A 142,322-nucleotide genomic window follows, 5' to 3' on the forward strand; every position below is an offset into this window, starting at 1 on the left:
TTCTGCATCTGGTTCAGAGTGGCTTTGATGGGAAAAAGGAAGGGGAAGACTGTATTCCCCCGGCTAGAGCAGAGATGGAGCACTGTAGGAAGTCAGTCACATACAAGGGAACTCAAAGGGCTCTTCATGATTCATAAATTTACCAGTGAGTATTATTTTCTTGTCTACTATGCATTAAAAACCTGTTAATATGCTAAGTATTGTACTTAGTGTCTTTTGTGGAATATTTCACGTGACCCTAGTAGCTCTAAGATAGTGGCTCTCAACCTTCCTAACACTGCAACCCTTTAGTACAGTTTCTCATGTCATGGCGATCCCCAACCATAGAATTATTTTTGTTGCGACTTCATGCTTGTAATTTTCTACTGTTATGAATTGTGATGCAAGTATCTGTGTTTTCTGGTGGTCTTAAGTGGTCCCTGTGAAAGAGTTGTTTGACCCCCCTCCTCCCAAAGGATCACGGCCACTGTGCTAGGAGCTAACCAACTCACTGTTGCCCAAGACAGCAGTAAAGCTTAGAATGGTTAACCAGCATCTCTGTCCTGCAGGGCATAAGCCGAGGGAATAGAATTTGAGCCCTAGAAGTCTATTCTCAGACTCCTGGTCTCTGTCATTTCTCATCCTACCCTAGGTTTCTGAACCCCTAACCTTTCCAGATTGCCTGTGGGCTCAGTGGTGCTCAAGCACAAGTTTGCAAAGCCCTGTGCAAGCATAGGCAAGGGCAAGTGTAACTTGGTGCAGACACTCACAAGCAGGCTAACAGACACAGAAACCCCTTACTTTCTAAGCCAGGGAGAGGCATTCTTGGTCTGGACTTCACCAGAGGGACACCTCCTTTCTTTGTTATGATCAAAGGCAATGGTGGGCTGAGCTTTCCTTTTTGAGCTGGCAATTTCAATGCTTATTTGCACGCACTATTGATGTCCCAGAAGGAATGCAGAATAAGTAGAAGACCCCCTGTGAAACTGATCACAAACCACTTAGCCAGGGAGCAGTACATCTCTGTCAATCAGATTCCTTTGGGACTTCTAGTCATTACATTTGTGTTGGTCTCCGCAGGGACTTTGCAGGTCTCTGCAGTCTGTGGTTGGGTGTACCATGGTGGCTGATGCATCCAAAACCTCCTTAGGTTTTCCTGATTCTGGTTGCTTTTCCGATCCCTAGCCCCTCTGAGGAGCATAGGCTCACACTCATAGCTGAGAGGCTAGAGTTCACAGATACATGCTGGCTCTCTGGCACCTGGTTCCAGCCTTTATAAGGACTGGTACTGTTGGTTGTACCAAGGTGTGCCAGTGTGGAGTGGATGGTGCCCAACCAAGTACACAGAAGGAGATGGTAGACCCATCAGGGTGGAAGATGGCTGATAAAAGGTCTTCCCCTTTCTCTGCTCCTGACCCATGGCTGGCCTCCCCCTTTGCCCCTCGAACACTCAGGCTTGTGTCACCTCTTCAAGAATGCCTGCTCTGGCAGAAGGTTCACCCACCTGTGTCTCCCCGTCTCACTCTTCTCTTCTGGTCTTGTCTCAAATGCTCTCTAGTCAATGAAGACTTCACCATCCAGCTACTTTAAAATGCTATGTTGCTCTGCCTAAACTCCACCCCACAGTTACCTGGCAACAGCCAGGTAGGCCTGACACACTGTAAAAGAGGCTGCTTGCCCCCTCCTTGCTCTCTTGGTCTCTTGCTCCCTCTTGCTCCTCCTCTCTCCCCATTCCCTTTCACCCCCCCCCCCATGTGCTCATGGCCGGACTCTATTCTTCTCTACTTCTCTCTCTCTCTGCCTTTCTGTGCCTCTACTACCCTCTCAATTCCCCTCCCCATGCCCTGAATAAACTCTATTCTATACTATACCGTAGTGTGGATGGTCCCTCAGGGGGAAGGGATGCCTTGATATGGACCCACCAAGGCACCCCCTTCCCCATACCTCACCACACCCCCATAGAACAAATCTTATATCTCTTTTTATAAATGCATCAGCCCCTCTCCCACCAACCTGACAAGTCTCCATCTTTATACAGCACTCCCCACTGGCTCAGACACCCACATACTCATTTGATTTATTGCCTGTCTCCTCTCACTACAAGCTTCCTGGAAGGAGACTTTGCCCTCTCTTTGCTGGCTGCATTCTCAGCACCTGGGCAGCGCCTGCAGCACTACAGGGAAAGATTCCCTTAGCGTTTGTTGTATGACTGAGTTGCAGACAGCCCAATCTCACTGATCCATGGCAAAATTTGAGAGAAAAACTGCAAGTCAAAAAGCTGTGGAGCATGGGCTGTTTCGTGTGGCTCAACCGGATATAACGTAACCCATACTAATCTGTTCAAGAAGGCTGCGGGGCTGGGAGGATTTTCAATCCTTTTGAAACGCTGAGATCTGCACATCTCTCACTGGCCAATCCACAGAGCCACCTTCTTCTAGAAGACTGTCATCGGTAGAAGAGATGCCAGTCTTGCCTTTTTGCCCTTCACGTCTCCAAATATAGTTGTTCTTGGCTATGGATTAGTTCCATAAACTGGAGTTTAATCTACCACAAAACTAACCAGACATTAGATCCAAAGCGGAGAAAATAGTGGTGGTTAGCGATGAGATGGAACATGGGTGGGGACGAGGCTCTGTGGCAAAGCAGAGGAGACTATTCCCGGTAGGCACTCAGTGTGGCAGACATCTTACTCTGCTACACAGTCTTTCTCCATTCAGCCAAGGGAATAGAAACCCAGAGCTTCCTGACAGAATCCCAGCTTTCTAAAGCTAGTCTGCTAAAATCCAAGTTGAAAAAGCTTTGGTTTTTGGCATCTCCAACACATTTTAGAAGACAAACACTGGGCAGTCTGCAACCCAAGGTGGCCAGATGCAGCTGCTAGCTCCTAATACATAGCATTGGCTCTAAGGTTATGTCCCCCACTGTCCAGGTCTGCAAAACACTGAAGCCACACTTTATTCCTGCAGGGTACAGGCATAAAATACAACAAAGCTGGGGCACTGGCTGGACTCACATCCACAAACATTCGGGCCCGGTTCTATTGCATCCCACAGCAGGCTGCATTTGCTTACTTTGAAGTGAGATGTGGGCATAGAGCTCTCAAAGAAACACATGATCTCAAAGAAAACAGCAGCACATGCTATAGGGACCTTTTGCCCTGCCTCCCAGGAGTGTGAGGGTTTGGCTAGTTAGGGACCAGCCAGGTCAGCTCGGCTGTCTCCATCAGCTGTGACACTGCATGCTGTGTTCAAGTAGCTGTCAATCATTAATAATGCCTGCACACAGGAGTGGGGATGGCTCTGTCATAGTTGTCCCATTGTTAGGGATAGTTGTTAGTTTTCATTGTACCTCATTCGTAAACCAGACCTACAGTAAGCATGCAGATAGAGAGCTTTTCAAGAGGAGTCACTATCCACCCTCCCCAATCCCAGATGCTTCCCTGACTTGGAGGGTGGGTGACAGGTTTTAATGGCTGCTGCTGGGCTGTTTCTTTTGTGGACAGTGCCCTTTTCCCTTCTCCCTTGCTTCTTGACCACTCTTGTGGTAGCATTTCCAAGGATGCCACCCGGGCCTCCAGGCAGACCTAGCCACTGCTGTCCCCACCTTAGCCTATGAGAGTCCCACTTCTGTGCCTGGCTCCACACCAAGTCCACAGCTCCTAATCCCCGAGCCTGCATCTTTTTTTGCACATCCCCTCCCTGTGGAGGGAACTGCTACTTCCCCAGCTACCAGAGTCAGAGTCAGGGCATCTCTGTTTCTTGTGTAAGAAGCCCCCCACCAGGCTTCTCATCCCTACTGATGTGTTTATAAAAAGATAAAGAGAGAGGGGATATGTTTTGGTGGAGGTATAGTCAGGTGTGGGCAAAGGGGTGCCTCTGCTGGCCCATGCTGAGGACTGAGGCGTCCCTTCCCCCTGAGGGACCAGCTACACAAAGGTGTAGAATAGAATAGAGTTTATTCAGGGCATGGAGCAAAGCTAAGAGGGTGGTAGAGGCAAAGAAAGGCAGAGAGAGAGAGAGAGAGAGAGAGAGAGAGAGAGAGAGAGAGAGAGAGAGAGAGAGAGAGAGAAGAGAAGTAGAAGCCGGCCATGAGCATGTGTGTGTGGGGGAAGGTAATGGGGAGGGGGGGAGGGACAAGAGGACAGAGTGGGAACAAGAAGGCAAGAGCAAGAACAAGAGAAAGAGGAGGGGCAAGTAACCCCTTTTAGAGTGAGTCAGGCACACCTGGCTATTGCCAGGTAAATGTGCGGCAGAGCTTAGACAAAATGCTAACACCCACAACACACTGCTATGTGGTTTTCCTTCTTTCCATGTGCAGCTCTCTCTCCTTCACAGCCTCCTCACTGTGGGAGTTGAAGACTCCTCGGTGATCCCCATCTCCCTGGAAGTCAAGACTCCAATGCTTCCTGGGCCCTGCATACAGCACCGTCTGGCCCCAGCCTGTCTTTCCTCTAATGCACCCTTCCTAAAGGTCAGAGGCGCACAGCAGAAGTCACACCAAGTTTCTACACCCACTCAGGGTCTGACAGTGCATTTACTGTTCTAGAGCCTATTTTGTAACCCCCAGTCAGTCTCCCCCTCCTGCCCTTCCTCTTCCTTTCCCTACCGGCTTTTCTTCTTCCTTCCTTCCTTCCTTCCTTCCTTCCTTCCTTCCTTCCTTCCTTCCTTCCCTCCTTCCCTCCTTCCCTCCTTCCCTCCTTCCCTCCTTCCCTCCTTCCCTCCTTCCTTCCTTCCCTCCTTCCCTCCTTCCCTCCTTCCCTCCTTCCCTCCTTCCCTCCTTCCCTCCTTCCCTCCTTCCCTCCTTCCCTCCTTCCCTCCTTCCCTCCTTCCCTCCTTCCCTCCTTCCCTCCTTCCCTCCTTCCCTCCTTCCCTCCCTCCCTCCCTCCCTCCCTCCCTCCCTCCCCTTCCCTCCCTCCCCTTCCCTCCCTCCCTCCCTCCTTCCTTCCTTCCCTCCTTCCTCTCTTTCTTTTTCTTTTCTTTCTTTTGTGACAGTCTCTGACTCTTGATGTGCAAGCTGCTCTTAAACTCTGCCCACCTCAGCCTCAGCGTGAAGCACCACAGCCGGTCCTTTTTGAAATCTTTCCATCTCCCTGGCACATTTGTCAAGTCAGAGTGTGGCTGCTTCAGGACACCTTCCCTCTCTCTCCCGGTCCCACTCACACCCCTCCCACAGGGACTTTCACAGTTCCCATTCTTCCTTAGCACATCCCTCCTCCTGTTATATTTAGCCAGTGACTGAATTGGGCTCCTCCTTCCTATTGGTTGCATCTGGGAGGTGAGAAGAGAGAAAGGAAGGAGAGAGACTGAAATCTAGTTGCTTACTCATGAACTTTCCTCCAGCAAAACGTTTACGTCTTAATAAATGGTCAGGATGAATAAGCAAACACATGGATGTTTTCTTTCCTTAATGCTGATGTTAACTCAGTCTTTACTATCAGGCATCCAGTTCTTCGTCTTCTAAAGGTCAGAGATGTGCCGAAGTAGCCACAGCAAGTTTCTACTTCCCCTCAGGAGTAAAGTTGATCCCCACTCACCCCCACTCAGGATCTGATAGCCAGCACCAGACTCTGAGGGTGGCTGCAAGCAGCCTTGCCATAGCTGCTGCTGCGTTTGCTGACTGACTTTCTGAGTGTGCACACCAACTTCCCCTTGGGTCATATGTTTTTCCAAGACTCACAGGAACTTACCCCCAAAGAGTCCAGGAAGTTCCCTATGTGTCTCTAAATGCCACCTTCAGAATGTTGTCAGAATTCCTAACTTAAAGGTCCAGGACTGAAGCTCCCCATGGAGCTGCTACTAGGATGGTGCTCAGGGGGGCTATCAGATAGGGAACAGTGTGCTAGGCCAGGCAGGAAGTACTGTAGATCACAGACTCCAAAGTCCCCAAGAGCCTGAGCCAAAGTTAAGGAATCCAGCACCCCTGTGGCACCAGGTGGCAGCCGGATAAGCTAGGCAGTCCCTTTTCTCTCATTGCTGTGTGTACTTCCTGTCTCTGTGTTGGTGTGCTTGCTCACGTGACTCATGTTGGCCAATGAAACATAAGCAGAGAAGATGAGCACAGAGGCTTGGGATATGTTTATTGTTCATGTGGTCCTTTAGTTCTCAGTGAGAAGGACATGCCCTGGGTCAGCACCCTCAGGCCCCCGGTGTTCACATTAATCTGTGATGCCTCTTAGAGATGACAACTTGGAACTCAAAAGTGGTCTAGTCTGGAAACATCCATACATTATCTATGTGGGCCATTATCTATGTGGGGTAACTAAAGTCCTAGGGCAGCCATGATCATCAAGATGATAAAGATGGATCTTTACAGCCCACTGGGTGTAATCACAACTTACAGTGAGAGAAAGGAGAAAGAGAGAAACCAGACATAGAGTACCAGGAAAAGAGGCAGAAAACCAGACTGGTTCACAGAGTTCTACAAATTGACACTGGCCACTTCTGTCCATTGCTGATAAGGCTGAGAGGTGAGGATGGAGACCTGGTTCAGTGACAGGAAAGCTGTTGGTGTCCTTGAGAAGCCATTCTATGGGGTCCTGGGGGCAAAAGCCTCAATGGGAGAAATCCAGGAAAGAAAAAGAGGAGCGATCACAGCAAGTCCAACAGTCCTTAATTAAAAAAAAAAATTCTCAGAAATAGTCTATAGCCAAAGGAGGAAGTGGTGTCAAGAGAGATTTTTTTTCAGATATGAAAAACATTGTAATGCTAATATTGATTGGAAAGATCCAAGAGAAAATAGGAAAAGGAGATGGAGCTGAGCTGGGGAGAGGTGAGGTGGCCCATGCAGCAGGTAACCGGAAGCTGGGTCACCTGCCCATCGCCTGTGGGAGGTGAGGGAAAGCAGTTATCCAGGAGAACCGAGGTAGATGGCCCAGGCCCCAGGCATGTGCAGTGTGCCTGGTAATTGCGCGGAAGGCTTGGAGCCTGCAGAAACCTCATAGCAGCCCTGCAAAGTCGGTCTGTTAAGTGCTACACTTACAGATGAGGGAATCAAAACAGAAAATGATGGTTCAAGAGCCACATCCAAAGTCAACCGGCCCGAAGATGGCAAAACTAGAATTTGAAGACAGCAGTCCGGTTCGAGGACCTAGAAGCTCAACCGCTAGCTCAAGCTGACCCAGTTGAAGATGTAAAAGCCTGCCACAGACTGAGCTCGATAGAATGAAGGTCAAATCAGTCCCACCGGCTTCTGCAACGACTCCTTACCCCACAGTTGTTAAGGATCCTGTTTCTCTGAAGAAGTCGTGGAGGTCCAGGAAGTGTCTGTTAAAAGAGGAGGAAAACTGAGGTTTTTTTTTTTTACACATGGTGGTCTGGTTGTAAACGCCACAGCATACACAAGGAGGAAGAAGCAGTGACCCTTTGTGTGGCTCTGCCTTGGCTGGAATCAAGGTACCTGTTGGAAACCTTCTACCCAAGCAGGTGTGAACTATGTGGTCCTTTCACAGCAGAAATTTTTAAAGATGGTAACTTGGGCAGAATGCTGGCTGCCTGCCTGGCCTCTTTTAGCCGCCAAAATCTGGAGTCAAGGAGGCGAACACAGGAGTCCAGGCACGTGGCGAGATCCTTGGGAGTCTCTTTCCATTTAATTAAAACCACAGCCTTATAACACAAACATGCACTAGCTTTACAAAGATTTCTAAATAACGTCTTCTGAAGACAGTGTGCTCATAACGCTACAATGCTGAACAGCCAGCCACTTCCTCAAAACGCAAGGAAGCAGACAGTTAAGAAAAAAAAAAAAGCAGTTGTTTATCACAACTTCACTTCAGTAAGGCCTGAGATTCTGCCGAGCAGGGGCTCTGCTTCCCAAGAGGCAGTGTCAACTGGGACATTTCTGGTAAATCTGAGCACAAAGCAGGGTGCCAGCCCCTGGGGGACTGTGGGTGGGACTTGGGGCGTTTGGGTGCCATCCCCGAGTGACAGATGGATGGACGGTTCATGTGAGAGAAAGGAGGAGACACGTGGGCAGATCGGTCTGGAGCATAAGAGTGCCTGCAAAGCAAGCAACAGGCAGAGAAGGCAGAGGAACCGAAGGGAACATCAGAGAAGCAAGAAGGGCACAGCCTGTGACACACTGTGAGCCACTTGACCAGCTACTCACCCACCTCGGAAGCAAGATGTCCCTCAAGCTGCCAAGGAACTGGGATTTCAATTTGAAAGCGGAGGCTTCAAAAATAGGTACGGTCAGGGTCCAGGTCTTTCCCTGGGGTGCGGGTGGGGTTCTTATGTGTGAGCGCTCACTATTTGCATTCTGGGTTGTGAGAGCTCAGTTGGCCAAAGCACACCACACAGCAACCCCGAGCTTGGCAGAAATGTGCATCCGGGTGGACGCGTCCTGAGAAGTTCCAGTGTGCTGGGGTTGGGGGGGGGGTTCTCGTCTCTCTGGGGGTGGGCTATGTGGGTCAAGGGAACTTGGGATGGTTTCGGCTGTGCATTGGACACAAAGCTGAGATTTTGTTTCTGTCACTGGAAAGTCGGTTCTGTCTGGCATGGAACGTCGTCTAACTGTTGAATGGCTTTCAGTAAGAGGACAGAGACTCGAGTAGTTTGAAGTGATTCATCTGTGGATGAATTCAAGGGAGTGTCACAGTTTTTTGTGAGCCCAGAGGCCAATGAGGGACTACCTATAGTTAAAAGTAGACAAGGAGAACAGGGTGAGAGAATAGAGGCTTTTGAAGTATGATAACAGTACTCTAAGGAACAGAACGTGGGAGAACCCAGGAGAGTTGGGAAAGATAAACTTTAGTTAGTTAGGAAGGATAATTCGAGGTGTTCATATCATTTTCCTCTAACAATGGTGATATATATTCGTTCAAATCTATTGTTTGTTATTATATAGATGTCTTGTTTTCTTGCCACCCCCCTGCACCATGAATTCTCGCTCTGTAGCTCTAGTTGGCCTGAAACTTGCTATGGAAACTTAGATTCACAGAGTTACTTTAGTGCTCAGATTATCGGCATGGCCTGAATACCTGATATTTCTTCTGTTATTAAATTTTAGTTTTAAATCGATCATAGTCAGATGAAGCACACACACACACACACACACACACACACACACACGACTATCTACTCAGTGAGATAAATTTCTTGATTTTAGACTTTACAGTGTTGAAGTGTTTGCAAACAGCATAGAAGGATTTTGCTTAGAAGGAAGTTTTGGCCGGACGGTTCATGGTGGTTGGTGTGTTAAAATAAGTAGTCCACTAAAAACTCACAGCAAGGAAGCAGGTCAGAAAAGGGCTTTGAAATGAAACTGAAAGTAACCAGAGAAGCCATTTATTTTGGTGATCAGGAGCCCACATTTCCAAACAGAGCTGGAACTGTGTGCTAAGGCCAGCTCCAAGATGTGATACATGGAAGAAAGAGCCTTCTCTCCTGCCCATACAAACATACATGGCTAACTCTCACTAAGTCACTCAGATTCGATTTTAACGTAGAATATCTGTCCCTCTGCTCCTTGGTAAGTGTACCACTTCCCCACCGTAAAGGCATTCCACTCTCTCACCTTCCATACTTCAGCTAAAGATGGGACACTCGGGAAAATAAATGTTAGGTTTTTTTTCAGCAATATAGAAAATCAAAGCCCGGTGTGGTGGCGCACGCCTTTAATCCCAGCACTCGGGAGGCAGAGGCAGGCGGATTTCTGAGTTCCAGGCCAGCCTGGTCTACAAAGTGAGTGCCAGGACAGCCAGGGCTACACAGAGAAACCCTGTCTCAAAAAACCAAAAAAAAAAAAAAAACAAAAAGAAAATCACCACATTAGATTCTCAAGCCTAGGATTAGACTGAGTGCGGTTCCATAATCTCTTTGAGCAGTTCTTACAGGTGTCCCCCTGGGTCGCTTACTGTAGAACACCCTTTACTCCTGGAAACACAGAGTCTCAGAGTCCACCCCAACTGTGAAGTCAGGTTCTCAAGAGGGTCCCGCCATCCTGCCTTTTAATGAGCATCTCTAACTGATGAGCTGTCAGTTCCCTGAGCTAAGCACAGCAGAGCTCCATCACTGTGCAAGTGGCACAGCTCCTAGCACCTGGACCCATTGGGCAAACAATGTTTGAAGTCTGATCACCAGAATTCAATATTATTTAATATCACTTAATAATGTATAATAACAAGTACATATGGTTTAGAAGAGTCTTTGCTGTTACCCGTGACATCTACATGTTTGTCACCACATAGCAGAGTGTCACATGAACTGGGATCTAGATTATAGGTAGAGCCAGCCCCCTAAGGAGAAAGTACCTGACAAGATCTCCAGTCCCTTGTCCCACGTAGGAATTGGTTTATCAATATGCCAGAAAAGCCACTTCCAGAGGAAAGGAGGTACAATTGGGAGTCCCTACAGGGAAGCCAGGAACTGTGGCTTTCTAGCCTGGGTAGTATGGTATAGAAGGATCGGGCTTCTCAGCCTGGTCACTGTTGACATTTGTGACGGGATAATTGCAGGGGTTTTTCTGCACATTGTAAGACAGCAGCATCCCTGGCCTCTACCCTCTAGAAGGTGGTAACACCCATCTACCACTACCCTCTGTAGCAACCAAAAATGTCTTCAGATGTTGCCAAATGTCCCCTGGGGAGAGGTGGCAGTAATATTTTCCCTAGACCTCTGTACCGGAGTGTTGCCATTATAAGGTCATGGGGGGGAAGGTTGGAACCCACACATCACAATTCACTTTCTAGTTCAGTTTTTAGGAGGCTCTTATTAAGGTGTGATTTGAAGGGGATGAGAAAAAACTTGAGCCCTTCAAGAAAGGCTCTCAATGGGAAAATACAAGCTCCCCTCTTCCTCCCTCCCATCCTCCTCCCCCCCCCACCCTCCCCGGAGCCCAGCAGGGGGCCTGCTTGCCCATTCAGTTCCTCTAATCTTGAGTGCTGAGCCAGGGCTGGAGAGAAAGCCAACCCTAGATGTGGGGGAGGACTCTGAGACTCTACTCCTTTCCTCCAAGAATGGCAGGGTGCCTCGGAGTAACAGAACCAGGAGACCACCAGTGTGGCCTGAGAGCTCCTGGTGTAGAGATGAGAGATGGAGAACTAGGTCACCTTGCGTCTGACCTGCCAATCCTGATGGGGAATAAGGATTAGAAATAGAAGGTTAAAGGGCACCAATCTGGGCTTGAAGTGGGACCAGGGACACATCTTTCTTCCTCAGATGTAGTATTATCTACCATTTTAGTCTAGCAGACCACTTAGGATGATAATACATCATGTGTGAGTACATCTCACTGATAAAGTCTGTTCCCATAGTTAACCTCTGTTAACAAACTTTGCATGCTTTGATGGTTTGCTGTCCTGGATTTGTTTCTGTTGTTGTTTGTTTGATATACAACCAGGTGCATGGATTGCTGAGCTAGGACCTTCAACACCACACAAATGTGGTAGGTAACAAATGTTACCCACACATTTTAGTCCAGAAGACACCTATGAATAGTCGGAAAGTATGTAGAGAACACAAATAGTAATACTTGACCAACAAACATGAAAATATACAATCCTATCAGTCAGGGAGTGCAAATGAGAATCATCGTGGATCATTCGTTCACATCCACTAAATCAAACAACTGAGGAAATCTGATAATTCCAAGGGTTATCGATGACGCAGTGTAAGAAGGTCTCACAAGCCAAGCGTGCTGCCATTGTGGAGGATGGCACGACAGAGCTCTCCTGATTGATTCACAAATCTTACTCTGTTGTGTCTCCCTCCTGAGACCACATCCTAGAGACGAGCTGTGCATGCCAGTGGATTAAATCTGCAGAAGTCTACATGTTCATCAGCAAGGGAATAGGTAGCATCAGTAGGATCTTTATAAGCTAGAACACGTCACAAGAGCAGAGTATCATTAATTAGTTTATGCCCAAGTGAAATGGAGTCACAACAACTTAATATTGGAATTCTCAGAAGGATAGAATGAAATTCATCCATATTAAGTTTAAAAACTGCACATGCTTGTGGCAAAACTATAAAGAAAACCAGAGAATCGGATCATATAAAATTCAGGGTTATTGCCCTTTGGGAAGGGAAAGGATGGAAAAAGCATTTGGGAAGGTCCCATATCCACACACGTGGTTATGTATCAAATGAACAACAAGACAAATTCAGATGCACACAAACCATCAGAGCCATGCAAGCTCTGTTAACAGTGGTTAACTGTAGGAAAAGACTTTGTCAATGAGATGTGCTCACACATGATACATGATTCTTCTAAATGTTCTGTATTAAGAACCAGTGTTACTGTATTGTTAAAAATTACCCAAAGCTAGCACTCATTTCCAAGTGCTCGACCAAGCAAATTGGCCAAGGTCTTCATGCAACACGTGCTCCTTTAGCAACCCAGCAGCTGGCTCCAAAGCCCTGCATGAGCTGAAGAGACTCCACTAAGCCAGGACCTGCACTTGCTATTCCACAGATGTCTGCCCACACATCCCACCGATGTCTCAGGCACATCATTCCCAGAGCTCCATCATTCCACAGGTGCCAGGCCAGCCTGCCTAAGCCCACCTGGACACCAGAATGATGCTGCTCCCCAGCAAGACACATGGCACCATACAGTCTGAGGTGACCAGAGACAAGCATGTTTGTGAATTCAGTTTTAGAGACTTTTTACACTTAATTGTCAAACTTAACACATGTTAATCGGGACCAGCCTGGGTCTGGGCCAAGGTAGTCTATTTTCTGAGGTTCTTGTCACTGTGCACCGTGTGCAGCTCAGCTCAGTGTCCTCAAAAGCTGAAGCTTACCACACAGGTAGCAGAGCCATGGCTGGAATAGAAACACTGACACTGAGCAGGCACCCCTTCTGGGACCCACACCTGTCTCTCTACAGAGGTTATGCCATTGTCCCTTATTTGAGTAAAACTGTCCGTAGGCTACTGTCAACTTACCTTTAAACTGTTAATGTTAAATGGAGGGCATGTCTTCCACTGTCTAGGCTGAGAGCCTTCTGGTCACTGGGGAATGAAGGCTGAATGTCCCCTCTGGGTCTCCTGTAGCAGCAGCAGTGAGAAAACCCACTCTAGTGGCCAAGGGAAGACACATTTCCTACCGGCTTGCACACTGAGTGCTATCTGCAGACACTGGGCAGTCTGCACTTCATGCTAGATAAGGAGCTGAGTGGCAGTGGTTCTCAGAATCCAAGTCTCTTAAATTGGGTCTGAGTTGAGACGGCTTTAGCCTGAGTGTACACAGCCTTACTTAGCTAATAGGAATGATGTTGCTGTGTATCTGTCTAGCACATGACTGTTTACAAAGCATCTTCGGAGTGTTCTCTGGGAGGACGCCATGGAGATCCACACAGCTGCAGACGGGAGGATTCAGGATCAGCTGGGAAGGATATGTTGGTGACAACCGTCCTTCCACACACAGGATAGCTCGAAAAGAAAAAAACTTCTCCTGAGATAGCACCCTTTGGAGCTACCTAGGTAGCATGAGATATGACATGAGAAAGCACAGAAGGCTGGAAGAAGGCCCCAGCTGTGGCCATAGCAGCTGAGGCCAACTGCACCCCTGGGGAAGCTGGGAAATCATGGACACAACAGTAAGGCACAAGCCATTTGGAGGGTTCCATCACAGGGCAGCAGTGGAAGCTTTGCAGAACCCCAGGAGGAACTGAGATAAGAAAGTCGCAGAGAGAAAAGAGGATTTGCCTCTCCCTCCCTTACACAGCATCACTTTTCTTTGACATAGGATTAGCAGTCAGATGTAAAGGCGGCTGGCCTATTTCTCTGGAACCTGCAGAAGTTAGGGCTGGCTCTTCCGCCTAGCCCCATGGACCCAGAAATAAGACCCAGGCTCAAAATATATTTACAAATACCTTGGCCATATAGGTAGGCTCTTCTCTGAGTAGATCATAATTTAAAATAACCCATGTATTTTAGCCTACATTCTGCCACATGGCTCAGGTACCATGCATCTGTCTTGTCATATCTTCCCAGGCAAATCTCCCAAGCCTCAGTCTATCCCAGAATTCTCTCTGCCTTCCCATGCCCTGACCTCCTATTCTACCCTGCCCTATAGGCCATAGGTGATGTGTCCATTCAATACACAGATAAGTAGAGGCAGACAGGGGAAAAACTACACGACTGTGCTGACAATAGCTACACGGATCACAGGGGACATCACCATCCCAGAAGTCTGCTGCTGCCATCTTCCCTGTCCAACCATATCCTTCCATAGGATACTGACCATTGTTTCTTAAACTTTCTCTGATTAAGACGTTTTTTAGCCAACTCCAGATATCTAGGTATTTTAAATTGTGATATAAACCAATATTTATTGGCAATAATTTATAAACAAATTCTCAAATAAGTCATGGTATGCTTATAGTTTTACCACTTGTTAAAAATAAGAGCATATTTGTGCACCAGTGAGAAAGATGCATTTGCTTATTTTTTGCACAGAGAATTCAATCTTGGCTGAATATTTGATATTGCAGACTATAGGATCTTCAAGGGTTTTTAGAGCTGATTGATATTTTGATTTTTTTAACTGCCAGTACTGAGAACGCTACTTTGCATAAATACATAATATAAAATGGAATGTGGTGGAGAAGATGGTTAAGTGGTTAGCCAAACTGTCTGCTCTTGCAGAAGATCCAGGTTCCGTTCCCAGCACCCGTATAGCAATTCATAACCATCTGTAACTCTTGTTCTAGAGGTCTGAGTACCCTCTTCTGGCCTCTGCAGGCGCCACCCATGTACATGGTACACACGCATACTTGTAGGCAAACACTTTTTCTTTTCTTTTCTTTTTTTTCTTTTCTTTTCTTTCTTTCTTTTTTTTTTTTTTTAAAGATTTTTGTGTATACAGTATTCTGCCTATATATATGCATGCAGGTCAGAAGAGGGCACCAGATCTCATTATAGATAGTTAGGAGCCACCATGTGGTTGCTGGGAATTGAACTCAGGACCTTTGGAAGAGCAGGCAGTGCTCTTAACCTCTGAGTTATCTCTCCAACCCTGTAGGCAAACACTTATACACACAAAATAAGAATAAAAATATACATAGAAATAAAAGCAAGATGGCAAAAGTTGTTTAGGGCCATTTCAGAAATTGTCAGAAATTCTGCCCAATTGTAAGTCCAGATTCAAGAAATAATTTCTTTTAAATGAAACTCAAGTCAATCAAACAAAATTTAAACCAAAGATTCTAATTCAATTCAGCCCTAAAATAAACATTCTATATTAACATGACGAGGACTGGAGGTAGGAAAATATTTTTAATTTTGCTATTATAGAAGGGGTCATTTTTGTATGTTGTAGAATCCCACAACAAATAACCTGTGACAGCCTTGATTATGAGCCAGGCATAGGCAGTGTGTGCTGTGTGATGTCAGGCACAGTGCAAGGTGTGCACGCTGTATGTTCAGAACCAGGACTGCAATACAATCCTGGGACAACATAGGCGAATGCCGGACACCTCACATTCACCACGGGTTTGAGTTAGAATTAACTCTGGGTCATTGCATATTCAGAAACCTTTTACTGTTGCCGTAATTTCCACGACTTCCATCACAGGAACCTCTGTGCAGCTGCAGCCACAGTTTAAGAAGATGTAAGTGTGCATCCTTCAGGGACTCTCAGACTTCCGTTCCATCCTGTGTTAATTTACTGTGTGGCATCTTGTGCATATTTTATATTGTTCCTTTTTCAAGAAAGGAACCAGACTAGAAGGGCTCATGTTGTAACCCGGTAGCAGCCACCCCTCTTGCATTTCCCAAGCACAGCACGCCCACTGCAGAATTCAGCTGACTTCCCTTGCTCTCTCCCCACGTTGGGCACTGGGTCCATTAGGACTCAGCTAATCTCTGGAAAGAAGGTATACTGGTTCTTTCTGACCCATTCAGCCGAGATGCGGATTCCTTTGAGCTGGTATCTGTGGATGCTTCTGAACGCGTGTAACATGACTTGTCCCTGACCGATAGTTGGTTGCTTTTTCTCAGTCCTTTACTCTGTGGACCTACGAGTGGGGATGACCGGAAGTTGTCTCGAAGAGTTGGCACGGGAGTGAGAGTAATGGAGGGTTGGACTGTCAGTTGATGACTGATTGATTCGGAGGAGGCCTGTGAGGTATGAGGTGTGGAAAGGACGTGGCTTTGGCTCATGTTGATGGCTTGATAGTGTATCTAGGACACATGGCTTATTCTGCAAATAGCAATCGTAACACCTCAGTGCTGTGAGAGGGAAATAAAGTCCTTCCTATCCATCACATATGTAATGCGCTCAGCAAATATCTCTGTCCTTTGTTTATAGACAACCTCATCTTTAAGCTCAGATCAGACCAGCAGCCAAGCTTAGGCCCCTCAGAAGGGTAAGCCCACAGAGCATGCTTTGTTTAGTGTGGTACTCTTGGTTTTTATTTTTACTCCAAGACTTGCTGAAAGTTTGGTGGCTAGCAGAAGCTACCACACGAGCGCCACACGAGAAGGCTTTCTGAGTTTCCAGGGCTCAGATTTACCCTATGCACTCCCTCCTGATAAGGCACCTGGACCTACTATGTTGCTCTTTCTCCCCTTCCAGGAAGACCTACTACCTCCCCTTCCAGGAAGCTGAGTCACACTAAGGTCTGCCCATGAATTAGCATAAATTAGTATTGATTAGCATACTTGCCTTGTTGGTCCTCGATCATAATTTACAGTTTCCTTTGAAAGTGACTGACTGTGATCTCATGAACCCTTCTTTGAAGACACCATATAAGAACATGCACTGTATATATACCCCTGCTATATACCCTGTGGGCAGATTGCATATTTTTCAGTAGCAACTGAACACTATGATCTGTCTAAGACACGTTTGGAAAGCACGTTGGTTCTGAGAACCATTTTTCCCAAGTTTGAGTGAAAACACAGGTCCGTGCACACGCCTCCTGCCTTTAGAATTCCACAGAGCAGTCGCACCTTCAGTACATTCAAGCCAGCGATGTCATCCATTCACCGGCTCATGTCTTTGTTCACACCAATCTGGTCACCCTATTTGACTGATGCTTCTCAAAAAATGTTCTTAGCTGTCTGCTGTTCTTGACTGTCAGCTGTGCCTCTTGTGTGGAAAGCACCTCCCCCACACCCCACACCTTTCTGAAGAACATCTTCCTTAGCCTCAAGTCTCTCAGTTTCCATAAGCTGAGCAGATTATGTCTCCAGGACTGACAGGCTTTGATGAGCCCTGCCTGCACTCCTCAGCCTTCTCATCAAATTCGCCTAGGCAGATCTTGTTTCTAGATGATTCCAGATTCCTTGCTGCTGGACTCTGGTCTTTGGAGCCAGTCATTTCTTTACTTCCTTACCTCACTAATAGCAAGTCACCATGATGACATACGTTTACCTGTCACGGCCAGACTGCCTCAGCCTGAGTACCCTGTGCCCCTTCTGAAACCCACCTTTCATCTTTATTTTGGCTCCAAACTGACTCTAAGCATTTCAGGTTCTCCCTTCTGTCAGTTGGCCTTGGGGTGGGGGCTGTTCAAGGTATTTCGTGTGTTTATCACATTGAAGTTTTGCACAAGGCCATGGCATTTGGGGGTAGAAATGGAGCTGGGGAAAACATCTTTAAGCCAGGACTCAGTCTTCCTAGACACCAAAAGTCCTTCCAAATTCTTTTCATAGCCTATTTGAAACTGTTGCTGTAGCTTCTTCCATTTTCTTTATGAAATCTTTCCTTCTGCTCACACATTGGAGGCCACATCTGTCGCTGTGTTGCAAGTCTCTTCCCAGAATCATGCAAAACCCTTATGTATCCACCCTACATCCAGCTCCTAAGTTTGCAATCCACACTTTTTGGGTGTTCGTCCACTCTTCCCCTCCATCCCCATCCATTGCCATGTGGGCTCAGTTCCCCAGGAAACTGGTCCAGTGTGTATCTGGTAGATACATATCACTGGGTGTTTATTATGCACTGGACAGTCTGCTCAGGACTCTTGCAGATAAAAAGATCAAGATTCTGACAGTTTGTAGAGTACAGCTGCCATGGGTGGTTTCTGGTCATGACAGGGATGCTGCACACAGGGACTGGCAGGGGGCCTGACCAGGTCAGCTCAGTCACAATTCCAGCCTGGATCTGAGAGGGACTCCTGAAGTCCCACCTCACCTGAGGAGCTACTGAGAACTGATGGCTGCTGAGGGAAAGACAGCCTGTTGACTTCATAGGCCTACATGCTTGTAGACAATCAGACACTGAGAAACAGAGGCTATTGACTGCATAGGTCCACGTGCCTGCAGATGATTGGACATCTGTACACGTTCAGGCAACACTAAGTGGTCTTAGTGGGTTTAAAATAGAAAACATGAATCTGGGAAGTCAAAGTGGGGGTGGGGCGAATGGGAGGGGTGGACTAAATCAAACGTCTGAAATTTCTCAAAGAATACAATATGTTTAAAATATTTCAAAGTGCCTTTTATCTGAGGAAAGAGTCCTATTGCACAAAAAATTCAGACATAGCATAGATGTGTGACTGTCATTACAGCATTTAAAGAACCAACATGGAGTTTGTTCTGTAAGGCCCAGTGTTTGATGTGTTTGATGTGATTCCAGCCCATCTCTGCCTAAGAAACCTTCCACTTCCAGACTGCATTCTCACTTACAGCCAGCAGAGGACGCCCACAGACTGTTCTGTGGTTCCATTGCTCCAGAGAAACTTCATCTGTTTTCCATATACTTCCCTAGAAAGCCCTGGATTTAACGGGTTCTCTAAGAAGCCTAAAGCTTCCACAAGGTTCATCGTTTTATGGCCTGAACTGTCCAGAATTGTAATAAATGGGAAATGTAAAGGTCCGTTTGTCTTCTTAAAAGTAAGGTTCCAGATTAAAATATTTCTTGAACCCAGTCCTTGCATGGAGATAGGGTTGGGATGGAATTTGAGAATACAGACCTTAAGGACACATTCACATGGGTTAGATGACAAGATCAGCCTTTTGCTACCCCTGACTTTAGATATTACAGATCAGTTTCTGAAGGGCGTCACTCTGCTTCTTCATAGGTTGTTAGACAGAGCCCCTGCTTCCCAGCACAGGCCAGCCACCACACACTGCGCCACCTCTGACCTCACCTCCGTGACCCCCCTGTCCTGTGTCCTCCGTTTACCTCTTCTTTCCATTCTCTCACTCTCTCCCCTCCCACTCTGAACACCCTGGAGAAAGTCTAACCATTGGGCTGACTGGTTCTACTTCGGGCTTATGCCCATCACCCTATGGCCACTCACAGAGCCACTGAGACCCTAGCTGAATTCTCTGTGCTACAGTTACCTGTGACCAGTAAAGTGCAGAGATGTGCATCTCCCAGTGCTGCAGGCTAGGGAGTTCAGAGTGAAGGTTTTAGCACTCCTGGGAACGGGGAAACCTATTACATACACATAGCACTACCACAGGCCTGATGGGCAAAGAAGATGCACACTGTGAGTCCAAAGGGCCGAGAAGCAGAAGAGGCAAATCCACTTCCTCAGAACATTCTATAAGAGCCTTCAGTCAGTTAGCTGTTTGCTGCAGAGACAGAGTACCCAAGAAGATACTTGAAGGAAAAAAATACTTATTTTATCCCTTGTTTTGAATGTCTCAGTCCACTGTCATTTAGTTCTCGTGTTCTCTCTCTCTGTCTCTCTGTCTCTCTGTCTGTCTCTCTGTCTCTCTCTCTGTCTCTGTCTCTCTCTCTCTCTCTCTCTCAAGACAGGGTTACTCTGTGTAACATACCTGGCTGACCTGGAACTCACTCCGTAGACCAGGTTGGACTCGAACTCACAGAGACCCACCTACCTCTGCCTCCTGAATGCTGGGATTAAAGGTGTGTGCCACCATGCCCAACCAGTGTTATTTCTTTTGGTATAAAGTGAGACCAGACATGGAAGACAGCTTGCAGCTGAGCAAAGATGGCCATGTCTACTGGGAAGGAAGCAGGAGAGAGATGAGGAATATGGTAAACACCAAGGACAAGATGTGCCCTCCAGAGGCCCCTCTCCATCCTCCACTGGGATCCAGCTCCCCAGGGACAGCCCGGTTTTCTGGAGTCAGTTAATCCACTGTAAGGTCAGCATCCTTAAGACGCAGACCTTCTCAATAGAACCGTAAGCTCGAGACCAAGCCTTCAGCGGCGACCTCAGGGCATAGCTCAGGCCTTGAAAGGCCTTAATTCTGCTCTGGAGAATTAAGAGCTTACTGACTAACTTGCTGCTATTGAGTAACCACTCAATAGCTTGCTACTTTGGGGTTTAAGTTTCAACATGAATTTAGAAAGGATAGTCCTCTCTCAGGCCACACAATCTATCTACCAAAGTTCCTTTGCTTTTGCCCCAAAAATCTTGTCAGTCTGAGTGCGTGGATTCTGGGTCCCTGAGATGAGATGAGGAAGGCACACCTTTGGCTGTGTGTCTGAGGAAGTTTCCTGAAGAATCAGCTAGCAGGGTTATCTAGTTTGTCCTAGGAGCCTGGAAGGAGTTAAAAATGGGGGGTGGGGGTGGGGAGAGGGCTCTGAGGTATAGCCACTACTTTCTCTCTGCTCCCTGGCCACCATGACCGTGTTGCTTTGCTGCCCTGTGTCCTCCCCCGTGATGGATTGAATAAACTCTGATGCTGAGAGCCAAAGGAAGTCCTCCAGTTGTCTATTTATCATGCTCTTTCCTTCTCAAGGCCTTAACAGTTCCTCATACTCTTGTTCAGATGTTTATATTTCAAAGTGGAAAATGTGGCAGCTAAAAGAGAATTCCACCCCTACCTTCCCCATCATGAAGAGATTCCATCGGCTCCCACCTTTACCTCCAGTTCTGCCTTCAGACATGAACAGCGGGTGCCCATCCGGAGACCTGCGCATTAGCGGGCCTCCACAGTCTCCTCAGGTTGAGGCAGGAAGTCAAGGGAGCCTGATCACCAAGACTCTGGCCCCGCCCACTTCTGGGCTTCACGATGTCTAATGATACCACGATGTCACGTTGGAACAGGCTTTTCAGGGCTCATTTGCTCTCACACCTTCTGGCTCTCCTCAATTTCAGTGTCCACTCTTTCTGAGACCCTTCAGCAGTATGCCCTCCTACGTCACGACTCAGGTGTCTCAGGCAGCGCTGGCTATGTTGTTCATGGGGAGATGTCAGGGTTCTTGGTCAGAAAGCATTAAGAATCACAAGATGGTGGCAGCTGAGCATCAACCCAGGTGCAGGAACTCCGTCAGGGCAGGACCGCATTTGACCGCACTGCACAGGCTGCATGTCTCTGAAGTTGGCCTTGACCAGGGCTTAGAGCATCGGTCTGCTACTCATCCAGCCCCACCAGCTAGGCGGTCGGAGGCCTTCCTGTGGCTTGACTCTCCAGCTGCTACTCTCCTGTTAGCTATCATCGCTCTTGAGGATTCTGCATAGTTCAGTTGTCTGCTTGGATGCCTTAGAGGCTGCTCTCCCCTACTTTGGTTAACACAGGATCCTGGATTTTCTTCCCAACCACTTTACTTGGCTTTAGTCAGAGGCTCTACTCTTCACATAGGTGCTGTAGTCAAACACTCAGAGTCGACTTCGTTCTCCCTTTTCACTCCCACCTCACACCAAATCCACTGATGAAGCTCTGGGCTCACCAGCCTGTCTCTGATCTGTCTCTGATTGCCCCTGACCCTGCAAACCCCAGCATGTCTCACCCTCGCCACTGCCTCCCACTCTTGCATGCAACACATGCTCCACACCAGGCCTGACTCAGCACTGCTTAAAAAGAATCAAATCATGCCATTTATCCCTTCAAGCTATCAATGTGCTTTAGAATTAAATTAAAAAAAAAATCAGGGTCTCCATCTGTAGGCTATGCACGCCTTTACCAACCTATCTGCAAAGGCTTTGGTCCTGTTGCCTGTGCCCAGGCATACCAACTTCCAGTTCTGGAAGCACTCTGCTTGGGGTTTCTCAAGGCCGGCTCTCTGCTCTCCTTGAAATGCCCTTTCTGAGATTTTGTGATGTCCTATCTGGTGCTTATTGAGCTTCAGAGAAAACACGGTCTTTCCACAGAGCCTTTGCTTGGGTACACTGTCCGATGTGCTCCAGTGTCTCTGCGTCCGCCTCCTTAGTCTCTGCCTGACAATGCGATTTTGAGTCTGAAATGACCTCATTCGTTTGCACAAGTACACTGTAAGTTCCCTAAAGTCAAAACTTTGTCTACTTGATTTACTTTCAGATCCTCCAGGAATCAGGATGACTTTTGGTTTCAGAAGATAATTTGGACACTGGAGAGGTGACTGAGAATTTGGATAGTCTCAGTTCCAGGGCCTCTATGGCTGGCTAGGATCACAAGGAATACTTCTTGCTCTTATCATCAAAGTCTTCCAGTCTGTGAGCAAGGAATTTCTCTACTTGAGCCTTAAGGGACTGGGTCGATGGGCTTTCTTTTCATCTGCCTTCCCTCCCCTGCTCATCTCTAACGGCACTGGTTTCTTCTTTACTATCTAGGAAACAGCCATAAACTGAGGGCTACGGGTACAGTGGACAACTTGGCTTAGTTCTCTTTATTGGAGAAAAACCCAATACACATTCACTACTGAGGATGAGAGAAGTGACCCTCAGTACAAATACTGATGCTGCGGGGATTATCTGTTGTAGTGAATACATTTAGGATTAGTTAGCATAAATGAGTAACTGAGAGGTGGAGGAGTAAGTGTGAGCCAGGGAAAGGAAGATGGGGAGGAGGGAATGAGTGAGCAGAACAGGGAGAGATCCAGTGCATGAAGGGGTAAGAAAGCAAACCAAGAGGGGGAGGGAAGACTGTGATATGGACAGAGGGAGGGATCACTGTATGTTTTTTCAGCAAGACCAGGAGCTCATCAACTACATATTCACAAAATAACTCCATTGCCTGTCCATTACTGCTGACAGCATGATGGCTACTCTAGACACCTCACTAGGGCCTCACTCCACTGCGTGAAGAGAATGGAAAAGTAGTGAGGGATTCCCTTGCAGCTAGGATTTTGGAACCAGATTACTTGTGCTGATTAAACTAGAAGAGAAGATAAAGGAAAGTGTGTCTTCCTGAGATTCCACCATGGCTGCTGTGGATAATGCTGGTGAGCCAAGAAAGAGCTCTCAGGATTTTCCAGCAGCTAAGCTTCAGATCCAGCCTTGTGTCCAGGCTGCTAGAATATTGGCAGCTCATCTCAGTGATGAGACAGTTTCTTCCAGGTGTCCTCAGACAGGCAGGCAATGTAAGAATCAAGTGTTATGGTTTGGGGGAGGTGTTCTAGGGGGATAAAACTTTGCTCCTTTAGTTCCTCCAAACATTTTACAATCACCTAAGACTTCTGTGAGTCAGTTCCTTCTTCTTGCACTAACCTCTCACCCTGACACTGCTGCCTGCTGCCTTAGCAGAAATTTTGCCATAACTCTCCTCTTCTACCCAGATAAGCCTCCTACACTTCCACAAACTACTTCCCCAGAGTCATGGTACTCCAGGCATCTCAATGCCCACCGAGTCAGTACCTACAGTCTCAGCATCACATCTGCCACTCAAGCCATTCATTTATGAGTAGAAAAAAATCTATACCAGTCCAGCCAGCATGTCTGTGGATCTTTACATGTAAAGATCATTAATGAGTGGCCTTCTATGTAACTTACTTTTCTCGTTGGTGTTCCAAACAGAACAAGTTTAAGGTAAGGAAAGTGTACTCTGATTTATGGTTTTAAGAAATTTCAGTTTGTTTATTCAGTGTATTAGAGGAGGTGTAATGGTATAAGGGATTGGAGTTGGGGGTGTGCATAGCTTTCATTGGCCTAACTTTAGGAACCTCTTTCTGTCCAGCAAGCCCCACCTACTAATGGCTCCACAGCCTTCAAAATGGTACCATAGCTTGGGATTGAGCATTCAATCATCAGCTTGTGAGGAAACTGTAGCACCTTCCACCCCCAGGTCATCTCGGAGGGTCTCCTTGTTCCACTAGTAACCGAGATCCCCTTTCCACAATGTGGACTTCATGGTGTGCACCCAGCTCCACTCTGCAGGACCCATGCTGGGTCTTGTGTTCTCTTGCCACTGTCTTGTATTTCTCCATAGTTTCCAAACAAGAGACTCTGTATTTTCATTTAATACCAAGTCCTACAAATTATACACACAATCCTGATATTCTTCCACTTTCTTCTAGAACCTGGGTCATCTTTGAGCCTGCCCTTGACCTTAGGACCCTTCCTATTCTGATTGGTGACTATCTCTCTTATGAATTCCCACTCCCTTCTCTTACCACACTGCTAGTCTCTGACCTCCTCTAGCCTGCAGTGTTTACACGCTTTACTGTTTTTTTTCCTGTGAGAAGCCCAGAGCCTGCTATGCATTAACACTTTCATGGTTCAGTGCAGTCACCCCAGGCTTCAGCAAATCAAACAACCATGATAGCTTTCAGTTGTAGGAGGGAGCGCCACCTCTCCTCCCATTTACTGGTTTGCAAACTTGGCTGCCCTGGGAGCTTAGGTAAGTTTACTTTCAGGTTCCATGCCAGAGATGCCAACTGAAGTGACCTGGGGTAGGAGCTAGAAACTCAGAGATTTAAGAATTTTAAATTAATTGCTATTGTGCGCATGGGTGAATGGATTGCACCACTGTAACACCCTTTCTTTGGTGAATTCCATTCCCTGTTAGCAGTTTTCCTCAGCAGGTGTCCCATAGCTCTGACATCTTCAACATTTTGGGGCAATCCAGGCCTCACCTTCATTCACAGCTTTGCCCAATGTCCTTTCTAGGATTCCATGCAGGGACACCCCTGATAGAGGCCTGGCTTCGGTGGCTTTCCTTAGTCACAGAGAGTTCCATAACCCTTTTCTTTTATCCTTGACTCTAAAGCACAACTCTCTGCCAAGTTCTGCTGCTTGCTGGGGCTCAACCATGGCTCCCTTGTTCTATTACATCTTCATCAGTTTTCTGGTTTTTATGGGTTCCTTCCCTGCCTAAGCTTGACTGTCCTGTAGACCAGACTGACCTCAAACTACCTGCCTCTGCCTCCAGACTGCTGGGATTAAAAGTGTGTACCCTCAGACCTGGCTCTAAATGCTCTTTAATTCCTTTTACAGTTGGGGGCTTAGCTGGGTGGGATCATGCCCCGAGGCCACCACTTCCTTTATTCCATTCATGTCAAAATGTTATCACCTAAAACACAGGACTCAGCTCTATTCCACTTCCTGGTGCCCCCTTTCTCCTCAAATTGTACATTTTTTAATATTCCTCTATCAGCTTGTTCCTTTTCATTATAGATCTTCATAAGCGTGAACATTAATAACCATATTCCAGAGTCAATACTTGGCTGCTTTGAAATTTCCTGTGCTAACACAGTTTATCCAGAACTCTTCAATTTAGCCCCAGGCAGACTTTTCAAATAGGACAACAGGGAGCCACATTCTCTACCAAAATATCACAGAATGATATCTAGGCCATGTGCTCATATTCTTTTCTGAAACTTCTTGGGTCAGGCCCCCACAGTTCAGAGACACCACTGTATTCCATGGTCTACTAGGATGGCCCATTGAGCCCCACATAAAGTATTGAACTGCTTTTCTAACCCAAAGTCACAAAGTCTACATTCCTCCAAACAAAAACACTGTCAGGCCTATCACAGCCATACCACAGTCCCTGGTGCCAATTTCTGTCTTACTAAAACTTTTATACTGTGAAGAGACACCATGATCACAGCAGCTCTTATAAAGGAAAACATTGAATTGGGGCTGGCGTACAGTTTCAGAGGTTTAGTCCATTATCCTCATGGCGGGAAGCATGGCAGCATGCAGGCAGACATGGTGCTGGAGAAGGAGCTGAGAGGTCTACATCTGAATCTCCAGGAAGCAGGCAGAGAACTGCCACACTGGGCATGGCTTGAGCATCTGAGACCTCAAAGCCTGCCCCCAGTGACCACTTCCTTTAACAAGGCCACACCTCCTAATAGTACCACTCCCTACTGGCCTATGGGGGCCGTTTTCTTTTAAACGACCACCTGTATGAAGGGACAATAGCACTGAGCCATGCATGTGTCAACAGGTCCAGGGAAAGGAGGAGGCTGCGCCACTTCTCTCCTGTACCCCTTTCCCTCCTGCACCCCCTTTCCCTCTCTGGCACTCTGCTCACCCGCTTTACCCATGAATTTACTGTAGGCTTCTGAGAACCACAGTGCACACTCCAGGTCATGCATCCCACTTAGAACTCTTTCATTGTGTCTCACTGCTGTGCGCCCTGACCATAGGGACTAAGACACATTTGCTTTTAGTCGCCTAGAGAAGACTGGGGTTTGCTTATACACTGAGTGGTCAGGGCTGTTGGCTTCTTTTCTGAGTTTGTTTGGTTTTCTCACTCTCAACCCAAACCTCATGGCCAAGGACTTTGGATGAACAGGAGTAGGGGGTGGGAGAGACCAGGAAACTCCAGTGTGCAAAACTGGAAAGTGCTGCTAAGGGCAAAAAGAAAAGGCAGAGGATACTCAGCATGAATAGACATGGCTAAGAGCCACACTGGCATCTGGGACATCATAGGGCCATTAAGGCAAGTTCCGCCCCTAGGGGGCAGCACCCTTCCCCTTCATTTTCATACTCATCACCTTCTAGCTTCCTTTCTGTCCCAAACGAAGTCTGAGAAGCTTACAGGATCCCTAGATAACACTGATAGCAGGCCTACAATCAGGATCTCCTTCCCTTTGCGCTCAAGGCTGGTTTCAGTGAGCACACCCCTCCAGAGGTTGTATGAAGAAATGCATTGAACACACAAATTCCCAATGAGGTCTGCAACCTCACAAAGGGTAAAAACACTGCTGTAAGTTTCTAAGTGCAAAGAAAGCCCTTGCAAGCTGGACAAGTGGCCCACACCTCTCACCTAGGGTGTCTTCTGGATATTACATGTAAGGGAGCGCAGAAGAAAAGACCAGGCTGGTGGGAAAGCACCGCATGGCTTCCCTAGTTCCGTCTTGTTTTTCTAGTCTAAACTCCATGGGCTGGACCATTGCAAATGATAACTGGTGAAGGAAGTTCCTAGGACTGTTTGAGCTGCTTTTAGTGGTTATTAGTGGACCAACAGGTTCCAGTTGGCCACTTGGCAACCTCTGTGAACCTATGGCAGGAGCCACCAGGTGGCAGCAAGCCTCCCAGAGCAGCAGCCTGTGCAGGTGGCCAGCAGCCTCTTCCTTAGTGAGACATAGTAGCGAACCTAAACTGTTCTAGTTGCACCCCATCCCCTTCTCAGAGGAAAGCCTAGCATTGATTAGATACTGGGTCAGGCTAATACTGGCAGCCGAACCAGTAATAGTGACCTGCCTTCCAGAAGAGCCTTCCACCGGGTTGGCAATTTTGATCTGGGCCCCGAACATCTGGCGGATCTCATTGATGTTGGTGCCTTGGCGCCCGATTATGCAGCCGATTAAGTTATTTGGAATGGTGAGTTCAATGGGTGGTTTGAGTAGATGCATCCAAACTTGCCCAATAGCCTTTCACCGCTGGAGAGCTGGAGCCAATTCCGGCAAATCCCCTCCTGCCATGCATCATGGCAAAGTGAGACTGTTGTCTTGCCAACTGGTTCAGCTTGGCCAGAACAGTGTAGGTTCGCTCGTAACCCCCTTCTGCTGTTTTCCCATGATCCAACTGTGTGATTTCAGGTTTTAAATAGTTTGTAAGTGTTCAGTTTCTACACTTTATCATCCGCTAAGAATTTAAAGAAAAATCACATTCTCTGTTCAGCCGTTAATGCTGGGATCCATATTTAGTTTTATAAGCTTTTCCCTGTTTTTAGTTTCGTTTGGGTTTTTTTTGGCTCATGAATTTTATTTTTTGTTTGTTGATAAGAAATGTAAGAGTGGAATGTTAATAAATTTCAGTTTAGTTCTGTAATGTCAAGAATTTAAGAAATAAAAAAATGGATTGGCTAAAAATGAAAAAAAAAGACATAATGGTGTAGGATTGAATTTTGAACTTTATTTATTGTTGCTCTTCCTCACTGTTGAGGGAAGGGAGTGTACTGCCCTGGGGTCACATATTTGGTCCTTATGAAGGGCAGGTGGGAAAATCACCCTCCGTATCCGCACATCTAGAAGAGAGAAAGACATGGGGGTTGTTTCTGACAGATAGCGATTGCGATGAACTGCTACAAATACCTACCTAGCGGTTTCCTCTAACTATGATGCATTGTCTCTCTGCGGTACGTGTTGAGGCGTGGGCACCCTGAGAAGTCTGAGTTTAACTCTATGAGACTCTTGTCAGCAGTCATTTGTCCGTGTGGCAGCATCACTTCCTGTCTGACCAGCCTCCTAAGAAAGCGTCTGCTTCTTGCTTGTCAGTCCTTGATGTAAGGCTGCCTTTACATTTTACCCTATTTATTCTAATGTGTTTGTATTAGTACCCTACTGTGGTTTTATTTTACATATCGTACTGACTAATGATATACAGCATCTTTTCATCTGACAAAGTGTCAGTTCAAATATTATGGTCATTTAAAAAGTTGACCTGTTTTCTCAGGGATGAGTTTTGAGTGTGACTCTCCTCCCTTTTTCTCCCCCTCCTCTTTCCCCTCTTCCTCCCCCTTCTCCTCCCCCTCCTCCTCCACTTCCTCCCCTTCCCCCTTCCCCCTTCCCCCTTCTTCCCTCTCCTTTTTTCTTTTTTGAATTGCATTTTATTGAGTACATTGTAAGAGAGCAGCAGGCTGGGAAGTAAGTGAATTACCACCTATAGTCAAGAGTCTACTAAAGTAGATTCTAAGTACATCTTTAGTCAGATGTGTGGCAGGAGGCACTTTCTCCCTCTCTGTTACCTGCTTTTCAATCTCTTATGTATACCAAAGAGTGAAAAGCGTTGATCCTGGTGGAATCTAGTATCAGTTTTCCTGTGTGGATTATGGTTTTAGTGTCAGGAGTTGGTCTTGGTCATCTTAGCCCAGGATACTCTGTGAAGAACAAATGCATTCCATAAATATCAGGGATTTGGAGTCTCTCCTTCGGCTACTTCCTGCAGTGGCTTATAAACATCTTCTTTTGTTTTTTCCCTTACTAGTACTGCCCACAAGAACACACCCACACTCAGGCATAACAACTATGGATTTCCCATCTGACCTCTCAGCCTTCTGTCCCCAGGCCTCCCCAAGACCACAGAAGCAGCATTTTCTAAAGTATCATTTGCCGCTCAGATGGAGCAGCCGGTGCACATTTGATAGCAGAGCGCTCTGGAACATCACCGCATCCTCTGGAAGCTCATGCCCCGAATATTCTACCCCCCAAATAACAAAACTCAGTCACCTATCAACTGACATTTCAGATTTTAGGCACCAAGCCGTTTGTTTGTTTGTTTATATTTGTGCCGTGCAACATCTTCTTACATACGGAAGGAACAGATATTCTTAGAGGCTTTTCTTGAATCTAAGTGCAACTTCCTCTTCTTCCTCCTCCTCCTCCTGGATCTGATTTTAAACCAGCTCTGTTCACAGCTGGTGTAAGAAGGCAATGCCAAGGAAGAGAAGGAGAGGAGGCAGTGGCTGCTCTCAGAGTCAGGAGACTAATGAGTCATCCGGAGCACAGTTGCCTTTCCCCTCATCTTAGTCTCAGTTCACATAAAAATATTTACTTTTGCCATCAAGATGGCTCCCTGGTATTTGCCACATAAACCTGGTGACTTGAGTTTGACTTTCATCTAGATTGTACAGAGGAAGAAGAGAACAGTTGCCCTCTGACCTCCATTTATACACATACACACTGACAAGTGTACAGATGCTCACACGTATGTATGCATGCACACATTCATCATACACACTAAATAGATAAATAAATAAACACACACTTGCTATTTTTCTAAATTTATCCCAACTCAGTTTATTATAAAATACATGAGCTGTTTTATTTTTGACATAGTCCTATTTTTTGGCTGGACTTAGTTAAATGGAATAATTCCCTGAAACATAAAGGAAACTGGGCCAATGACAGAAGCACCAGAGATCTGCGTCCCCACCTAGGGAATCACCTTTGCAGAATCCACCTAGCGCAGCCATCTTGGATTTCTGGTGTCTCATGGAGGTCTCAGTTTTCCAGGAGAAGGTTTGGGTGCTAAATTTCGTTTAATTTTGGTAAATTCAAGATCTTGAAACATGAGTATTGTCTTAGTCAGGATTCTCTAGAGTCACAGAATCTCTCTCTCTCTCTCTCTCTCTCTCTCTCATTTATTGGAATGACCTTCAGACTTCAGACCAGCTCATTCAACAATGGCTAGCTGTGTGCTGCAAGTCCAAGAATAGAGTAGTTGCTCAGTCCCATAAGGCTGGATGTCTCAGCTGGTCTTCTACATATTTTGGAATCTCAAAGAAGTAAACTCCAATGTCAGTGAAACAATGGATGTCCTAGCAAGAGGAGGACAAACAGGCAAAGAGAAATATTCCTTATTCTATGTCCTTGTATAGACATCTAGCAAAAAGTATAGTCCATATTAAAGGTGTGTCCTCTTGACTCAAGATCCAAATCAAAGGTGTGAGTCTTCCTGCCTCAAAGGTCCTGACTAAAAATGGATCCACCTACTTCAAACCAAGCAGAAAATCTTTTAAAGGTGTTCCCTACATTTCTGGATTGTTTAAGCTGGCAACCAAGAATAGTACCACAAGTACCTACCTGTCTCTCGCTGCCACCCCTGTGCCAGGCAGCTGGGAGTACATGCCCTGAGCAGTTTGTGTTGCCTGCTGGATCAAAGAGACTGGATCATCAAATGACAGAAATCCGTGCTCCAGGCAAGCCAGGGGCAGTCATTTCTGTTTATTCTATTCTACGCCAGCACTGTGTGAGCCTCCCTATTTGATTATTGACTTTCAGAAAATTTAAAGGCCCATGCTTTTGAGTTGACTTTTCAAACTTCTGTTTTTTTTCAAATGAAATAGCCTGTGACATTTACAACTGACAAAATTTTAAAAGCCAGAAACCCAACCCCTGAAGAAGGGGAAAATCTGAATTCCATAGTTGTGTTTTCAAATGCTGAGTTTGTGCTTTCTCTGTCTCTGTCTCTCTGTCTTTCTGTCTTCATCTCTATCTCTCCTTTTTTTTTTTTTACAAGAACAACAAAGTATATGAAGAAACATTAAAGTATGATCTATTCAAAGGGGAAAATAGATCATCATAACTTATCCGTGAAAAGAAGATGGAAAACATAAAAGGAAATGAAAAGAAATGCTGAAGCTAAAAATCATACATAAATGAAATGAAAATCTAACTAGAGTATTTTGAAACCAGATATGAGGAAGAAAGAGAATCTGCAAACTCAAGGGTGAGGCATTGGAAATAGTCAAGTTTGAGGAATATAAGCCACATTAGAGGAAAGTGCTCAGAGCCTAAGGGATCTGTAGGTCATGAGTCAACAGAAAAATACACTCATTGTTTGAGTCTCAGGGGATGAGAGAAAGGGGAAGAGAGGATGTCTAAAGAGCAATGACTGAAAGCTTCCCACACTTGATGAAGGACATGAATATAAAGAACCATGATGCTGACTTAACTACAAGTGTGATGAGCTTAGGTCTCACAAAGATGCATTACAGCTGAACTTTCAGAAAAGAGTGATAAAGAGAAATTTGAAAGCAGGTGGAGAGAAGTGACTGATCAACTACAAAGGACTCTTGATCATGAGACATTTCTTATCAGAAGCTTTTGATCTGATGATGAATTCAACCTTCTAGAAAGAGGAGGAACTGTTGATCAAGAATCTTATACCCAGCAAAACTACCCTTCTGTAGTGCTAACTCAGCTCAGATAAAGGTGCCTGCCACCCAACCAGATGACCTGAGTTCAACCTGGTGAAAAAAAAAGACCGGACCCCTGAAAATTGTCTTTTGACGTTCATATACGCTCTAAACACACACACACACACACACACACACACACACACACACACACACGCACGCACGATAAATAAAACGTATTTTTAAAAAGTGAGAGAGATGGTAAGACATTCCCAGAGAAACAAAAGTTAAGGGAATTCATTAGTCTCATCCTGCAAGAAGTTCTAAATGAGGTCCTGAAGGTCAAAACGGAAGGTCTAACCATAACTCAAAGACAACAAAGACATACAGACCTCAAAAGATGAGTGTGACCTAGAATTATTAAAGCAACTTATAACAGTGCTGTGAAACTATATCCTTATTTCTGCATAATTTGAAATGTTAACGATCACTCTAGATGCTATCATAATTGCAATTTTAGTTTATAAACTATACACTCTTCTTAATAATTTAAGGGATTTAAAACCTTTAAGATTAAAATTTTGTAATTTTCTTGGAATTACAAGTTATAAAATGCAATTTGGTGACATTTAAGAACTGAAGACAAAGGGACAAAGGCATTAAAAACAGTATATGCATATTATTAAAGTTAAGTTGGGATAAATCAAAATTAGAATGGAATATGTTTGGACTGTTAAACACAATTTTAATGTCAGTATAAAACAGCTAAATAACATATGCAAAAGAAAATAATAAATCTATACCTTGTGCTGTAAAAATTCAATTGAAGAAGATAGACCGTCAGAAAATGAGGGACCAGATGCTATAAATGATGTGAGAAATGAATAGCAAATGTACAGAATTAAGTCCAACATCATCTATGATTATTTTGAATGTATTTTTCTGAATGAAAAAGAAAATATGACCCAATAATGTGCTGTCTGTGTACACAAAACGACAGTAGATTAAAAGTGAAAGCTTTACGATACCTTCCTGAAAATACTAACTGAAGTATGAGGACAACTATACTCACAGTCATCAAAGTGCTCTGGACCTGTAGAGAGGCAGTAGAGGAGCCGAGCAAGGCCTCAAATCACTGAAATCAAAACTAGAATTGGAGACAGTGCCACCTGTTTCACAGACACACACTATAAGTTAGTACATTGGACAGTTACATACCTACCAGCCAACTCCATAACTAGAATAGGTGGAAGAGCATCTCAGACATGCCACACTATTGAGACTCAGCCCAGAACAACTAAGAAATTGGAATAAACCTATAGCTGTGGTCAAGACTGAGTCAGCAAATCTGGAAAAGAAAGACCTGATACTCCACCAATGAACTCCATTACAGTATTATGTTTTTATATTTATTTTTATTTTATATTATGTGTGTTGAGTATTATGCCTGAATGAGTAACTGTGCACCCAGTACCCTTGGAAGCCAGAAGAGGGTATCAAATCCCCTAGAACTGGAGTTACACATGGTTGTGAGCAACCAGGTGTGAGCTGGGAATCAAATCCAGTTCTCTGGAAGAGCAGCCGGTGCTTTTAGCTGCTGTATCATTTTCCAGCCTCTCCCCCATCACAATCTCCATTCAGAAAAATGACTGACACCAATTTTTCTCTTTTTCAAAGAAGAGAGTGAGAAAGAGAGAGAACAACTTTCCAGCTTGTTTTATAAAGTAGCCTTACCCTGAAATCAAAGCTAGCCAAAAATGCTACAACAAAACACAAACCATTATCCTTTATAGCATTGCTGTAAACACCCCCAATCAAGAAAGTGGAGCTGGAATTCACAGTGTGAATGGCCGTGCATCGTCACCATGGGGTTCATTACTGGAACCCAGGATGACTCAGCCTTACAACGTCAATCAATATGATAAACCATGTAACAGAAGGAAGGAAAAGAAAAAAATGCATGATTATAGAGTCTGTGAGCGAAACCGTGCTCCCCCAGATCAGAGCATGGATTCATCAGCACCAAGCATGGGGTCCTCCACTCTTCCTGATTCACCCTCAGTAAGGCTGCTGTTGAACGCACTGAAGACAGGATCACAGTCTTCTGAGAACACTGAGCTTTCCAAAATTGGTCTTAACTATGAATGTTATAAACCAGTTATTTAAGTATCCTTGCATTCATAGATATTCTAGACATTTGACATGGATGAAGATAGGCAAAGCTGTCTAACTTTGTGGACTTTGTATATAAAGTACTTAGCTTTATAAACCACATTGGAAATCACTTTCTTTTCCATGTAGAGACTATTCTTGTTCCCCACAGTTTCCATTGTATTTTGTGTGCACACACCTCTCTCTTTCTTTCTCTCTCCCCCCTCCCCCTCTTCCCCTCTTCTCACCTACGCTTTCAGATTCTCTTTCACACTTTTCAGATTTCCTTCTCTTGTTGCTGAGATAACCTTGGCTGTTTTAAAAGGAGAGCTGTCATTGGGGGTCAGAGGAGCGCAATGGTGGGGATAGGTTTGGGGCTAAGGAAGCACAATTGAGTTTCCTTCTTGAGTTCTCTCTCAGGCCCCTGTGCTTGAGCAGAGTGACTGTGCAGGGAGCACTCCTCATGCCAGGAGCTCCGTGCTCCCCATTCCTTATCCAGTTAAATGATGGAGGCCAGGGAGGGGAGCAGGTCTGTCTGAGGGAAAGGTGACCTCTGGGTCTTCTCAGTGATTCCAGGGTGAGGAGCAAACATCAGGGTCTGAACATGCTGACTTGGGAAAGTAGCTATGGTGAAGTCCAGGCCAATGGCTGATTGTTGTGGGATGCCAGACTGGGGGGGGGGCTGTTAATAGAATCTTGAAAGAGTGAGTGCACTTCTCCACATACATTCCTGTGTATTCCCCTTTTGAAATTCAATGTTCATTGAGTCTGTTGCCTTTGAATCTATTCCTTTTCTTCTTCTCTGCTGAGGTATTTTAAAGCTAATTCTACATTCAAAGTAACCCTTTGCTTCATGCTAAAGTAAGCATCTTTGGAAATGCAGAGCTGTGTCTCCTAACTACGTTGCTTTGATCATGCTTAACAGCACTAATCAACATCTTATGTCATCAGGCTTCTGATCATAGGGAAATTATTTCCATTTCTAGTGGGACATAGGGTCCTTTTGTGAGGCTGTATCATTGGCCATCGCATCCAAAGTGCTGTTCACACATTGGGTAGAGTTCAAGGCAAAAATTAATCTTCCCAAAGACCAGCGGTGGTACTTGGAATGTCTGAGTAAGGACAAAGGCCTGTGGCCTCCAGGACTCAGGTCTTGATGGGCCTGGAGTGTTTTTCCCTGGAGAGACTTGGCCAGTGGGAGGTAGGGTTCTCACATGTTTAAAATGCAAATACTTCAAGCACTCTAGCACACTATTAATGAATGTAAGTGGGTATAAAGCAAAACCCCTACCTCAAATGGCTAGTCTGGATGTTGGGGGAAGGGTATAGCTCTCTTTACTCTTGTCACTGGGGGTAACTCATGGCTCTAATTATCCTACAGTCCCATAGCTGTGGCTCCTTCTTCCTCACGTCCATGCTGGGGAGGCAGGTGGCTTCTGGACAGCCAGAGACATGGCCACCTGGTCTGCTCTGCTTCACTTGTCTGCACCGAGGAAGAGGCAGGGCTCAGTAGGAAGTGCTCACAACTCTGCAAAGCTTCTTGTTATTACACTTGGTTTCCTGTTATGCAGAGATGTGGAGAGAGAGAGAGAGAGAGAGAGAGAGAGAGAGAGAGAGAGAGAGAGAGCTATAGCAACTGAAGCCGACCCAGAAAAGGCAATGGAGCTCACAGTCCCAGGAAACATGAAAGCCCCCAAAATGTGAACAGTTCAAAGGGGTTCAGGGAGGCACCATTGACTAAGAATTTTCCTGAAGGCTGGAAGACTTTGGAGACTGAGTCTTGTTCCTAGCCTGAGTTTTTGGAGCTGCTAAATGGGTAAATGAAGCAGAAAGCACATACACACACACACACACACACATACACACACACACACACACACACACACACACACACACTTACTCTCTCTGTCATCAACCTTCATGCTACCATGGAGACAATATCTGTGCCTGGCTTTTCTGTTAGAATTCATCACTATCGATACCAAATTCCTTTCTAAGGTGGGTTCTGCTCTTTTCAGTTGTTGTGGTCACCTGACTAGCATTAAAGACATCAGATGTAGAAAACGAGGTACACTCCAGTTCTGGGCACTGAAGACAAAGCATTCAGAGAACAATTGTTTCATAAATCTGTTCTCAAGGGTGAGTGTCTGGGAAAGGTTCCTGTGTGAGTGTAGAGCACAGAGTGGACATCTCTGTGCTACCTCTAGTCTCACAGCTCTTCTGTGATGCTCTTCACACTGAAGTGGAAATGGAATTATCACGACTTCCTTGGCTGTTTGCAGCAGGAGACAGCAACCCCAGAAGCTTCCCCTGAGCTGGGTTAGCTCAGCCCTCTCCTTCCCACTCTACGCCCACAGTAGGCGTCAATCAGCATCTTCGTGGTTCTTCTAATGAGCTTGGGCAGTGAGTGAGCTGGTAAGATCAGCAGGATTGCCTAATATGTCCATCTTCCTGTTGGTGTCAACAAAGCCTGGGTGGTAGGTTTGAGGTTTCAATACTATTTTTCTGTCAGTGTTTTTTCAAGGCCTGATGAGTGTCACATATGACACACTGGGCGGAAGTGGAAGTAGAAGCATGAGGTTGTTTATACATAATGCTTGAAGCAACTTGGGTGGTGACCGACGGCTTGAGTCTGTCCCCCAAAGTTCACACATTGGGAATTTAGTCTGCAGTGCAGCAGTGTCTGGAGGTGGGGCCTCACGAGAGGAGATTATGTCACATGGAGGGATGTCTTTATCTGGAGATTGTTACAAAAGTGACTCCAGCCCTCTCTTGTTTGCCTGCTCCTTCCTCTAGCCCTTTCTTTCCATGGGGGCAACCGTAGCTCAGAGGCCAGTGCCATGTGCAGCCTTCAGAACTATAAACCAAGTGATCTCTGATCTGGGTGAATTACTCAGCAAGTGTTCTGTAAAGCGGCAGAGGCAAAGACCAGGAGCTTCCTGTGGTCGGTCCCATGGCTTTATTCTACCCAGAGGAGGGATGGGCTGTCTGCCCTCCGCACGCTTTCTTACTCTATAACCGCTTGGATTTGTAATGTGGGCAGCTCTATTCACCACAGGATGCTGTTCCTTTCTGGGTCTTGTGCCCTGACTATGGATATCTTGCTTTAGAATCACTAGTTGGAGATGATCACTAGCTAGCGCTGTAATTCAGACCCTTGTTGTTAAGGTGGAGGTTGCACTCAGGTACTACCTAATGAAGGACTGGTCTGTACACGGGAATAACGGAGACCTGCACTGTAGCAGGTATTTGTAAGGCCTTGCTGTGTTGAGTAGCTGACTGTTATTACTGGAGTAGGCATAAATCCTTCCACCAGCCATCACCTGCACTGCAACAAGTGAACACACCCAGAAGCCCCACAAACAGAAAAACGTGCCATTATTTGTTAAAAATATAAAGCCCCTTCATGGTAATTGCCAACACATTCTAAAATGTTTATTCTTTCACTAAATACTCACCAACGATTGTCTTCTGACCAGACAATCATTGCAGGCTATATAGTATTGTCTCTGTGTGACACTCACTCTGTGGCCCTTTCTGTGTGACACTTATTCTTTGTTACTCTGTGGGTGGCACTGTCTCTGTGTGGCACTATCTCTGTGTGGCACTCTCTTTATGGCACTTCACTGTGTGGCACTCTCTGTGTAGCATTCTCTGTGTGATACTCTCTTTATGGCACTTCACTGTGTGACACTCTCTGTTTGGTGTTCTCTCTGTGTGGCACCCTCTGTGTGGTACTCTCTGTGTGGCACTCTCTTGTGACACTCACTGTGTAGCACTGTATGTGGTACTCTGTGTGGCACTGTCTCTGTGTGGCACTCTGTGTGTGGCACTTTCTTTAAGGCACTTCACTGTGTGACACTCTCTCTGTGTTGGACTGTCACTGTGTGGCTAAGCATTCTTGTTCTCTAGTTCCACCCCGTCACTTTGGGCTCCTGAGAGTTTCTGGAGGATGGGTGGTACACAGCCTCAGATCTGACACTGACCTGCTGTCTGTCAAGAGCTCAGCAATGTGGGTTGTGTGAGCAGTGGGGAGGCTAGCGTACCTAAGGTATACAAACTCCAAGCCTCACAGAGACTCCTGGCTCCTCCTTGTTCACTCTACACTCAGCCTGTGTGTCCACTCTCAGAGGCATCTCTTAGGGGGTCCTTTCCCACCAACACTTTCTTAAACCAGGCCCATCTGGTACAGCGGGCATACTGTGTGGTGTCCTGCGAGCCTGCCACTTCCACCCTCCTTTTATCCCTCACTTTCCTCAGTGCTTCATCTCATTTGATACTAAATCAACTACATATTTATAATGATGCTGTTTACAGCACTAGCTTCTTTTCAACTCTTGTGTTTTAGAGCTAGGCACCAGCTGAGACACGTCCATTATCATGTTAACTCCTGTCAGTTAATCAGCCACAGAGTGCTTCTGACACTCAGTCTTACACGGAGAAAAAAACAAATTGTAGAGCAGATAGAGACTCAGCCATGGCCACTGTCACAGAAGTCTGTATACCTTGCTACCTCATTCTGCTGGCTCTGCACTGGAGGCTGGACTGGGGGCCAGGATATGAGATGAGCAGGGACAAGCACAGAGGCAGCGTCCTCATTCTGCTACACTGCAGGTGGAGAGGGAGACAGAGGAAGAAAGCTGCCACGCATGGTAAACGCTGCACCACATACCTGTCCCCGGTGAGAAGGGGACGGGGCTGGAGAACTACTAAGTTCAGATACTGGGCCTTCTCATGGAGGTTCGGCCTGATTTGAGTCTTAAAGGGTGGGCAAGAAGTATTATGAGAAAATCAGTGCAAGGAACACACTGTCCTGCAGGTTGGATGTAGAGAAGAACAGAAAAGCCACAAAGACTCCAGGTATTATGTGAGCAGCGTATTGAGGCTTGATCTTCTAGTTGTGAGCCATAGAGGCTCATGGGAGATTTGTAGTCAGGAGACAAACATTAGTCTGTATCTAAGAAGGTCATAACATCAGCAACCTCATCTCTGCTGACTGTAGGAGCCACGTCCTGTTGGGTCAGTCATAGAGACAGTCATAGGACTATAGCCGTATAGAGGCCAGAGAAAAGCAGGCTGGGATATGAGTGAACATAGGGAAGGGTGGTGAATCTGACTAGCAGCGTGGTAAACTTGAGAATTTCCCTCCAATCCCTGTAAGCAGCCAGGCGAATGGATCTGCAACTTATTAGAGAGGTCTGGAGGGGAGCCATAAGAATTCTCCTCCCATTTCTAATTTGTCCAGACAGGTTTCCGCAGTGATACTCAGCTCATAGTGAGAAAATACCAGCAGCTCCTCCCAGCCTTATGAATCCCCTCCTCACATTTATAGACAGCCCCAATGCAGAGCCTCGACCAGGGCGACTGGAGAGCATAGAGTGAGATGCTGCAGAGGGGGCCCCTAGGAAAGTTTGTGGTTATTTTTCAGGTCAGTGGGTCAGCAGATGGGAAGACGAGGAGGAAGTGGCAGTGTCTCTGAGACGACTTCTCTGCTCATACTTCCTTCTTTAATTTTCTCTTGTTCCAACTTGGGGCAAAAATAAGCTAACTTCTGCTGTAGAAATAAAACCCAGGGTTCATGGTACACCTCCTATTTCCCTTCTCTTACTGCCAACCCGGCTACACGCTACATCTTCTATTTCTCTTTTACTGCAGACTAAAATTCGGCATGAACAATTTAATTGCACAACATGGCCTTTGTAGTCCTCTGGTGTCAGTGACAGATAATGGCTGCCTATTTCCTCTTAGAAGAAGGTTGAAGCTACACCCAAGGCCACCTCTCTGAGCCACTAGGCCTGCCAGCTACTGAGTGTTTGATGGAAATGTATATTTACTTAATTCTACTTATCTTAATCCATTTAACTGACCACACCCAGTTACAGTGACTGCTGTGTTGTCTAGCACAGTGCTAGCTAGCCAGGGCTTGGTCTTCTTCTCTCTTCTAGAGTAAGGGTACATCTCTGGACCCATGGAAACCTCAACCCGCTCTTGCTTCTGGGGAATTCTACAAACACTGAGTAGCTGGAGTTTCAGCGTTTGTAGAATTGTCCCCTTCCCTTGGCCCCCTATAGCCTGATCTGTAGCCCATGCCGAGTTCATCTCTCCTCCCTGAGAGGATTCCTAACCAGGAGTGTGAAGACCAGTTCACAGCCAAGCTTGTCATTATAACCCTTGTGATTGCGAGGAACTAACCATTGGCAGTTGCAGATCACTTACGAAGAGGGACTGTTCAGAGAAGTAACAAGGAATGTGAGTCAAAGCCGAGACCCATCAGGCTGCTTCTTCCACACTTGGACCATCCATGAGAGCTCTGCCTGGTAGGCCAGGACTGGGATAAGATGGGACAGGAATCTCCTCGGCTGAGTAGCTGGCTCACTGCGCCCCAGCTGCCCTGTTCCCCATGACTGGGGTCAACTTCTAGCTGTATATAATGTGTACAGATCTCTCCACATGCTCTAACTTACAGTGGGTGACCCTGGACACATGGCCATACCGAAGATGGGGGGATGACAGCAGGCACTAAAGAAACGTTGGCTCTATGATATACAGTGAGTGATGTCACTTTAGGCGCTGTCTTGGTGCTGTGCTGCCTTCCTGTCACATGGCTGTCACGTCCTCTTTGGGTCGTATTTAAGAACACCTCCCACCTTCCCCAGGTCATTCTTCAGGGAACAGGTGTTTTTAGGGATGATCATTTGGGGCTTGGTTATTGTTTGTTTTCACCATAAAGAATCATGAAATTTCCTCAGAACTAAGTATAGAAGAACACCCTAGTCACTGGGTTCCATGTTTACCAGATTACCTCTAATCTACAGTGTCTTTCTGGTCTCTGTGAATCCCCGTTTCGTTTCTGGATGCTTCTGACATCTTCCACTTCTCTTGCCTCTAGCAATGATTCTAATAATGTCTGTGGGATTCTGGGAGTGGCTCAAGAGACCTAAATCCTCATAGACACATGTGGCCTTTACCTAATTTTTTCCCCTTTCCACGTTGGTTCTATTTGGTTCTATGGATGCTCTTCGTCACTCTGCTGAAAGAAAGGGGTCCTCTTCCCATGTCTGACGTTGCTTCAGATGAGCAGCCATAAGAGTTGCTCTGGGGGCGAGAGATGGCTCAGTAGTTAAGAGCACTGACTGCTCCTCCGGAGGTTCTGCATTCAATTCCCAGCAACCACATGGTGGCTCACAACCATCTGTAATGAGATCGCATGCCCTCTTCTGGTGTGTCTGAAGACAGCGACAGTGTACTTACATTTAATAAATAAATAAATCTTTTAAAAAAAAGAGTTGCACCGGGATGGGCTTATACCAAGGCCATTAGAGCAGAAGGGGACACCGCTGATAACCTCACTCTTCATCTTCTTCCAAGTGTTTTGTGTGAAGGACACACTCACTTTTGTCCATGTGTACCTTCTCCCTAGTAGTAGGAGATACACCCCCCCCCCACGTAGAAAGATACAATGTTGCATAGTCTTTAGTCCTCCATTCAGGTCTACTCCTCCTTGTTGCTCCACAGCCAATGCCTATCCATCATCTCACCATCCTAGTGGGTCCTTGGAGTAAGTGGTCAGCCCCAGGGAAAGACTCTATATTGTAGACAGCTGAGAAGAAAGATAGAAAATACAGATTTAGGTCCTTTCTTTCTTTTTTGGTGAGGGTGTCAAGACACAATGATACAAAATGATCTCTTTACAAACCAAATGGCCATCAATCTGACAACTTATCTTCCACGGCCACTGTCTATACGCTTTCCCGTGCCGATGGCTGTCCAATGCAAGGCTCAACCAAGCACGTGCTGCAACTCTTCCCATTCCCTAGTGGGAGTTAAGGAATGAAGCCGTAACTGTCTTATAGGAACACAGAGTGGTTGCAGGGGTGGAGGGCCCAGTTGGGTGGAGTCCCGTGCACACAGTCCTGTTGTCCTCTGCATTATGCAGAAGACAGCTTTTGATACAGCTGGAGTCAGTGGAGATAAGACTACCATTCCGTGTAAAGTTCTGGTGCTCAGAAGGATGCCGTGGACATGAATAAGGCCTGAGAGCTCAGGGCTTAGGAGCCAGGGAAACAGGAGTCCAAAGCACCAGGGAGATGTCTCCGGTTAAATGTGCTAAGGGTGAGGATGAGTGAAGATGGGAAATCTGAGCTTGCAGTGAGAGAGAGAGATGGAGGACATGCTCAAACATGGTCTCCATCCTTATAGCTGGATGTAGTCACCTGTTGACAGAAATAAGTGTGAGCACACGCCTGAGTGTGGTCAGTGGTTTCTGTGTGTGGAATCTGAGGCCTAGAGAAGTATCAGTCAGAAACAAGGAAAGGACAGGCCTCTCGAGTCAGTTGAGACAAAGGATGAGTGTACTGGCCATTTTTGTGTCAACTTGACACAGCTGGAGTTATCACAGAGAAAGGAGCTTCAGTTGAGAAAATGCCTCCATGAGATCCAGCTGTAAGGCATTTTCTCAATTAGTGATCAAGGGGGAGAGGCCCCTTGTGGGTGGGACCATCTCTGGGCTGGCAGTCTTGGGTTCTAAGAGAGTAGGCTGAGCAAGCCAGGGGAGGCAAGCCAGTAAAGAACATCCCTCCATGGCCTCTGCATCAGCTCCTGCTCCCTGACCTGTTTGAGTTCCAGTCCTGACTTCCTTTGGTGATGAACAGCAGGATGGAAGTGTAAGCCGAATAAACCCTTTCCTCCCCAACTTGCTTCTTGGTCATGATGTTGTGCAGGAATAGAAACCCTGACTAAGACAAATTGGTACCAGCAGAGTGGGGTATTCCTGTGACAACCTGACCATGTTTTGGGGAGGACTGTGGAAGGACTTTGGAACTTTGGGCTTGAAGATCCATTCGTTGTTAAGAGCTCTGTCAGATGTTGTGTAGGAGCTTGGAAGATAATGTTGAGAACAGTGCAGAAGATGGAGGTCTGGTTTGTGAAATTTCAGAGGGAAAATTAAAGACTCTTTTCAGGGCAATTGCTGTTTTGATTGTGAAGATTTTGTAGTTCTGGTTAGCTGGGGCTGAAGAATCAGCTGTGATTAACAAGATACCAGAACTACTAAAGCAAAAACTTTGCATTACTGGGACTATTGATGCTGGTTAGCTGGAGCTAAGAAATTAGCGGTGATTAAGAAGAGACCAGCATCGTTGAGGTGACATCTTCTGGGAAGTGTTTTCTGAAAGCACAAGGAGGCTGTGTTCCAGAGATAGGCAAGGTTGTACTCCTTCTGCAGTGGGACTTGGTAATGTGTAAGGGTCACCCAGGTGGTACTGGTTTTGAAGGCATGAAGGGGTCATGCATAGCAGCTGAGGCTCGGCACTGTGAGAGGCCATTGGTGAAGGTGCAGCCTCAGTTGCAATTGAAGGCCCAGGACTGAAGGGGTCGTGCAGTGTTTTGGAGATGCCAGTACCATGAGATGACCACCAAGAGCAGCAGCAGCAGTGGAGTACAGGCATCTGGAGCCTAGAGGACGACGTGTGTGCTACAAAGGGCATGGCTGGAGAAGTGACCCAAGCCCTTGGAGGAGCCCAGAAGTTTGTGAGTTGGATCCCAGATGTTGGATGGTTGGAGATCGATTTTTGCTTTGATTGTGACTGTGCCCTGATATTTTCCCTCTTGAAGAAACTGTTTTAGTGGAGCCCACAGTTAAGAGACTTTAATTGTAAAAAGACTTTGGATTTTAAAAGAGATGGATATTTTAAATAGATTGAAAATTTAAGAATATGTAAAGACTGTGGGACTTTTAAAGTTATTTAGATCTTGGGGATGAATACGAATGTAAAGGTTGAGGCTTACTAGTGATGTGTTTGTGTGTCAAGTTGACAAGGGGTCAATTGTACTGGCCATTTTTGTGTCAACTTGACACAGCTGGAGTTATCACAGAGAAAGGAGCTTCAGTTGAGAAAATGCCTCCATGAGATCCAACTGTAAGGCATTTTCTCAATTAGTGATCAAGGGGGAGAGGCCCCTTGTGGGTGGGACCATCTCTGGGCTGGCAGTCTTGGGTTCTATAAGAGAGTAGGCTGAGCAAGCCAGGGGAGGCAAGCCAGTAAAGAACATCCCTCCATGGCCTCTGCATCAGCTCCTGCTCCCTGACCTGTTTGAGTTCCAGTCCTGACTTCCTTTGGTGATGAACAGCAGCATGGAAGTGTAAGCCGAATAAACCCTTTCCTCCCCAACTTGCTTCTTGGTCATGATGTTTGTGCAGGAATAGAAACCCTGACTAAGACAGATGAGGAAGAACTTGATAACTTAGCCATGTTATTCACGGCTCAGGGATCAGCTGAAGCTAACTAGAGGCACATGAGGTAGAGGCTTTCCTTTGACAGAAGAGCAGAGCATAGGCACTTGGTATTAGCAAGGACAGAGCACCAGTGCAAGGTCGAGGCTTTGCAGAGCAGTAACTGATTGGAAGGTCACTGTTGAGCCAGCTAGAGAAGAGAGAAGGCAGGTGTTAGAAGAAAGGGCCAGCTGGAAACCAGGGTGATGAATGGGTCACTCTGGAGATACAGGAAGGAGGGAGCCAGTTGTTCTGGGTGGGGGTCACCATGGGGATGCAGGTCAAGACCCAAGCAAATGATAGAACTCTGTAGGAAGCTAAAAGACAATTATAGCAGGCAGTGGGTGGAAGGATCTGGCCTCAAGTCCTGCTTCTGCTTCTGTTAGTGTTGGCAATCTAACTAGAAATGTAAGACAGCTGTACCATCCAAAGCCCTCAGCCCAGCAGAGTGAGGCAAACACAGTGGACAGGGGACTGGAGGGCATGAGATGACGCTTGGCCAGAAACTTTGCGAGGTACCTAGCTCTTGTAGGCTGACATGTGAGTATGGTCTGTTGGAGAGACCCTGTTGGGCAGAGAGATCCAAGCTACAGGCTGGCTTCCCAGAATGGCTATAGAGGAAAGCCAGGCACTTTCCGGCGGTCTCTGCAGCTGTGTGGACCTTACTCTAAGCACAGAGAGGGGCATTATTTTGTCCCCTGTCAGATACTCCCACGCAGGAAAAGGAAGCACCTTCCGTCAGATGCTGTGGCCACTTCCTCTTCAGAGGCTCCAGCCAATCTCCGCTGTGCAGCAGGCAGGGCCGGAGGCAGCTGGACGGCAGGAGCTGGTCGTCAGTTGGGCTCCTTTCAGGAGCAGGACCCTGTGAGGTGTGGGGGACAACAGGGTTTCCTCTCAGCCTCCCCCACCCCTACCCCCTCATTCTTGACTTTGTGTTTTATTTCCCTCTGTCAGCCCGCCTATCTGTTCCTCTCCATAGCTCGGTCGAGGAGTGTGATGACCGGGGAGCAGATGGCGGCCTTTCACCCACCCACCACTCCCAACCCCCTGGAAAGGCCAATTAAGATGGGCTGGCTGAAGAAGCAGAGGTCCATCGTGAAAAACTGGCAGCAGCGGTACTTTGTGTTGAGAGCTCAGCAACTCTACTACTACAAGGACGAAGAGGACTCAAAGCCACAGGTACCTGCTGGGTGTGTGTCCCTGCCTCAGGCCCAGAGCACTGGGGCCTGCTTCAGGCAGGGACCCACTGCTGCTTTCACTCCTACAGGCCCTGGGATCAGACATGTCCACCTGGGGCAGTGTTGTGGCCTCGTTGCGATTTTCTCTATGTTTCCTGGATATGAGGATGGCAGAAACGTTCTCACTAGCACAATGTGGTTTCTGGGGCATCTCAAGTCCAGTCTCATACTATAAGGGTGGCACTGAGATGGTAACCCATCATGGTAGCTTAAGAGACCTGATTTAGGTACTTTGGGGGGGGCTGGTCAATAAATATGTACTGAACAAGTATTATTTAATTCCAAACGCATAATATTCTCATTCTAGTTACGACTCTAGACCCTTGAAGTAAATCAGTAAGTAGAGTAGGGGAGTATGTAGTTGTTAGAAAAGATGAGTTAGGTGAGAAAGGAGAAGAATCTGGTGAGAGAGACGTTTGGGAGACACGTTGCCATTTTAAGTGGGTTGTGCAGGCTGACTATGCAGGTCGTGGCAATGCTAAGGAGGGGTTTCTTGGTGGATCTCTGGGACAAGAACCTCCTGAGCAGAGGGAATAGACAAACAGGCTAGTGGGGCACATGTGACCTGTGGGAGCAGCCCCCGGGGGTCTGGTGGCCGGGAACAGAGGGGTAGAGGTCAGAGAAGTGAGGTCAGGGGTCAGGTTGTGAATATCGCTGAAAACACTCGGGCAGTTACACCAAGTGTCACGGGAGCCACTGCAGGGTTCTGAATAGAGGAGAGACAGCCATTATTTTGCTGTAAACAGATGGTTCTGTGTGCCCTAAAACAAACTGATGTTGGAGCGGAGAGCACAGGGCACAGGTGGTATGGGTAAGTGCTTACAGTGTTAGGAATGCCAGAGGGAGCTGGGGGCTGAAGGTCAGCGGCCAAGTTCAGGATATACTCTGAGAGTAGAGGAACAGAGTCCCCATAAGGGTGAGGATAGGTCTGCAAGATGGCTTTCATCTCCAGTTTAGGCCCGGGGCTCTTTGCCCTCTCCTCTATGTTAATACTCATGATGGGGAGTGAGGGTGGGACAGGCCACCATGAACCATGACTGTGGGATCCCGAGTATAAACTGAGATCTCTAACACCCAAGACGGCTGCATACCCACTTAGAGTTCACATCCGTGACAGTGGAAGTGGGGTGGAAGGGCTTTACTAGAGTTTACTAGAGAAACAGACTCCGGCACTTAGGAAGGTGATGCTAACACGTACATGGATGTTGAGGTGGCTAAGCAGATGAACGGACAAGCAGATGGGTGGAACCAAAATGAAGCAGTCTCTGAGACTCCACCGAGCCAGGCTTTTGCGGACATCTGTGTGTGGTGGCTGGACTTCCTGTTCTTAATGAGTAGCTTGAGAGGCAGTGGCATTTTAGTCACCCAAGCCCACGGAAAGGGCCGCTGGGTAGTGGCTGTCTCTGTGCAGTGCGGAAAGGGAAAGGTGTTTCCCACAGAACGCTGAGTTCTGTCCTGGTGCTACAATTCCTGTTACCTTTTGCGGACCCTCCTTCCTTGTTTAAAACAAGACAATACTGCCTGGCCTGTGTTTGTCACATAATCTAATAACGTAAAACACACACAAAAACCTGTTCTGTAAAAATGAACTAGTAACAAGGGGTAGAAAAGTCACATACATGGGAGTTCTGGCCCCTTCCCTTGTAAGAAATTCCCGGCTTCTCAGGACCAAGTTGCCCGGGAATGAGTAGGCAGTGTTCTTTAGTCCTCAAGGATGGCTTGTTTGTGTGAGATCTGGGAACATTGTAACCAAGCAAGAAGGCAAGTGAGGAAACCACAGGGCCCCCTTCCAGGGGGCTAAAACAAACATGCTCATTTCAGATCGAAAACTAAAAGTTTCAGAGATAGATGGCTAGTCCTTATAAAGGATTTATTTTGCTGTGCGTTGCTGGGTATATTTGATTATAAAGGCTGTACTGTGTACTGTAGGAAATTTAAGACAAACAAAATATTCATAATCTCATCAAGCAATAGCTGCCTCAATCCAGCAGTCCCTGTCCTCAGATACTTAGAAAGTCATCCTGTGAGTGAGTGTGAAATAAGGTTCTGATTTAGTAAAAGTGGCAATAGGTCACAGATATTGTTCTTTAGTGTTGACTATTATTCTACAATGTAACCAATGATCATGGCAATTAATATATTGTATAAAGTTTCTGAAATTAAAAAAAATAATTTCTTACTGTTGGAAAATATTATCACAAACCAGAGCTAGAGGCTATCTTTTAATCCCCACAATCCCCATTATCTCATTGAAATAGAGATAATCTACTTAATGTTCTATTAACTACACTATCATTTGTTACCACTTGGGGAGTCCCGAAAACATCTAGAAATGAGCTGGGAGTTATAGTTGCAGGCTAGGTTCCTGAAAACAAGGAATGCTCCACTCCCACATTCCTCGATGTGGGTAAAGACTTGACTGGGAAACACACTTCTGCAGAAAGAGCCGATGAAATGGCAGCTGCCCGAGTGGGCTTAGGGGAGCTGCTACTGTAAAGCTACCAGGATGGCACAAGGGAAAGACTGGCTTATTTCATAATTAAAAGTCAATGTAAGAAAATAAAACTCCCAATAATAAATGGAAAACCGTGTGTGTATATTTGGTAAACAATATTTTATATTTATCTTAATATTTAAAGTATTCTAAAATTGTAAGAAAAATTCAAACCAAACGGTAGGAAAATGGCTAAATTTACCAAAGAAATGCAATGGGCAATAAACATGTATTAAAACTTTGATCTCAGTGATAATTAGTGTTACACAGTGCTCATGAGTGAGCCACCATCCTCTTGTCAAAGTGGGAGAACACCTGGAGGACATGATGTCCTTTTATAGAGGACCTTTGTCCCACATCTGGATGTGCAGGGATTTAACCGAACAGGCCTGTCCGTGGTGGGCTAGTAAATGCTTAACAACAGGCTGTTTGATGGCAAGTTTGTTTCTGTGTAGAATTTGCCAATTTCTGTGGCCTAAATGTTCATGTCACGATTGATTCAAAGTACTGCACGAGGGCTGGGAAGATGGCTCAGCAGAGCTCTAGCTGCTCTTCCATAGGACCCAAGTATGATTCCTGGAGCCCATGTGGTGGCTCACTGTCTGTATCTCCAACCCCTCTAATGGTTCCACAGGCGGCAGGCATGCGTGTGGTACACAGCTATACACGCAGGCAAAACACTCATACACATAAATCAAAACTGAATTAAAAAATAATCAAAATACTGTGACATACTGTCATTGATGCCAGGAGCTCAGTGTTATATAAACTTTCTACCACAGAGATAAATCACACCACAGGCATAAAAAGATGTGGTAAAGAACAGGAAATGACAAGTTTGGGATAACATTATCTTTGTATCTCCTTACTTTTAAAATGATGTGGGGTAGCTGTGTGCGTATGAGTACAGGTGTCCAAGGACCCCGAAGACATCAGCTTCCCTGGAGCTGACATGATGATGGGTCCCTCAGCTCCCCTGGGGCTGGTGTGATGGGTCCCTGTGCTAGCTGGGAACCAAAACCCGGTCCTATAAGAGAAATAAGCACTCTCAATTGCTGAGCCCTCTCTCTAGCTCCAACTTAACTGCTTCCTAGTACAAGATCTGCTCACTACATAAAAAGTATAACCTTTGGTCTTTCAGGGCTGCATGTATCTGCCAGGCAGTACAGTCAAAGAAATTGCCACAAACCCCGAAGAAGCTGGGAAATTTGTCTTTGAAGTTATTCCAGGTAGGTAGCCTGCATTTCCATCAAGGTGACGATCCGTTCAACCATGTTATGAACTCACAGTGGTCTTTCATATAGTTAAGAAGCTAGCATCAAGGGCTCAAGGAAGGGCCTCCCGGGACCAATAGGGACCCACTTGGTGCAATCCCAGGAGCGTTCCAGGATTCTGCCTGGATACAGGAGCTGTAGCATGAGGCTCTGGGACCTCCCCCCCCCCCCCCGAGCAGTCGTCATCCATGCTCACACACATTGCGGAGTACTACAGCAGAGATGTGCTCTGAGCGATGATCAACTGTCAGTGGTCCTATATGTCCCCACAAGTTTCAGCTTTTGAGAACTTTAAGCATGCCAGGTGCAGCATGTCCGCTGTGTGTACATGGGCTGTATGCTGGAAGGTGCCTGTTCCAAATGAAGTATATATTAGGAGCAAAGGGAATTTGGCACATACCCTGCACCTTCCACCTTGGAGCTATTTTTTCCTTCCTCCACCCACCCCCATCTCTTGCTCGGAGACAGACCTAGTTCTGCCAGAAATGCTGGTACTGCCAGGAATGTGTGGTACCACAGCCTCGATCGCAGCAGGAAAGGTCATGAGGTCCTTTCTTTTAGACCTTTCCTTCCTCACATGGGTGGAGAAGGCAGTGTGTGCCCTGCCCAGAGCCACCCTGCCCACACCCAAATCCCGGCTGTGCCTCTTGCTGTACAGCAGCCCCTCTAATTTCTCTCTGACTCTTCTGATTTACCTGTCATGAGGACAAGGATGACAGAGAGCGTTACGTGGAGATGACTGAATAAAATGTTGGGTTTGATGCCTAGCCCATAGTAAGTGCCACGCAGACATTGATATTGGGGACATCTGGTGGGAATTGTGATGCAGAGAAAAATCCTGGCTGTCTCTTTACGCCAAAGAAAACGGAAGATGAAATCCAGACAGGTTTTATGGGTTCTCGTGCACTCTAATCTGGAGGTCCAACCTCCTCTTCCTACCATTCCAGCCTCTTCCCTTATCTAGGAAAACCCCACCCGTCTCTGTCCTGAGCTGCTCAGGCTGTAGGATCTCCCTCTCCTGATGCAGCTCCTGGAACACAACCACCACAATGGTGTGTGTCCCCACGGCCGCATGTTCTACCCACAAAGTTCCATGCATGGAAGGCTCCAGTTGAAGATGCATCGTGAGCTTTCCCTCAAACTATCTAGAAGGACTGCTCTGAGGGAGGGAAGGGAGGAGCCTGTCCCTCATCATCCCATTGTCCACATTGTCCGCAGGAGCTCCTAGGTGCTCACTCCTCACTCTCTCTCTCTCTCTCTCTCTCTCTCTTGCATTTATCTTTCATATTCTCTGCCTTTCCTTCTGTCTCTGTCTATTCCTGTCCCAGTAGCTTCCTCTGCCTGAACCCCTCATATGTACAAATGATCACACAGCAATCCCAAACTTGGAGCCTCCGTTCCTGTAGTGCTGCCATTTCTAATGCTCCTTCCAGCCTGGACTGAGATACATAAAACTTTCAGTTCATCTCTTTGTCCTCCTCTTGCGGAAGGTCATGCTGCTGTAAGAAACAGGGTTTCTAATCAAGGCCCTCTCTCAGAGGCCCCCAGTTTCAGGGGCACACATAGCATGTACTTGTAGTTGTCCTTTGGTTTTGACTTACAGCAGGCAACTGTTGAGGCCCTATGTCCCCCCAAACCTCCGCATTCCCTGACTTTTAGCTTGAGAACAGGTGTAGGGGCCCACTCCTTCTATTGTGTAACACATCTAATGGCACCTCAGGATATGCAGCCATTCTTTCAACAGCATTTGTCAAGCATCTGCTAAGAGGCAGTGAACTTGTAGGGCTTGTGGTCAGCAAAGAACAGAAACAACCACACACCACCTAATGACCAGCTACGTACCAAAGAGCACGGGGAACTGCATAATTTTCCTGATGGGATGGAAAATTAAAATCAAAGAGAGACCATGTTCTGACTGAGGCAAGATAAAGGTAATTGCTTTGTCATTGATAGTGGAGTGGACAGAGGATGTGTCACTGAGAACCATGGAATTGGGGTAAAATTATGAAGACACCAACAGAGAAAGCTAAGTGGTCACTTGGAGGAAGCCTTTCCAAGGTCAGGGATGGCCAGGGCAATGTCCCCAAGTCCCCATGTGTCAGAGAATTCCACGTGGACCCGTGTGGTCAGGTGCCTTGATTGCAGAAGTGGGGAGGTGGTTTGAGAGGCACCTCTTAGCAATTATAAGAAATTGAGCTTCTATGCTAGAAGGACAGAAAGGTCTAGGTAGGTCTAGGTAGAGTGGCATGATACGGCTTATGTTTAAAATTCATGTGAGTTGAGAATAAAATGTAAATTATAGGACCAAGGACAGAGCAGGGTACCAGTGAAGAGGTTTGTGCAGTGAGACACCAGAGGCAGTGACTTAAGGAAACATTTCCCAAGGACCTTCAGGAACTGGTAAACCAAGAAGATGTCTTTTGACAGTGCAGCAGACTGAAGTGTGTTTGTAGCAAAGAGGAACACCAGAGATTCGGCCCAGGAGGACTTCAGCAGGGAGGAAGAGAGCCTTGCTTGGTGTTTGGCTGGGCCTCATTGGTTAGAGTCCTGGCAGCTCCGGGGTTCAGTCTTAGTAACACTTAAGTCTAACAGCACAACTTCTCACCCCATTTCAAAGGGGCCCTTTGAGTGGTTACTCAGGTAGCTTTTGGTTCTCTCCTGAGCATCTTTTCTTTCCAATTCTACCCCTGGACATACCCACAGGAAAGGCTTTTACAGAGAAGAGACAATGACAAGCTGGGCTAGAATCAGTTCATCTCAAATGGTGAGAGACTCTTGGCATGCTAATACCAAGTTAAGTGGAGGTGACCAGAAGCAAAGGGATTGGAAAGCTGGTTTCAGCAGGAAATTCCTTGGCTGGGCCCCTAGGAAGGCTGGAGTGGGCTTTCTTGCGATGAGCTGGGGTTGTAGAAAGAACAGACTTCAACAGCCTCCTGTAAATGAGGGGATTTCTGTGGGCTTGTCCCTTCTAACCTCTTTACCACCAACACCTTCACCAACTAAAAAAAGAAATCTGTATCTGCAGATTTCTGTCTGTAGGAAGTGTAGGAAGATGTCAGGTTCCTTCTCTCCTTCATTTCTTCCTTTGTCCCTTTCCCTTATTTTTGTTCCTTCCCGCCACCTCTTTCCTCTTTGTCTTTTCCATCATCTTTTGCTCAGCTGATACATTAAGCTCTACTCAAGTTTAAAGGGAAATGGTAAACCTCACTTTAAGGTCCTGTGGCTCTCCATGAGCCCTGTAACTAAGTATTGGGCACTCACCTTCTGCAAGGCTCTGTGTGGTCCGAACATTCCATGACCAGAGACACCAGCTCTATGAGACAGGCACTGTAACGCCCTATGTCCTTCTTGCCTGGGGTGTTTGTTCCTTTCCAGGTCTTCACAGCTCAGGCTGTCTTGGGACAGCCTTGGGACATACCACTGTGGGTATGGAGACCAGAAGTCTCCCCAAATGCCTCACTCAGTGCTGCAGTTGCTTTTCCTGTCAATAGCAAATGGCTTCTGACCTCTGTAGAAGCTGTTCTCTGCCAAAGCCGGGGCGACAGAAAACCCCACATTCAGTGACTTGTCAATAGAAACATGTCATTGGCCAAAGACATAAAAGTAGAGCGAGATCCAGGGCCACTGAGCAAGGTTAGACAACAGGATTACTGCCAGTGCTTCACTGAACTAAGAAACCAGTCAGATTCAGCTTTTGCCCCTCCCCCCTGACTCTGGCTCCTCCCACTCTACAACCTGCAACTCTTTCCTCCAGCCGCAAGTGACCAGAACCGCATTGGACAAGACTCCTATGTCCTCATGGCCAGCTCCCAGGTAGAGATGGAGGAGTGGGTTAAGTTCCTCAGGAGAGTTGCTGGCGTGCCCTCTGGAGGTAAGAACTCTCACAACTCTTTCTGAGCAGGCCTCTGGGGAAGAGAAGAAGGAAGCAGGCTCCAGATACCATCTCTCTATGCAGCGTTCAGAGGGGAGAGATCAGAGTCCTCCTGGGGCCATTGGCCAGATCCTCTGCTGAGTGTGAGGAAAAGGGGTTCCTACATAAACAGCTTTCCTCCCAGGTCACCTCAAAAGGCCAACCTCAAATCAAAGAGAACAATAGAGGACTGTGACATCCCAAAGTGGGGCTTTCTCCACTTTGGCCAAAGCACTCTCTTTGAGATGAACAGCTTGGGCTAGCTGCTCTGGGTCCCTGGTGGCGGTAACTCTTACTGCACCACGAGTCTATCCATTCCGTACCCAAGAGGGCTAATGACAAGGTTTGCAACCAAGTCTGGTCAGGACAGAAGGACAGCTGCCCTCTGGGGTGGGGATAGGGGCCTCTGCTGGTCTTACAGATGTGGGGGTAAATTCTGCATTAGGTCTTTCCAGGACGTGCAAGGTGTTTGAGTGAGCAGTCTAGCAATATTTTCACAGTTGGCAATGGCTTGACTACAACCAACAAAATCCTGATGCAGAATATATGTGAAATCAACACAAGTGAATTTAGCACATTCTCTTCATTTTATAAACACATAAAATAGCTCAAATGGATAAGTTCACAAAATACCACTTTCCAAACATTTTAGAAAAATGAACTACTTGTGTTGACTCCAGGAAAACTATAAATATGTAATTAATTATTGATATTGTCTCTTATTTTAGAGCTCACTTATGGGAGCATTCATGGTTAAATATTGATGTGATTTCCCAACAGTTTCTTTCAGAAATTATAAGAACACCAAAATAATTTTATGTAAAATTGAAAAAAAATTAGCCATTTGAATTATTTTAGTGCTTTTTTGTTCCAGCCATGGTTGCATGTACATATTTTTTCCTGAAAGATAAATGTAGAATACATAAAACTTTATATGCCTTATAACTTAATTATTCTATGTTACTATAAAATTCTTTTAAAGGTTAATTTTTAGTGTGTGTGTGTGTGTGTGTGTGTGTGTATGTGTATACGTGTGGCACTTGTGGAGGTCAGAAAAGGGTATCAGATCTCCAGGAGCTGTAGTAGCTATGGGCAGTGGGCACCCATGGATGTTGGAGCCATACATTCACACTCTGCAAGAACAATTGCCCTCTTAACTGCTGTGCTATCCCTCTCTTCTCCATCATAGGATCTTGTTGAGCCATTCCAAGGATTGTCTTAATGCAGAATAGAAATCACGCTTAGTGATGTTAAGGAGCAGAAAGGGTTGCTGGGTAGATACACCAAGGACAGGGACTGCCATGGGCCTCACAGCACCATCAGTGAACTGCAACCTGGTCAGTTCAGATGTTCTCCTGAAAACAGTGACATCATCAAGACACGTTGCCCTCCTTCCAACCCGAGGGCAGCTCTACATTTCCCACGTCTGTCTTGACCCATCTCTCATTACCTTCACCCCTCTGCCTGGTCAAGAAAGACTTATCCCTGCTCACCCACGCCCCCATTGATGTCACTTCCTCAGAGCCAGCCTGCTGACAGCTGTCTTATCAAGGCCCCTCTGTTCAACCCTTTCCTTCCCTTCCCTCCCCTTCTCAAAGTAAAAAAAAAAAAAAATCTTTGGAGGAAAAAAAAGCTTTATACTGGTTCACAATGCACAATGTTCTCTTAGTTAGCTCTTTGTCCTTGTTTTCTAGACCCTTCTTTTATTCCTGTACCACTCCAGCAGCATCATCTGTACCATCATCAGTCTCCGCATACACCGTAGGCATGCTCCTGCCTTAGGGCTCTTGCACATTATGCTCTGTTTAGAGTCCTCTGCATGGCTTGATCACGTGTGTGTGTGTTTTGGTTTTTGCTTGTTTGTTTTTCTTTAGGTTTTTGCTTAACAATCACCTCAATAATTCCCCTCCTGGTCATTCTGTTTAACATTAGTAGATTTCTTCACCTTTTTCGGCCCTTCCTAGTCTTCTGTTATTTATTTTCTCTTCATCATACAAATCCTTTCTAACTTATTAAATTTTTTTTTTAGTTCATAGTCTTCCCTCACTGGGATAAAATCTTCAATCTATATGTCAAGAAGTGTGTGTGTGTGTGTGTGTGTGTGTGTGTGTGTGTGTATGTGTGTGTGTGTGTGTGTATTGAAATGGTAAGTGACTTGTGTTAAATGACCTGGTTAAGGAAGAGGCCCTCCACAGCAGAGTCACCCTGGGTCACTCTCCCAGGCTATTCTTGCCATTGGCTAATGTCTAGTCAAGAAAGGGCTCAGTAAAGTGAGTTGTTACTTCTAGAATTATTCCCCACTGTGCTTATCAAGAGCAAGCCTTGCTGAAGTTCTTTTCTTAGAAAAATCCAATGAACACATGGGAACCAGCCAGAATGATAGCTGGACATGAAAAGTTTGACCTTCCACAGTAGGACGTCCTGATACACTTGTAGCCCACCTGAGTGCCAGTGTTAAACAGGAGAAGCCACTCTGGGCAGAACTGACACCGTTTTCTGGCCTCCAGGTCTCCTGGCTTCTTAGGTGTTCCTCCTTTCTGACAAGCTCTGCATGGTCCTCTTGTCTCCTCAGGGAGCAGCTGCTTGGTGGCTTTTCAGCAGGTCTGGTTTATAGAGGACCAGCTGGATGGACAGGCCAGAGCAGCGGTATCCTGGATGCTGAGAATGCAATTTCAAAGTCTTGCAAAGTTAAGCAAGAAAAGAGAACAGAGTCATTAACTTCTGACAGCTTATCCCAGGCCACACTTCCAGTGTGCTCGTGTGCATGTGTGTGTGCGTGTGCGTGTGCATGTGTGTGTGTGCGTGCATGCTTGTGTGCGCCTATGTGTGTATGCGTGCGTGGGTATGTGTGCGTGCACGCGTGCGTGTGTGTACCTGCATCCCCCTGACTCCTCCCCTCTCAGCATGGAGATCAGACCCTCAGAGCCTCACGGTGGAACTCTGGTTTCTGTGGCCTGGGAACAGGCAGTCCTGGCTGCAGATGGGGTCTCTGCTGACTGTTATTCCTTCCCTTGGGATGCTTGCTCCATGGCTTCAGGGCACAGGAGTTGTGTTGTGTGTAAAGTTTCATCCTTCGCTCTGCTGTTCCAGTTTGGAGACAGGGTTCAGCTCCTTTGTTTAAGTGCCTTTGTAAATTTGCCAACCCAAGGCTTATGCCATGTAAATATGTACTTATTATGAGTCTCAAGGAATTTTTCTTCCTCTGGCCTTTTGGTATTTTTTTTCATACTTCAGAACAGGATTTCACAATCCATAGCTCAGGGCAACAACGTGTGGGATGTGGGGTACTTGCCAAACACTCTTCTGTGCGACCTAGCTAGTCTTTCGAGCTAAGCCTGATAATTCTTATTTATTTCTACTAAATATTTCATCTCCCCTTTCCCCAGCTCCTAAATATAAGCAAGACACATATTTATTCATTTACTCTAAAATTCTTCATTGATCACATGCCAGCACTAGGGAGAAAGATCCAGTGGTCTTCCCTACGGAGGAATCATTCTCTCAAGAAACTTACACTTTATTAAGAGACACAAAAATTAACTTTTAAAGCCCAAAGTTACAATATAAAATTATAACTTTGAAAAACACTATGAAGCCGTATGTGATTGCTCACACCTGAGATAGCCCCTCATAAGATAGAAATGAAAATTATTACTGAAGAAAAATACATGAAACAAAGTAAATCTTTGTGAAGAAGGTTGAGGAAGGCTTCCCTGGATGAGAAATGATTCACCAAGCCCCAAATGGTCAGGGGAGGTGAACCTGACAGAGAAGTGGGAAGCAGACTGGTGTCTGTGTGGGAGGGGACAGCGGCTGCTGCAAAAAAGTCTTGAGACAGAAAGGTGAGTGTGAGGGTGGGGCGAGGGTAGTGGAAGAGGCAACTAGTGGTGGTTACTAGGAGCAACGGGTAGCCATTCAGGAGAAAGTTTCAAGCAAGAAGGTGGGAAAGATCACTGTAGTGGCTGTGTGCATCACAGGCTGGGCTGGAGGCAGCCAGTTACAGAGAAGGCAGCAGTAGACCAGAAATGAAACTGGAGCCAGCATCCAGGCAAGAGTGGGCAGGTGGGAGCTTATACAGGAAGAAGGCCACGGAGCTGGGAGAATCAAACAGGCCTACACAGCCTTCTAGAGGTGACACTGCCAGGAAGTGGGTGTGAATTCCACATGGCAGGAGAAGGTGGTGTCAAAGAGGAGTCCCGATTCCTGCCTGGGGAATGACAGACGGATGGATGCTTGGTTGGCAGTGTGAGACCGACTGCCCCAGGCCCTCCCTGGCAAGGCTGTCCTTGCCTGAATCTCTGCGAGGGTTCTAGGGTGCTGGGGTCAGTTGCAGGTCTGCTCCATCTTCCTGACAGGAGGGGCGGGAGCTGGCTCGCTTCGCCCACCAGCCTACCTCTGAGATCATTGTCTCAGAAGACCCTGACTGAGCCTTGCCTGCATCTGAAAGCCTTTCCAGGAGAGGGTGGGCTGGCTTCATAAAGGCTAAGTGCCGTTCTGTGTTCCTGCCAGACAGTTTGATATACGGTGCAATGCTGGTAAACGCTGGCGTGTGGGATTTTCTTCCTTTCTCTCTTTCTTTTAGCCCACCTCATAGCTGTCCCCTGAATGGCGGCTGACAATTAGCTGCTAAGTAAAAGGAGGCACTTATTTTTATTGTGCTCTGACAGCTTTATGTTTACTCTCTGAAAGCCAAGGGAGCCTCTTGTGTGTAAAGGTGAGTAGGGAGGAGTGTTGGGAAAGGGCCGGGCAGGTGCTGACACATCCCTGGGATTCCTCCCAGGACTCAGAACCTGAGCAGCCTTTGCAAGCCTGTGCTGATCTGGAAGCCAGCGAGGACAGTTAGCTCTTGCAGTGCAGGAGAGGCCAGACTGGCTCCTCAGAGGCAGAGGGCTCAGCAGCCATGCCTCATGTCCCCAGGATGCCGCACTGGGAACTGGGTTGTGGCTTTCCCACCTTGGCGCTGCTCTTTTGCTGGGACGTCAGGAAGAGAGCCCCCAAGCTCCGAAAGAAAGGTATTTCTTTCTGGTTTTATCATTCTTCCATGATAGGAAGACTTTTCTCAAATGCTCTTTGCTCTCATGTCAGGATAGGGTATGCATCTGAGACTGAGGGTATGCCCTGGGAAACAGGGAAACTAGCAGGGGAGCTGTGCTGGGGTCTGGCTGCGGGAGGGATTCAGAGAAGTTCAGAGATAACAGAGGAGGCTGAGCTAGCCGTTTTCACTTTCCTAAACCGTTCAGTGTTGTGGGGTTTTGTAGCCACTCTGGGGAGGGATCTTTGGGGCTGGTTGTGGAAGGCAGAAAGAGAATAGTTGGCAGTTCTGTCATAGTGAGAATGGGATGTTACTGTCGTGGCTATTCAGGACAAGGCTCTTCTGTTCAAAGACTTAGGTCTGGGCACTGGAGAAAGGCGCTCATGGGTTGCGGTGGCGGCTGCTGGTGGTTGTATGAGAACACTGGATGGCACAGTCAGAGCTGGAGCACTGTGCAAGAAGCACCAGGAGGTCCTGTCCCCAGGGCCTCCCTGGACAGGGATGATGTCTCAGTTATTATTACAGTGACTTTTGGGGGGAGAGTGCACTGTGCTGTAAAACCCAGACATTTATGCATGATGGGCGAATGCTCTGAGCTATATTCCTATCCCTTTTTAAAAACGTGTGTGTGTGTGTGTGTGTGTGTGTGTTCACATGTGTTGAGTGCATGAACATGGGAGCCAGAGATTAGGTGTCATTCCTTTGGAGCTATCCACCTGATGTTTTGAGGTGTGATTTCCCACACATCTGGAACTCAAGCAGCTTAGGCTGGTTGCCCAGTGAGCCCCGGGACCTGACAGTCTTCACCTCGATGGGACTAAGACTGATGATCAAGCTCTGGTACCTGCTTAGCAAATGCCACACACACTGACCTATCTCCCCAGCTTTAGTTTCTTAAAAAAAAAAAAAAGACTGTGGCCTGATGCCCCACTGATCTTTAATAAAAACAGATTAAAGTGCTGCATAGAGGACCCAGGGATGGGGGTGGGGGTGGGGGTGGGGTATGTAGTTTCAGGCAAACTCTAAACCCAAGTTCAGCTTCTCAGTTTCCAGTTTCAGATGAGTTCAATTAAATCATTCAACTGTCACACTCAATAATAGCTACACCCAAAGCCAGTGAGGCCTCATGAACTGATAAACAGTTAGAGTTGGCATTTGTCAACTCACTGAAATATGGTCTTAGAAAAACTCCTAACCCAGGCCTGGCTTTGTCTGTCTGTTTGTTTTGTTTTGTTTTGTTTGAGACAGGGTTTCTCTGTGAGACCCTGACTGTCCTGTACCTTGCTCTGTAGACCAGGCTGGCCTCAAACGCAGAGATCTGTTTGCCTCTACCTCCCACATACTAGGATTAAAGGTGTGTGCCACCACCACCCAGCTGGAATGTGATATTCTTACTTGCACGTTTTAAATTGTTAAGTTAAAAAAATAAGCCAGTCAATTGCTGTGAAGTTTATATTGCATTTAGCAATCATAAAATTTATACCCCATATGATGATTGTAATTAATAGGTTGAATTTTGTTATTGTTGAGACAGAAGCATTTCTGCTAATTGGTTTAGAGTGATAATGAGCCCCTGTGAGTGAATTGATTAGATATCAATTCATTGCTGCCAAGAGCAGAATTATGGAGCCCAGATGCCCTGAAGGGGTGGGCATAACCCAACAGGCCAGGGTTTTGTCTTTGAGCAACGCCTGCCCCACTGTCTTCTTCCTTCACTGGCCTCTGGCTTTTGGCCTTTGGGCTGCCTCTGTTTCCCCATATTCAGGCTTTCCACTGTATACCTGGAAGCAAAGGTAAAGACAAGGAACCAGGGAATGAGACCCATACAGTCGGTGCAGTTCAGTGGGTGCTGGGGGGCAGGTATCAGGCTCCAGGGGCCGCATTGGATGCCACTCTCCTATGTGGTCTACAGTGAGAAAAGACACAACCTGACCAGTACAAGCATAGGGTGCTCTGTTTCACTGAAGAAGGGGCACAGTGGCCCTCGAGAGTGAGGGTGCATGATGGCTCTCCCTAGAGGGACTGGCTGTAGCTGAGTTCTAAGCTACAGATATGAAGTTTGGAGACTTCATTCTGTGAATGGATTTCATGGCGTGAGTTTCTAAGGCATGGAGTGAAGACAGGGAAGAGAGTGCCTGGAAGAAGCTAATGAATGAAGGTCAGGGAGAGAAGAAGCATTGGAGGAGGGTGAGAGCAGATAACGGTATGAATGAGGAACCAGAGAGGGTAGTTCCAGGAACCACGAGAAAGCATTTCAAGAAGGGAGTATGTGACCTCCTATGCCCCAAGCTGCTGATTGAGCAGCCAAGAGGAGCTCTAGAAACTTAATTCCTCTGTTTAAAAAATGTAAAGGCCATTGGTCTCCTTGACATGCAGGGGCTTGGAGAAATGCTGACCAGAGGGGTAGTGTGGAGAGTGGGAAGCATGGGAGACAGCAGGTGGAATGTTCCCGAGGACTACGGCCGCCTCTGTGCCAGGAGATAAAAATAGAAGGTGAACCAGACGGGCTGTCTGTCTCTGAGGCGCTCACAGCCCGGTGGAAGAGTGCTGTTTAAATAAATCATCGCGAAACTACATAGGAGGTGATAAAAGAGGGGCTTTCGTGGAGGTCGGTGGATTCAGAGAAGGCTGCATCTCTTCTCTAAAGACATCCAAACGTGGGCGGACTGGGTGTACAGCAGAGTACAGGGCAGGGCATTAGCTCAAGAGTTTCTAAGCACAAGGGTACTTTTTACTCTAATAAATGATTTTGTGAATTCAGCAGAAGAAATTTGCAAGAAACCCAGATGTCCCTCCCTCCAGATTGTAATAATACAGACAGTGGCCGTGAGGATAGAGTGGATTAAAGTGTTTCAGGGTGGGGTGGTCTATTTGGAGGGAGAGCGTGTTTAGGGATAACTCCAATGAGACACTCTCAGTCTTGCGAATTGGTCCAGTTGGGTTGGGTACCTGATGTCAGAGGCTTCGTGGTCTCATGACACTTGGTTCTTCGTTGACTGTCTAAATGCTGAGGGTTGTAAGGAATGCTATGGGGGGGGGTGGCAGGGACTAAAGAGAAAACAGGAGGGGACAGGGATGGAAGAATCACTAGTCTACACATGGGCTTAGGGGAAGAGAGGAGGGAGGGAGAGCAAGACCAGTTGTAGTGGTTACTAGTTTTTAAGTAGTACCAGAATGTGTGGAGACAGGAAAAGGAGGTGCAGGGGAGCCATCAGGATGAGAATGAGAATTTTGTAGGCACACGAAGGGGTATTAAAAAACAGGCAACACTATCAGTGTGTGGAGAAGACCGGCAGGCGTGGGATCACCCAAGGCAGGATTTTGTCACTGGGAGGGCGTCATAAATCACTGAGAAGTTTTGAGGCAAAGAGTGGAGCTGTGGAAACTAAACCTGAAGGGTTGGGAGGCTGCCACCTGAGTAAACTCTGTGGCCTGAGGGGGAGGGAACGCCTTCCAGAGGGAGAGGGTTATTTTGTGAGTACAGCAGTGAATGAAAAAAGAGGCAGGGATGGCTGGCTTGTGGGACTAAGGTAAAGGGTTATTCTTTATAAATTGGCAGTGAGGTGGATGCTCTTGACTCTTCTTCACACAAAAAGTAAGTCTTGGAAAAGGTGGAAAGGATGGAGCTGACGGGGTTGGAAAGCAGCAAGTAGAGGCAGAACACAGAGGAGCCGTCCTGTAGAGAAGGAAGGCGGAGAGGAAGGGCCTGGACAACAGGAGGGGTTATTTCTTCCCTCCTGAAGGAGTCACTTGACTTACCGTCTTAGGGTTTTACAGCTGGGAACAGACACCATGACCAAGGCAACTCAAATAAAGACAACATTTATTTGGGATTGGCTTACCTGTTCAGAGGTTCAGTCCATTATCATCAAGGTGGGAGCATGGCAGCATCCAGGCAGACCTGGGGCTAGAGGAACTGAGAGTTCGATACCTTGTCCTGAAGGCAAACAGGAGAAGACTGACTTTCGACAGCTAGGATGAGGGTCTCAACACCCACACCCACAGTGACACACTTCCTCCAACAAGGCCAGGCCTACTCCTAATCAGGCCCTTCCATGGACCAAGCACATTCAAACCACCACACTTGCCAAGGCAGGGAGGAGGGGCAGGAAAGTGAGCACAAAGGGGGTGGAGCTTAGGAATAACAGAGTTTCAGAGCCAAGGTCTCATGAAGACTGGGTATGGTACAATTCTAGGATATGGCACTGTCTCTGTATGGTGTGACACCCTCATAATTCTCAGTAGCCTGACAAAATCAGACATTTGGGTTGTGGGAGCTGACAGGGTAGGGATGTTAGAAGAAAAAGTAATACTGAGAAATGAATATCCTGGTAAGAGCAACGTGAGCGTGGCCTAGAGTGCTGAGGGGACACAGACTGGGGGAGGCCTGTGGACACACAGGAAGAGAGTGGAGGGAAGGCTTGGTGGATGCACAGGAAGAGAGTTGTGGGAAGGTCCGATCGACACACAGGAAGTGAGTGGTGAGAAGGCCTGGTGGACTCAGAAGAAGAGAGTGGAGGGAAAGCTGATGGATGCTCTTGCTGTTTATCGTGTGGTCCTTTCTTTTTCATAATGGGAAGTTGTCTAACTGGAGGCAATGACAAGGTCTTGGTGCTCCTTGTCATTCCACATGTCTGCTGTCAACCCTTTCAGGACACTTGATGACTGTTAGGGAGGGAAACTGGATTACTTTCCATGAGAGAGATGACTGCTAGTGTTTCAACCAAAGAAATGCTGAAATAACCATGAGCTATTGGAAAACACTTGGTTATAGATATTAACCTACCAAGCAATCCAGCAAAGCCTGTTGGCCATCCTCCTGTCCCCGGCCTGCTGGGGGAAAGAAGAGACTCTCTCCATGTGTTCCAGCCACAAGAACTTATGGTCACATGCCCAGACATAGACAGGCACAGACAGCACAATATGAGTCTGGCAGAATGGGCAGAGAGGAAGAAGGGCACATGGAATGGGAATGTGGTCTCTCTACTTGAGAGCAAGAAGACCTGGCAGAGATGATGATATTGGAAAAAGCCCAGGAAAGACGAATAGAATCCCAGAGGCAGAGAAGGGGGGCAGACATGGGAGGGAGAGGAGTTTTTGAGGACGTAGGAACTGGAGAACACCAAGTTTTAGAACCATCAGGGTGAGGTGCTTTTGAATACACTTTAGTGGGTCATACAAAATGGCAGGTTGATGTCAGGCTAGCACTGAGATGCACTAAAGCCAAACAGGCAACATTGGGGCAGATTTGGGACTAGAGATGATACTGCCAACTCCCAGAACCAGATACCACAAGGGAGGAGCCATCAGGCACGGGGGCCAATAGAAGAACACTGCTGTAGCAACTGGAGAAGAGGTGTAAGTCCTCAAAGTCAGGGTTCTGGTATTCAGACAGACCAGTGGGCTGGAAAGGTAAGCAGCAGAGGGTTTTGAAAATGCCAGCTACTGGAGCAGAGGCCAGAACACCAGGAATCAGGAATCAATACAGTTCTTTATAGATGGAATCTATATTAACTAGTGTGTGGATATAGGACAGCCAGAGTCAGGCAGAGAACCAAGAGACTTCACAAAGAACCAGCCTCTAGGACAAAGGTTTGGCAAAGCTAAAGCCATTGCCCTCTGAACCTGAAGGGTACAGAGGAGCCCCAGAGCCTGAAGGAAATACACGTGGGCAGTGGCTGCCTTCATTCAGATCTAATCTTGTCAGGCAGAGGGGTGGGGAAATTACAGAGCCCAGTGCTGACAGGGCTAGGGTGGAGCTTGCCTACTCTTGCTTCGCTGGAGGCTGTGTAATTTGGAAAAATATTTTTGCAAAGCAATTTGCATACGGTTGGGTCAAACCACTTGACCCCCAAGTTTAACATGCAGAAAATTGCCCTAAGAAAATAGTTTGACAGCATGAAATATCTTCACTCATCTATCCAAACACTAATTGATTAATTCAACAATAGTCAGATATCATGCCTGTGGGTGTAGACATTCCAGGGAGTATGTTTGTTGTAGCTGTGCTTTTGATAGTAGAGCAAACAATCTAGTTCTAAGAGGTGCCATAAAGGTGTAAGTCTGTAGTATGGGATAATCTAGCAACGGGCTCTTGTCCTTTGATGTTCCATGAGGCCAGCAGAATTCAGTTCTTGCTGTTGTTGTTTTTCCTGTGCCCCCTTTAAAGAGTTTAGAGCAATGGCATTAAGAAAGATTACTTGTGCTTCCTGATCTCTGTCTCTTGGGCTGTTTTCTGCGCCAGTCTCCATTTTTGACCCACGTTTTCACACATCTGAGATACCACCCAGCCTCAACTGAGCACTGTGTGCCAGAAAACTTGTCAGTACCCTGCTTTTCCTTTGCACATTCATTTCATCTTGACAGCTACCCTGAGGTGACAACACTGTCACAATCACTTCACTGTCAACCACCCTGAGCCTCCCAGGCACTGGTAAACTTGCCAGACTAGTAGCTGAGGCAGGGCCTGTTTAGAAGCCACTCCCAGGCAGCCAGCCCCCAGGATGCAGTGGCCTGTCTGTCGTAGCATAATGGAAATAATATGCTTGCTCAGTGAGAAATCAATCGACACTCCCAGAGATGCCAGAGAGCTCTTTAATAATGTGTAGCTGACTGGAGCTAGTGGCCAACTCAGAGTCGACCCCCAACAGAAGATTTTACTAGCTTACATGCTTCTTAGGCTTATGCGTTTTGCACTTGCTGCCATCCTTAAATCTCTTTCAGGTCCCAACCCCAGGTTACACTTCAAATAATTCAAACAGAGACAGGAGACTGCAAGTCTGGCTGCTTGGCAGATAGGAGATTTACACAGCAAAGATATTACCTATTGCCAGAATTATTTTAAGCACACCACTGTTGTTCTTTCTCAAACAGTTGTTACCCAGGGTCATCTTGCTCACCTGGCAGAGTGAGCCAGGATTTAGTAACGCGTACACCCTGCACTGCCCACCTTGAGCATCCCCTTACAGGTACATCCTAGTCACTGATCTATTGCTGTGAAGAGACCACATGCCCACTGCAACTCTTATCAAAGAAAGCATTTAACTGAGGCTGCTTACAGCTTCATAAATTTAGTCCATTGTCATCAAGGTGTGGGGAGCACGGTAGTGTGCAGGCAGACATGGTGCCTGAGGAGTATCTGAGAGGTCCACACTGGGATCAGTAGGCATCAGGAAGAGCAAGCCACTGGGCCTGACTTGGGCTTTTGAAACCTCAAAGCCCACCCTGAGTGACACAATTCCAACAAGACCACACCCCTAATCCTTTCAAATCGTGCCACTCCCTGCTAACAAGGCATTCAAATCTACAAACATATGAGGGGCATTTTCTCTCAAACCACCAAAGAGCCTAATGGCTGTCAGTCCTGGTGAATAAATATTTATATCCTAGCACTCTAAATGTCACTCATCTCTAACAGGCCTGGTTAGCATACTAGTTTTTTTGAGGGGTGTTTTGGAAGCAGTGCTCCTATATCTAAATTGTACTTGTGTGACTGGATGCCTCCTAAGCAAGCCTATTACCTTGAGTTTCTTCTCCATCAATGATGCTCCCTCCAAGAGCCACAGACTCTCTAATAAAATCCCCAGTGCCAGGCATAGAAACCTCCCTTTGAGCTATTGGTCAGGACAGGGGAAAAGACTCCCCTAATATAGGTTACTGCGCTGTTCTTGGTTTCCTCCCAGGAGTTGACTCCCTACTGCTGCAGACACCACACACACAGATATAAGACAGAAGAGTTGAGCTGCAGACACCACACACACAGATATAAGACAGAAGAGTTGAGCTGCAGACACCACACACACAGATATAAGACAGAAGAGTTGAGCTGGAACTGGCTTGGAAGCTCTTCCCTGTGGACTGGCTTTCTTAGTACCAAAAGGTGTTGTGCAACTTGCCAAAGGAGGGAAGTAATCGATAGGTCTGCCCAACTGTGAAGCCACAGCAGTGAGCAGGAGCAAAGACATCCCCAAGGGTGCAATAATGGCCCTTATATTCTGGGGGCAGCCAACAGCTGTCTACTTGGATGGAAGACCTACTCAATAGGAAGAAATTCATACCTGATACTATAAAGCTAGCCAACACTGATGGCCAATGACGTATTAGACCCTAGAGGGAAGCCTACAATAACCAGTTTCCTAAACCGATACGATTTCTAACTGCATCCTAACTACTTACCTTTCCACTCACAGATGAGTGCAGCTCTCACCCCTTGCCACAGAGGCTTCTTTGTAGCAGCAGGTGGAGATCATCACAGAAGTCCACTTCTGCTCCAAAATCCAGAGAACATCCGACTATGTGTTGCTCAACCCCAACTAATCCATCTAAAACACAACTCTGAAGCGCTGGCGATGTCATGAAAGAGGGGCCAGAAGATTGTAAGGGCCAGAGGACCAGGAGCTCTGCCGTGAGAGAGTGTCTGCTGTATATAACAGGGACTGTGTACCCATGAAATCTCAAAAAATATGGTCAAGTAAACATGACCAGAAAGATGACAACACCAGCTGACATCCCAGTGTTGATGGAGGAGCTGTCACAAGAATCTGCCCCTAGATGAAGAGCTACTGGCAATCAGTCAACGGCCAATGAGAAAGAGGGAGAATCAGTGTTCCCAGGAACAAGCCCCCTAATAGGTTCTGCAATCCCAAATGATCAGCCCTAAACACATACACAGAGCAGCACGAATGGATTTAGTTGGATGTGTTTGTGTGTGCGCGCATGCGCAGGCATGTGCACGTGTGCGTCTGAAACAATAATTAAAGAGGAAATGGCCATGGATCTGAGGTGCGGGGGTGGGGGTGGGGAGGGGGGCCACAAGGCACATGGAGAGAGTTGGAGGTGGAGGAATGGGGGTGGAAAAATGATGTAAATACAGTATTAATGCATGAAATTCTCAAAAGTTAAATGAAAAAAAAATAAATAATATTTTCAAAGAGAAAAGAGTCTGAAGAAATGCCTTAGTGGTTAAGAATACTGAATACTCTCCCAGAGGAACTCTTGGATTTGATTCCCAGCACCCACAAGGCAGTTCACAACTACCTGTAACTCGGGTCCCATCTGGCCTCAAAGGACATTCATACATGTGATACCCAGACATACATGCAGAAAAACACCCATGCATGTAAAATAATAATAGTGATGATGATGATGATAATAATGATGATGATGATTTTTTAAAACACAGAACAAATGTGCAAAATCCTAGACTACCCACTGATTCAATGAAGGTCAGAATAACTCAGGGATTCCATATTTCTTCTTCTCAGCGGTGTTTGGCCAGCGTTTGGATGAGACTGTGGCCTATGAGCAGAAGTTTGGCCCTCACCTGGTGCCCATCTTGGTGGAGAAGTGCGCTGAGTTCATCCTGGAACATGGTGTGAGTGAAGAGGGCATCTTCCGCCTGCCGGGGCAGGACAACCTTGTGAAGCAGCTGAGAGATGCTTTCGATGCGGGGGAGCGGCCCTCCTTTGACAGGTATGCTGTCCTTACAGGCCTTGTCTGCCTCTGCCCAGCGGACTGGAAAGACAGGGTCTAGTGGAGCTGGAGAACCATCACAGGGGAGTCAGGAGAACAAGGAGTCTGTTCTGCTGGATACTCTGGGTTTGGGGGCCTGAGCACAGTTAGGAGAGTGTACAGATGGTTTATGTGAGGGAATGTTCTGGGCAGAGTCAAGTGATGCTTAGGATGTGAGGGAAGGGGCAGGCAGGGAGCATGAGGGAGAGCTGAGGCTTCACCTAAGGTCGTCCTTGTCATGCAGACCAAAATCATGAAGAGCAGCACTAAGTACATAAAGGGGGGGATCAGCACATCTGTGTCTTCTCCAGCATTCCAGAGGTGGCTGAACTAGTAATTCTCACATGTGATTCTGAACTCAGCTCTGAGCCTTCTGACTGCAGTACACACACACACACACACACACACACACACACCCCTGTGGCAGCCTGGCATTTGCCCTTACCCTCATCAAAGGTGTCCAGCCCTATATGGAGCATAGCTGGTGTGGTGACATTTCTCACAGTTCATCTCATTCTCCAGGCTCCCAGCAAAGATGTCCTCTGCCACGCTTAGCTGTACAGCCCCACCACACACTGCACACACTGCTCTGTTGACTGTGCACTACCTAATTCCCTGAACACACTTGTACTGCCCGCTTAAGACCAACCACTCTTTCCAAATGAGCATCTCACCAAACAAGATTTGGTACAATGGGCCTGAATGCCAACTGGTTTACACATGTTGAAATCCCCTAGAGTTATTGAGTACAAAGGGGAAAGTTATGGAGGTTGAGTCATTCTTGTGCCGGAGTCTCACGCTCTTCCCTTTCAGCCTCACTCTGTTCACCAACGCAGCCCAGCTTGCTTGCTTTGTTTTTACTGAAGCATCTCTGAGGCCTTCTGTTTCTCTCCATGCCGACTCTGTTATGGTCTTAGTTTGATCTGACATAGGACTATCTCTCCTTCCCTTATTATACCATAGGTTAATCTCTCATGTAGTTTATGCAAACAGCGATGTAGTTAGCATTGGAACTATAGCAAGTTATGGGTCCTTTTAACAGCACAGACAGTTACATTTTATAAGCAGGTACCTATTCCAGTAGGCTCACTGTCACTGTATCCAGTTTTCTTCCTAATTTTTTTTTTTTTTTTTTTTTTTTTTTGGTTTTTGGTTTTTGGTTTTTGGTTTTTCGAGACAGGGTTTCTCTGTATAGCCCTGGCTGTCCTGGAACTCACTTTGTAGACCAGGCTGGCCTCAAACTCAGAAATCTGCCTGCTTCTGCCTCCCAAGTACTGGGACTAAAGGCGTGCGCCACCACTGCCCAGCTCCTAATTTTTAATTATATTGAAGTTGATAGAAAGATGTGTATGGATTACTGCTTGGAAAGTGAAGTCCGTTATCCAAAAGAAAAGACACAATTGCTGGGATTTTCCAAATGACTGCTTTGATGCCAGCTTACACTCAGTCAGGTTGCTATGAGTGGTGGCACTGTGGCCTTTAATTCCCATGAAATTCAGAGTTTATAAGGAGGAGGAAAGCGCCCGTGCATGCACACACATACATACACAGACACAGAGAGAGACAGAGAGACAGAGTCCTATGACCAACTCCTGGGTCCATATGCCGCTTGAGTGGACAAGTCTTATTTGGAAAAGAATGTAGAATTCTTTTTGTTCTTGTCATTTCACTAACTTCCAATGGATTTAATGCCAAGGTTTCTTCAAAGAGTATGTCCCAGCACCTATAGCTGACCAAGGCTTAGCAGACTTTTGCCACAGGCATAGCTGTGTGATAAACTAAACCTTCCCTATAGTTTTTGCTCTTCTGAACCCTAACCATAATTTTTTTTATCCATCAATGAGATACAGAGGGAGTTGTAAGGCCAAGAAGCTCTTGCCTGGCATCCCAACTGTAGGACCAGTGGGCACCACCTCCATCTTCTACACGGCCATACACTTGGTCCACCTGATGGTCTGCTGCTGTTATTTTCACTGGGCAGAAGAAGCATGGGGCTCTTGCTTAGTGGAGAGGTGTGCACATTCTAGCACAGGTGTGCATGGTTCTCACCAAGTAGAGGAGCACAAATGTAAAAGCCTCCTTGTAGGGCTAGCGGGATGGATCCATGGTTAAAGAGTTCCCCACACAAGAAAAGATGAGGGTGCGATTCAGGTCCGCAGCAATAACTGGAGGGTGGGCATTACTGTCTGTAATGCCAGTCGTTCAGAGGCTGGGACAGGAGGTCTCCCCAGAGCAAGCTGGATAGCTAGATTGAACAAATCTCTGAACTTTGGGGCTCAAGTGAAGGACTGTGCCTCCATATACATAAGGTGGGAAGAGACCAAAGAAGACACTAATGTCAATTCCTGGCCTCCATAGAAACATTCATATACATGTACATGTACTCATGTGCATGTGAACATGCACACATATGTATGTGCACCCACATGCATGTGAACATACATAAATATGCACATCACAACATACACATGCAAAGACAGTTTTTTTCAATGTCCTCGTCAGGTTTTACTAGGCTTGGATGCCCCCTGGTCACAGCACTGATGTAACCCATGCCTGTGACTCTCTGTGAGAACAGACAGGCAGGCTACATGGTGTACATGAAGTTCCAAGACAACTGGGCAGGGCCAGCAAGATGGCTCAGGACTCAGAATGGACAAGAACGTCACTTCAGGTTGATCCTTTGGTTTGGAGGGATGGCCATCTCAGGAGAAATGATTTTGGAGACTTAGATTCTAAGGATGACCCTGGACTCCGCATTAACACAGTGGGGTGCCCCCCATACAGAGAAATCAGCATCAGTTCCACTGTGTTAGTGCTAAAAATGACAACTAGAGATAACTGAGAATTTAGAGAAGGAGGGCTTGACACGGTCTGGTGGAACTCGAGAAGTCCCCAGGAAAAAGGACATTGATGATGAGACCCAGTAGACCAGAATGAGCAGTTAGCCAGCTAAGCTGAGGCACTGCTAGCATCACCCTTGTCAAAACTAATTGGGCTTTCTAATAAGACTATATAATATAATCTTCAAACTACCTCTGTTGTGTCTATGGCTATAATTCTTCTCTTTTCCTTTCTTTTCTTTTCTTTTCTTTTCTTTTCTTTTCTTTTCTTTTCTCTTTTCTTCCTTTTCTTTTCTCTTCTTTTCTTTCATTTTCTTTTTTATTTCTGTCTTTCTTTCTTGAGAAAGAATTTCTTTCTCAAGAATTTTTTTTTTTGAGACAGAATTTCTCTGTGTAGCCCTGGCTGTCCTAGAACTCACTCTGTAGACCAAGCTGGCCGTGAACTCAGAGATCTACTTCCCTTGGCTTCCCTAGTGCTGGGATTAAAGGTGTGTGCCACCACCAGTCTCCCTTTCTATATTATCTTCAGCCTTTTGCAATAAAACATCTTTTAAAGCTGAGGTTTCCCTTTAAGGGTCTCTTTTTCCTCCTTTTTTCTGATGCTATGTTTCTCACTGAAATTTTTTTTGTCTCTACTCATCCTATGGGTGTGTTCTGTATGTTGGGGCCATGCTGGCTGTGGATAAGATGGGCAGGACAGGGGCTGGGAATGGGAGTGGCTTTCAGATCCAGAGTGGAAAGAGGAGACCGTGAGGGGCTCATCTGAGATGGAGGATTAGGATGCAGGAGCTTCATTGCAGATCAGGTAGAGCAGAGGCCACAAACATGCTAAAGACACTGGATAGACTGTGCCAGGGGACACCTCAGAGAATCCTTCCCCTGCAGATTCCCAGGTCACAGGTCTTCTGTCACCTGCTCAGGTGCTTTCGTTAAAGGTTTTCCCCAGCTGGGTTTTTCTCAGGGGTATTTTTAGACAGTGACTCAATAGGATAGGGCATTTTAGAATATCCATGTTAAGGGAACATTCCCCTGGCCCAAATTTCCTGCCTTGGAGTGCAGACCGTTTTCTATGAAGCTCTGTGTTCTTTTTCAGAGGTAGCAAGTTCACAGGATGCAGAGGCAGGGGTTGAATGGATTGGGGAGATAGGAATGGGGTGTGGTGGGGTTGGGTTGGTGCAGAAGTCAAAGTCAAAGTTCTTGGCAACCAAGAGCAGAAACAAAAACAAAACACACACACACACACACGTACACGTGTTCATATTTGTAACTGCCTCAAATGCTTCAATTGACAGATCACAAGAGTACTTCCTATGTAGTTTAGGAATGGAGCAGCCAATCCCACCTGGATCTATGAATATCATACAGTGACTAAATTGCCTAATGGCACACTTCTCAGAGCACATCCCCATTTTAAGGGTACGTGGTGGATCCAGATTTAGTTTTTCTATTAACAGAATAAATGCAATCCCTCTGAAAATGCAGGAGCCAGCCAGCCTTGCAGGCTGGGCCATGGTTACATATGTAGGCTCTTCAGATAAAGTGACTTTGTCACTGTTACTGTTCTCTCACACTAACGAAGCAATGGCAGTATGTAAGTGAACAAGCGGGGCTGTGTTCCTCCAAAACTTAACTTATTGATACTGTAGCTGCGAGTATGTATAAGTTTCACCTGTCCTGAGATAGATGGCTTTTGATCCCCCCCCCAGGCACTTAAAAAAGTAGTAATAATTTCCAGCTCGCAGCCCTACAAAAATGCACGTTGTAGGCCAGATCTGCATCCCAAGTTGAGGCAACATTTGCTATAAACACCAGAAGCTGAGCCACAGAGCCGTGCCTTGCCCACACTCAACCGAATGTCATCTCAGACTGTGGGGGGGTGGGGGGGCGGGGCACCATTCCTCTCTGGGGGGGATACACATGCGCTTTTTCGATCTCCCCCATCATCTGACTTGTCTTCATCTGAACAGTCACTGTGTCTCCCGAGCTGTCACTTTCTACACTCTGACCTCCTGAGTTTGTCCTGGGCTTCTCACATGCCAGCATCCACCACAGTGTCTGGCAATGTGTATATTCTCAGTGCTGTGGCCTGGTGAAACTAGGTACAGTTTACTACTGGAATCATGGAAAAAACATCGCTAATTGGAAGGTACTAAGTGGTCTGAAAAATGCAGAAACGATCAAAAATAATTAAAGAGAATGTAATGAAAAGGGGAACCTTAAGGCAGCTAGCTGTGTGGAAGCAGAGGGAAGTACGTTGGAGTTGTTCTAGAAGCTGCTGTCTGGGGCTGCTTCGACTTTGTCAAGCTCTGGTCCTTTGTAACCTGCCCCTCTCTAGTCCATGCTCTGACCCCAAGGTCCCTCAGGGCAGGGGGGAGGGCCTGTCCACTAAGTACCGCTTATTTTCTTTCAGGGACACAGATGTGCACACGGTGGCCTCTCTATTAAAGCTCTACCTCCGGGACCTGCCAGAGCCTGTGGTTCCTTGGAGTCAGTACGAGGGGTTCCTGCTCTGTGGGCAGCTCATGAACGCAGACGAGGCAAAGGTTGGTGTCTCTCTAGCTGACTGCCTTACTTAGAAGAAAGCAAAAAAGCAATGAATTTTCTAAACAGGGCTCTAGTAGGTGAGAGTGGGGGCCACACCCCTTGGTAAGGATACTTTATCAGACTGGAACTCTGCAGCAGCAGCAGAGCCAGGCCAATGTGTCTGTCATTCTCCCTGGTAAAACACTACACAAGCCTTGGATTTGCCTGCCATCCTTCCATTTGGTAAATTATGCAGTGTATTAGTGGCTATCTCATTGCTGTGGCAAAGTGCTAGACAGAAGCAATGTATGGAAGTCTCGGCTCCAGGATACAGTTTGTGGTGGTGGAGAAGGCATGGCAGCAGGGGTGTGGGCCGCTGGTCATGCTGTATCTGCAATCAGGGATCAGAGGGAGATGAAGGCCTGTCCTCAGCTTGCTTTCACCTTCTTACCAAAATCCCAGACTATGGGCTGCTACTGCTTGCCAGCATGGTGGGTCTTCCCACTGCAGTCCAACCTCTCCCGAGACAGAGACACTCTTGTAGATGCATCCATTGGCCACTCCAAACCCAGTCCGGCTGGTAACTATGAACAGGCACCTCATGCATTCTCTATAAGACTTGGTGTATTTACTTAAACCAATAGGATTTCCATGGTGATGTAATCTTAACACTGTTCCATGTTGTCTTAGTCAGGGTTTCTATTCCTGCACAAACATCATGACCAAGAAGCAAGTTGGGGAGGAAAGGGTTTATTCGGCTTACACTTCCATATTGCTGTTCATCACCAAAAGAAGTCAGGACTGGAACTCGAGCAGGTCAGAAAGCAGGAGCTGATGCAGAGGCAATGGAGGGATGTTCTTTACTAGCTTGCTTCCCCTGGCTTGCTCAGCCTGCTCTCTTATAGAACCCAAGACTACCAGCCCAGAGATGGCACCACCCACAAGGGGCCTTTCCCCCTTGATCACTAATTGAGAAAATGCCTTACAGTTGGATCTCATGGAGGCATTTCCTCAACTGAAGCTCCTTTCTCTGTGATAACTCCAGCTGTGTCAAGTTGACACAAAACTAGCCAGTACACATGTGCTAACCTCAAACATGGCTACTATACCGGAAGAGTCAAATTCTTGATTTTATTTACACTTAAAAAGCTACACGCAACAATTAGCTACTGTATGGAACAGCACAAATTTCCACCACGTTGTTGTCTGCATTGCCTAGGATTGTACAGAGGAGCGAGGCACATGAAACTAATTTGTTACTTTGTTGTTGTTGTTGAGCCGTTTCTTCTCTGTTCTTTGGTGTTTGTGATATAGTCTGAGTCACAGGATACCTGGGCCAGTGAGAAAATAGTTAGTGGAATTTCCTGGGCTAACTGCCTGTGGGAGCCATGGTTATAAGGATTCTGGCACAAAAGACTATTCTACATTTCAAAACTCGGATAGCAAGAGAGTAGCAACGATTCAGCCAACAGTGTAGCTGTTTTTTCCAAGAAGGAAAAACTAGGTTGTATATACTGTGGGCATTTGAGTTGTGGGTATTGTAGGGTTGACAGAGGATATGAAAACCCTTGATTTACAGGGGCATTTAAGATCTCCTTTGTGAATGATAAGGCTTGAAAAACACCTAAAAAGAGTCACGTTGCATGTCATCTCACATGTCATCAGAGGTGATCACAGACTCTGCAGGCAGCTGTAGTCCACAAGGGCAAAAAGTCCTGTCGTACCTTTCCCTGGCCCACGCGATCATAGAATGGCCACATGTGAAATCTGTAGCCATTGTAGAACTTGAGCTGCCCTTCCCAGTGCACGCCTTGCAGCACGGCCAGTCTGGCCTGCTTCCCAGAAGTTCTCAGCTGAATCATTTGCTCACTACTTCTGAGATATTAGGTTGTGGTTTCACTGTGGATCATTGTATCTCATTCATTGAGAACATTATCACGAGTGTCCATTATCAGATAGTCCGCACTTACAGGAGCTCTAGGTCAGGAAGGAGGTCAGGAGTGGGTGAGCAACATTACCGAAAACAGACTTTATAAATGCACAATACAAAAAATATATGCTAGCTGGGAGTATATCTCAGTTGGTAGAGTGCTTGCTGAGCACATACAGAGCCCTGGGTCCGATTCTCAACCAGCATAGACGGGCTGTGGTAGCTCGCACTCCAGAGGTAGAGGCAGGAGAATCAGAAGTCGAAATTCACCACTGGCTACATATGGAGTTCAAGACCAGTCTGGGCATCAACTTTCTGGGAATTCATAGTTATTTCCAAACATTTTAACTCACAAAACTATGGGAACAGGAGAGATAACCAATGTGTTCTTCCTATACAGATAGACCGACCAGTGATGTCTCTATACTCACTGCTGACAAGCGGGCAGTAGGCTTATTTACCAGTGTCAAACGTCTCTTCCAGGCTCAGCAGGAGTTGGCGAAGCAGCTCTCTACCCTTCCCCGAGACAACTACAACCTCCTGAGCTACGTCTGCAGGTGAGCATCCAGGTGTGGAGCCACAGTTTCCAGCCATGGCAAAGAGAAGTCCCCGTTAGAAGAGGAAGCTTTCTAAGGTCACAGATTCTGGTCCAAAACTGTAGAAGCTCAACTTTGTTTGCGTATTATTGACAGAGGGCACATCAGGGGTCCCTAAGAACCTATACACAGAACACATGTACTCTTCCTTCAGACCTGCCCCAGGTCATGCAAGAGAACCTGGAATGCCTGTTATCCCTGAAACTACCACCCTGGAAACATTCATTCTAGGCCACCATTTATAGTTTCCTGCAGTCCTCTGTGGGAACCTACTGTGTGAGGTCCTCATGGCGACATCTGACATGTGGATCAGCCCAGGTCTGCTGTGGTGGACACCTTCACCCCATACACACCTCCATTTTGTCATTTTCAAAAATACTGTGATGTAATTTCCAAGTTGTAAAGATGATTCTGACTTAATCTGGAAACCACAAAGAGACAAGAACTGTGAATAAGGACCAGCACTAATGCAGCCCCTCGTCCAGTGATGCCTTCCTTCTCTTGGGTGTTTTATCTTCTGATGCATCTTTTCTACTGCAGTGAAACTGCAGGAATGGTTTTATACCCATGAAAAGCATGTCCTTTATCCCAGAATAAATTATCCCATAATAACTCATAATTTTCATCATTTGAACATACGATTTCTTATTTCTCCTAATTTTTACAAATAAAGTTCTTAAGAAATTAATTTTATAAATCACCTAAATTTTATGATATTTCAGTCTACCCCCTTTGAATGCTTTTTAAAAATATCCAGAATTCCTTTACCTATCTGTTTAGTTGTTTTTGTTTTTCTAACACATCTAAGGATTTCAGGCCTTCTAATGGGTGGAAGTATAGTAGAATTGAGCAGCCGCTGGGAGTGAGAGATGCTCACAGACTCCTCAGTTTTCCTCTCTGGAGACGTGAGTGGGATGGGAACTGAGAAGTGAGTGAAAAAGGCAAATCAATGAAGCTGTTGGACACCCATCTGAATCCTTAAAGTCACCTCTTCCTCCTAAGCAACCCTTGCTGTGAGATTCTCCATCTCCAGCCTGCCCCTCCCCACTCCCCCGGCAACTGAACAGGCCATGGCTCCTCCTCTCTCCTTGGTCTGTGAACTTCCAGAAAGTCTTACAGGCAGAGCCAGTTCACTCCATTCCAGAAACAGGGGAAAGCTATAATTCCACAAGTGAACCTACCGCTGGGTCCCGGGAGCACTCAGGCTCTCTCTCATGGGCACTTCCCATTGTCTAAGATGGGGCTTCCTGTTGCCCACAGATTTCTGCATGAAATCCAGCTGAACTGTGCCGTCAACAAGATGAGCGTGGACAACCTGGCCACTGTGATCGGGGTGAACCTCATCAGGTCGAAGGTTGAAGACCCGGCTGTGATTATGAGAGGTACACAGGCTGATCCTGCAGGGAAGCGGCTCGCTAGGCGTGACAGCGAGAACACTGCCCCCTAGTGCCCATTTGATGTCCTGCCGCTTACCGAGCTTGCCTACTTGACCTCTTCTGACATCCCCCATGAGGTCAGCAGCACAGGAATTAGGTCCCCTGTTCAATGGTCACGGATCACAGCAGTCTAACCTCAAACCAATTAACTAGTGCTTGCCAGTCCTTTGATGACTTTAACATACCCTTAGCCAAGACGAGCAAACAGGGTTTTATTTTACAAGCCGGTTTCACAAAATTGTTGCTGTAAAGCTCGGCTGAAAGCTTTCTAAGGTTGTGTCTTGGCTCAATAAGCAAAAGTCCTGGCTGAGAAGACTCGTGCATGCATGTGGGGAGGAAGTGTCCCTGACATCCATTTGCTTCAGGAGTAATAACAAGACAGACCGTATTGAGGACCACAGGTGAAGAGAAAGATATCACCCTCCCCCCACCCTGCCTGTTATTATTACATCTATTGTCTGATAAAAACTGATCCAAGGAAATATAGGTGTAAAGTGTCCTCAATGCTCACTGCTCACCCCCTTATATATTCTCATTTTAGACATCCTCTCACTAAAAATATTTTACCCCAAACAATTAAAACAGGTCCCATGAGAGCAAACGAAGCCTGTGGCATTAGGGCCAATGGGGAAATACCCTATTGGTGGGCAGCAACTCTTGGGTGCTTCCAGGAGCCTGCTCCATGTACCAGCACGGCAAATCTCTTCTTTCTTTCAGGGACTCCTCAGATCCAAAGAGTGATGACCATGATGATCAGAGACCACGAAGTCCTCTTCCCCAAGTCTAAGGATGCACCGATCTCACCCCCTGCCCAGAAAAACGATGCCAAGAAGGCTCCAGTGCCGCGAAGCTCTGTGGGGTGGGATGCCACGGAAGACCCACCCCTTTCTAGGACAGACAGCTTCAGTAACACAGTAAGATGCCTGCTGCCCCTCAGACTCCTCCTTTAGTCTGGTCATTCTGAGGCAGCAGTTTGAGGAGCGGTGGGTGATGCTGGGGCCATGTGTAGAGTTGGCAGTGACCTGTCAGAACACATTTGGAAAGCCTGGGCTAGTGACATGTGCGAGAACTGCCTGCAGGCTGACTCTCTGGGTCTTTCCTAAAATCATCTCCAAGACAAAAACCCAGGGAAGTTCGACAGAGAAAATAACTGCAGCATTGCATGTGTCTGGGTAAGAGCTGCCGAGCATTCCGAGGGAAAGTCCAGAGGGCATGGGTGTCCTGCTCATGATGAACGTGATTTCTTCCTCAGAGCAGGGATGTGTCCGTGTGGTCTTTCTCATTCCCTGATAAGCTGCCTCGACAATGTCAGCCCCTCGCTTGGACAGAAGGCTTGGAGATCACGTTCACAGAGTCACTAGACTCTGCAGTCTCCAATGGGTAGACTATTAGAGGGCCCCAACTCACAAAGGTCAAATATTTTCATGTATTTAGAGGAACAAATGTTTTTTAATGGAATCTGTAGACTTTTTATAGCAGCTTGGTTTTTTTGGGTTTTTTTTGGTTTTTTTTTTTGTTTGTTTTTTTAAATGGGGCCAAGTAATAAAATTCAAATCTCTAGCTGACCAAGAGAGCTACCTATGACTCCGTTAAAGATGGGGGTTGGGGGAGGGCAATAAGTTGTGGTGGTTGTAGTTTTGTTTTAGATGGGTTTTGTATGGCCACGGGCATCTTACTAGAACTCTAAACTGCATTACGATTTAAAGTTTTGTTAACCAGTCACCCACAGTCCTTGACAGCTAAGGCGTGGCTCCTTCAACAGTAGCCTGTGACAACAGAACAACAGTCTGTGCTGAGCAAGTAATTGAATCAGCTCCACACCCCGACTCTGGGGACAATGCAGCGCACATGTCCTTTGGTTGAGGATCTGAGGCAAGAGAGTTTGACCAAGGTGTCAGCACTAGCATACTCTAGGGCAGGGCTGCAAGCCCCAGGTCCTATTCCCACTGCAAGAACACATGCCACAACTGAAGCATGGGATGGGCTAGGAAATATCCCAGCCCCTGACTTTCCCATCTTAAGTGGGAAATGATTTTTTTCATTTTGTTTTTTTTTTCTTTTTCTTTTCAATTTGGTTTTATATACAACCACATGGTTCAAAACAAACAAACAAAAAACCCCAAATCATAGGAAGGGATCGGCTGACAAGTGTAGGGCTACTTAGGAGAGGAGAGCGTCATGCCAGTGTGTGGTTGGCGGTTACAGTCCACAGCGGCAGAGAACCCATGGCAGCGAGGGCTTGAGGTGCTGGGTGCTGGGCGCAGTGGCTGGCTCCACAGTCAGGGAACAGAGAGGTGAACGCTGTCACCCAGTCCCTATTCTCCTTTCTCTTCAGTCCAGGATTGGTTCTGCCCACAGGTAACGTGGGTCTTCCCACCTCTGTTACTCTAGACATTCCTGGCTGCTGCCCCAAGAGGATCGTTTCTATAGTGATTCTAGATTCTGGCAAATTGAATGTCTCCTTGAAGTTCTTTGCCAGCTTCTTCCTGGTCATTGATCTTTTCCTTTCCAATCAGTATAAGCGTGGGACAGCACAGGGAGTTGCCAGCAGGAGACCTTTATTGCCTGTGAAACACTTCGCAAAGCTTGCCAGCTTTTCACTTAGCATATGGCGTTTGTGTGGTTTTGTTCTTAATTTTGGAGGTTGTGGAAAGACATTCCTTGGAGTTTGCTGAACTTCTCTTATGGGTCTCGGGCTCTGAGTCACAACTAACTGACAAAACCTCCCAAGTTCATGAAAGGCTCCTAGCTCGAGATTTTTACACCAACCAAGCAAATGGTTTTAGTCCATGCTTCCTCTCTAGCTCTTGAATGGCTAGAGTCCCTGAACTGTAATATCCTCTTGGCAAGTTATCACACAGAAAATTAACTGAGGTGATGTACTGAGGGTGTCACAGGTGTGTGACCAGGAAACACTTCCTTCCTGGTCTCTAATCCTTAGGAGTGTGGCACACAGAAGGAAAAAAACCTTATATAACATCCATGACTATTTTTTTCAGGCAAGTAGTCCTGATGCCACCAGTCCCACTGGACCACTGCCCGGTGACCAGCATCAGGAAGACAGCGGAAAAGCCCCCAGGGAAAACCCAGGAGAATGGAAGATGCAATCCCGTAAAAGGACTCAAACGCTTCCCAACCGGAAGTGTTTCCTGACGTCTGCATTCCAAGGCACCACCAGCAGCAAACTGGAAATCTTTAAAAATGAGTTCTGGTCTCCATCTTCAGAGGCTAAGGCAGGAGAAGGGCACAGGCGAACTATGTCCCAAGACTTGCGCCACCTTTCCAATGACCAGCGGACTTCTACCTATGATAATGTCCCCACCTCACCACAGTCCCAAGGGAACCCAGCAGGTGCACTCTCTCCCCATGCCAGTGACTCCAAGAGAGATGCTCTTGTTAGCACAGACTCTGAAATGGAGGCTGGAAGCAAGAACTCTGGCGAGGATGACCTTGATTCTCTGCAGAGGACAGTCCAGAACCTACAGAAGGAAATAGAAACCCAGAAGCAGGTGTATGAGGAACAGATAAAAAAGTAAGTCATGTGCCGAGGGCCGCGTGCACTTGACTTCTGTGTTTAGTAGGAAGGATACTGTCCCCACCTTCCAAAATGTCCCGGTATAAAGGGGACAGAGCATTCTGTAGCAGCCAACCCTAATAAAGGACCAAGGGAGAGAGATGTGACAGGTGAGTTAGTGAGAATCCTTACACTTCCGATGAGGTCCATGGAAACATAGATATGAAACCCATGTAGCCTCAAGGGTGAATATGTGTAACTGAGTTGGGGAATTTCCTTGTTCTCCATATTAGTGTATGTTATCAGTGCCGACCATCTGGTATTGAGGAACAGTTGGTATGCTCTTCTCTAGAGCCATCAAGGCACCCCTGGGTGGCCTGTTGTTCTTTGTGTAGGATTGAGGTCTTGTGGGCCTTCCCTGATTCACACTGGCATGTTTACATTTGGGCAGCCATGTTGGTGAGGCTTTATGACTTTAGCTTCTGAGTGGTAGGAGACAGGATCCCCCAGCAAACTCCCTGACTGTCTGGCTCTTAACAGTCTTTCTGCTCCTTTCTCCACAAGGTTCCCTGAGCCTTAGACGTGGGAGTGTTTTGTAGGATCTATCCGCTGGGGTTAGAATCCACAACTCTGCATTTTGATTGGTTGTGGTTTTCTGTAATGGTCTTGGTTTCAAAGAGGGAAGCTTCCTTGACGAGTGGTGAAGACTAATCTTACCTGTGGGTGTGAGGACACATTAGATTGTTGTTAGGGCTTCTTACCTGTGGGTGTGAAGACACATTAGATTGTTGTTAGGGCTTCTTACCTGTGGGTGTGAGGACACATTAGATTGTTGTTAGGGCTTCTTACCTGTGGGTGTGAGGACACATTAGATTGTTGTTAGGGCTTCTTACCTGTGGGTGTGAGGACACATTAGACTGTTGTTAGGGCTTATGATGGTTCAGTAATGTGGTGATTGTAGGTTTTCCTCCGAGATCCATGACTTCACTAGTTAGCTAGGCTTCTGTACCAGGCTTCCCTCTTGTTGGGTGGGTTTTACGGTTAATTAGCTGATGGTTACTGCCTAGGTGTGTGTGCCACCTTAGGGTTGTCATGCCACGTTGGTATTGTTGTGATCCCCTCCCCATTTTTCTTCTGAGGCAAAAAAAAATTTGTTTTTTGAGACAGGGTTTCTCTGTGTAGCCTTGGCTGTCCTGGAACTCACTCTGTAGACCAGGCTGGCCTTGAACTCAGACACCCACCTGCCTCTGCCTCCCAAGTGCTGGGATTAAAGGAGTGCACCACCACACCGGGCTGCAAATTCTTTCTCAGAGAGGTAACCTTGTCCAACTTGACACACAGGAAACTTGTCATAATGAGGTTAATCTACTTTCATATTTATGGATACTTTTATTAAGATTTAGGTACCAGAAAGAAAGACTATTGTGAGTTTCCATCCATTGTCCCATATAGGGGGATGGCCCCCAAGCAAAGCATGTTTTTTTTTTGTCTGAAAACCTGAAATCAACCATTTGTGGAGTTATAAGACTTGGGTGACATCTTATCCGGTAGAAAATCAGTCCCAGATAAGGCTCTGATTGTGCCCTAGCCTGAGTGCCAGTGAGAATCAGGAAAAGGACTGACTGCCATAGAGATGTCTGTGTTTCCAAATACATAAGGGTCTCTAAGTCGCCCGTTAGCCCATCCATGGCAGAGGCAGGAGAATTAGCAGCTGGGCAATGCCTTCTGATTCAATCCACATAGGAAGCACCCCACTGATCAGAAGAATCAGGGGTTCCAAAAGTCTCAACGCATTCTTGAAGGCCACATAGCTGATTAGTGTGGGGCCGGGCTTTGAACCTTGAACCCAGGTCAGTCCGGCTCTCAAGTCCATGGAGATTCTACTCTCCCCTGCAATCAGTGGTCAAGATCCATCCCAGCATCCCACTTTCTCCAAGCCAGAAAAGAATGAAAAGCCAGAGGAGAAGACTGACTCTATAATGGGAGGCTCTGGAGGAATGAGGAAAAGGTCTGTAGGAAAAGCAAGACAGACAGGGGCAGGCACAGCTCTGAGGGAGTGGTCCACACAGAGCCAGCCATGGCTCTTGAACTCAGAACGTGAGGCATGGGCTCAGAGGGGAACCTCAGTCTGTAGATGACTATGGGCAGGCTGCTGGGGAGGAGGAGGGGACAGGAGTCACAGAATGAGCTTGGGGAGGAGGGTAGCACCCAGGGGAGGAAATTCTGAAATTCCCAATCACACAATTTGGATTTCACCCACAGATCGGAAGTTTCCTCCTTAGGCTTGAGAAATAAACTACGTTCATTCATTCCTAGGGGTTAGTTCCCCAGAGCTTGGGAGGGCACCTGGGGCTGTATTAGGATTTCAGCCAGTAGCAATGAATGTCATGAAAATTCAGGAAATTTATAGTTCACCCACCCTGAGCAGGATTTAGAATTTTAGTGGGACTCTGGTCCCCAAAATATGTTTCCCTTTGCCTTTCCAAATCTTGGTCCCAGGAGGGTCTTGGTTAGGAAGGGCTTTTGGTCCAGGATGTCTATCCACTGGAGCAGGGTAGAGAGGATCTAGAATACTGTCCACAGCCTTAGCTGAACTGGGCAAAACATAGTGCTCTAAGGTAGAAATACAAATCTGTTCATTACAGATGGCTTCTTCTTTCAAATATTTTGTCTGATTAAAAATATGGTACAATATATATAACTGACGTGGAGCACAGTAACCCAGGAGGTGTCTCCAGGGTGTTAAGTGGGGCTCTGAGTGCTTTGGGAATTGAGGTTTTCTGTAAAGTCTTCTGGAAGGAAGAACATACACAGAAGGCAATGGCTAGACTGGCACCTTGTGTCTCAAAAAGGCAAATGAACAAGAGGTCGTGAACATGGGTGGAGGTCTGTGAAGGAAGGGTTTAAAATGAATGCTCTGCTCTCCCTTGGTTTCCTCCCTTGCAGCCTGGAGAAGGAAAATTACGATGTCTGGGCTAAGGTGGTGAGGCTCAATGAAGAACTGGAGAGGGAGAGGAAGAAATTCGCGGCCCTGGAAATCAGCCTTCGAAATGTGGAGCGCTCCCGGGAGGACGTTGAAAAGAGGAACAGAGTCTTGGAAGAAGAAGTCAAGGAGTTTGTGAAGTCGATGGAGAAGCCCAAGACAAAGACCGATCCTTGAGGGTCTGAGTTGTGTGTCAGGGACAGTCAACTCCACTCCATTTCTTCATGCTCCTAGTGAGCTGGAAGCAGGATTACCTCCTAGGATGGACAGGGTATCTGAGGGGATGTGCCACAATCCTCAGCAAATACACAGAAGATGAGAGTGTACAAGGAACACACCAGGACACTTGCCACCATGTGCTGTGCTCCAAGGATTGCGTTATTCCACTGTGGGAAGAGTGAACTGGAATCTTCCAGTGCATGACCAGCTCCAAAGGAGACATTTAAGGTGTGTGACATCTCAGGACCCCAGGCCAGAGCTAGGCCAAGGCCTCAGTTCTTTGTTGTCTCTGTGGCTGTCTTGCCTGGTCAGATGGTTCTGGTCACTCTGAAACATGGCCAGAAAATGTTACTTCACTCTCCAGTGCTGGCCAACTGAGGGCTGCTGGGAGAGGCTGAACTGTTGGAACTGTTGGAATCAAACAATATTTATGAAAGCAAAATGAGTGAGAAAATTATATTCAAGTAAAGAAAACAGAAAACAGAAATTGAGCAAGGATATTGACAATCTATGAAACACTTTTATTAGAATTAGTAAAAGGGGGTTTGGTAAAATTAATAAAAGCTGGCTCTGTGGCTGAGAGAACTGGCTGCTCTTTCAGAGGACTCAGCATCCACACCATGGCTAACAAACCTCTGTAGCTACAGTTCCAGGAGACCTGACACCCTCTGAGGGCACCATATATACATATGCTGCCCATACATATATGCAAACAAACACCCATACACACACACACACACATACATACATACATACATACATACATACATACATACATACCAACAACAAAGAAAAAAATAATTAGTAAAAGGCACCTCTTGCCTGAAGCAGGTGAATCTTTCTTGTGGTACGTGGCTGTGTGACCAGGGCTTTGGGTTCCATCCTGAGTCACCCTCCAGTGGACGAAACTTGTCTGCAAAGCCTCAGAGCAAAGGTTTCTAACTATGAAATGACTTTAGGGGTGTGGATTTGTATAGTGAAGAGTCAAGACTATGAATTATTATTGTCATTGTTGTTATTGCTATTTTACTTCAACAAAATGAAAATGAGTTTATTTGCTCTTTAGAGGGGGATCAGGCACAATCATCTGTTTTCTCAACTATAGCTAATGCCACCTGCCCTTTGTTGAGTTAATTATAAAACCAATCAACCAACAATATCGCTGACTACTCTCTGGCCACAATGGTCTCCCTGCTCCCGTGGCTTGCCCCAGGAGGCAGTACCGTCCCAATTGCTGTGGTTGGCTTGCCACTGAACCGCTGTATTCTCAGTCATCTCTCCCCTGTGGCTAGCTGTCACAAATCCCCTGTAACCCAGTAAAATCAAAACTCTAGAGGCTTGTAGTTTATCAGTCAGATTTATAACAGTAAATTCTCAACTCATAAAACGCACACACAATGAACTCAGAGCTTGATATGAAACAAGCTGCCCACTTAGATAAGACAAATTGTCCTAGATTATTCTATCCCTTCTATGATATTCATAGCTACCTGTGGCTATTTCAAGCCATGTGGATCTGGTTCATCCTCTTCCTCCATCTTCTCTGTCTTTCTGTCTGTCCCTCTCTGTCCTATCTCTAAAACTCTCAGCCTGCCTTCTTTTCCCACTGCCTAACCACAGGCTCTAGTCTTATATTTCACCTACAGCATATTTCATCGACAGCAATCCACAGCTTTTGACCGTGGTTTGTTGTTCAAAGTATAAAAAGGAAAGACAGGAAAGTTCTGTTCTACCACTCTCAACGCCCTGAAGATGGTACTGATGGAGGAAGAATGTGTAGAGCATCGCCACAGCAAGAGCATCACCCAGCACAGAGCACCATCACAGCACAGAGCACCACCACAGCACAGAGCACCTACACAGCACAGAGCACCAGCACAGCACAGAGTATCACCACAGCACAGAGCACCATCATAGCACAGAGCACCTACACAGCACAGAGCACCACCACAGCACAGAGCTGATATCACCACAGCACAGAGCACCATCATAGCACAGAGCATCATCACAGCACAGAGCACCTACACAGCACAGAGCAGCACCACAGCACAGAGCGCCACCACAGCACAGAGCACCATCACAGCACAGAGCAGCACCACAGCACAGAGCACCAGCACAGCACAGAGCACCAGCACAGCACAGAGCACCACCACAGCACAGAGCACCATCATAGCACAGAGCACCTACACAGCACAGAGCACCACCACAGCACAGAGTATCACCACAGCACAGAGCACCATCATAGCACAGAGCACCACCACAGCACAGAGCACCTACACAGCACAGAGCACCACCACAGCACAGAGCATCACCACAGCACAGAGCAACATCACAGCACAGAGCACCACCACAGCACAGAGCACCTACACAGCACAGAGCACCAGCACAGCACAGAGTATCACCACAGCACAGAGCACCATCATAGCACAGAGCACCTACACAGCACAGAGCACCACCACAGCACAGAGTATCACCACAGCACAGAGCACCATCATAGCACAGAGCACCAGCACAGCACAGAGCACCTACACAGCAGAGAGCAGCACCACAGCACAGAGCACCTACACAGCACAGAGCACCACCACAGCAAGAGCATCACCACAGCACAGAGCACCTACACAGCACAGAGCACCAACACAGCACAGAGCATCACCACAGCACAGAGCACCTAGACAGCACAGAGCACCACCACAGCACAGAGCATCATCACAGCACAGAGCACCACCACAGCACAGAGCACCTACACAGCACAGAGCACCACCACAGCACAGAGCATCATCACAGCACAGAGCACCACCACAGCACAGAGCACCTACACAGCACAGAGCGCCACCACAGCACAGAGCACCACCACAGCACAGAGCACCATCACAGCACAGAGCAGCACCACAGCACAGAGCACCTACACAGCACAGAGCACCACCACAGCACAGAGCATCACCACAGCACAGAGCACCTACACAGCACAGAGCACCACCACAGCACAGAGCATCACCACAGCACAGAGCACCTACACAGCACAGAGCACCACCACAGCACAGAGCACCTACACAGCACAGAGCGCCACCACAGCACAGAGCATCACCACAGCACAGAGCATCACCACAGCACAGAGCAGCACCACAGCACAGAGCACCATCACAGCACAGAGCGCCACCACAGCACAGAGCACCATCACAGCACAGAGCAGCACCACAGCACAGAGCACCATCACAGCACAGAGCAGCACCACAGCACAGAGCACCATCACAGCACAGAGCACCACCACAGCACAGAGCATCACCACAGCACAGAGCACCTACACAGCACAGAGCACCACCACAGCACAGAGCATCACCACAGCACAGAGCACCTACACAGCACAGAGCACCACCACAGCACAGAGCACCATCACAGGACAGAGCAGCACCACAGCACAGAGCACCTACACAGCACAGAGCGCCACCACAGCACAGAGCTGATATCAACACAGCACAGAGTACCACACAGCACAGAGCAGCACCACAGCACAGAGCACCATCACAGCACAGAGCAGCACCACAGCACAGAGCACCATCACAGCACAGAGCAGCACCACAGAACAGAGCACCATCACAGCACAGAGCAGCACCACAGCACAGAGCACCATCACAGCACAGAGCAGCACCACAGCACAGAGCACCATCACAGCACAGAGCACCTACACAGCACAGAGCAGCACCACAGCACAGAGCACCATCACAGCACAGAGCAGCATCACAGCACAGAGCACCATCACAGCACAGAGCAGCATCACAGCACAGAGCACCACCACAGCACAGAGCACCACCACAGCACAGAGCACCATCACAGCACAGAGCACCATCACAGCACAGAGCAGCACCACAGCACAGAGCACCATCACAGCACAGAGCAGCACCACAGAACAGAGCACCATCACAGCACAGAGCAGCACCACAGCACAGAGCAGCACCACAGCACAGAGCAGCACCACAGCACAGAGCACCATCACAGCACAGAGCACCTACACAGCACAGAGCACCACCACAGCACAGAGCACCATCACAGCACAGAGCAGCATCACAGCACAGAGCACCACCACAGCACAGAGCACCACCACAGCACAGAGCACCATCACAGCACAGAGCACCACCACAGCACAGAGCACCATCACAGCACAGAGCAGCACCACAGCACAGAGCACCTACACAGCACAGAGCGCCACCACAGCACAGAGCTGATATCACCACAGCACAGAGTACCACACAGCACAGAGCAGCACCACAGCACAGAGCACCATCACAGCACAGAGCAGCACCACAGCACAGAGCACCTACACAGCACAGAGCAGCACCACAGAACAGAGCACCATCACAGCACAGAGCAGAACCACAGCACAGAGCACCATCACAGCACAGAGCAGCACCACAGCACAGAGCACCATCACAGCACAGAGCACCTACACAGCACAGAGCAGCACCACAGCACAGAGCACCATCACAGCACAGAGCAGCATCACAGCACAGAGCACCATCACAGCACAGAGCAGCATCACAGCACAGAGCACCACCACAGCACAGAGCAGCACCACAGCACAGAGCACCATCACAGCACAGAGCACCATCACAGCACAGAGCAGCACCACAGCACAGAGCACCATCACAGCACAGAGCAGCACCACAGAACAGAGCACCATCACAGCACAGAGCAGCACCACAGCACAGAGCACCATCACAGCACAGAGCACCTACACAGCACAGAGCAGCACCACAGCACAGAGCACCATCACAGCACAGAGCAGCATCACAGCACAGAGCACCTACACAGCACAGAGCACCACCACAGCACAGAGCATCATCACAGCACAGAGCACCACCACAGCACAGAGCACCTACACAGCACAGAGCCCCACCACAGCACAGAGCACCACCACAGCACAGAGCACCATCACAGCACAGAGCAGCACCACAGCACAGAGCACCTACACAGCACAGAGCACCACCACAGCACAGAGCATCACCACAGCACAGAGCACCTACACAGCACAGAGCACCACCACAGCACAGAGCATCACCACAGCACAGAGCACCTACACAGCACAGAGCACCACCACAGCACAGAGCACCTACACAGCACAGAGCGCCACCACAGCACAGAGCATCACCACAGCACAGAGCACCACACAGCACAGAGCAGCACCACAGCACAGAGCACCATCACAGCACAGAGCGCCACCACAGCACAGAGCACCATCACAGCACAGAGCAGCACCACAGCACAGAGCACCATCACAGCACAGAGCAGCACCACAGCACAGAGCACCATCACAGCACAGAGCACCACCACAGCACAGAGCATCACCACAGCACAGAGCACCTACACAGCACAGAGCACCACCACAGCACAGAGCATCACCACAGCACAGAGCACCTACACAGCACAGAGCACCACCACAGCACAGAGCACCATCACAGGACAGAGCAGCACCACAGCACAGAGCACCTACACAGCACAGAGCGCCACCACAGCACAGAGCTGATATCAACACAGCACAGAGTACCACACAGCACAGAGCAGCACCACAGCACAGAGCACCATCACAGCACAGAGCAGCACCACAGCACAGAGCACCATCACAGCACAGAGCAGCACCACAGAACAGAGCACCATCACAGCACAGAGCAGCACCACAGCACAGAGCACCATCACAGCACAGAGCAGCACCACAGCACAGAGCACCATCACAGCACAGAGCACCTACACAGCACAGAGCAGCACCACAGCACAGAGCACCATCACAGCACAGAGCAGCATCACAGCACAGAGCACCATCACAGCACAGAGCAGCATCACAGCACAGAGCACCACCACAGCACAGAGCACCACCACAGCACAGAGCACCATCACAGCACAGAGCACCATCACAGCACAGAGCAGCACCACAGCACAGAGCACCATCACAGCACAGAGCAGCACCACAGAACAGAGCACCATCACAGCACAGAGCAGCACCACAGCACAGAGCAGCACCACAGCACAGAGCAGCACCACAGCACAGAGCACCATCACAGCACAGAGCACCTACACAGCACAGAGCACCACCACAGCACAGAGCACCATCACAGCACAGAGCAGCATCACAGCACAGAGCACCACCACAGCACAGAGCACCACCACAGCACAGAGCACCATCACAGCACAGAGCACCACCACAGCACAGAGCACCATCACAGCACAGAGCAGCACCACAGCACAGAGCACCTACACAGCACAGAGCGCCACCACAGCACAGAGCTGATATCACCACAGCACAGAGTACCACACAGCACAGAGCAGCACCACAGCACAGAGCACCATCACAGCACAGAGCAGCACCACAGCACAGAGCACCTACACAGCACAGAGCAGCACCACAGAACAGAGCACCATCACAGCACAGAGCAGAACCACAGCACAGAGCACCATCACAGCACAGAGCAGCACCACAGCACAGAGCACCATCACAGCACAGAGCACCTACACAGCACAGAGCAGCACCACAGCACAGAGCACCATCACAGCACAGAGCAGCATCACAGCACAGAGCACCATCACAGCACAGAGCAGCATCACAGCACAGAGCACCACCACAGCACAGAGCAGCACCACAGCACAGAGCACCATCACAGCACAGAGCACCATCACAGCACAGAGCAGCACCACAGCACAGAGCACCATCACAGCACAGAGCAGCACCACAGAACAGAGCACCATCACAGCACAGAGCAGCACCACAGCACAGAGCACCATCACAGCACAGAGCACCTACACAGCACAGAGCAGCACCACAGCACAGAGCACCATCACAGCACAGAGCAGCATCACAGCACAGAGCACCATCACAGCACAGAGCACCATCACAGCACAGAGCACCTACACAGCACAGAGCACCACCACAGCACAGAGCACCTACACAGCACAGAGCACCACCACAGCACAGAGTACCATCACAGCACAGAGCAGCACCACAGCACAGAGCACCTACACAGCACAGTGCGCCACCACAGCACAGAGCACCACCACAGCACAGAGCACCATCACAGCACAGAGCAGCACCACAGCACAGAGCACCTACACAGCACAGAGCACCACCACAGCACAGAGCATCACCACAGCACAGAGCACCTACACAGCACAGAGCACCACCACAGCACAGAGCATCACCACAGCACAGAGCACCTACACAGCACAGAGCAGCATCATAGCACAGAGCACCATCACAGCACAGAGCACCACCACACCACAGAGCACCTACACAGCACAGAGCGCCACCACAGCACAGAGCATCATCACAGCACAGAGCACCACCACAGCACAGAGCACCTACACAGCACAGAGCACCACCACAGCACAGAGCATCACCACAGCACAGAGCACCTACACAGCACAGAGCATCACCACAGCACAGAGCACCATCACAGCACAGAGCGCCACCACAGCACAGAGCATCATCACAGCACAGAGCACCACCACAGCACAGAGCACCTACACAGCACAGAGCACCACCACAGCACAGAGCATCACCACAGCACAGAGCACCTACACAGCACAGAGCATCACCACAGCACAGAGCACCATCACAGCACAGAGCGCCACCACAGCACAGAGCACCTACACAGCACAGAGCACCACCACAGCACAGAGCACCATCACAGCACAGAGCATCACCACAGCACAGAGCACCTACACAGCACAGAGCACCACCACAGCACAGAGTATCATCACAGCACAGAGCACCACCACAGCACAGAGCACCTACACAGCACAGAGCGCCACCACAGCACAGAGCACCACCACAGCACAGAGCACCATCACAGCACAGAGCAGCACCACAGCACAGAGCACCTACACAGGACAGAGCACCACCACAGCACAGAGCATCACCACAGCACAGAGCACCTACACAGCACAGAGCAGCACCACAGCACAGAGCATCACCACAGCACAGAGCACCTACACAGCACAGAGCACCACCACAGCACAGAGCACCTACACAGCACAGAGCGCCACCACAGCACAGAGCATCACCACAGCACAGAGCACCACACAGCACAGAGCAGCACCACAGCACAGAGCACCATCACAGCACAGAGCAGCACCACAGCATAGAGCCCCATCACAGCACAGAGCAGCACCACAGCACAGAGCACCATCACAGCACAGAGCACCACCACAGCACAGAGCATCACCACAGAACAGAGCACCTACACAGCACAGAGCACCACCACAGCACAGAGCATCACCACAGCACAGAGCACCTACACAGCACAGAGCACCACCACAGCACAGAGCACCATCACAGCACAGAGCAGCACCACAGCACAGAGCACCTACACAGCACAGAGCGCCACCACAGCACAGAGCTGATATCACCACAGCACAGAGTACCACACAGCACAGAGCAGCACCACAGCACAGAGCACCATCACAGCACAGAGCAACACCACAGCACAGAGCACCATCACAGCACAGAGCAGCACCACAGAACAGAGCACCATCACAGCACAGAGCAGAACCACAGCACAGAGCACCATCACAGCACAGAGCAGCACCACAGCACAGAGCACCATCACAGCACAGAGCACCTACACAGCACAGAGCAGCACCACAGCACAGAGCACCATCACAGCACAGAGCAGCATCACAGCACAGAGCACCATCACAGCACAGAGCAGCATCAGAGCACAGAGCACCACCACAGCACAGAGCACCACCACAGCACAGAGCACCATCACAGCACAGAGCACCATCACAGCACAGAGCAGCACCACAGCACAGAGCACCATCACAGCACAGAGCAGCACCACAGAACAGAGCACCATCACAGCACAGAGCAGCACCACAGCACAGAGCACCATCACAGCACAGAGCAGCACCACAGCACAGAGCACCATCACAGCACAGAGCACCTACACAGCACAGAGCAGCACCACAGCACAGAGCACCATCACAGCACAGAGCAGCATCATAGCACAGAGCACCATCACAGCACAGAGCAGCATCACAGCACAGAGCACCACCACAGCACAGAGCACCACCACAGCACAGAGCACCTACACAGCACAGAGCACCACCACAGCACAGAGCACCATCACAGCACAGAGCAGCACCACAGCACAGAGCACCTACACAGCACAGAGCGCCACCACAGCACAGAGCACCACCACAGCACAGAGCACCATCACAGCACAGAGCAGCACCACAGCACAGAGCACCTACACAGCACAGAGCACCACCACAGCACAGAGCATCACCACAGCACAGAGCACCTACACAGCACAGAGCGCCACCACAGCACAGAGCATCACCACAGCACAGAGCACCACCACAGCACAGAGCACCTACACAGCACAGAGCACCACCACAGCACAGAGCATCACCACAGCACAGAGCACCTACACAGCACAGAGCATCACCACAGCACAGAGCACCATCACAGCACAGAGCGCCACCACAGCACAGAGCACCATCACAGCACAGAGCAGCACCACAGCACAGAGCACCACCACAGCACAGAGCAGCACCACAGCACAGAGCACCATCACAGCACAGAGCAGCACCACAGCACAGAGCACCTACACAGCACAGAGCACCACCACAGCACAGAGCACCTACACAGCACAGAGCACCACCACAGCACAGAGCACCATCACAGCACAGAGCATCACCACAGCACAGAGCACCATCACAGCACAGAGCAGCACCACAGCACAGAGCAGCACCACAGCACAGAGCACCATCTTTGGGACCTGCTTGCAGAAGACAGAAGGGAGGGCATTATTAAGAGGAATAGTGAGGGCTGGCGAGGTGCCTCTGAGTAAAAGCACCGGCTCACAAACCTGATCTGAATCGCTAAGAAATCCCGGGGTCCCATATGCTTGAGGAAAGATCCAATCCCCCCAAAAAAGTTGTCTTTTGACCTCTACTCATGCATATGCCTGTGTACGTATGGACATGCATGCATGCATGCACGTGTGCGTGCGTGCACACGCGCGCGCGTACACACACACACACACACACACACACACACACACACACACACACGAGTAGAAGAACGGTAGAACATTAGGCTTCCCCAGAACTACTCCTTTGTAAATTGTAGTAACAGCCGTGGCGCCATGCACAGGACATCTGATTTGAATGGATGAGGGCCTGAAGTAGCTTCTGCTGGCCCACGCCCTCTTCCATTGGCTCACACTGCTTCTTTGGGAGTTGACAGAGTAGGATGGGGAGCAGTGTCACAATTCCACAGGGGATATTTTTCCTAAAGCACAAGGAGGGGGTCTCTGGAGTCTCTTTCAAGGTCTGAAATATAGGAGTGTGGGTTTGGCAGCCTGCAGTCAGCCCGAGCGAAAGTGCTGCATTTGAAACCCTTCCTGCCTCTGATTTAGCAGTGCCTCTCCCCCTCGTTCCTCACTGGTGCTGAGACACCACCTTCAGCAATTCCACCTTTAGAAGAACTGGGCGAGCAAAAGAGGGGTCAGGACTCACATCAGGTTCTCTGTCAGTCGGGGAGTCCCTGCCTGCAGTGGAGAATTATAGGAACTATGACTCTTTTCCTGCCACCCGCACCTCCCCTGTTCCCTCTTGTGTCAGCCTTGCCCCACCCTCTGTCCACCCTCACAGTACTGGGCGTGTCTGGGTGTATACTTGTCTTAAGCATAAGGCAGATGTAGTGCTTTTTTTACTTTTTGAAAGTTTAGATACTGGATGGAACAACTTGTGCTAGGCTTTGTCTGTAACAATCTCCTCCTGGTAGAGATTTGGGCAGGGTGGGGGCCTGGAGAGAGCAAGTATGGCATTCCCAGTACAGAGCCTGCACCACTGGGATATAAAGAACAAGCTCACTTCATTGTTTGGTGAACTTCCTTAAGCTCCGCTCAGGGAAACAAGACTCAGGAGACAGCTAGAGATTAATAAGGAAGGAGGACAAAGAGCCTAATGCCTTGGCAACTGCTGGCCGGGCTCCACCAGTTCATGGGAAGATGCTTGCGTGCTCACACTGTGTAAACGTCTGCATTCCGACACTTCCTGTGCAGATACCAGCAAGGACCAGGCCGTGTGCTCACCAGGGAGCCAGGGAACCCTTGGAGGCTGATACTGTATCTAAAGTGGATGGCTTTTAAACGCATCATTTAAGGTGGAGGGGTTGCCCAAGATGGAACCCCAGTGGTGCCAATCCCAGGCTGGCATCTACCTGCAGCAGAGAAGCAGAGCTGGGAACTATGGCTCAGATTTTCAGGGCAATGTCCAAAAAGTAGCACATGCGGAAGACAAGGAGTGTAACTGCAGGTTCTCGAATCCCAGTCAGGAGAACTCAGAAGCACAGATTAACTCCTTAGTGTATCTAACCCAGCCTGTTCATTCAGTAGACAGGGAAACTGAGGACAACATAAGCTGACTGACCAGTGTTTCCAAAGGGGAGGTAGGGGACCTACGACCCTCAGTTCAGAGATTCTTAGCATCTTTCGAGGAGTTCTTTTCCTTCTAAACCTCATGGATTGAAACTCACTGACCACAGCTGCCGAGTACTTCTAGAATACAAAGCTGGCCTCAGCTCATGGTCACAACTGAGACCCAACAAATATGCAGGCACTTTTCCCCCTGGCTTTGTGACACCAATGCTGTTCTGTGAGAGCGGCTTTCAGTGTCAGTCACACACTACAGGTGCCTATGGTCTTTGACTAACATGTGGATGCAGGGAGCAGTGGGTAATGGCTAATAACGCCACTGACAGAGTGGAAAAACAAAGGCGGCCAAGACTACAGATGAGCTCAGGCCCAGCATGGGCCACTTACTCTAAACCTGTCTTAAATGGAAAGATATGAAGAGGTTGAGATAGCCTGGGTAGATAGTACTTTATCAGTCAGGAGTCTCTAGAGTAACAGAACTTACAGACTGAATCTCTATCTATAGAAAGGGGATTTATCAGCATGGCTTACACACTGTGGTCTAGCTAATCCAACAATGGCCGGCTATCAGTGCAAAGTACAAGAATCCGGGAGTTGCTCAATTCAAGTCTCAGCTGGTCTTCAGTATATACTGGAATCCCAAAGAGGTAGGCTCTAATGCCAGTGAAGGAATGGACTTGCTAGCAAGGTAAGAGCAAGCAGAGGAAAAACTTCCTTCTTTCACGTCCTGTTATAGGCTTCCAGCAGAAGGCATGGCCCAGATTAGAGGTGGTCTTCCCACCTCAAAAGGTCTGGATTAAAGGCGTGCCTTTATGTCTCAAGATTTGGATTAGAGATGTGTCTTCTCATTTCAAGATCTGTATTAAAGGTGTGTCTTCCCACCTCATAGATTAGAAGTAGATCTTCCTACTTCAAATGAAGCAAAGTCCCTTACAGATGTGCCCTCCATGTTTGGGTTTTAGTTAACTCCAGTTGTAGTCAAGTTGACAACCAAGACTAGCCAGTACATTTTCCTGTCATTCAGGCTGCGAGGTGGGGAGAGCCATCCTAAATGTAGAAGGCACCATTCCATTGGCTGGAAATCTGGACTAAATACAAAGGAGAAAATGAGCTGAGGGCCGGGGTTTATCTCTCCATGCTTCCTGATTGTGACTATCCAGTGTGCAGAGTTAAATCCTGCATATTGCAGAACAAAACAAAACTTTGATCTGATTGTTGGCTGTTGCTCCACATCCACTGGGGCGGAATCTTTGCCAAGTAGACCTAAAGAACTGACTACGATCTACGTTCCCAGTTGACTCTAATTTGTACTTATAACCAGGATTGTTACGGTTCTAAACTAAGTGCGGTTTGATTCAGGACTAATGATGATATTAGCTTGACATTCACCCAACTCCTGTCTCCAGTCCACACAGATCTGGTCTCCTTCTTCTTTTTATGCGCTGGCTTTGTGTGTTCATTTGTAAGGATAAGAGATACCTAAGAGACCAAGTGGGGAATACGTGCATTTCACAGATGCAAAAATAAGACCTCAATGACATTTCAAAAATTTTTTCAGCAGTAATTTAGTCAGGGATAAATTTGGGGATTCTGAGATTACCTTGACAATGGGGTTATTCGATTTGCTTTGAAGTTTGAATCAATGCATTGGCAAAGAAGGTAAGCACTCAAGGCTGGATTTAGAGTCTTGAGGGTAGCTTGATTACAACCATCTCCCCTTAAGAACCATATTAGAGCAAGAATCGCCATGAGTAGTATTGGGATACCCACTATACGGGCAATGTTGCTGCCCCCAGCCTGTAATCATTAACACATGTTTATGTTAGCAACTCATTCTGAGCACAGATTTGTGCAGTGAAGGAGCTGAGCAATCCTGGCTGGATAAGGCAAGAGAGTTGGAGGGACAGATAAAAAATACAGATCTGCAATTGTGTCCCTAACCAATTAAGATGGACCAAAAGAGCAGATAGAGCCTTAAGATGGGAATGAGAGTGTGACAATCAATATTGTGAAATTCAGATCAGTGACCTAACTGTACCTAGGAGACAAACTTCTGAGCATGCCTGGGAAGGATTTTCTAGATTGGGATGAGGTTGGGAGAGCCACCCCAGATGTGGGCAGCACCATTCCACTGGCTGGAGACCTGGACTGAAGACAAAGGAGAAGGTGAACTGAGGGTCAGAGCTCATCACCAGCTGCTTCCTGACCGGAACTGCAATGTGACCGACCAGCTGCCTCACATCCAACACAACTCCGCCATCACAGTGAACGACACCTTCAAACTGTGAGCCAGAATAAACCTCCCTCTCCAGTTAGGCTGATCTTGTCAAACAAACAGAAAAACACCCAACACTGAAAGTCAGACTGAAGGGTGGAAGAGCCCGTTTCCCTCAAGCACATGTAGGAATTAGTTGAAGATGTGACCCTGACTTCCTTTCTGCCCTCTGTTGTGCCATTGTTGATGTCCTCTTTGTCCTGCAGAGGTTCACCATGATAGACTTATTGAGGCTTTTTTAGCAACAACAGTACCAACATCTTAACAATTATCATTAACAAGCGGTACATATCATGTTCTCCACCAGGCTCGCTGTGGAGCATTTTTTACATTCATTATTTGCTTCTTTCAGCTTTCTGAAATCAAATGTGTGTGTGTGTGTGTGTGTGTGTGTGTGTGTGTGTGTGCCCCAGTGAGCAAGCACATACACACATTATATATATATATATATATATATATATATATATATATATATATATTCCATTTTGCAGAGGTATCAATATAGTGACCTGGGCACTAAAGAAAGTCTGCCTAATTTGTTCAGAGACATATTGGCCATGCCCTTATACATATATACCCTTATACATATATACTCTTATACATATATACCCTTATACATATATACCCTTATACATAATACACCAAAACCATCTCTTGGAGGTTAGGGCGATGTCAGTAGGTAAAGTGCTTGCTGTGACAACATAAGCACCAAGTGTGACTCCTCCAAATCCAGATTTATCAAAGCTAGGCATGATGGAACATGCTGGGGAGGCAAGACAGGGGGTGGGGCCCCTAGAGTTTCCAGCCAGTCTAGCTAAATTGGTGTATTTCAGGTTCAGTAAAAGAGCATCCAGAGATAGGGTGGAGAACAAAGAAGGAAGATGCCTGACATAGCCATGTGACCTCCACGTGCAAGCGAAGGACTGCAGAGTGTGGTGGAAGGGAATAGGGCTATGCATTCCTCACCTTCTCCTTCTCTGTAGCTGTCTCTGAGTTAGTTACAGGATCTAGTCAGTGGAAAGTCACAGCCCAGTGGCCCACGCTGACTTGGAGCACTCTGGGGCATCCTTAGCATGTTCCATGTGGCCTGGCTGTTTGCTAAGACTCCTGCTGGACCAGTGAGCAGAAGCAGCAATGCCATGTGACCGCACTGAACAAGGCCACGATGCACTGACTCAGACATGACCTCTGTTTCTTGTGTTTAATCATTGTCGATTTTCTGGCAAAGCCCATATTTTCCTTAAAAGCTGTTTCCAGGCTGTGAAGGGGAGTTGTAGTTAGTCTTCTTATAGGGAAAAAGCTGGGTGAGCCACTTCTGAAAGACAGACAGAGCTGGGAAGTCAGGCCTTTCTTATTCTGCCTCACAGGAAAAAGGGCTGTGTGGGTTCCGCTATTACCATATCTACCTGATTACTGAAATGAGGAATTTCCCTTAGAGCAGGGTGTAGCCCACTGTCCCTTTTGGCATGGGGCTCTCTTGCTGAGGCCTGTTCTATGGGATTCCTTTGCTTCACACCTCCAGATCCTGCCCCTTTACACCTTCAGATCCCACCACTTCACACCTCCCAGCCACTCTCATGGATCCCTGCTGGAAGAAGAGTGGGGGAGGGCAAGAACAGGGTTGGGGGCAAGAAGTGTAGATAGGTAGGTACACATACATGTGTGTATTGTTGGGGTGGTGTTATAAGAACCAAGTGGCCACACATTTCTGTCCTAGAAATTTTGGAGAGCAACAATGAAGAGATTTTCATAAAGCCCTAAGGGTAGACATTGTTCCACGAAAACTACAGAAATGACCAGTAGTTATGAATTGTTTTATGAGCTATAATCTCCCTACAGTTGATTAAGGTAAGAACTGCCACTGCCACTAGAGGGAACCCTTGGCCCATGCTGCACTCTTGGGCCACAGCCTGGACAGCCTGGAACAGAGGACAAAAGGCCAGGGTGAGCTCTGGGAGCCCTGTAACCTGACAGCCAGCTTGGCATAAGGCACACAGAGCCACTCTTCAACCTGCCTTCCATACATTCTCAGGTTTGAAGAACAGGGATGCAGATGTATTTATTAGTAAGACTACCTTATTGATATTGGGCTCATTACCTATTATAGAGTTTAGGTCATCACACAGACATAGGAAGGAGACACTTTTACCCACTGAGCCATCTCACCAGCTCTATATTTTGCAGTCCTAAGAGAAACTCAGTGACCCTTGACAGCCACGGGAGCCTGGGTTAGTCCACCAGCTGTGGGTGCTTGTAGCTTTGGTATTGGGTTGTTGGCCTTCCTTCCAGCACAGCAAGCACCACACACAAAGCAAGAGAGACAGAGACAAAGAGTGGCGATGCTTAGCCTAAGCTCTGGGTCTGAGGAATTCCACAGAATGCAACGGGAGCTCCCAGGAATGGTGGTCGTTTACAGATGGGATCCTAGAAGCCTTGTTTTTCCTCCGTTTACACACACAGCATCTACACACACAGCTACTAAGTCACTGAGGCCTGAGCTATAAAAGCATAGATGCTTCCAGTGAGAGATCTGTAGTGGTCCATGCTAGACCTGAAAAGGGTCTCCTGGTGCTGAAGAGGGGGCTGCTGAGAGATGATGAGGGGGCTGGAAAGTTACTACTGTGGGTAAGAAGCGATGTTGTGAAGAGCAGAGTCAGGCCAGGGATTCCAGAGGATAAATGGTTCCTCTAGAAGAGGCATCTGCCAAACAGAAGTTCCTGGTCTTTATTGCTTAACTTACTGGGCCCTGGGCCAGGCTGCTCACCATCGGTAGCCTGTGGAGTATTGGAGACACTGTGAAGAAACAGAGCTGTATTTGCAAGGCAGAAATCCCTGTCTTGCCTCCATGTTTCGGGGCATCTCCCAGAAATGACTTTTTTAAAAGACAGCATCTCACACATCCAAGGCTGACTTCGTATTCACTAGGTAACTGAAGATGATCTTGAACTCCCAATCCTCCTGCCTCCGCTTCCAGAGTGCTGGGATTACAGGTGTACACCACCACACCTTGTTTTATGTGGTGCTGGGGACTGGAGTCAGAAACTCCTGTGTGCAGGGTAAGTTCTCTACTAACTCAGCTACAACCCCAGCATTTAGTATCTTAAGCCTTCTACATTTTCTCATTAATGTTCTCAGTATCCTTCTCACAATCAGTAGGTTTGTGTGTTTAATCTTGGCTCCTTTGCCTTGCCACGGGGATGAACTAAATTGAGCTCTCTTAGCACAGAAGCAGGAATAAACAGGAAATCTACATTACCCACTTCATAAGGCTGTCATGAGGATTAAGCAAGGTGTCACCCTTGGAACTCTGCCTGGCACTTACTAAGAGCTTTAGTAAGTGTTAGATACTATTTTTTATTTTTATCTTAATCATTTTTATTCTGTCTCATCACCCCTTGCTGTGACTGCTGGCCGTACTGAGTAACCCTTTGTGTTCTCTCTGGGGCAGGCTTGCTATACACTGTACAATGCAGAAGAGGGAAACGTATCTTTCCACAGAAACTGCAGGGACAGTTGAGTGCTGCAAATGGACAAGGGTCTCAGGACCTGAGGACATAAAGGATGTACAATACCCTTAAAACATAAAGGATTTGAAATACCCTTTACCAAAATGGGTGGCTGAAAGTGCCTGGGAGGGATTGTGGACCACAGAGCACCTGCTTGGGTCACTCAGTTTACTCCACAGTAGTTGGAGAAGAGTAAAAAAGGCAGGAAGCAATGAGAATTCTGCCAAGAGTGCCACAGCTATGGGACAAGCATTTACAACATGAACCTGTGAAGGACATTTCAGGTTCACACCCTGACAGTGTGTTGATCAGTTGTGGCCAATAGACTTGCCATTCAGAACCAGCAGGAATCACCACACCTTCCTTCCCAGGAGATCAGCTTCTTCATGAAGCCCGTCGGTTTTCTTACTAGACACATTCCTTGAACTCCTTCTTTCCTGACTTCAGGCAGCTGCACTACTTCAGACTAGATCTTTATCTCCCCTGTTACCTCCCTTCGTCCTCCTACCTTCCTTCTCTCTTACCAAGGGAATCTGGAAATTCGGGGAAAGAGGTGGACAAAGAACTGAGCCACGGCAGGCAGCCCGTGGCTCTGAAGTCCCTGACCCACAGCTGTCTGGCTCTGGAAGTCAGGCAGGCAGCAGGAAATGCTGCCAAGTGTGGGCTACGAAGAGAGGGGCTGCTTCTCTGACAGGCTGAGTTGACTTATCTAACATGACCAGGTATGAGGGGTCTCCAGCCATTCTAACTCAGGGAGTTCAGTGTACTTTAGGCAAACAGTGTTCTTAAGAACTTGGCAAGGGAATAAGAACATTAAGCAGGAAGAGAAACTCACTGTGTATCGGGGACGATGCACATCAATCTAGTGTGTAGCGTGTTACACTGCACAGATCTGCCTAAGAAGTGACCTGGTCTCGGGGTTCAGAGACTCTGCATGTGGAAAGATTGTACAGGCATGGAACCCATGCAATAGAGACGGGAAAGAAAGAATTATGCCTCCGAGAGAGGACCAGGTGAGTCAAATTCCTCACTCGCCAAATTTAAAAATACTCTGGACGCTGGAAATAAACAGAAACGTTGTCCGGTGAGACACCTAAGCCTGACACCAACAACTTCTTTGAGGCCAGCTCGTTACTTTTCATACTGGGATAAGCATTCCATAGACTCTCACCGATGTAGACTTTCTTTGATGTTCATTTATTTATCCATTGAACAAGTAGTTATTAGCTCCTATTCTACCAGGCACTTTGGTGGGCATTGGGTGGTGTGTGAGAGGTGAAAACTGTTTCAATATCAGCCTTAGGGAAAAACTGAAGCTCTAAGCGAATGCTTCAAGTTGAATCGTGTTAACTTGTTTCCCAGAGAATGTGTGGGCTCAGCAGTCCAGCCCACGCTTTGGTAGTTCTCAGTTATCCTGCTGTGAAAAGTGTTTCCTGGTCTTAGAGATCCACCCAGCCTCTCTAGGATGAAACTAGATGGGTTTTGAAGCCACATCTAGTACAGACACTTAAATCTGAATACTTAAAGGGTGGTAAAATATTCTAACCTCACCTGGCCAATAGCCACAACCCACTTACATTGGTCATAGTGGAGTCTGGAGGAAAGAGTGCCAAGTGCCAAGACAACGAGAACGGCAATGAGAAACACAGACCAGGGAGCCCACTGAGAATGTGTGTTCAGACACAGACCACTGGCGCCTCTCTTGCCATGATGTCACTTCCCCTCATCTATGCAGTGCTAAAGGAATGGCCACATCCGATCCCAACTTTCTCTCTGAATATATGAGTTAGCTGGAAGTCAAGTCACACAGAGGTCCCCAATGGCACTATGCTTATTATAAACCCACCACTCTCTCTCCTTTTATGATTTGAAAGCGAAATGTCTCTGGACACAAAGGGGATTCAACAAGAAATAGAAAGGAACTGTGAACCAAACTTCATTTCTGGAGGATAAGAAGGAAGCAGCGGCTTGACAGTTGAAATCACTCTTCCAAGAACCATGACCACATTTTTCTACGGCTTACTTGGGAGGTCTAAGACAGCTATTAGCTGCATTTGCATAGCTGAGACCAAGAAAACTGACAACTCAGGGAGGTAAGATCTATTTGACTCATGGTTTTAACAGGACTAGTCTGTATTTTCTTGGTTCCGTATGTTTGAGTCAAACATTGTGGTAACAGGACCACATAGCGGATAATAGCTGGTTCACATCAAGTGGGAACAGAAAGTAACAAGAAGTGGCCCAGTAGTCATTGGAAAACACCAGAGATTTCTCTTGGGTCTCTTTCTACGGGACTTTCACTGCCAGAAGAGAGCATTTCAGACCGACCCCTTGCCCTTCCAGACTGCCTACTCCATGAAGCTGAAATGTCCTTGCTGTCACTGGGAGTGTCCAAAAGGAGGTTTCCAAGGACTCTGATGAACCCTGCTACACACACACACACACACACACACACACACAGAGGGAGGGAGGGGAGTTATATGAAGAAGCTCATCCCATTAAAACCAGCGATCAAGTTGGGGGTGTTGCTAGTTCACTTGGTAGCACGCATGAAGCCCTGGGCTCCATTCTCAACACTGCATGAAACAGGTGTGGTGCCGCACACCTGTCGTCTGAGCACTTGGGAGGTGGAGCTACAGTTCAGAAGTTTAAGGTCACTTCCAGCTAAAAGGTGAGTTTGAGGTCAGCCTGGTCTACATGAGACCTTGTCATAAACAAATAAACAAATGCATGATAAAGTCAGCTCCCAGCTAAAACCTTTCCTGGGGGAAAAGAATAAAAACATGCCGCAGGGAAACGTGTGCATAAATCCGAGGTAGTCAGAGCCTTCAGAGGAGGGAACAGGCTTCCACTGGCGATGCTGTGGCGTGGCTACTGTGGCCCCTCACTACTGGCACACACTTCCATGGAGGATTATCACCACTAATCCTCACACTTGCCCACGAGGCTGACACTTGTCTTCTCTTGACAAGGTACTGCAGCTGTGAAGAGGCAAGCTAGGGCTTAAGAAGAACAGGCAGGCTCCTTCGTTCAGCCTCTTACCTCAGAACAGGAGACCGGGCAGAATGAGCAGTGGCAGTGTGGCCATCTGTATTTTTCCAAAAGCTCGGGGTCAGTGGGGAAATCTCACTTTTCCCCTCCACCCACCCAGCAAGATGAGCTTTGTAAGGCTTTGTGCAAAATACTGTCAAGTACTAAAAGTTTTGTGACTCCTCGGTTTGTAAAACTGCGGCCAGGAGATTTGAGAGTTTTTCTCCTCCCCTTTTCTCTTCTTAATCCCACCTCTAGCTCTTCTGATGTTGCTACTTCCCATGAGCTCACAAACATGTGTCCATATCACATATATTTAGGAATACCAATAACAAGACCTCAACAGATATACCCGCAGGGAGAACAGAAGAAACTCAACAGAGGAAACGTTCAATAGTGTGAGAAATTATCATTTCCCCACTTTTTAATGGCATCAGCTTCAGACGTATGCAGTAATACAAAATTGGATCTGCCAGGTCACAATGAAAGACAGTATTACCTCCCGAGGTTTCTCTCAAGGGTTCTGGGGTTGTCTGATGTGAGGGTTGGGTGAATGGTACTTGTTGAAGGAGACTGAAAAATTAAAAACCAGAATAACATGAGGGACAGTTCTTCGTGGCATTTTTTTTTTCTGTCTCAAATGCCAACCCTCTTCCTGTAGGTAAACATGGGTTCAAGTCTAATGCTTCCACTTTAAGATTTGGAAACCAAACTACAGGAAAATGAAGACTTTTTGTATGGCCACTCAGCTATCAGTGACAGCCTACAGTTGCAGCAGGACCTGTCTCTGAAGAAGGAAAAACTCCATTGTTTTGCAGGAAGGTCGTGTTGAATTTCGTTTCAATGCTAGGTTAGAGTTTGTTTTTATCACTTTCATTCTTTCATAGAATTGGCAGTGGAATGTTCCAGATGTCACATGAAATGTGATGATAACATAAGGAAATGTGTCAACATTTAGACTGCCCTTAACCAGACGGATTTGCAAGTGTCACTGTCGGTAGTTTGGAATCAGTCGGAGTACAATAGCGCCAGGGGCTGAAGGAGTTTCATTGTAACTAAATGCTAAGAACTGACTCCTGTATTTGTAGATTCTGCCTGGCAGCTGGCATCTGAGAAGCTGTCCTCTAAGTTTCAGTTTATCGTTGAAGAGGATATGCAATTAACTAAGCAGACTTCCAAAACTCTTCCCTTTGTCAATTGCAAATTCATACACAGCCACATTTTCATCGCATACCATATTCAAAATAACTGCAGCCTGTTGGATGTTGTCGCACACAGGAAAAGTTTCGCTGCCTCCAGCTGGAGTACCAGACTTGTAAAATTGTGAAGCAAGGCCAATCTTATCTTTCTATCAGCTTTGATTTGCAAATTTAATGTTACCAAAATGAATTCTTTATATATGCAATGAATTTGTTAATAGATTAATAAGTACATTTAAAAAATTAGCTGTTAGTATACTAAGGGTATATCAAAGGAAATAATCCTCAAAATTTTCAAACTCTTTAAGGCCAGTAGTTGAATTTTTAAAGGAATCAAAGAACCCTGCGAAGAAAACACTTAAGAATTTCACACCCTATAGAAGTACATGACCAAGAGTGATTTTCTGCATCATCAGGAAGCTACTTTGAAAATTCTCCCTCAGAGTAAAGCAAGGGAGGATAAAAAGGTTAGAGGGAGGAGGAATGGGAGAAATGACATAATTATATTTTAATTTTTAAAAAATTTAAATTTGGGGGAAAAAAGGAAACTTTTCCTTCAATAATTCCAATTCACAAACTGGCTCAAAACAAACACAACCTGGCTATGCCAGGTTAAAGGAAGTCCCATGGTGTTAGTGGTAGGATTAAGGTTCCCAGCAGGCCTATCAGGGGATTTAAGGATGCTGCTGGTAGCGCATCACTGTGAAGCACAGAGGAACTTCCTATAATGGGGTGGGGAAGTCAGGAGACACCCACCCAAAGTCTGATTGTCAGCTAAGAATCAAACAGAGGAGTGAATCACAACAGTGGGAGGGGGTGCGTCTCAAATAATAAGGTAGAAAGCAAATGAGGAAGGACACTTAACCTCTGTCTTTGACCTTCACATGCAAGCAAGCAATCGAGGGAGCGAGCGAGTGAGCATGCAAGCATTCTTGTACACTGCAGAGTTCTTCTTTCTGGGATCAGATTGAAAAAGTCTCAACTCCTAAATCCTCGTTTTCTACTCTATCTTTAAAATTGGGTGATCTAGTCGTTTACCCGAGTTGTACACCTATGCTTTCCAGTGGCCCACTGCCACAGGCTGCCTCATTTCTATTATTTGCCTGGCTCCTGGGGTTGTCTATTCTGACAGCTCACGAGAGCCCTGGGATCCTTTGATGGTCTAAGAAGGGTGGGAGCTGTAATCGGCAGGAAGACAACTGTGCAGTCTCAGAGCAGCAGAGATGACGAGTCTGGCGCAAGAATGTCAGGTGGGACTGAGTCCCTCGGGAGCTAGGGTTAGCTAGTGGCATCTGGGTCCACCCTCTAAGCAGTCATCTTAACATTCTGTGTCACCAAAGTGACAACTTTAATGCGTTTGAGCCAACCGTAAGTAGCTGATTAGCTACAGCTGTAGGTGACAGATTAATTGCATCTAACTGGTGATATTGGGACTTTGGAGTTACCAGATTTCTAACAATGCCTTATTTTGCTATCACTAGGATGGCCATGGGGGTGCTGCTTATAGAGCCCCCTCAATATCTGCCCGGCAGAGAGATCTGTTATCTGTGGCTGACTTTTCATACCCAGTTGTCGTCCACCAAGCTAGTTGAGTAGGGCCACTTCCTCAAGTGTCAGCTCTGGATCCAGAAACATCTATCAGTGATAAGACGTTGTCATGGCGAAGCACAACAAACCAAAGGTGACAGATCATGGGACTTGTTACTGTACGTCCTGGGGGATACACAGCCTTCAGTCTTTGCTTTCTCCTCACAGAGCTTTTCAACACCATGTCCTGGGCTGTCTCAAAAGCACTTTGCTTTTCGCTTTGCAAGTCCTCAAGCAGACGGCATTTGATCACACTGTGTGGCTCTTACATAAACCAGGACATTATTTGCCTGGATCTGTTTGTTAATACCTGCCATTCTCTTCTAGCATGTTCACAAGAGTTTGGAAAAATGAGAATTGTAGTCCATAGAATCTGGAGTTCATTGTTTTATGCCTCATCAGAAAGTGAGGTATTGGGCAGGTATCAGGATAAAACTTCACTGAAATATTCTCTTTGCATGAGGCTGAGGCCTCATATTAAACGATGAGAAATCTAGTGTTAGGGTTGATACTGGAACCGATTTACCGATGATGGTGATGATGACGATGATGACGATGGTGGTGATAGTGACAATTTTGTACTTTCAGAATGTGGCTATATATATGTATACACACACACACACACACACACACACGAAAAGGGTTTATACCTCTGGTTTGAATGTATTTTAAAGGTATTTTTGGGTTACTAAGTATTTAAACATTAAAAATGATTTGACTTAGGGAAAATGTTATGCTATTAGAAAATATTTTCCATGCCTACAAATATTCTATAAAAGTTGATTTTTTGTGACTGTTAAGTCACGTCTGATGTATCTCAATTTACTTAGCTGATAGTTAAGATGAAGGGGAGAATGGGCAGCTGTCTGTCAGTTCGAATGGAATGAGACTTGCTTCAAAGGTGAGCTCCTGGAGTCTGTTCCTTTCATTTAAAAATGGACTGAGACATGAAGGATATTAGTGTAAGCCCCAGCTGGGAAATCTGGGGTGAGCCGGTGATCTGGACTGGTGTGAAAATGGTAGGACCTTAGGACCCTTTTATTCACATGTGTGACCTGTGTGCCTGTCGCAGTCTTTTAGAGATCTTCTAATTCCTGACTAAGTTTTAGAGACCTCTGAGAATCCATCTACTTGTCGGTCAGCAGGAGGCAGAGTTCCATTCTCTCCCTCCAAGTCTGAATTGGCTTAGTGACTCACACTTGCCCAAAGGGATGTTGAAAGGGGGACACTGCTAGCCTTTGAGGAAGATACACTGGGAGCTTTTGGGCTACCCCCAAGGTGGCCTTGTGGAGAGAACATGATAAGAAAAAAATGGAGACGCCCTAAGACTCTATCCCAGGTACCTTTACCTTGATGGTATCCCTGCCACCATCAGACCACAGACATCTCAGAGAAGTCCCCTCCCAACTGAATCAACCCAAGGTTTATGAGAAAAGAAATGGTTGTCATCATCTAAAGAGCCTCCTGGGTGTGGTTTGTCACACTGTGATAGGTAACAAGAATGAGCTACAGCTACAGGCAAGATTGGGACATTGGTACACAAGAATCTGGGATGGACACGGCAGGTTAAAAAACTGGCCTTCAGGTCACTGGCCTGCAGGTTTCTGAAGAATTCACTAAGGAGAAAACTTGAAATGGTCATGTAAAAGGACCTGACAAGGTATTAGGAATTCCTGGGTTTGTAGCATTGTGGTCAAACAAGATTCAACCTCTAATCTCAAAGATGCTCTTCAGCCTTGCGCCCTGACTGTGGGTCCTCCAAACAGCCCCTTCAGGAATGCACAGGCAATCTTCTTTCCACTCCTATAGCCTTCTGAGCCATCACCCACAGGCTGCCAGATTCCACAAATAAAAATGTGCAATTAAATCTGAACTCGAGGTAAACACTGAAGACTTTTAGAGTGAGTACGCCTTGTACAATATTTGAGAAGTGTTTATAGTAAAAACACATTATTTATCTTAGGTTGAAGTTTCACTAGCCACTAGGAACTGATGTCTGACCTCACACTGCGTCAAGCCAGAATGTTATGCTTTGAGGCTGTGGCTAATTCTCACAAGCTTTTGTGGAAAAAAAAATGAAAAAAACTTCAAAAAAGAAAGAAGGAAAGAATAAAACATGTGACAGTTGCAGCAGAAAACATATCAGAGGCCAGTCTCATGTAAATATTATGTTAATTAAAACAGATGCAGCATAAACAAAATAACTCCAGGGGGCTGGTTTCTGTTCCGCCTGGATTTCTTAATATAGTAACTCAGTTCCCATCCTGTTAGCGCCCCTGCCTTATCAAACGTTGAACCGGGTGTAAGGAAGTTTAAATTCCGAGAGATTGGAGAGTGTTCTCTAAACACTTGCAACAGATGGTCTCTTGCCTGAAAAGCATTCTTCCTTTCGGGGAATAGAGTGATGAACTTGGCTATTTCAGGAAGATGTGTTGTGATTCATTTTTAGACAACAGGTTTTCCACACTGAGGACCAATCTTCCTATTCCATCCTTCCCTGAGCTTGTCCACAGGGCAGAGGTCTCATTTGCATACACCTTAGGCATTACAGGGAATAAAGGGAAGCCTGGTCATGCCTCCTGCATCACCTCATCACCTCAGAGCAAGTGCAATCGCCTCACGGATTTGGAAAGGTAAACATCATTTGAGAGAGCGTAACTAATAAAAATCAGACAACATACCGCCAATAGCAGAGAACTGGAGGAGGAGGAGGAAGAGGAAGAGGAGGAAGAGGAAGGAGGAGGAGGAGGAAGAGAACAGCAACAATAACAACAACAGCAACAGCAACAGCAACAGCAACAGCAACAGCAACAACAACTTGTCCTTTCTGCCCCTTCAGGGGTTCTCAGTTCACTCCTGCAGAACGCACGGTGCCCCAGGGCTCTCTGTTTCTAACCTCACAGCTCCTCAGGACTGTGTTGCCTTTTTCTTTATACTTTTATCTTTAAACAGAACTGTCTGTTTTGCAGACCGATTTTCCGAATGGCTCCTCCGATGTTTCCTCATAACTAACCGAGCTGTTATACATTTAGGCAACAATAATAATGAGAAGGTAGGCTTGCTAGAAACCTTCCAGGGCCTTCGAGGAAATCAACCAGTGTTTGTTTTTTTGTTTGTTTGGGGGGGGGTGTTGTTTTGTTTTGTTTTGTTTTAGATTTATTTATTATTATATCTAAGTACACTGTAGCTGCCTTCAGACGTACCAGTAGAGGGCATCAGATCTCATTGCAGATGGTTGTGAGCCACCATGTGGTTGCTGTGAATTAAACTCAGGACCTTTGGAAGAGCAGTCAGTGCTCTTAACCACTGAGCCATCTCACCAGCCCCTCAAACAGTGTTCTGAGCATTCAATTGTTCTTGATGTGACAGTGCTGTTTTGTGCCTCTTATCAGAAAATCTTAACTTGAGTCACATGGTCTAAACTCTTGTCACACTCTTAACATCTCATTTTAAAGTAAAAATGTATTTCCCATCTTTCCCAGGGTGGATGGAATACTGGAGGTCTGTGTGGACTGAGGAAGGGGAAGAGAGAGCAGGAGCCCTTTCTCTAAGCTGACTGTTGAGGACAGTGAGTCCAAGATAATCACATAATCCATTTATAACCTCCAAGTTAACAAGCTCTCGCCTCCAAATATACCCCTTCTTTACAAAGAGTCACTTCTGTGCAAAAGTGGGCTCTTGTCCACGTGACCAGAGTCACAGTCTTGTTTCTCACAACCCCACAAAGATCAGTTCATACAAGTATCATTCTCAGGGTTTAAACAAATGATAATATATATACATATACATATACATATACATATACATATACATATACATATACATATACATATACATATACATATACATATACATATACATATACATATACATATACATATACATATACATATACATATACATATACATATACATATACATATACATATATATGTGTATATATATATCTGAACTGTGAACATAATACTCTTCTCACACTTTGTTATAAGCTAGATCGTAAAGTAGCTTGCCACTCTGTTTCTGTCCAGAGCATACTTAGTTGCCTTGGTTTTTTTAAAATAAAACCACAGAATTGAGTGGCCTGTCAGAGCAGCCTTGCCCAGGTCAGACCTCATGTGGAGAAAAGCTTCAGGCCCCACACCATGAGAGGCATCTATAAACGGAATTATTTACAGAAGAATGTATAGGCTGCTAAAGAATTCAAAGCCAAGTCATAAGAACAGCTTACCTAGCCCTTTCAGTCCAGGTCTAGCCCAAGCTCTCGAGGAGTGCTCTGCTCCCTCCCCTCCAGGACTGAGGACAAGAGCTTCCTGTCACACATGCCAGATGCCAGGATGCTGGAGTCCACTCAAGAGAGGCAGAAGAAGGTCTCACAGGAGGAGCTGTCTCCTTGCCCTTCCAGCACTGCTTCTGCCATGGGAATGCTCTCCCTTCCAGAACTCCCACCGACCTTCCTCATGCTCCCATGCACAGGAGGGAGGCTCATACCTTACACGGTCAGATACTCGGAGTATATTTCCTGGGGCTGGAACAAAGATCCTTTGTGCTTTCCCAATGACTTTCACACACAATGATTCAAACTATTGGTTAAACTGAGCACAGAACAACATCAGCGTCCTCTAAGAAGTCAGGACACTCCTTATAACTAATGTTTGCAGAGAAGTTGGATGTATTTGGGTGTCTATCAAGAGAGCGGAACAGACCAGCTGGCTGGAAGGACCCCCCCTTTCAAACCTGAGGTCATATGAAGTTCAGTAATAAGAGATCAATCAAATTTAACCTCCACAGTTTCATGGCAGGATTCAAAGAAGTATTTCTCCAGTTATTAGCAAGGAGGAGCCAATTTGGTTTCCTTTTCTGTTGCTAGTGTTCTTGGAGTTTGTACAGGATCACATACAAATGAGAAGGCTGTACAAAGGCAGAAGCTCACTGCAGCTTGCTCTCTCTCTTCAAATCATTTTCTACCAATTAAGCAAGCAGTTGTATTCCATCTGGATACATGGATGTGGAAATATACCAAGGGGGTAGAATAGAGGGAAAGACTGCATCTAAAAAATAAACTGCTGAAGATTACTGTCAAAATAATTTTCCATTTTATTTAACAGGATGACTCTATGGTACACGTTTGTTTGATGAACAGAGTGTAAAATATCTATTTCCATATTAATTTTAGTCTAACTTTTAGTAATCTGGTCACAAATCGTGAGCTTGCTTTACCAAAGACCGTGACCGCTTAGCTGAATCAGCATGCCCCAGTATCAGCTCATTTCCTGGGTGCCCCGGAGGGTGCTGGCAAGGGCTAGCATCCATCTCCCCACCACAATTAGGTCAGGAGCTCACAACCCCCTTGTGCTTGTGTGATAGAAATGGACTGATTTGTGTAAATGGTCACTCTCTGCGGGGTGTTTATGAGTAGATATGTTTCTACATGTGCTGGTATCATGAAGTGCCAGCTCCCATCCTTCTGCTGAATGTGGAAAAATCAAATGTCTTTGGGAACAAGAGAACACACACAGAAAACCCACGTTTCCTTTCTACCACATATGAGTGATGGAAGGTCAAGGGGCCTGGAGCAGGGCCAGGGGACAGAAGGGGACCTGAACTGCACTGTAAATAAGTGAGAAGAGATTTTGCCTGCATACTGCAGCACTTTATGAATTTGGGGAAATTTGAGATATAAATTCCTTCATATGAGCAGATCTTTCACTCAAAGAATATAAAGAATGATAAAACTCTAGTAACCATTTGTAAAAAGTATTTCATCATTAAATTTCCAGATTAACTAACACTTCTAGACTGGAAAACGGTGGGGTGCTGAAAGGGCCACTCTGAAGTCACTACATTGACTTTTGGGTACCACTGTTTGTCTGAATTAGCAGATCAGGGAGGTAATGGGCATTTTCAGAAAAGAGACCCCTTCTTTGGGGGACATGTCCAACAAAATGGCACTTGCATTAATGGGGTAGCAGTCATATTCACTTATGGCTGACAGATGCCCTCTCACAATAAATAAGGCGAAGCGTGGTGAGTTAGGGGATAGCATGTCATTTATTGACAAAATGCCTCCGAAACATTTGCTCTTCAGTTGAACTCTGCTACTTACACATCAGCAGACACAGGGAGGGGCTCACAGTTTTTGCCCACAAGACACAAATACATAAAGCCATGGCCGGATCCCTTAAAATAACAGGACAGTTTGATGCAAAAAGCAGAGGTGGACATACAGGTGCCGATTCTAAGTGAGCTACATTCCTGGAAAGGATACACTGGGAGCTGCAGAAAAGGCTATTTTATTCGAGAGGGAGTCACACACATAAAAATAAAATTTTAATATTCTACACTATATTACAAAAATAAATATATTAATCAATAAATAGTAAGAAGCCTAGAAACTTTTACACGACCGTGCAGGTGGAGTTGCATGGGGTGGGGTCAGGTGGCTGCCAAGTGCCCCTGCTGCTCAAAGAATCGTTATTAGCTTTTTCCATCAAAGCATAAGAAATAAAAAGAAAACAAGACTGGTATGGGCAAGCCACAGTGGAAGACCTGTCATTGAAGAAATGTATAGGTTACGTTTCAGTTTCCTGAGAACCTGCCCGTTCTGTGGCTTCAGGTTAAGTCTGTGAAATGGAAAGGCAGCAAGCAGCTGTTGGGAGGAGAGAGAAGAATGTTTCTATTTATGGCTTTTGTCACTCCACTTTCTGATAAGGAAGCAAATTCATAACAATAGTGAAAACAGTAACACTTGACTATCCAACACGCAGCTATGCTATGTGCATGCCTTTCTCCAAGAAGACCATCATGAAAGCACCGCTTACATGAGCAAGCGCTGTAGTAAATGGAGAAGCATGTGGGGTTTGCAGACAGCCTCAACTCTGGTAGTGGGTATGCCAGGATACAAGAGCTGACACCTCTAGTATCAGAATGCTAATGTCAGTGATGTTCTGTGGCCAGAAGGCATGCAGCTCTGAGGACCTGGCTGTCATGTTTTCCTGGAGTTTGCAAGCCATTTGGCATCACACGACACATCTAAACTATTGAAATTACAAAGCTGAGCCATGACTAGAACTTAGAAGAAACTATGCCTGCTAAGCTAAAATTATTTTATTATTATGTCCGTGATAGTCTCCTTGAGAAAGGATCTGCAGTACCGTGGAGTATGAGTATGTGTCGTGTACCATAGAGTGTGAAGGCTGTACCAGTTCCTTAGGGTTGCTGGCACGGCTAGCCAATGCCAGCTATACATGTTCAGATTCATGCGTGCACTCAAACACATGGGGTTAGAAAGAGGCTAACATGGATGCTTCTTAGTTGAACAGCCATCTCAGCCAACCTAATGTCCCTCATCATGCTCTCATTGATGATCAAAGTATTCCACTTCCAGGGCAACAGCTTCTCTGAGATTTGTATTTTGAGTGACTAGATATATAGAGTTGAAGTCCAAATTCGGAAAATACCTGTCCTTAACAGGACAATCTGAATATATAGCCCTAAGAAGTTTAGGGAAAGGAAGCTGATAACTAGCCCGGCATTTATATATATATAACCAATAGGGAAGGGTTGGGTAATATACTGAGGCCATATTCCTGCTTCTCATGTGAGTCACTGTGTCATTTGTCTGCTGATGCTGTGGTGACTCAGAACTTGCCTGCTCTAGCTCCGCCTACATAGAGTCGAGGATCTTAACAGGAAGTGGTAGGGCTTGCACCAGGATCTCAGTGTCCTTACAACCTACCTGATGATGGACAAGAGTTTCAAACAGAAAGGAGGTGAAAAGAATGGGGGTGCTAGAGGATTTCTCCCCAGATCAAGGCTGACTTCAAAGTTCAAGCTCAACATTTGAGTGGTTTGCTTATGTCTCTGCTAATTCATGGGCTTGAGTGTGTTTACTTAGACTCTATTCTTCTGTTCTGTATTCTTCATGGCAAACATAGCACAAAGTATGTAACTCAAATCCAATCCAATTAGATTTCCAGGATAAGTCTAGCAGTCAGCTCGCTAGCTGATTTTATACTGAGGGAGAATGGTTTCAGGTCCCCCTGTCATGTCATGTCTGCTGCCTCCTCCATGGATGATGAAGGAGAGAAAGACAGGAAGACAAGAGGCATGATGGGAAGGCAATTAAACAAAGGGAAGAGAACAGAGGGGAAGGCAGAGGTGCCCAGCAAGGGAAGGAGGCCATAGAGTGAGGAGTATTGTCAACTGTGTCCTCAGACAGCTTCCTCAAGTCCTCTCAGTCTTGGGCTGTTTTATTCTGTCCAAAAAGAGTTAATAATTCCACTAGAATTGTGATGGCTTTACCACCACTCATGAGGACATCTGAGCCCTTCTTCCCCCATCTCCCTCAACCACCTCCATGGCCCTTTGTAGCACTAAGGGGTGGTACATGTGGCCTTCCCTCCTGTTGACTAAGGGAGTGCCAATCCTGAAAGACCCTCTCCCCCATCTTTCCTGACCAGGAACTGTCCTCAGAAGTATATGACCCAGGGGCTTATTCTTTGCAACGGCATCTCTGGGACCATTGCCTGTCAAGGCCATTTGTTTTGTTATCTGACAACCCCATCCACATCTTGAACTTGAAGCAGGCTCATCAAGCCTGCTGCTCTGAGCCATAGCAGATACAATTGAAAAGAACTACATTTACATCCCCCAAACATTTGGGAAATACACATCTCTAGATGGTTAAACTCCCAAAAAGAACTTTCTTGGCCTAAATCCCATATCCTGTAATACATACATTCTGGAGGAAGTCACTCACATGTAAAAATATAGTCTGCCTGTTGAGCAAAAAGACTTTTTAAAGTTCACGTGCACCTGCATGAACGTGCACAAATACATGTGTGTTGACACTCTTTCCTGTAAGGCTTGCTCTTTCCAAACTGCCAGAAAGCATAAATGATGCGGGCCTGTTAAGAGATGGTATCACTGGGAAAGAAGATAACTGGACGGGACTGGATTGTGGAGCAAAATACACATTTCCTACAGCACAGTTCCCTAAGGTGGCAACCTCTATTATCTGTACACCTTCATTAAATAGTCTCATTAAATAGAACACAAAATATACACATCTGCAGTTATTAAATAAGCCATGGGACGCCTCTCCTCTCCTATCTACAGCCACACTCAGACACAGCCATCCCTTCATATTTAAACTTGTAGGTGACGACACCTTTATCTAAATAGAGGATGGAGATGGGATCCAGCTTCGTGGGCACGCAGCAGGCTTTGGAAGCTTTCTGGGAATTCTTGAGGTGGACCAAGGCCTGAATAATTGCATGTTTTGTAGGTGTGAGGTGCTCCGCCAGAGGGTAGTTACACACACCCCGGCACTCATAGGCTTCGTACCCAGGAGGAGCAATGATCCAGGAGTCCCACCCAATCTCCTTGAAGTCGATGTACAGTGGGGTCTTCTTACAGTAGTTCCCCTTGGCGTTCCTCCTGATCCGAGCGGACGAATCATCGATCATGTTCGACCTCATCTGCAGCAGAGCCTCTTCATCGGGCCCACTGAAGAAAGCGTCGGAGTCCAGGTCCAGATCCTGCTCATGGGTGATCAATTCATTCAGTTCTTCTTTCTGTTCCTTGTCATTGCTTTGGTCATCAGAAAACACAACCAGCAAAGGGTCATGCTTATTCTGGGCACTCATATCTATTTCCAGTTGTCCCCTTCCGGTGTCCTCAGCTTGGTTTTGTCTGCTTTCTATGTGGATCTCCAGCTGATGGGTTGATGGGCCTGACTTTTGCCAACGTCTGGTGGCATCCGTGACGTCAAATGTCTCCCACTCACTGTTGGTTCCGTAGATCTCTGTTGATACTAAGATCAGCATGCTCCTCTCCTCCTCGCTACCGTCTGCACTCTCTAGTACCTCAAAAATGGTAATTTTACGGTCCACGCCATCATACATCATACGATCTCTCTGCACCAGCGTGTACAACCGCAGTTCAGCCATGACGACCTCTTCGTGGTGAGGGATAGACACATTGAAGAGGAGAGGATATTTCCGGAGCCCATTAAAAGTGACTGGTTGAGAAAACAGATCTAAAAAAGAAAGATACTTATGAGAAACCAGACTTGCAGTATGCTTCATAATAGAGCAGGTGCTTCTTTAAATAGTAACAGGAAAGAAAAGTTGCCCGGTGTGATGGTTTGTTTATATATGCTCGGCCCAGGGAGTGGCACTATTAGAAGGTGTGGCCCTGTTGGAGTGGGTGTGACCCTGTTGGAGTAGGTGTGTCACTATGGCTATAAGACCCTCATCCTAGCTGCTTGGGAGTCAGTATTCTGCCAGCAGGCTTCAGATGAAGATGCTCCTCTTGCACCATGCCTGCCCGGATGTTACCATGTTCTCCCCTTGATGATAATGGACTGAACCTCTGAACCTGTAACTCAGCCTCTATTAAGTGTTGTCCTCATGAGAGTTGCTTGGACATGGGGTCTGTTCACAGCAGTAAAACCCTAAGACAACCAACCTGAGCTACCTCACAGGGACAGCACTGGAAGGAATCTTGGAGCTGTAGATGAGCCCCGCTGTTTTTCCAACCAGTAACGAGCCCTGAAACAGTTCGTGGAGGTTGTTCTCTTGAACTATTCATGATTAAAGACTTCACAGCTTATGTTTGTAAGGCAGTGCTCTCCATGAAGTTGGCCCTGGTCTTCACTGATCTCCATAGACCAGGGGTTGTTACACTTTGGCCCACAGGCCAAACTGGGACTGTCACACGCTTTGGAAAGAAAACTCCACCAGAGCCCAGCCCCCCCTCGGGTATTGCTGCAGTGCCTCTGGCTCAATCTGCGCAGCAGAGGCAGAGTTCGATATGGGCTATCTGGCTTTTTCAGAGGAAGTTTGATGACCTTGTCCCTACATAACAAAGTTTAGCAAGGTCAAAAGAACAATCTTAAAAGAAGGAGTCTTAGTGATTGGTTCTGGGGTGTGTAGTCCTCTCTGAGAGTGAGACAGAGAGAGAGAGAGAGATGGTGAGTCTTGGAGTAGGCACATTACTAGTGATATTCACTAGCAGCTAGAGTGCAGTTGGACACACACAAACCACCCGAGATCTTCACATGATAGCTTGTTAGTGGCCCTTTGTATCAAAAGCATGCCTCCAAATACTTCCATATTGACTTTTTAAAAAAAAACAAGGTCTCACTGCACAGTACTGGCTGGTCTGTAATACGCTATGTAGAGCATGCTGATCTCGAACTGGCACACTAGTCCTTTAGTTTTTGTTTCCTGAGAGACACACAGGCATGTGTCACTGTGCCTGGCCTCATATTAACTTCTGACGTGAGAATTTTACATAGAACCCAAAGCTCCTATGTTCTTTCCCAAGGCCATTTGACTCTGTGAGGACTGAGACATTTGACATCAGAGTATCCGAGGATTGTGACACCAAAGATGTCAGAGACCTGCAACAGAGCATCCTCTATTGTCCTTGGCAGCCTTTCCCTAACTGTATACCCAACTCGTGACCTCAGTGGAGTCTGATCCACATTGTGCTCAACGTCTTTCTTTAACTGATCACTTTACACCTACTCTCAGAAGACCTGAAAGGTTTGCCCTCAAGCTCATATTCGTGTGGGCTTTTAAATTTACATAATAAAATATGTAGTTATTTTGCATCTTTCATGACTTCGTCTGGGTACTAACTAAAAGTATCTTCACAGGGTCCCTAGGGGATACTGACTTATGGGATTGCTCTAGCATCCCAGGTGTGTCCAGGGCAACTGTAACCCATGCTTAGCATCCCAATCAAGTCATGGCTCTTGCCCATTCTCCACAGTACCCAGAATGCCACAGTTGCTCAATGGATAGTTATTGATCAATTGAATGAATTTTTTTTCGTGTTTGATTAGTAACTTTCTCACTTTAAAAAAAAAACACTAAAACTAAAATGCCTTCCTTCTCTGTACTGTGAGCCTTAGAGGACATTCTTCTCATTCTTGGAAAGAAACCCATCTTGCCTCATTACCGCTTCCACCTTTGGTCTCCCCCTTGAGACATTGGTGCCTTCAAGTCTCTCTACGCACTTGCTGTCATAGAAGATCAAAAGTGAGAGAGCAGGCTCATTGCTCCTCCGTGAGAGAGGCAGTTCCCTTCAGGAATGGAGGAAGCCTTGGGGAAAGTGGGCATGCTCACTGTTGTGGTGGAGATGGAGGTTTCAGTGGCTGTTTACACTCAGAGCACTTAAATTATACAAGTTAAATATATGCATATTTCTATAGATGAGCTATACTTCAGTGGAGATATATCTTTTAAAAAATAAGCTCACATTCAGGAGGCTTGAACAGGAGGGCTGTGAGTTCAAGCTCAACCTAGCCTACAGAGTAAAATATTGTCTCAAAAGAAATTAATAGTTTATAATTTTTTTTAAAAAAAATTAAATATGAGTATTTCAAGGCCAGCCTGGGCTACATGGTGAGTTCAAGACCAGCTTAAAACAAGACAATACAGCACAACACACACATACAAACCAACCCTTAACTAACTAAACAAAACCACCCACAATTCTTTGCATATGTGACAATAGATCATGGAGAAGTCACATTTCAGGGCAAGAAAAAGAATGTCCAGCCGGGCGTGGTGGCGCACGCCTTTAATCCCAGCACTTGGGAGGCAGAGGCAGGCGGATTTCTGAGTTCGAGGCCAGCCTGGTCTACAAAGTGAGTTCCAGGACAGCCAAGGCTACACAGAGAAACCCTGTCTCGAAAAACAAAAACAAACAAACAAACAAAAAAAGAATGTCCTTGACAGCTTTCACACGCCAGTGGTTCTGCAAATTGTGTGGCTTTTACAATGACCCCCACAATGCACATGTGTATCCTATGCTAGTTTTGCATCAGAAGAGATCAAACCAACACGCGTTGATATGAGTCAACCATATCTGACTTCCTAGACAATATAGAGGATGGAGCCAGCATAAGAACTGAAGTCCCATTTTCTACCCTGCATGTAACACTGGTTCCAAGATGAATTAGGTCTGGGGTCCTCTGGGTCTTCACCTAGAGCATGGTATTGAGCAAACACAAGAGGTGAGTATGTGGGTGACAACAGCCAGCAGGGAGAGCCTGCTGAGGGGACACAGGTCCTCTGCTGCCTGAGTCTTCCTCTAGGCTGGCAGAGGTGCAAGGGGTGAGTGGCTGGGTGTCTCCAAGTCTGATCCTTCCCCATGCATCTCCTGTAATGGTAAGCTAGGTCATATCCTCACCATTGTCACCTGCTCTTCCGTGGGAGAAGCAAGAAACAAAAGCAGAACAATGCATTCCCACCATGCCTGAACTAGACCACATTCTCACCATGCCTGAGCTAGACCACATTCCCACCATGCCTGAGCTAGACCATGGCTCAGAGCAGCAATCTGAGGCCGGCTCCTTGGGAGGTTGTTCTTTTTCTCCCAGACTTGCCTCCAAAGAAATCTGAAATTTCAGTTTCCTGTTTCCACCAGCAATATGTTACTAAGTACAAATGGCGGCCATAGGTTGAATTTTTAACAGCAAATACTATCTTGGTGTCTGAGGAATATCCTCTCAATGTTCACTCCAGCGCCTAGAATATTAAGTAATTCATTGGCAGTCATCATGGTTTGTCCAGCATTTCCTAACCATGCACCCTCTCTTACCTAGAGCAGCCTGTGATTCCCTCATCTGCACCAAGCAGCTTCTGCTTACAGGAGGAAGTGGGTGCTCCAATCACTTACGCTAGTTATTCACAACCTCCCAAGGCAGCCAGCTCTCAGCAGTCCTGAGCTGTTTTGTGCCACTGCCTTCTGCTTCCAAGAGCTTCCAATGAATAATTTGAAATATGTGTATCACTCTTCATGAAGACACAGTCACAATCAGCTGGGCCTGCACACTTCCTGGAGTCTTACTATAAGCAATGATTATATGGATTATATGAATATGGGAACATGGCTCATTAAACACAACACAGTATGAGAAGAATCTCCCAAATACAGTTCTGTTCTATCAGGACACTGATCAAATTGAAGTCAGAAATGAAAACTCACCCAGAGTTCGAACACACTAAAAAGCCCAAATTTCTATTTTTTTTATTGTTTTCATCATTTTTGATCTAAAGAATAGTTGAATAATTCTTATCAACACCAGATAGAAATCGAGTCCTGTCTAGATGGTAGAGAAGATGGAAGATCAACATTTATGGTTTTTTGATATATGGTGTCTGGGTTAAAATGACATCAAGAACCTGTTGTGATATCAGAATGATGGGTATTCTGTGGGTTTTCATTAATAGATATTTTCCAGCACTTTTGGAGTTCTGGGAGGATCGTGTGGTACAGTTGATGCACTGTGTCCCAGCCATGCGTTTCCACGAGTGCACCTTCTCCCACATCACCCCCACAGGGACGTTTCCTTATTTCTTCCTGAGAAAAGCCAAAGCTTCCCGTGTGTACGCGCAAGCCAGCCTACCTTCGTTCTTGAAGCTCCGGATGATGTTAGCAGACGGCATGGAGGTCCGGTCTGTGGCGAATTTATTGTAGAGCTCCAGCATGTACTCTGGTGGATCCACTCTGCCCGTGTCCTGCACAGGAATGTCCGACAGGTTCAGCGTCTTGAGAAACTCGTTCTTCATGCTCTGCAACAGTGTGTTGAAGTCAATACCATCTTGCTCCATGAAGATATCATCAAAGAAGGGCATGTCTTCTTCCAGGGGCGACTGCTCAAGGCCCATAATGGGGCTGCCAGAAGCCGAGTGAGCCACCAGGCAAAAGACGGCGCTCAGCGGCAGAACCAGAGACCCCATGACTCTCTGCTCAGCTCCCAGGCCAACCTAGGAAGGCTTAACTCCCCTGGGCTGTAACTGGCAGTTTTATCTTGCGGAGTGTAAATGTCTTGTGTCACTGGACACGACACAAGTATGGAAACTCTTCCTCTGTCTTCCCCTCCCCCCTCCTCCGCCTCCTCCCCTTCCCCCCTACCCCCCTCCCCACCAAAAGTCAGGTTGCAGTAATTGGATAGCAAAATCCTCTATAGGGCCTAGCCTCTCTTATCTCCCCAGTGTAAACTTGTACACCAGATTTCATTTTTATCTTGCAACCCCTTTTTCTTTTAATGAGCATTTTGTAAACATTTCTACATTCTGACACTGGCGAGAGATAGGACAATTTTGTCTTTGCAAAGGCTCTGCTACTCTTCCCTCCATTTAGCTTCCTTTGGTAGGAATGTCTGGATTTCGGGCTTATGGGATTCAGTTTTGCACGTGTGTATGACAGATGTTAAGACTCAACAGAATGCAAATCATTAGTGATGTGTGTTGATTCAAGGGATGGGGCTTACATGTCCAAAGATGGACTAAATAGCCAATAACTCCAAGTTAAGTAGACATCAATGACTCATAAACAAGTTTCGAGGCATTTGTTTTTCGAAACAGGAAAGAATGAATGTCACAGTCATTGGTTTTTTTTTTTTTTACAGATTTGATCAGGCTGAAGGTAAGCCAGCAACTGATTACAGTCAGTTTCAGAGTGTAGCATAGTGAAGAACTTTTCAGAAACCATCTAATGTGCTTTGTCTGATAACCCTGTTTTCATCCCTGTCAGGTGCATAGACTCCGAGGTCCCATGGCTGGTCAGAAGCCACTGACCTGTGCAGTCATGAAGCCTCAAGTGAAGCCCAGGCAGCCTGGTTACTGTGGAACAGAAACTTCCAGACTTTGTAACCAGGATTCCATTAGACCAGGAATGGGCAGCAATAGCAACTAGACCCCAGCCCACCTGTACAGGGGTAGTCAGTGAGGAGGCAGTGTCTGGATGCGGATTCAGGTCCTATGTTTGTTATTTACTTGACCAAAACCTCTGCCAAGTTCACCTTCAAAACTAAGTCCAAAACTCCACCGGCTTCGCAAACAGCATCACGAAACAGATGAAAAATGCCAAGCATCTTGGGAAGGGGTGGGGTGTGGGGCTGGTACAAGTGAGTGTGTGTCCAGTTTAGGAGTAACAAACCAGGCTGACCATTGAAGCCATGCTAATTGGTGGCAGCGGGAGGCACGGTGCTGTCACAGTGGCTCTGTAGACAGCTCCAAGGGGTTATCTCCTGCAGGGACAATTATAATGGAATTTCTTCTGCTTGGTCGGTGCGTTCCCTGTGCAGCCTTCAGTGTGTTCTGAGGACAGTGCCTAAACCATTGGTGCACTCGGATACCCGCTTAATTTCTTGGCTAAGCTTTTCTATTCTCTCCCTAACAGGCTAGCTAAAGCATCCCCATTTGCCATTCTCACCCCCTCCAAAGTTTCTAGTCACCCTTGGATTCTTTCTCCCCTTCCCTAGATTTTTACAGTAATTTTTGAGCTGTCTTGGGAAGGATCCTATCTTTAGTAGCTGCTGATTGTCTACTTGTCTGGCAGTTGATTGAAATCCAGTGTTTTGATGGCTGTTTCTGCTTACGTAGCATATGGCAATTGCAGATTGGAAATAGATCGAACCTGAGGAGGTGCACACATGGGTGGGTCACGGTCCCACAGCCCCACAGCCCTACAGCCCCATCTACTGCTGATGTGTTTTAACACGAGGTTCCAGAAAGCATTACAGCAAGCCTCCTGTATCATGTGCTGATCAGGACAAGCACCTGCCTATCTGCATACACACACACACATGTCAACGCACACTCCACAATTCTGAATGGCAGGCAAGTACGTGCAACTGCCACAGGACCTTGGAACACGTGGCTGCACTCCAGTTCCTGGGGTGCACTGATTTCAAAGGTCAGAGGACAGCACACACACACACAGACACACATGCTCATCACACCCCATGCAGAAAAACATGCAGTAGAGATTTCACTGGCTCCCCTTGGTTTGGTGACAGAGAAGGTAATAAGCTAAAGAGCTAGACGATTTCTCCAACAACGTGTCCGTATCTCCAGCTGGTTAGTCGATTTACTAGGAAAACGAGAGCAGTTCCAGCCCACTACCTACACCATCTTGAATTACAGCCTCAGGGAAGGTCCTTACGCACCAGGCCGGTGATGCATGGACCAGGAAGAGGCAGGGCTCTGTACATGCATGCAGGAAACAGCAATCGCCTCTGTCTGCTGCGCCTGTGATGCATTTTCGTTTTGCGGTAGCGTCTCTTTATCAGGAAAGTTTCTCTAGAAATCTCTTCCCAGTGACTCTCACCTGACTCCAAAGGAGCTGTATGTCCCCACACAGCTTCTGTTGTTTCCATTTTCTTCTATTATGAACTGATCTTATCATTTTGCATCCCACACCTTGGAGTGTGTTATAATCATCATGAGCTAAATGTCACTTTTCCTGCTAAGCCAACTATATAAAAATTATAGTACTTTAGGGAAAAGAGGACAAATTATACTTTCTACTTTTAAGCTGGTGCAAACTCTTCTGTGTTTAGTTTCACAACTCTACAAGCTGGAAGGATCAAGCGTTGAACTTCTTTATTGTCTTAGAGGACTTGTTTAGCCCAAGATTAGATACACTGGACAACATCCTGATGATTTCCGCCATTCCTGTGAATCATGGTCAGACTGTAAACAACACAGCTGGTAAATATCCCCTGACTGGCATGAGGACAATGGAGTTAGGAGCCCCTGAAGATGGTGCTAGGTTCTTGGAGCGATTCTTCCTTGAATCACACCTTAAGATCGAGACATTACTCTGGCTATTTACTCGGATATGATTAAGACTTTGTGATACATCTCAGATGTCATGTAATAATAAAAACACTTAACAAGCTATATGGTAGGTTTGTCTGTTTTGGCATATAGCAGTTGAAATATTTCATTTTTATGTGTTTCTTTTATGGTTCCAGCAGATAGATATTGTTACACACACACACACACACACACACACACACACACACACACACACACATACAGAGTTGGATGCCCAGATATGACTGTTATTCCTTAATCTTCACTATTAAATTGTTGCCAGTTTTCTAGATACGATGTTTTACTTGTTCGCTGTTAACAGACCTCTCTTTCCCATGTTCCACCCCGTTCTATCATGATTGATCTGCTACCCTCCTGCTCAAGAGTGCTGTCAGCTAGAACTTTCTATCCATCACTGCAGCCCCTGAGATGCCTGGATACTGGATTCTGAACCACAGCTGCAGTGCCAGAATTGGATTTTAATTCCATTAATCTAATTTTCACTTCACTTCAACTGCTGGCATTTCCATAGGTATACTATTAAATATTTTTATTATTCAATACTATTTGATCAGTACAGCTAGTAGCTGTCATGTTGGACAGTATGGACACGCATTCCACTCTACAAAAACAAACATAGGAATAGAGTTAATGGCTAGTAAGTAGGTAAGACTCGAAATTTTCTACAATATCAAATCATTTTTGTGACTAGATTGCCCATGCTTTTTCTTCCTAACAAAGGTTTTATTGATCAATGTCCTTGCCAGCAAGTGTTAGTTGATTTGGGGGGCTCTGGGTGAACATCTCTGCTCCCATCCCCACCCCCAAGACTCCAGAGAGAGGAGAGCCTGAAGAACAAGATTGAAAACATCCCTGTAGACGTGGGGAAATTAGCTGGGAGATTAAGATCTGTCAAAAATCAGTGGCATTCCTAACAACACTGCACTGTAGGTATGGATCAAAAGACAGAAAGAGCCTCGGGAAAGATTACAAGTAAGAAAAATTGGTTAAAAAATAGCCGGGCGGTGGTGATGCATGCCTTTAATCCCAGCACTCGAGAGGCAGAGGCAGGCAGATTTCTGAGTTCGAGGCCAGCCTGGTCTACAAAGTGAGTTCCAGGGCAGCCAGGGCTATACAGAGAAACCCTGTCTCGAAAAACAAAAAACAAAACAAAAACAAAAACAAAAACAAAAAAACCCCAAAAACTAAAAACAAAAACAAAAATAGCTGATACCATAGCTCAATGAGGAAACAACAAACATTTGATAAACAATAAGGGATCACTTATTGGAAATATCAATTACCTATGCCATTCTTTACACAACATTCAGATAGACAGATTTTATAAAAGAGAAACTGAAATCAGGGAGAAGTCTCATGAGAATGTCTCTTTTGTCCTCATATTTGGCGCCGCTCCAACCCTAGCGGATGGCAAAGACAGGAATGACTTTCCTCACTGGCTTTCTCAAAAGAAAAAGGAGAAAAGGAAGGTCACGTCTCAGAAAAAAATTGTATGCCTGAATTCCAGACAGCTGACAATGGGGATGTCCCTTGGAATAGTGTGCAGGACGAGCTTTAAATCGCATGGATTATGCTTGGCATCCCTTCAGAAGCACGTGCCCAGAGGAAAGGGTCAAGAGAGCACACCGCCTGTAGTTTAACGGACATCCTTGTTCTTAAGGGAAACACTCCCTTTTTTTTTTCTTTTTCAAATATGCTTCTTAAGTTAAAAAAAAAAAGCTAAAAATGAAAATGCCCACCGACCAGGACATCCTGAGGTTGGAGTAGACAGCCCATCAGTAAGCTCTTAGCACACTCGAGGTGTTTGACAGCTGCGCTAAGCAACGGCACACAGAGCAGCGACAGGGATGCAGGGCGCTCTGCCACCACCAAGATAAGTCAAGTCCTTTAACACCAGGGGCTGTTAAGGGCTTATTCCACACTCCCAGGGAGATAAACTGCCATTCAGCCCTGAGGCACACCCAGATCACAAAAGCAGCTGACAGAAAATTCAAGAGATGCAGCTAGGCGCAGGCAGCCATTGTCAGGATGAAAATGAGGACACTTCAAGATGTTCTGATATTAGTTCCTCAGGATCCATCAAGAGCCTACACTTCTGAATGACAAACTTTTTCAAGCACACCATCACCACAGGGCCCACACAGAGCCTGCCTACCAGGCACTCTGAATTCACAACCCAAGTCCCAGTATCTAAGGTGCCATTTATTTTCTCATTTTTGGGAAACCCCTGAGGTCCAAGTGGTTAGATGAAGTGCCTGGGTTATGTGTAGTTGGAGAAAGTTGGGAGCCACACCCTCGTCGCTAATTTTCCCCAATTCTCTAAACCACTCCTGTTAGGCTGATCGTTCATAGGGTTGGTTTCTGAGGGAATAAAACTGAGTTATAATGTGAGTTAGAAACATTAGAGCGCTCTCTGTACTGTCTGCTGAGGTCATTTCCCCAGGCTGAATAAATGCTCGGCTGTTCTTTTATTTCCTCGTTCAGATTCAATCTCCAGGGTACCATTTCCACTTAGGAGCAAGCCAGATGGGAGTCTATACACCTTCCTCACCTCCCTTTCTTCTCTTTCTTTCTTATGAAGTACAACCGTGTTGACCATCAAAGTCGGCATGTACAAGTTTTGGAAGAACCAGGGACATCTTGGCTTCCAGGAATCTTCAGTGATCCCTGTCCACAGAGCTATGTGGTCAAGCCAAGCTGCATGTATTGTTACAGAAGGATGGGCACCCGTAAGAAGGGACTCATGGCCTCATAAAAAAATTCAGTTCCCGTAGATCTGTGCCACCCCCTGAGGCTGCATCACTACAGTGGACTGCACAAATTAACCTCTATTTCCCATTTCCACAATCCACTGGGGGCAACCAGGTCATTAAAAAGCACTGGGCTCTGAAAGCTGGCTAGAGGTCAGTCTGGCTGGCTTCTAACTCTGCACAGGAAGAGAGGAAACAAGAGGAGAAATAAATGGGCCTGTCTTATCTGTGGGCAGCCGAGTTCCTGATGACTTTCACTGGACAAGTTTAAAAAGGAAGGATTCTCAGCGAAGGTCTTAATCAAGCAGGAGCTGGAGTGCATTGTGCATCGAGTCCAAGTTAAATCTGACTCGTCTTTGCTAAATGCTGTGCGTAAAGGGGGAAGTCTCTGGAAACTATGGCTTTTCAAAAAATATTACTTAACCTTAAGAAGTAACCTTAGGAAGACAAATCCTTTGATAGAACAGCCTTCTGGGGGGGAGGGGGGAGTCTTCAGTGCCTTCCGAGCAGTTTATCCCCCTCCTCCCAAAGGTGATCTTAAGAAGTCAGGTTCTGCTCTAAAGCGATCTACAAGGCTCTGATTATGCGGCAGTGTGGACGCAGACCTGGAAGCGACAAGGTAGATTTTAGGCAAGGGTCTTCAAGTAACCTGGTTTTGATCCAACTTAATACTGTGTGTGTGTCCAGAGGATCATGTATTTGATCCTCCACAAGTGCCTCCGAATTATTAGCAAATGGTCTATCATGGCTATGTTTAAGACTCGTCATTAATTATTGCTGACCACTTGGAAGGGCTGGCATTGATAACAGCACCCAAGAGGAATTCCTGTCCATGATAACAGCAGAATTCCTTAAATAGGCCGCCAGAGAGTGAAACCATGCCTGAGTCACTCAGTCATGTGTGCGTGGGAGGGAGGGGTCGACTTTATTCATGAAGATTTCAGCGGTTGCTTTGAGTCTTCTAGGGTGCTACTCCGAGGTCATTGGCTTAGTAAGATGAAACCTCCCAGCGCAGTGTGTGATAGAACCAAGTGGTCAAATCTGTGATAAAAATGATTCCATAATTTGCTCTCAATCTATTATTCCAGACACAAGAGTGACCCTTCTCGGTTGCATGGTTGCCATAGTTCTGAGTTGCATCAGCTTCCACTCGATAAGGCTAGAATGTCCGTCTTCTCAAATCACACAGACAGCTTGAGGGCAGGCGTGTGTTCCATTCATGTTTCCTTTTTTTCTTTCTTTCTTTTTTTAATGGTTTTTCGAGACAGGGTTTCTCTGTATAGCTCTGGCTGTCCTGGAAATCACTTTGTAGATCAGTCTGGCCTCGAATTCAGAAATCTGCCTGCTTCTGCCTCCTGAATGCTGGAATTAAATGCATTTTCCTGGAATCCAGAAAGGAGGCTGGTACCCAGAGGGTGCTCTGCGGTCAGTAAATATATGCGTTGTGATGCAGAATATCAGTTGTTGATATGCTATTTGTTTGGTAGTGTGCCGTTGGAACCATCAGTGTTCCATTTCTGGATGTTTCTCTTTATATGGTGTTTAGGAATACTGACCAGAGCTTGTCTTATAGGAATCCTGGTCATTCAGGTAGCAGATGTGACAGTAAGGGTAGACCCTCCTCCAGTTAGAAAGGAACATTCCCCCTTATCCAAAGACAGTTTCGTTGAACCTCTCAACTTTCTTTCTGTGCTTACTTTAAACTCTGTCTTTCTTCTTAAGTGGACAGAAGCAATATTTCAGGGGGGAACACATGGAGATATCTGCTGTGCCTTGGTTCTGAGCTTTGAGGCTGCTTCCAACCAGAGCACAGCTGTTCCACCGTGTGGTCTGGTCCAGGATATCAGCAGACCACGTGATGTTTGGTGAAAATCTTCACAGAAACAGAATGAGTACCCAGAGCACCCACGTCTTCATAATGTGTCCTCTCTGAAGCCTTGATGAGGCTAAGCAGCCCCAAGGAGGCCAGGAATCTTGAGCCTCAGCCAGAGGCAGCCCTTATCGTAGTCGACAATGTTCATCAAGCATCTGCACTATGTTGTGCACAGTGGCACGGGGCTGCCAGGAAAGATGACCCAATGCCAGCCAACCTAAGAGTAGAAGGCTTCCATTCCCTCAAGTCCCACTCTGGGGCACACACCGGTACCCAGGCTTTGTGCTTGTCTCATCCAGTTCTCCTCCAGACCTATGACCTCAGGATTGTCATCATCTCCACACAACAGAAGGGGATGCTGTAGGAAAGTCAGGGAGAGGAAGATGAGTGATTGAATCCAGCCCTTCAACCTCAAAGCCCAGACACTACATTACACATGCTCTGTACCCCCAAGGAAGTTGACTCAATGGAGGAGGCGTGGAGGGGAGTGAAGAGAGCAGGTGACTGTTGCACCTTTGAAGCAATAGAGAAGCTGAAAAACCTCATTTCCAGCACCCAGGACTTGGTGTAGGAAGTAAGACTATTGAGAAAAGCAAGTGAAAATGTGTGGAGAAGGAAGAGTGGAGACACTACAACGATAACAGAAAGCATCAACTGCATGCGCTTGGCTGTGCATTGGACTATTTATATGCATGGCCTCTTAATCCTCATGGTTTCTTGAAGGCAATATTATTCTGCACCCAAAGGAACTGAGGCTTAATGAAGAGCCATAAGATACTCACTGGGGAACATGTAAAAGTACTTGGATTCTGACTCAGAGACCAAGGGCTTGCTGGAGGCAGAGAAGACGCTTGGAGGAATAGAAACACGGGCCCTAGTAAATTTTTTTTATTAACAGATAAAAATTGGAAAACCTGTGTCTAAAGAGTGGTCGGTGAGGAAGTTTTGAGCTTGGAACGTTGGAGTGGAATTGAGATGGTGTGAACAATAAGTCAAGAGGTAGAAATTCAGAAAGCATGGCCCAAGAAACTGGGTGCAGAGTTTTCACAATAAAACTAATTATCAATAACTTAATGAGAAATTAATTATCTTCATGAGAAACAACTCAAGATATGTAGAAATCCCAATACTTTTTGGATAGTTCTAAAATATAATTTCCCCCAAGTGAATTTAATATTATATAGGAAAAAAAAAACTAAGGATTCCCTGACAGAACCTTCACTATTCTATTTTTATATCTGTATATATAAAAGCGTAGAGCCATCCCTATAGTCACTGAATTTCAACAGCTAAGAAGCACACTAGCAAATGTCAGGAGCAGAGCTCACAAGCCCTGCAGAACCACAGAGGTGGTATCAAGTATCTTGCCTGCTCAGTAAGGAAGCTGAGCACTCCATGCCCAGGAGCACAGACTATGAACACGGGAAACAATCCCTGCCTGCGATGGGGTCCTCCCTGGGAGTGAACACGCAGGAGGATGGAAGTGGGGGCCTGGGAAAAGTGGAGGTATCTTCTCAGAAGATGGGTGTCTGCTCCCTTCAGAGCTACTTTTCTCACTGCCCTTGCATCACACTAGTGAGAAAAAAAAAATCTCTCCAGAAAAGGGAGTATTTTCCTCCTGCTGCTGAAGTGCTGCTAACGACAGCATCCACACAAATGTCTCGTGGTTGATGGCTCCCTCACAATCCTTGGTCAATGTTTGTAACAATGTCGTCTCTGTCTTTAGCGAGTGTTCCACAGTCTCCTAGCTGCTCCTCTTCAGGGTCCCAATCAAATCCCATTTGGGGGCTCAGGCTGTGTGCTTACAGGACACACACTCTCATTTCATAGAAGGACAGGTCTATAAGAACTGGATTCCAGGTCTCTCAATGAGAGGTCCACCCTGGGGTGAGGGGAGGTTCTCTAAAGTATCTGAGTACTGACTGCTCAAGTGGCAAAGTGCTGTCCCTACTTTAGCTGGAAATTGAATCTGTAGATACATTTCTATTCACTTGCCCCCAGGAAATGAACACAGAACAAACAAACATGGAACCAGTTTCACAGAATTGCAGAAAACCTATTGTCAGAACCTGACTGCCCAACCTAAGGCTCCCCATTGTGCAGATTGTGAGCCCATGGGTGGTGCCAAGGACCTTGCCTGGATCCTTGGTCTACTTAAGTGATTGCTCATAACTTCTGTCACCTGTAAAGAGGAAGGGTTTTGAAGGGAGAGGGGCAGCATTGAGTCCTTGGGTCAGGGAAAGTGACACTGTCAGAAATAGTTGTAAAATATGGTCTTAACTGGTATCGTCTTTTTTCTTATCATAAAAATAGCTGGGCATCAGTAAACATTCACCGAGGTTATTGACACTTGGAAGAAAAAGGTTATCAGAACAGCACTCCGGCAGAGCAGGGACCTTATAAAGTCTCAGGCATGAAATGTGTGAGCACCCTGACTTCATCTGGGTCTCTCAGCAGTGGCTGCCGGAGAACTTTTAATTTTGCTTCTAACACTTAACTCTGACCTCCAAGGAAACGGGGCTGCTGACATGTGATAGGAGGAAAAATAGAGAACTCCAATTCCGGGTAGAAATCAGTTTGCAGAGCATGCCCTTGCATTTGCAACATCGCTTTACAAGGCCAGACCAAAGACCATTCTCCAATATATGGCCATGGCTTTCCTTGGCTTCTTCCTGGTAGGGTGACAAGATTCCACAGTGTCTGTTTAGAGAGTTACACATTCATTCACCATCAGAATTTCAGGGTAGTTGACATTTAGACCTCTGGATGGGGATTCTTTCAGAATGGACCATGTATGGGAAAAACTGTGTATGATTCCAGAGAAGGCAGAAATGAGAACTCAGATTGGAAACTAATTTTAGTCACTGTGCGCATGCCGGTCCCTGTCACACTCCCTCTATCTCCTCTCACGGGGCATTCGGTGTCTGATAGCAGTGATGGGAGGCTTCGTGGTGCTCTTCCAGAATGCTTTGGAAGGACTTAGCATCACCCATCAGTACCCATGACCTACAAGAATGACTTGTACCATTCCATTGTCCAAAGGGCAATGACAGATACCAGGATTCCGAGATAGCTTCCAAAGCGGTTGCTGGCACACATTTTCCATTCAAACCTTGCAGTGTGATGAGTTTTAAAGTCAGGGCTTTGGTAAAGGGTATTATTGGTCACAAGATGTGATCAAGCGGTTACATGCTGGTATTTTATCATGTGATGACTGTTGTTGGTAAACCCAAAGTATTCTACCAGATGGAGCTCCTTACAAAGACTGGCTGGACAGACACACAATAAGAACTCCTACTGGAACATATCAGGGAGGGACCTACCTATTTCATATCTCCTCTCCCTATGCTTCCTACCAATTCTTCCTCTTTTTTTTTTTTTTTTCAAGTTCATACCCTCAGTACCCGATGGTTGGAGAGGGCAGTAAGAGGGCCCATTACAAAGAAAGGCATGTGGTAGGGGACTGAAAGATTTGTTCAACAAGCCAAAGGTTCCAGGTAGAAATCAGACTGAAGGAGTGTGTGTGTGTGTGTGTGTGTGTGTATGTGTGTGTGTGTGACATCTCCCTAGAACTTCTAAAGATAGACACAGCACCAGGGCCAGTGAGAGATGTTTCAGTACACAGGTGATGGGTGGGTCTGCCTCTCCTGGATATAGAAGGAAGAACCAGAAAGGGTTTTCTGCTCGGGTGCCCCTTCTGCAGAGAAAATCAGTGATAACCGCACAATCAGAAGATCATAAGATATTTGGGCTGCAGAGATGCCTCAGCGGTTAAGAGCACTGACTGCTCTTCCTAGAGATCCTGAGTTCAATTCCCAGCAACCACATGGTGGCTCACAACCATCTGTAATGGGATCTGATGCCCTCTTCTAGTGTGTCTGAAGACAGCTACAGTGTATAGTAAATAATCATTTAAGAACCAGTGCACATCCAGTGTTCGTGACTTGGTTCAACCTGCTTGGGTTTGGGAAGATACCTGAAATCTCCAAAACTGAGCTACACAAACCCACACCACCATCCAGGTGCAGCACCACCTGTGCTGGCTAGTGTTAAGTCAAGTTGACACAAGTTAGACTCATCTGAGAGGAGGGAACCTTAATTGAGAAAATGCCTCAATAAGATCCTGCTGTAGGTAAACCTGTGGGGCGATTTCTTAATCAGTGATTGATGTGGGAGGGACCTGCCCCACATTAGTTGGTATCACCCCTGAGCAGGTGGCCCTGGGTGCTATAAGAATAAAGGCTGAGCCAAGTACAAGGAACAAGATAGTAAAGAGCCCTCCAAGGCCTCCATATAGCTCCTGCCTCCAAGACTCCCTCCCAGGCGGAGTTCCTGTCTTGGCGTCTCTCAGGGTACTGTGATTCAGGATATTAAGCCAAATAAACTCTTTCGCCTCAAGTTCCTTTTGGGTATGGTGCTTCACCACAGCGAAGAAACTACTAGAAACTACTAGAAACTACTAGAGTCATTATTGGTGCAACACTGGCCTCTAGTTGGGGCCCCAGGAGAGAATGTTGAGGGATGGTGGCTTTTAGCAAGGTCATGAGATGGGCTCTGTCAAGTGGCTCTCCCACGGAGAAACCCAGCACGCCTCCACTGCAGTTACCCCAGGCTGACTTTAGATCAAAGCTAGTTTCAGCTTCTCTCAGTCTATCTCCACCCACCCAGGGGCGACCATGATAAGCACACTGGAAGCTCCCCTCACTGCAAACCTCACGACTTCCGCGTATATATTTTAAAAAGCTAATCTATATGATCTATATGCAGTCTGCAGAGTTCGGAACTGCTTCCCCAGCCTGCAGGAATGCCTGCAGCCACATTTCTTTCTCTTCCTGACCCTACCTTTGCTTCAGTGGTGAGGTTAGAGCTGGGGACCAAACTAACCTACCCAATGCCCAGCTCACCTGCCTTACATAGTGAAGCTCCCATCCAGGACCCACATTCTTCGCCCAGTTAGGAGCATGCCATGCCTGCCTGCATTCTAATTGGTTAAATGTGATCATGTTATTTCAATGTGCTGTCATTGATGTGCTGCAGCCTGATGTTAACATATATGTAAACCGGATGTGCTGTGAGCCTGTGACAGCTGCTAGGGTTAGAGGGCGCTCTTAGAGGCCAGATTTTAAGATGGTACGTGTATGTGGGTTGGTATATACAAGGATTTATACAAACGTTTGAAAGTGATTTAGTTTTTCAGTGTGATTATTGACAACTATGCTCTGTAGGTATGACTGCTAAACATCTGGAATACAAGATATATGTTTTCTGTGTTTGAAATAAGCTTTATTAAGTTTTAATTTTAAATTACTATTAGTCTTTAAACCAACGACTATATATATAATTATATACAAAAATCAAGGCATTAAAATGTAAAAGATATAGAGCACATAGTTAATAAATGGTTAAAGATAAGAAAATGGTTTTGTAAAATATTTTATGTGAAAATCTATGAAGAATACTTACAATTAGTTTAGCTTAATTAATCTTAACACGCTAGGTCAAAGTTCTGATACAACCACAGGGAATTTATGTCCACGAATGGTTTCCTAACTATTGATCTCATCTTACTAATGCTTACCAAATCTTAGTGATGTTTGCAAACTGGCCTATGAAAACTAGAATTAGGGGGACTGGAGAGATAGCTCAGCAGTTAAGAGCACTGACTGCTCTTCCATAAGTCCTGAGTTCAATTCCCAGCACCTACATGGTGGCCTGCAACCATCTATAATGTGATCTGATTTCCTTTTCTGGCATTCAGGCATACATGCAATACTCATATACATTTTTCAAAAACAAACAAACAAACAAACAAACAACAAAAATCCCTATAATTTTGTTTTATCCTTTTACTAAATGAGATATTTAAAACATCTGATTATATTTCTCTAAATATTGTTTTTCTGTTTTATCATTGAGTAAATCACATAGTTTGATCATAGATCTTATTTTACTAGACAAAAATTATGTCTACTGAGAAATCTGACCCATTATACAAAATTTCATTGTGCCTATGACCTTCACCCTCTAGAGTAATCTTAAACATTTGCCACTAATAAATTGTGATGCCCTCCAGTTTACAAGATGTTAAAATTTTACTGGTTTTTTTCTCAGTGATAAAAAATGTCTAATCTGGATTTTCCTGAGACTACAAATGAAGACAGTCCTGGGCCTTTCTGATTCAGCTGTTTACCCAGATCCCCCTACAGTCTCTCTCTCTCTCTCTCTCTCTCTCTCTCTCTCTCTCTCTCTGTCTCTCTCCCTCCCTCCCTCCCTCTCCCTCTTTCCCTCTCTCCTTCTTTCCCTCTTTCCCTCTCTCCTCTCTCTCTCTCTCCCTTTGCTCTACACTTTTTGTCTACTTCTCCTAAATATTCTGGGTCCATCACTGGACTCAAGAACATCTCTTTTCCAGCCCACATCGCTGGATTCTTCCTCTTCTCTAATCCTTTAGGAGAAAAGTAATGGCTTGCTTATCTTCTGTTAAACAGGAAAGTAGATCTTTTGTACAGACATTCTGCTGGTAAATTATCATGTACCCTTGACTCAAACAGAAGCTGACTCAGGAACTAGGATTTGACTGTCCTATGTCAGACCCAGGTGTTTGGATCTCCAAGTGTCTTCCAAACTCCCCCATCCTGGGCCCCTGCCTCTGTCAGGAGAAGAAAAAAAGCACAAAGTAATAGCATTGTGGCTTTAAGAGGCACCAAAAGGTACAACGTTTCCAAGAGAGGTTGTTATGATTGTCCCTTGGTATAAAATGCGATGATGGGGCTCATGGAAAGCCTCTGGCAAGGAGGGGACTGACTGCCTGTCTTCAGTCATGACCCTAGCGTCACAGTGGTAAGGTGTCTTTGGTTGATTCTGTTGGATGTTGTAAACAACAGTTTGATGGGTTCTGCTCCTCCTCGCTCTTCCTCAGCTGCTTTCTCTCTATCTGCTACTTACACTCATCCAAAACTCATTCGAATTTACAGATGTGGTAAATTATTCTGCAGACTGCACAGGACACAATGTGTGTGTGTATGTGTGTGTGTGTGTGTGTGTGTGTGTGTGTGTGTGTTCTGTTTTCTGTGTCTCCCCCCGTCCATCCCCCAGGAACTTACAAAGACTCCTTTAATTTATTACATTTATGCTGTGTTTGGATTCAGTTCTCTTTAAAGGACATGCTAACTATCTTTCTTGCTGTTACTATGTCTCAGGGTATCAAGAAAGGAAACAGAATCCAAGGGAAACAGTGGGACAAAATCCCGAGGGTGGGTAAGCATGAAGGTATTTGTAGGAAGATGCCTGTGTGGTTTTCCAGGGTGGGGAGGAGAGCTGCAAACCCTACGCAAGCAATGGAAGCTTTCTTAAGGTCAAAATTCAACTCAGCATCAATGCTAATGAGTTGAGTTACAGGCTGTTGGTCTACTCTTGGTTGGCAGCATTTACTGTAAGAACAGAAGCATAGTTCTCACCAGGATCTATTCAAAAGAGTTATATTTCTGTCCAAGCTTTATCTAGATATTAGCCAGGACTTCAAACTACCAGACCTGTATAACTGATGTCATGGGTATTTAATCACTGTGCTTGGAGGCCTGCACTGATGTGGAGAGAGGGGTTAAATAGTTCGCCCTTTGCCCTGCAAGGTTAACTAATTCTCATGACCTGTGGGGCATAGCTATGGCGAGTCACTTGTGCCCTTGTTCAAAGAGGCCAGGAAGACCCCACTGGGGGACATTAATCAGTGTTCATTCTACAAACATGAAGGTCAACATAGAGGAAAACATTCTTCCATTCTTTCAAGGGAAGCCACAGTCAAACATGGTTTTTGGCTTTGCCTTACGAGATGGAACTACTGGTTTAAAAGAAAGAAAGAAAGAAAGAAAGAAAGAAAGAAAGAAAGAAAGAAAGAAAGAAAGAAAGGCTGAAGAGCCCAGAGGGTCCTCCTCTGAAGACCAGACCTTCACTTGGCTTTAGCTGATTTTTTTTAAGTGATTAATTTTACTTACCTAGATAGTCTTAAATACCAGCAAGAATGTATAATCAAACTCACACTAATTTATAATAATATAAAGCTAACAGTCCATTGAGCAGGCTTGACAGGCCTCTGACCCGGCTCTTGGCATACTCAATGGCGAACACAACTGTCCCAGCTTTAGTCAAATCGAGGGATTTCCATGCTTTTCATAACTATAAACGTACTGTTATTTGTATGTTTCTGATGATTCTGTGGGTGTCTTATTTGCTTTACAAAGTCTACAAAATCAGACTAAACAACACTATTGCATTGATGGGCAGCTTTAAACCTGGATCTCTGAACCTTCAGTGAAGTAGGTCAAATCTAGTATAATCTTAGAGGTGGTGCTATTTATTCAACTACTCTTTTAATTTTGTCTCTTCCTCTTGTTCATAGTCACACTAGGATGGTTCTGTAACAACCCAGCTCCATCTATCTGGGTCGCTTTGATTGCTCTCCACTGCCTGGGTATCACAAGAGTAAATCTCTGTCCCTAACATCAACCAGAAGCAATCAGACTGATTCAATGTCTACCCACTAAGTGATTGTAGGGTCTCAACTCTTGAGTGGGCATGTTAGGTAGACAGAGAGTAACAGGCTTAGTGGCCCGAGAGGAAGGAGCTCTTCAAAGTATCCTTCTCCTTCTCCAAATGACAAATCCCAGAGACTGTCCCAACCCACCCCTCCCCAACAAGGGGAGCCACCCTTGCCCAGCAGGGAAGAGCAGTTCTAGTTTGTGTCTCTACTGCTGTTAACAAACAATACTGACACATGCAGCTTTGGGAAGGAAAGAGTTTATTCGGCTTCCTTCTCCAGGTTACGATCCACGGTTGAAAAAGGCACCTCAGAGGCTCAAGCAAGAGCTGAAGAGACCACGGGAAATGATGCTTATTGCCTTGCTCCCAATCAGCAACCAAGAAAATGCCTCACAGACAAATCTGACTTGGGAAATTCTTTCACCAAGGTACCCTCTTCCCAGTGACTCTGGGTTGTTTCCAGTTGACATTAAGTACCAACCAGCACAAAAGCTGACAAACCTACCCCCCTCCCTTGCTCCTCTTCCTGTGTAAAAGTCAGGGATGTTAGCCACAGCTGTCTTGCTTTGAAAAGTTCCAGCCCTCCCCTACCCCATCCCCAAGACAGCACAGTAATTAGCATTCTGTGCTTTTCCTAGGAATTAGCTAGACTCCTGCCACACACCTGCTGGAGACCCCTGATAATGGCTGGCTTAGAAGCCTTCCACGCCCACCACTGCAGTGTCCTGGGACAGCTGGCCTTAAGATATGTTTTTGGATCACCTGACATTCTTTGTCTCCTTGCTCACTATTCTTTGTTTCACTCCTCAGCAAAAGTCCATCAGTGGCCAAAAGATGAAACATTTTAACCTCCTTCCCCATCCCGCCACTTTGTCCAGTAACAATGTCAGTGGGTAAGCAGACAGCAGACCGCAGATTCGACTCTTACAGACACCCACCCCTGCAGATGTTACCTACAAAGATACTCCCTCCGACTTGAGTGGCTTATTCATTCCTTTCTTTCCTTCCTTCTCACTGACCTTTCAGCTTGTGGGGAGCCCCCTGCTGACCTCACCCAGCTGGTTCCACCTTGCTAACTTGTGGCCATGCTGTTTTGAAAAGTTTTGGTAGTTTCCCCCAAACCACGGTAATTAGTATTGCAGAACTAAAGCATCCATTCCTGCCACTCCACCCTGCAGGTCCCTGGTAGTGGCTGCCCAGGGACCTGCTTAGGAGTCACCTGGAATTCTTTTGCTCAGTTCCTAGCAATGTTTGTTTACTCCAGCGAAGGACAGAAATCTCAGGGGGAAAATCAAACTCTTCAATCTCCTTCTCCCCTCTCCCTTCTGTCCTGTAACCACCCCGGTATGTAATTCTCACAGACATGCCCCTCTCTGTACAGGCTTCCCCCAACTAAAATCCAACACTATCTAAATTAATTAATTAATTAATTAATTTAAAAAAGAAGTAAATGATAAAAGTAAGTGTGAAGTCAAGACACAAATCAGGATGGGGAATTTGAAAAACTCAAGAAACAGAAAATAGGTAGGTGGGTAGGTGGTCACCAGGGGTGATCAATAAGGGAGGTGTGGACAATTTGCCTTCTATAGGGTTGTGGGATTTCTTCTCCCATTGATGGGAAAGTCTACAAGTGACTATCCTGATACTTGCACAACTCCATGAATTACACACTTTCAATGGTGAGGCTTTTTTCTTTTGTCAACTTCCACATCGACCCATTTCCTAAGAACAAAGGGGTAAGGAAATTTATTTTATAACCTTTAGCTTCAAAATGATAGCATACGGCTTCTGTCAAGTGTTAGTGTCTTCTGACTTTCCTATACTATACTGTTGAAGCTCTTTAGTAATCCACTTCATCGTGTGACCTGAATATACTTTACAGCAATGTACATTAGTATAGTTTTAAACCACTGAAGACTCCTGCATATATGCACAGATAAATGTATAGAGATTACACACACACACACACACACACACACACACACACACACATGAATTCACTTAGTCACACTCCTCTTCTCGGTTTTTTGCTTAAGACAGGGTTTCTCTATGTAGCTCTGGCTATCTTTGAACTCACTATGTAGACCAGGCTGGCCTTGAACTCATAGCGATCCATCTGATTGTCTTTGCCTCCCAAGTGCTGGGATCGAAGGCAAACACTACTACATTTGGCCACTTAGCCAGACTCTTATTAAATATCTAAGTTGTTTCTTAAAACACTAAAGATGAAAAAGTAGCAGAGAAAACCTCTGGTAAACAAAATGACTAACCTCACACATGGTTGGTGGTTCTAATAAGAGTCAACCTCGTCACTGGGAGGTGGTAGCACAAGTCTTTTATCCCGGCACTCCAGAGGCAGAGGCAGGTGGATCTCTCTGAGTTCAAGGCCAGCCTGGTCTACAGAGAAAGTTCCAGGACAGCCAAGGCTACCCAGCGAAACACTGCCTTGAAAACAAAACAAGAATCAACATCATCTCACCTCTGCAGATGACAGCTCCAGCAGAGCTGAGGGCTGAAGCCAGCTCTGTGAGGCTGGAGCACCTCCATCCTAGCACACAGCTTCGTCTCTACCGACTGACTGCCTGACAGCTGCCTAGCGTGAACTGTGAATTGTCTTCCTCTCAATTTGTGTTTGAGGTTGTCCTAAAACTAAGTTTCGATTTCTCCACTTGTAGAGAATTGGAGAAGAACTGGAAAAAACCAGTACAGTTAGCACCAAGGGGTGAATGAGAATGGATTAAACCTTAGGCTTTAGTTTTTATTTTATCATTGTTTATGTGTGGGGGTGGCTTGCGTGTATGTGTGTCTGTGCACCATGAGGCCAAAAGAGGGTGCAGGGTCCCCTAGATGGAGCTACAGAGGGTTATGAGCCGCTGTGTAGGTGCTGGGAATTGAACCTGGCTCCTTTGGAGGAACAGCCAGTGATCTTAGCCACTGAGCCACCTTTCCAGCCCCAAACCCTAGGTTTTTAGAGAAGCAGCTGTTCATAACACTGCCTGGTTTCCACCTTCGTCTTTTGCACGGTCTCTGACTCCTGCACAGACAGTGGCCTTGTGTTGGATATTTGTTATACAACAGAGAAGCTGAACCTTTGGGGGTGAACAGCTCTTTCTCTAGACTGGACCAGCAAGTGGCAAGGCTTAGGCAATGCCCCCAGACCTTCAGCCAGTGGGTCTAGGGCTCTTCTACTAACCTGTGGTGCAGAAGGATAGAGAGCATGCTTGTCAGGGCATTTCATTATTGCTGCAAACTTTCCCTGTCTTCTCAAGGACAAGCCAGCTCTTCTGGGAATTTGTTCTGCCAGCCCATCCCTGCTAAGCTGTAGCAGGTGTGCTTCTTGCCTGCTATCTCAGAGATCTCAGTGTCTCCAAAGGAGGACCCTCCATTCAAGCTTTACTTACGTTTGTTTTCTTTTTGTAGGGGTTTGTGAACGTTTAAAGGGAATCAGATAGGTCAGGTTAAAAAGAGGAAAACAGGTTTTCTAATCCCTTCAAAAACTGTGAAGCAGTTGAGATGCCCCTGGCTATCCCCACATTTTTTCCCTTGGCCATCCCTTGTAGTCCAGGGAGGCACAGACCCTTTCATCTCTGAGAATCAGCTGCCCTGGCACTTCCGCTTCTCTTTCAAGCCTTTCAGCACCAAACACTGGACATGCATTCCTTAGAGCTCACAGCAGTCTCCACCTCACACAACAAGTGGCTGTGCATCCCAAGCACACACCAGGCTCCTTACAGAGCAGTTGAAGATTCCAGAGGCAAGCTGTTTCCTCTGCTTATCACTGGGGCTTTTTATGAGGGCTCGGACGGAAGCCCTCGCAGTGCACCAGCTGTAGGGATACACACAGCTCTGGGATGTGGCATTATCTGGAGTTTCTCCAAAGAGGGAGGCCCTATGAGGGTAGCGCCATTCAGAACTGCCTTTATTCACCCACAAACACCCTCTGGGTGACCCCACTTGTCATACTGAACCAGGAGCCTGCCTGCAGGTCCCGACTGATATACTCTAGGGACGCTTGACCTCCACCATCTGGCTGTCAGACTATCTGAAAGAGGGGACCCCAAGAAACAGAATTTCCTCTAGACTCTCCTACTGGCAGAGGAAATGGCTGGATCCCCGAGACATTCAGAGGTGGAATTTCTCTCCAGGGTAAAGATTTACAAAGTCAAGCTCGGTGTGGGATGCTGAGCCTCTTGCTCCTCTTCCCAGTGCCGATGCATTAAATATCCTTTTCCTGCTTTTTCCCTATTAATTTGGCTTATTGAGGATGGGTGGCAAGACCTGGCTTGATATGGCACAAGCAGTGAACCCCAAGTCCTGCAGCAGACCTCTGCAGTGGAAAAACAGATAAGGCTGGCCTTTGCCCTCCAGAAAGGTGTGATAGACAATTAAAACATGTGCATAGTATTATGGGGTATCCAGAGCTGTCAGACTGACGGGGACCAATGACAATCAGGTCACACTCTGGATTAAGGCTTTGTGTCAAGGCTAGGGAGCTGGCTATCGGTAAAGAACCTTCCAGAAAAGCATGAGTACCATCCCTGATACCTACCGAAGTCCAGGCTTATGACCATAGTACTGATGGGCAGGGAGTGGAAATGAGGGGTCCTGCAGCTCACCAGCCACCTAGTCTGGTCAAACTGCTGAGTTTCAGGGACAGTGACACTTCCTGTCTGAAAGATAATCAGGAAAGTGATGCAGGAAGATGCCTGATATCCAAGGCTGGCCTCTGTCAGACACATGCACATACATGTGCTGCACATCACACACACACACACATACACACACACATACACACACACACACTCACAGAGGAAGATGCCTGATATCCATGGCTGGCCTCTGCATGCTCTATATGCGTGCATGTGCACAGACACATGCACACACATGTGCTGCACATCACACACACACACACACACCAAACAAGAGATTTCCTCATGCCTGTCCAGCTATGAGTTATGCAGCCAAGGTTAGAACCGAGAACTAAGAGGAGCCCTGGTAGC

General features: G+C 46.6%; 2 protein-coding genes across 4 annotated transcripts; one reads left to right on the forward strand and one right to left on the reverse strand.

Annotated features, from left to right (window-relative positions):
- The first annotated feature begins 7,838 nt into the window (after window positions 1-7,838).
- On the forward strand, window positions 7,839-84,611 carry Arhgap25 (Rho GTPase activating protein 25). 3 transcript variants are annotated; one of them, XM_085840378.1, is made up of 11 exons: window positions 7,839-8,159; window positions 44,977-45,176; window positions 48,871-48,958; window positions 52,758-52,874; window positions 67,209-67,416; window positions 72,706-72,838; window positions 75,232-75,305; window positions 76,605-76,726; window positions 77,498-77,694; window positions 79,780-80,312; window positions 83,241-84,611. In XM_085840378.1, exons 1-11 carry the CDS (start codon window positions 8,099-8,101, stop codon window positions 83,452-83,454), a joined length of 1,947 nt encoding a protein of 648 aa, XP_085696504.1. In that variant the 5' UTR covers window positions 7,839-8,098; the 3' UTR covers window positions 83,455-84,611. The 3 variants fall into 3 exon arrangements, with proteins under 3 accessions (XP_085696504.1, XP_085696505.1, XP_029334083.2); XM_085840379.1 differs by lacking the exon at window positions 7,839-8,159 and adding an exon at window positions 44,804-44,866; XM_029478223.2 differs by lacking the exons at window positions 7,839-8,159; window positions 44,977-45,176; window positions 48,871-48,958; window positions 52,758-52,874 and adding an exon at window positions 57,817-57,925.
- Window positions 84,612-112,314: 27,703 nt separating this feature from the next.
- Bmp10 (bone morphogenetic protein 10) lies at window positions 112,315-121,354 on the reverse strand. The gene is made up of 2 exons (XM_021165785.3): window positions 120,948-121,354; window positions 112,315-116,561 (listed from the first exon to the last, which is right to left on the reverse strand). Exons 1-2 carry the CDS (start codon window positions 121,279-121,281, stop codon window positions 115,630-115,632), a joined length of 1,266 nt encoding a protein of 421 aa, XP_021021444.2. The 5' UTR covers window positions 121,282-121,354; the 3' UTR covers window positions 112,315-115,629.
- Between the last annotated feature and the right edge of the window lie 20,968 nt (window positions 121,355-142,322).

This window comes from Mus caroli, unplaced genomic scaffold (genome assembly GCF_978045245.1).
Source record: "Mus caroli unplaced genomic scaffold, Mus_caroli_1 scaffold_7, whole genome shotgun sequence".
Lineage (NCBI taxonomy): Eukaryota > Metazoa > Chordata > Mammalia > Rodentia > Muridae > Mus > Mus caroli.

Excerpts from the sequence above, each read along its gene's own strand:
- Arhgap25 (XM_085840378.1), top strand. The coding sequence starts at position 8,099 with ATGTCCCTCAAGCTGCCAAGGAACTGGGATTTCAATTTGAAAGCGGAG. Across the intron at positions 77,695-79,779 it reads CAGACAGCTTCAGTAACACA|GCAAGTAGTCCTGATGCCAC; the intron begins GTAAGATGCCTG and ends TATTTTTTTCAG. Across the intron at positions 80,313-83,240 it reads TATGAGGAACAGATAAAAAA|CCTGGAGAAGGAAAATTACG; the intron begins GTAAGTCATGTG and ends CCTCCCTTGCAG.
- Bmp10 (XM_021165785.3), bottom strand. The coding sequence starts at position 121,281 with ATGGGGTCTCTGGTTCTGCCGCTGAGCGCCGTCTTTTGCCTGGTGGCT. Across the intron at positions 116,562-120,947 it reads CCGGAGCTTCAAGAACGAAG|ATCTGTTTTCTCAACCAGTC; the intron begins GTAGGCTGGCTT and ends TTTCTTTTTTAG.